The sequence below is a fragment of the Trachurus japonicus genome, chromosome 6, assembly GCF_045865225.1.
Source record: "Trachurus japonicus isolate A0001 chromosome 6, Traja_1.0".
NCBI classification, from domain to species: Eukaryota; Metazoa; Chordata; class Actinopteri; order Carangiformes; family Carangidae; genus Trachurus; species Trachurus japonicus.
The window spans coordinates 26,250,676-26,391,855 of NC_140912.1; the positions used below are offsets into that span (position 1 = coordinate 26,250,676).

General features: G+C 40.3%; 11 protein-coding genes and 5 non-coding genes across 19 annotated transcripts in view; 12 read left to right on the plus strand and 4 right to left on the minus strand.

Moving 5' to 3' along the window:
- Nucleotides 1-1,067: 1,067 nt before the first annotated feature.
- hsf4 (heat shock transcription factor 4) lies at nt 1,068-28,232 on the minus strand. Its single transcript, XM_085780037.1, has 13 exons — nt 27,600-28,232; nt 24,730-24,838; nt 24,497-24,624; nt 23,659-23,783; nt 18,873-18,948; nt 17,617-17,684; nt 15,566-15,665; nt 14,309-14,427; nt 13,280-13,510; nt 11,844-11,961; nt 11,589-11,654; nt 4,178-4,265; nt 1,068-3,071 (listed from the first exon to the last, which is right to left on the minus strand). Exons 1-12 carry the CDS (start codon nt 27,723-27,725, stop codon nt 4,206-4,208), a joined length of 1,326 nt encoding a protein of 441 aa, XP_085636163.1. The 5' UTR covers nt 27,726-28,232; the 3' UTR covers nt 1,068-3,071; nt 4,178-4,205.
- Nucleotides 28,233-37,959: 9,727 nt separating this feature from the next.
- Nucleotides 37,960-45,420, plus strand: tgm2l (transglutaminase 2, like). Its single transcript, XM_085780039.1, has 15 exons — nt 37,960-38,147; nt 38,950-39,120; nt 39,795-40,025; nt 40,425-40,543; nt 40,926-41,054; nt 41,245-41,422; nt 41,537-41,666; nt 41,760-41,863; nt 41,966-42,108; nt 42,293-42,392; nt 42,578-42,744; nt 43,447-43,576; nt 43,683-43,843; nt 44,678-44,814; nt 44,990-45,420. The coding sequence occupies exons 1-15, from the start codon at nt 38,138-38,140 to the stop codon at nt 45,153-45,155; spliced, it is 2,076 nt and encodes a 691-aa protein (XP_085636165.1). The 5' UTR covers nt 37,960-38,137; the 3' UTR covers nt 45,156-45,420.
- Nucleotides 45,421-47,084: 1,664 nt separating this feature from the next.
- trnal-cag (transfer RNA leucine (anticodon CAG)) lies at nt 47,085-47,167 on the plus strand. Its single transcript has one exon. It is a non-coding gene; the product is annotated as a tRNA-Leu (tRNA).
- A 3,847-nt stretch (nt 47,168-51,014) lies between these two features.
- trnal-cag (transfer RNA leucine (anticodon CAG)) lies at nt 51,015-51,097 on the plus strand. The gene has a single exon. It is a non-coding gene; the product is annotated as a tRNA-Leu (tRNA).
- A 1,108-nt stretch (nt 51,098-52,205) lies between these two features.
- On the plus strand, nt 52,206-52,288 carry trnal-cag (transfer RNA leucine (anticodon CAG)). Its single transcript has one exon. It is a non-coding gene; the product is annotated as a tRNA-Leu (tRNA).
- Nucleotides 52,289-53,071: 783 nt separating this feature from the next.
- Nucleotides 53,072-53,154, plus strand: trnal-cag (transfer RNA leucine (anticodon CAG)). The gene has a single exon. It is a non-coding gene; the product is annotated as a tRNA-Leu (tRNA).
- A 742-nt stretch (nt 53,155-53,896) lies between these two features.
- On the plus strand, nt 53,897-53,979 carry trnal-cag (transfer RNA leucine (anticodon CAG)). The gene has a single exon. It is a non-coding gene; the product is annotated as a tRNA-Leu (tRNA).
- An 848-nt stretch (nt 53,980-54,827) lies between these two features.
- On the plus strand, nt 54,828-62,610 carry pllp (plasmolipin). The gene is made up of 5 exons (XM_085780041.1): nt 54,828-55,377; nt 58,799-58,972; nt 59,213-59,329; nt 61,328-61,438; nt 61,494-62,610. Exons 1-4 carry the CDS (start codon nt 55,213-55,215, stop codon nt 61,433-61,435), a joined length of 564 nt encoding a protein of 187 aa, XP_085636167.1. The 5' UTR covers nt 54,828-55,212; the 3' UTR covers nt 61,436-61,438; nt 61,494-62,610.
- A 3-nt stretch (nt 62,611-62,613) lies between these two features.
- On the minus strand, nt 62,614-67,888 carry arl2bp (ADP-ribosylation factor-like 2 binding protein). The gene is made up of 7 exons (XM_085780040.1): nt 67,776-67,888; nt 67,383-67,464; nt 66,369-66,430; nt 66,136-66,242; nt 65,863-65,948; nt 65,513-65,609; nt 62,614-63,476 (listed from the first exon to the last, which is right to left on the minus strand). The coding sequence occupies exons 1-7, from the start codon at nt 67,792-67,794 to the stop codon at nt 63,378-63,380; spliced, it is 552 nt and encodes a 183-aa protein (XP_085636166.1). The 5' UTR covers nt 67,795-67,888; the 3' UTR covers nt 62,614-63,377.
- A 2,756-nt stretch (nt 67,889-70,644) lies between these two features.
- On the minus strand, nt 70,645-83,962 carry rspry1 (ring finger and SPRY domain containing 1). The gene is made up of 15 exons (XM_085780043.1): nt 83,766-83,962; nt 81,968-82,606; nt 80,606-80,658; nt 77,322-77,434; nt 76,945-77,071; nt 76,364-76,422; nt 76,141-76,207; nt 75,084-75,215; nt 74,852-74,967; nt 74,595-74,738; nt 74,383-74,494; nt 73,950-74,052; nt 72,942-73,094; nt 71,287-71,391; nt 70,645-71,161 (listed from the first exon to the last, which is right to left on the minus strand). Exons 2-15 carry the CDS (start codon nt 82,363-82,365, stop codon nt 71,065-71,067), a joined length of 1,779 nt encoding a protein of 592 aa, XP_085636169.1. The 5' UTR covers nt 82,366-82,606; nt 83,766-83,962; the 3' UTR covers nt 70,645-71,064.
- Nucleotides 83,963-86,191: 2,229 nt separating this feature from the next.
- On the plus strand, nt 86,192-88,200 carry anapc13 (anaphase promoting complex subunit 13). Its single transcript, XM_085780046.1, has 3 exons — nt 86,192-86,297; nt 86,439-86,630; nt 87,551-88,200. The coding sequence occupies exons 2-3, from the start codon at nt 86,532-86,534 to the stop codon at nt 87,674-87,676; spliced, it is 225 nt and encodes a 74-aa protein (XP_085636172.1). The 5' UTR covers nt 86,192-86,297; nt 86,439-86,531; the 3' UTR covers nt 87,677-88,200.
- LOC146986286 (lathosterol oxidase-like) lies at nt 87,962-91,276 on the minus strand. Of its 2 annotated transcripts, XM_085780044.1 has the most exons (6): nt 90,985-91,276; nt 89,543-89,761; nt 89,328-89,460; nt 89,120-89,220; nt 88,462-88,590; nt 87,962-88,222 (listed from the first exon to the last, which is right to left on the minus strand). In XM_085780044.1, exons 2-6 carry the CDS (start codon nt 89,750-89,752, stop codon nt 87,962-87,964), a joined length of 834 nt encoding a protein of 277 aa, XP_085636170.1. In that variant the 5' UTR covers nt 89,753-89,761; nt 90,985-91,276. The 2 variants fall into 2 exon arrangements, with proteins under 2 accessions (XP_085636170.1, XP_085636171.1); XM_085780045.1 differs by lacking the exon at nt 90,985-91,276 and having other exon boundaries at nt 89,543-89,767.
- Nucleotides 91,277-95,142: 3,866 nt separating this feature from the next.
- LOC146986287 (metallothionein) lies at nt 95,143-95,987 on the plus strand. Its single transcript, XM_085780047.1, has 3 exons — nt 95,143-95,193; nt 95,308-95,373; nt 95,716-95,987. Exons 1-3 carry the CDS (start codon nt 95,169-95,171, stop codon nt 95,805-95,807), a joined length of 183 nt encoding a protein of 60 aa, XP_085636173.1. The 5' UTR covers nt 95,143-95,168; the 3' UTR covers nt 95,808-95,987.
- A 522-nt stretch (nt 95,988-96,509) lies between these two features.
- Nucleotides 96,510-103,834, plus strand: steep1 (STING1 ER exit protein 1). 2 transcript variants are annotated; one of them, XM_085780049.1, is made up of 3 exons: nt 96,510-96,533; nt 101,546-101,962; nt 102,918-103,834. In XM_085780049.1, exons 1-3 carry the CDS (start codon nt 96,525-96,527, stop codon nt 103,167-103,169), a joined length of 678 nt encoding a protein of 225 aa, XP_085636175.1. In that variant the 5' UTR covers nt 96,510-96,524; the 3' UTR covers nt 103,170-103,834. The 2 variants fall into 2 exon arrangements, with proteins under 2 accessions (XP_085636175.1, XP_085636174.1); XM_085780048.1 differs by lacking the exon at nt 96,510-96,533 and having other exon boundaries at nt 101,501-101,962.
- On the plus strand, nt 97,831-98,513 carry LOC146986289 (metallothionein-like). The gene is made up of 3 exons (XM_085780050.1): nt 97,831-97,885; nt 97,990-98,055; nt 98,401-98,513. Exons 1-3 carry the CDS (start codon nt 97,861-97,863, stop codon nt 98,490-98,492), a joined length of 183 nt encoding a protein of 60 aa, XP_085636176.1. The 5' UTR covers nt 97,831-97,860; the 3' UTR covers nt 98,493-98,513.
- A 3,990-nt stretch (nt 103,835-107,824) lies between the features above and the next one.
- Nucleotides 107,825-141,180, plus strand: part of nup93 (nucleoporin 93) — a 34,789-nt gene continuing 1,433 nt past the window's right edge. The window contains exons 1-20 of one of the 2 annotated variants that reach the window (XM_085780051.1): nt 107,825-107,971; nt 109,712-109,894; nt 110,916-111,033; nt 125,607-125,669; nt 127,195-127,323; nt 127,847-127,921; nt 129,599-129,691; nt 129,806-129,945; nt 130,649-130,781; nt 131,749-131,906; nt 132,452-132,617; nt 133,641-133,734; nt 137,610-137,801; nt 137,904-138,030; nt 139,001-139,073; nt 139,292-139,336; nt 140,065-140,181; nt 140,315-140,433; nt 140,640-140,757; nt 141,066-141,149. In XM_085780051.1, the coding sequence (XP_085636177.1) occupies nt 109,716-109,894; nt 110,916-111,033; nt 125,607-125,669; nt 127,195-127,323; nt 127,847-127,921; nt 129,599-129,691; nt 129,806-129,945; nt 130,649-130,781; nt 131,749-131,906; nt 132,452-132,617; nt 133,641-133,734; nt 137,610-137,801; nt 137,904-138,030; nt 139,001-139,073; nt 139,292-139,336; nt 140,065-140,181; nt 140,315-140,433; nt 140,640-140,757; nt 141,066-141,149 (2,223 nt within the window). In that variant the 5' untranslated portion in view covers nt 107,825-107,971; nt 109,712-109,715. The remainder of the gene's footprint in view (nt 107,972-109,711; nt 109,895-110,915; nt 111,034-125,606; nt 125,670-127,194; nt 127,324-127,846; nt 127,922-129,598; nt 129,692-129,805; nt 129,946-130,648; nt 130,782-131,748; nt 131,907-132,451; nt 132,618-133,640; nt 133,735-137,609; nt 137,802-137,903; nt 138,031-139,000; nt 139,074-139,291; nt 139,337-140,064; nt 140,182-140,314; nt 140,434-140,639; nt 140,758-141,065; nt 141,150-141,180) is intronic. The other variant, XM_085780052.1, reaches the window with a different exon arrangement.

Here is a 141,180-nt window from a genome sequence, read left to right on the forward strand (position 1 = left end):
AAAGAAAAATCATTAACACTCATATTATCATGAGGAACGAGAATAAATGCTATGTCTAAAATGTACTGTATACTCTCAAATATCATACAACTGTCATTTTTAGTGCAATTTCACTTGTTATACACCACAGCTTGCTTTTCCTCCCTTCTCCCCCCGAAGCATGCACACAGAAGGAGAGTCGGCCACGAGAACGTTAAATCTGCAGGGAGCAGTTTGCATTAGCTTTTTCACAAACAAATAAATTCGATGTAATGTTTAATTAAGTCTACAAATTTGTTTTATTTCTTCAAGCTACACTCTCAAAGTTTAATGCAGTGAAACACCAGGGGGTCCTCAGCAAATTGGATGGAAGATGAGGTATAAAAAATAATAATAATTTAAACAAATTAAATAAAGTTTTTTGTATATTATCATAAAATATATTTCATTTCACTTTTAACTCTTTCTATGGCCAGTCAAACATTATTCATTATGCTATGTAGCATTGGCGTCTGCGCCTGCCACCAAGCTGCCTCGCTTGTTAGCATGTAGCTAGACGTGCCACAAAAATGTCATGCTTTTAACAAGGATAACCTCAAATATGTCAAATGTAATATTATTATTATTATACGAACCTGACGACGCTGAAAGCGAAACGCGTTGTTCATAATAAAAGTATATCAGCAGAGTCTTATCAGTGTGCGGTGGTCATCTTTTTCTATTGATTTTACGCACTCCTGCTACCCACCTGCACCTGAGGAACTGTGGCTGTGCAGGAAGATTCGCTTTTCTTCAGTAATATTATTATTGTATAAATAAAATTAAGAAAACATAGCAAAGAGTCGTTTTTGCTCCATTTGCTGTTGTATTGTTGGGGTATTTGCCAGAAGGGCTCCTCAGGCTGAAGCTAAAGGTAATGCTAAAGAAGCTAATTTCAGGATCCCCTGGTTTAATGTATTTTTCCACTTTTAATATATAAAAAAACCAAATTGTTATCACATCTAAGTAACTTTTCCAACTGTTTACATCATTGAGAGCGGTATTAGTTAATAAAGGATTCAACAGTAGCCTACATCTTTCCCAAAAGCTAATGCAAATCGCTACCTGACTGACTTTAGCCCTGCTAGCTGAAGCTGCTCTTCCTTCAGTGTAAAAGGGATAACTGAGCTTTTGGATTCACGCAGGGGACAAAATGTACAGCGATTCAGTGCAACCACTCATTGCTTATAGTTTTGCATTAATAATGGGTGATGGCGCCGTAATATTTAAACTCCAACCCCGCGGGCCACACTGTCGCTGACCTGCACGTGAGGCTTCAGACGAGCTAGCAGGGCTTCAATATTCACAGGGCCGACTCTTCTCCTCCTGCGGTGCATCTTACGTTTTTACACTGTGTTTCAGTCCACCACTCACAGTTGTTGTTTCCTACATTCCTATGGTCATCCATGTATTGCAAATTTTGCGAGTTCTCACAGTTCTGTACAGTATTGCACAATTCAACTCATCTCCGAGGAAGATTTCCCAGAAGTATATTGAGCACTAAGTTCATATCTTAACCGTTGCCTGCAACCAGTGTCGACGACTTAATATTTTACATCGAATGGCATAATCAGTTAGAATTGTTAATGATTTTTTTTAGTAATCAATATGCATTTCGTCAAGCAGGTACTCATGGTTTTTTATAACGGGTTCAATTCTCAAGTAACCACCCCACCATTTACATTAATGACACATAGTCAATCATAATGAAATCTTCATAAAGACCGGCTCCTGGACAATTACATTTGTTTGTTTTTTTGTCTTTTGTTTTTTCTACATAGTATGAAAACCAGCATCCCATTGTCTTGACTGTTTATCAGTTTTTCTATGTGTCTATGCACACTCATGAAAGTCCATATGTCTCGACGACTCAACATGTGGTCTTTGTTTCCAGATGACAACAGCTGTAACATTCAGAAAGCTCATCATGAAAAGACTAAATTTTTGCCTTTCGAGTTTTTTTTTTTTTTTTTGGAAAAATCTTCTGCCGCCCCCCTCCGAGAGCAAAACAGAGCGTTGTTCATCTACATACAGAAAATAATTGACCATTTGTCGTAACCATATGTAACTACTGATACGGATTGTGCAAAAATGCAGTGGTGTTCATGCTTTTTGTCAATGAGAAGTGTTTTTTTTTTGTTAGTTTTTTTGTTTTTTTAAATATGTACTTAAAACCTCACATTTAAATGGACAGAAGAGGAGTAGTCTAAGGCTACATGTCAGGCCTGTGCAAAGATACATTAGATGGGTAAAACCTTCTATCATGATATGCTTCAAAGAAAAGTAAAGAAAAGAAAAGAAAAAGGTTTCTTTCTGTATTTTAGAGTGGCTTGACTCCATATTTCTGCTAGAAGAACCTTTCATATCACGAAGGTTAACGTACCTCTCATCTGTCTCGACACATATATCATGATTTGAAATGCATTCATTATTAAATAAGGAGCCCTTACATTTCCCACACCCTTACACAGACTGAATACAAATACAGTAATTTTTTTTGTAATAAGCATAAAATAATAAAAATATTCATTTGTATACATCCGTAATAGGAAGAAAGAAAAAAAAATCACCTCCACAAGCAGGAACTCCCTCTCACACAAAGACTAAAGTGCTGGAGCCAAGAATGCACCGTCTGCATCCAGCTGGCTGAATATTGGAGTCTATAGATATAGTCATGTCATAACACACTTTTTTTTTTGGTTTTTGTTTTTCATTTTTTGTTTTGTTTGTTCGTTTTTCGGTAACTTAGACCAGCGTCTTTCCAATGCAGGCAGCGGTCACCACGCCCACAGAGCCGATGTAATAGCTGATACAAGCCGATGGCAGTCAGCTAACCAGGAAGTGTGAGCTTTGATCAGTCCATTTAAAAAAAAAAAAAGAAAAGAAATAAAGAAAAAAAAAATCCACATGATCTCCACAGGCTTTTTTCATTCTGTAGAGATGTGGAAGTGTAAAGAATGAGAATAAAGCCAAGTGGAGGAACGAGCCTGGCAGGGCCGTGAGATCAAACTCATGCAGAGTGGAATAATGAGGGAAGCAGCAGCTTCTGAGGCCTGAGGACAGACACAAGGCGACAGAGTCAGGAAACAACAGTTCATTAAATAATCTGTGACTTCAGGTTGAAAATACACGAGGGAGGATGTATCTCCATCAGTGTTCATCTCCCACCGAGGCGGCTCATGTTAAGGTATAACTCCCTTTGTTTAGGTCTAAAATGGTTTTATAATTTGACAACAGATGATGCACACAATAATATCTAAATCATGTGATATTGACATTAAAATAAAGTGCAAATTCCAAATGCAATATTTTCATCTGTATGGCTAATGTTTGTTTAGAAGTTTAGTGCTGCAGATGCAGAAGAAGTATTTAATAAAGTATTTAAGGAGAAACACATTGTGTTTCATGGGATTATCAAGTTTAACATGAAGGTTGAGGTTAGGGGATTAAAACTACACAGAGTGGTGTCTCAGCAAAGGTTGCTATTATATTGTCTTTTCAGATCTTCCCACTGAGATAGACTCATTAATTAATATTAATTCAATTTAAACATTTAAAAGGGTTAAAATGGTTTGGGCAGGAAAGGAGATGCAGTTAAGATTAGAAAGGAAAGGCATTTTAAAGGGACAACGAGGAGTTTCTATTCGGTTATAAAAAAGTCTCACGTTAATGTGGATGAATCTCCGCTACCCACACTTGTTAATGGGCCCATTTTCGATAAATATATCGTTCTGTCTCTATCGTTATTTTGTTATTATTAGTGGTGGTGGAAATGCTGGGCGAGCCGACCAGCGTTTCCTTCGTGGCGAGTCATGAGAATAACGCAGCCAAACCGCCGTTTATGGTCGGAACTACGACGGTATGTGAACCTCTTTGAACCTCTGACTTTGATTATTGATGAATGAAAACATGAGTCTGTCTTGCGCCGATCAAAGAATTTTACGGTGCGCGCGGAGGCTCATAAATGTAGTGTGAAAACGCTTCGCTTTTCCAAAACTCCTCGTTGTCCCTTTAAAGCAAAAGATAAAACAACTGAGAGGTTGGGTTTAGTCACGAGGAAGGAGATGGTTAAGGTCTGGTAAAAATAAATAAATAAAAAATAACTTGAAAGGAATTAATTAAGAATTAATAGTAAACTTTAGGGTAATATTTCAGTTACCTCCAACTCCGTCCACAGCTCGGGTCCGTCACTGTTCCTCACAACCAGCAGCTGGAAAAGCCTCCGCCTCCTGATTCTGGAACATGTACTACGACGGAGGACAAACACACGTTTAGTCTTACAACTCTAATAACACAAATACTTCTGTCTTATGTTTGAACACGACTGATACATGAGCAAAAGTACGGTGGACGTTCATCAGTCAGAAAGAGGAAATGAAGGAGGAGATAAAAGAGAGATACTGTTGAGGCAGCCGGCAGCAGGTCCATTAATGTTTATAACAACACGTTTCAGTGTCAGTGTACGTCTAACTCAGCTCTTTAGTGGTGTTCCCGGTGAAGGTAGGAGATGTAAAATCTATTTTCCGACATGTTCCTTGTGTGTTCACTTCGCACTCATCGCTGCACAGTAATGTTTATTGATCCCAGATAACTCAGCAGTCGACCTGTGAGCTCTCTACATTATATTTGCTTACTATTGACTGGATAGGAGTTTTATTTCTTATCTTTTCCAGCTAGCATCAGCATCTCGGTGATAGCCGACAGCAGCTCCTGTGGTGTGTGAGAGAGTCTGAGATCTCTGTGACTGAATTATGTCTTTGTGCCGTCCGACTGCAGAGAACAGAGCGCGGCTTCAGTGTGAAGACTGTTAGTCTGCAGGGTCACCGGGTGGTCACGCTCTCATCGACTCGGTGTTCCTCTGAAGCAGAAAGAAGCTTCACCTGCAGCCGTAGCTACACTGAGCGCAGCCAGAGATGGACAGAGTACTCGACCCCAGTACTTGAGTAAGAGCACAAATACTACTGGTCAAAATTTACTCCATTACAAGTAAAAGTAGCTCAGTCGACATGTTACTTGAGTAAGAGTAAAAAAGTACTTGCTTTTAAAGGTACTTAAAGCAGAAGTAAGTGAAATGTTTGTGTTAATATAAGTCTTAAATAGTTATATCTTCCGACAGCATCACTTCTATAGAGTGTTTGGTCCGAAACACGGGTCTGTCAGTCACTCTGCTCTGCTGTAAGCCGAGGAGAAAACTTTCCTTGTATCCTACAACCTTTATCCAATGAGGAGAGAGAACGGCATAAAGGGGCGGTCCTCTCTGTGTGTGCAGCCAAGGGATGCGCGTGAATGTGGTGACGTAGGGACGAGGGCGGGGACTGCTAACTCCATCGGCTGACAAGAAGTTAGCCAAAACGACCAGCTTACTTCTGCTTTAAGTATCCAAAAGTACATGCTTTTAAATTTACTTTAAGTAAGAGTAAGAGTAAATTTCTTATTTTTCACATCAATGAATTACTATATTTTTTTCTAAATGAATTTAAGGAGCTTTTAACTCTTGTTTCTGAGAATTAACTCTTTGAAACCACCTGCACTGATGTGCTGCTTTTAGGGGTTAGGGTTTCCTTCTTTGACAAACACAGCTCGTGTCCAATAGGATTTTAGAAAAAAAAAGAGCAGACCTGAAAGTAACGAGTACTTTTCATCCTTCCTAGAAATTAACTCGAGTAAAAGTAAAAATATTTGTCCTGGAAATGCATTCAAGTAAGAGTAATACTGTAAGTACCAAAGAAATCTAATACTCTGTAAAGTACAAATCCTCTGGATATGTACTCAACTGTCCACCTGTTACTGTCCACCACTGAGCACGGCCCACCACCAGAGCCAGAGCCGGCTGATTCACTTCTTCCTAACATCGCTCGCTGTGTTGACTCGATGTCCACTATCACCAGGCTGTGTGTGTTCGACGCCTGCCTGCTCAACGGCTACAGCAGAAGCCGCGATGAGAGGAAGCAGATGAGAACTAAGCAAAGATTGAGATCACATGACGCTGTCAGGCCGATACTTCAGCCTGTTTTAGCTTCAATGCACTGGCTCCCTTTACATTTTAAGAGTCAACTTTAAATTTTTTATGACGTTTTTGAACTGGCTCCAGAATATATAAGTGTCAGTCCTGTCATTGCCTCTAAACTCAGGAGTGTACACGAAATTCTTTCACATGTGAACACACATGCAACGTTGCAACGTATTCACCAAAGTTTCACACTTTTAACTTGTCAATATCTGTGATAACATTAAATAAAAACGTCTCTGCTATATTCTATAGTGTTTTGGTTTAGGGCTGCATGATACAGACACACACACACAAAAGGAAACTGCGGTTGAGTTTCAATCAGGAGTGATCGCTTTTATCTTTTTCATTTTAGGGTAGGCTAAAATAATGATTATGTGATTATTTCTTGGGTTTGCTTTAACCAAAGAAACATGTTTCCTTACAAATGGAGAATATTATATGTAAGCTGAAGCATCTCTGTAGCACCGCAACCCTAATGGAGCAGACAATGTCATATTTTACCTTTAATCGAAAAGATTGCAGCTCCTTTGATTAGGATTTTGTAGTTACATGCATTTTGTATTTTGATTATATTTTTGATTAAATGTGCAGCCATTTTCTTATTATTAATATTGTTGTTGTTTTTCTGCTGTAAAATGCATCCACCTCTTATCTTTCCCTTCTGACACTTTCTCACTGGAATCAAATCAGCACATGCTTTATTCATTATTTTTGCTATTTTGGCTCAACCGTGTGGGTTTTCATACATTTTAACAATGACCTACGCTGAGATAATAGCCAGCTCCTACAATCACTAAGGACACTTCAAATCCAAGTGAGGCAGGAATGAGATGGTGGTGTTTTGTTGGTGTTATTACCAGCACAACCCTCTATATATGCTCTACTATGACTTGAGTGAATTTGACACCCAAAAGTCAAAGTTACCACATCTAAAAAAACTAATTTTAACACAAAACCTTCATATTAACTGTCTAAAACACTATTCGCACAAGACTTTGCTGAAACACATCTAAAAACATGTCTGAAATCCCATTGAATCTTATTGCCACTTCCTTTTATCACCGCCTCATCCCCTCGCATTTAAGTGCCTTCCTGTGAGCTACGTTCACTTGTCAACAGCTCTGTGTATATATCTTCTCTACAGAGGAAAGAGGCGGCTTGTCGGGGAAGCAGAGAGGAGGAAGAAAGGTAGAGAAGCAGTAATGAAGAAGCTGAGGACGGAGAGAGAGAGAGACAGAAGACAGGGGAACTCAAAGAGAGGCGGATGTGAAAGAGGAATATCACAATTTGTCTGCTGGCTCGGGACTGCGGTCAGAGAGAGCAGTGATAAATCAGCTGAGAGTGAAACCACCAGAGTCAGACACATAACCCAGCAAAGCCTTGAGACTGTGGAGGCAAAGCATGACATGAGTGGTATTCAGATTTTCTCCAAAATGAATAAAAAGAGATCTTCAAGTCGGGCTGAAGCGCCTGAAGATGGTTACACAACATCTTTTGGGTAAATGGCAGTGTGAGTGTTTGATATATTATCACCACCAGAATACGAGGGCAAACCAAAAGACGCACGCACACTCAGACTAAGACTGGGGAACTGGAAGTGGAAAAAAGCTGCAGCACTCTCTAATTAGTGGGAGTAGTATTGACTGTCAGCTGCACAAACAAAATCAAACGGGGGGATAGATAGAGGAGAAACAAGCTCCTCCTTTAAACGAGATATTACACCGAGCATCAAGACATCTGCCTTTCAGACGGAGAAGGAGGAGGAGGAGGAGGACCACGGCTCTGGATAATGGATGATAATGACTTTTTCTAGCTACACAAGAGCTGTTGACGCGTTATCATCCACTTCCACTGGAGCACTTGTTACAAAAAAAAGAGACATAAAAAGGACTCTGTTATTTTCTCTCTGGTAGCTGTTAAGATCAAGAAGTGCATGTGACATGATCAGGACAGCTCTGCAGAGGACAAGTTTATGTTATGTTCAACAAGGAGTCCTGCAGCAAGTTTTATAAGTTGTATTAAGAAGTTTTAACTCAGTACTTACTTTTAGTGTCCGTTCTACAATATGAATTGATGCAATTTATCGGGAAGCTGAGGGCTGCAACCTCTAATCAATGGATTTGTTAATGCTTGTGACTGGAAACTGAACTTAGCTTATAAATACAGACTTCATGGTCAGTCAGAGAGAAGGAAACTTGTGTTGATTAATGATTTGACTATTGATGATTCATCATCAGCGTATGTGCTGGCTAATAAGAACCAATGTGAACATCCTCATATGTCCTATTTATTTTGATTCAGTCACGGTGTATGTTTTTTTTGGTGCATAAGATCAGATACGATGTGATAAGATAATATACGATACAATAAGATAATATTTGATTTGATAAGATACGATACGATACAATACGATAATATAATGTACAATACGATACGATAATATAATATACGATACGATACGATACAATACGATACGATACGATACAATAATATAATACACGATACGATACGATAATATAATATACAATGCAATACAATGTGATACGATACGATAATATAATATAATATACAATACAATACGATACGATACGATACGATAATATAATATACAATAAGATAAGATATGATAAGATAAGATAAAGTAGAAAAAGCAGACGTAAAGAATAAATTCATATATATACTGTATAAAATAGACATTCCATAAAGTTTTGTAAGATATATACAGTTTTGAGTTGTACAGACTGTTAAGTATTTGTTATTGCTGTTAATATTTTGGTTTTGGTTGTCATTCTCTTGTTATCTTTTATCTGGATTTTACATTTTACATGTATACTGTATAATTGTATTGTACTTGGGTATATGATGTTTAATATTTTCCTTAATTCAACAGACATGGAAAAAAAACTGGAGTATTTACTGTAAACACTGGATCCTCTGTGAAACTACTCTAGTTATTATGACAGATGTTTCAACAGCACACAACCCAGCACAGGAAAATACAAAACCAAAGGTACTGTAGTTCAAGTGACATCTAACAGATTAGCCAGCGTTTCTCAAATCCAATCAGGCAAACACACTTTCACCGATTTGACACCAGACTTGTATATCAGTTACAGTATCGATTACCAGCGGACCCTCTCTCCACACACACACATCAGCGGTTAAATGCAGTGTAGCAGATTAGTATTTTTTTTAGTATTTCTGTGGAGGTGTGGCTGCACAATTAGTCTGTTTTGTGCATTTCCTGCTGCTGCTGCTGCTGAGGAGGAGAGAGCTTTTCACAATGCACCTGAAAAACTATTTAAGCGCCACAATATGTCAAGACAGACTGAACAGCCTCACTATCGTGTCTATTCAATGCGAGGCGGCCAGAAAATTAGACTTCAGTGACATTATTGATTACTTTGCCCGCATTGAGTTTTAACAGTGGGCTGTCTGACGTTTGAGGTACAGACTGAGCGGACAGTGGTGGTGGTGGTGAGCGGGGAAACGAGGGGGTGGGGCAGACATTTTAACATTATTTCGGTCCGGATGCAAAATCTGTAAGCGACACTAGACAATTTGATTTTCCTCCTCTGCAGCAAAACCGACTCTTTTATGAGCTGAGTGTTGAGTCACTGATCTGTTTCCACCTGCTGGAAGCTCTCCACACTGCACCGATGTGAGTGTTGTTACAGTAACGTGGTTAAATTCAGTGTGTCAATGAAATCAATGGGTCTGATGTGTATCTTTATTGATGGCCTTAAATGAATAGTTCACCAAAAATGAAATTCAGTCATTAGTGACTCACCTTCATGCTGATGAATACTCGATTCATAGTCCAACGAAATCCTTATAGGAGAATCAGTAGCGTCCGACACAAAAAGTCCATAAAACTACACAAAAACCTTGTAATATTCCTCCTTAGTGCTTGTCCTCTGCAATCCAAGTGTCCTGAAGGGATATAGTCCAGAGTTTACTCGAAACAACGTCATCGCGTGAACGTGAGAGCGTGGCCCAGGCAAATTCAATACAGGACTGTTTAGGCTGTAAAAATGTCCTAAATTATGTCGTTTTGAGTAAACTCTGGACTGTATCCCTTCAGGACACTTGGATTGCAGCGGACGAGCAGTGTGGAGGAATATTACAAGGTTTTTGTGTAGTTTTATGGACGTTTTTGCTATTGACTCTCATATATAAAGTTTTTGTTGGACTACGAACACCCCTCCCAGGTCTTTAGATGCACTTTGAGGAATAAAAAACTACTCCAGAGTATTCACCAGCATGAGGGTGAGTCAATAATGACTGAATTTCATTTTTTGGTGAACTATTCATTTAAGACACATGTTCACTTGAGCTCACACCTGATTAACCTGGTCGTTATATGGGGCTAAATACAGTATTATTGCATTTCACAATTATAGTTGAGATTTGTGTATATTTTACACAGATTGGGAGTTAACAGCACCATGCATGTTAAAGCTAAGTGCTATTGAGTCTAAATGAAGGTAAAGATCGACCATCCAAGGTGCAGTGCAGGGAGACGTCCACACTAACTTAGTGGATATGACTCATGAGTGAGTCAATGCTGTGGAAGAGCAGATCGTACTATTCACCCACTACACAAGAACAAAGAGGGGGTTAATAAATCTATTTTAATAGAAGATGAAGTAACTCTGTGTAAAGAGAAAAGCTCGTAGTCTGTGATGATTATGATGAACCGACAAAAGAGCTTCAACCTAATTCTTTTGGTTGTATCCTCTGTGAGGCACTTTGTGTTACATTGTATGAAAAGTGCCATATAAATAAAGTTGATTTGATTTGATTTGTATGGTTGACAACTTTACTGTTCTGGTTCAGTCTCACTCCTCATTTCAATGTCAGCTCAGGTGAAGCCACCTGGTGGAGACAGTGGAGCATTTTGCAGCTACAGAGACACATGTTTTCCTCAAGAGTCGGCGGAGACCAAAAACCAAGCTAAAAGTTAGTGAATGTTGGACTGAAATGCAACCGTAAAAGAAATTTAACACTGTTTTAATAACATATTCACCATATCAAGAGTGTAGGTTTACTTACGGACCATAATTTTGGTGACGATATTAGCCTATTATAGCATCAAGTCCTCCTTGTTTTGGAGCTAGTGTAGTGTCCCTACCAACATTGAGACCAAACCTATGTCCTTAATGTTTTAACTTGAACATGAATCACTAAAATCAAATCAGAAAGATTGTGTCCAGTCATGTAAAAAAAAGTCTGTAAACCTCCACAACACATGAATATTCACTTCCTTCGTCTCTAGAAAACACAGACAATGTTCAAATTGCACCACAAGTGGTCACATATAAGGAAAATGAAAACAAACTTTTTTAAGACGTGAACAGATACCTGTGGCTGTCGTCTTAAAAAGAAGAAGCACTCAGATGTTGTTTCAGACATACAGTATACATTTTGAGTTGCCGTCATGCAGCAGCAGCAGCATCATTAAATGTGCAGGTGGTTCCTCTTTAGTAGGAAACCTTCTCCCTTGAGGCTCTGCTCACTTGTTATCTACAGTATTCGGCTGTCACACTGGATGACTTACTGATTTGAGGTTGGACTCCATCTCTGTGAAGTTCCACTCAGTCAGAGGTAGGCTTAAACTGAAGGGCTGCACACACACACACACACACACACACACAGAGGCAGGAGAGGGAGAAAAAAAAGTTAATTTGCTGCTGTGTATGAAAACGGCAGATACAACTACCAGTTTGAAATTTTTTAAATGTTCAATATCAGACATGTCAGAGTGTATTTGCAGTTGCCTGTCAGCATGTTTCTGTTTGTGTGATCTACTGACATCCATAACAGCGCTGGTCCCGGCCTCCACGGTGCTCTGCTGATGGCTTCTGAGCAGCAGCTGCTGCAGCTCCTCCAGGCTCATGTCCACATTCTCCACTGTATCGGAAACCTCCACCCTGAACACACACACACACACACACACACACATAGACACACACTTAATTCACTGCACAGTTTTCTGCCTCTTTAAACATCAGAATGTACGAGGCATGGCTTATATGGCTGGATTGCACCAACAAGGTTTTCTTTAATCCAAGATCTAGTCAGAGTTTGGTGAAATTAGGTTCAAACTTTAACTATGCAAATTCGGTCACTTTACTGCTGTTTTGCTAACCCTCCTCCCGCCCATGTGCATGTGTTTTTTTAATGAAACTGGTGAGAAAGCAGCGTTATACATCATATATGTGTTACAATGTGTATATTTGTGTAGTCTTATCTGTCATAAACAAGAGATTATGGGTTACGGGTTGGAGGCGCTGATCATGTAAGCTTGGTTTTCAGCCTAGAGACGCTACGTGGAAGGCAGAGAGTCTCCATTCTCCTTCGTAACAAGTTACAAGTCATTTATGTATTCATCACAATTACTCCTGAGCTGTTTACAGTATTTAGGTAAAGGTAAAAATGTAGCATATAAGGTACAAATCCTGCATAGTTCCTCTTTAAAATTAGTTAATCCAGGTTTAAAATTAAGACAAGCTCTGTTGCATCATTTCAAACTAAAATCAACCAGGTTTATTAATTCAAACTGAATTTAAACTGAGTTTAATACATAGGAATACAGTAACTGTGCAAATCCAAATTAAAATTGAATAAATTGGTATGCAAATAAATATATATATATAAATAATTAGCATGTTGCCTTGTGAGTTAAAGCTGCTTTTCCAAAACAAAACATACATTGTTGCTAGCTAGCAAAAAAAAAGAAAAGAGCTGTCTTCATGAGGAACTTGGGTTTCCTTGATCCATCTCAAAAATGCTGCCATTATGAAAGAAAATCCTCCTTGACTGCAAATTTCAAATTAATCCTATAGATCACATTTTAAACTGGTGTTAAAAAGTTTTAAAGTGCAAGTGAAAGGTCTCAGCACACCTGAAGATACAGGTGCGTAGGAGGAGGGCATAACCCAAATTGCAAAATTCAGAAGAAGCCCCCACACGCTGTCTCACTCTCAGTTATTTTATTAAAGCAACGTTTCGGTCAGGAATATGACCTTATATGCCTGATGAAGGTCATATTCCTGACCGAAATGTTGCTTTAATAAAATAACTGAGAGTGACACAGTGTGCGGGAGCTTCTTCTGAAAAAAGTTTTAAAGTAAAAACTAAACTCTGAACTAGTTTGGTGCAACAGAGGTTCGACTTAAGCTGTTAACCCTTGCTGGTGCAATCCGGCCTACATGTATAGTGTACGCGTGTGTTCTTCTGACCACCTACCGATCGAGGGCGGGTCTCTTGGTCCTCCTCTCCACCACGGCGGCCGCAGAGCTCCTCCCCTCCAGGACAGACTGGACCATCGCGACCGGGAGGACAGGAGGTTCTGAGGAGCAGACCTCACAGGAGGAGGTCAACGCCACGGCCTCTCCTCCACCCACGTTGCCTCCTTTCCCTCCTCCTCTCACGCCTGGACTCACGGGCTCTTCTTTGATGAGCATCATGCACTTCTCCCTGCGAGCAAAGTCAAACGCTGTGAGTCAAAAGTGATGGTCGGTCAAGTAAATATTTAAAAAAAGAACAGTCAGTTTGATGCAGCAGTGTCAAGTGCTTGTAGATGCTGAAGTAGATAATCACAAACAATTACATTTACACCGCTTTTCTTCCTTTGCACATTTTTATAGTTTTATACATTATGCATATCTAAAGCAGAAGTAAGCCGAATGTTTGTGTTAATATAAGTCTTAAATAGTTATAACTTCCGACAGCAATCACTTATCTAGAGTGTTTGGTCCGAAACACGGGTCTGTCAGTCACTCTGCTCTGCTGTAAGCCGAGGAGAAAACTTTCCTTGTATCCTACAACCTTTATCCAATGAGGAGAGAGAATGGCATAAAGGGGCGGTCCTCTCTGTGTGTGCAGCCAAGGGATGCGCGTGAATGTGGTGACGTAGGGACGAGGGCGGGGACTGCTAACTCCATCGGCTGACAAGAAGTTAGCCAAAACGACCGGATCGCTTACTTCTGCTTTAATTTGGTACAGTTTTGTCTTTTTTCTCTATAATTTAGTCTATTATAGTATTCAAAACATATGCATACTGTACATAGTTTTATAAAGATATACAGTGTATATTTTTTTCTTACTTTTATGTGTTATGTATATACAGTATATTGCTCTTAGATGCCCTTAGATTATATGCATACTGTCTGCTCTACTGGATACTTGAAATTCCTTAAGGATCGATAAAGCATCTCTAAGTCTGAGTCTGTGGACTTGATGGTGGATGTATGGTTGTGTGTTTGCTTAACTCACCTGGTCTCATCAGGCTGCATCTGGAGAGCCATGCTGGCCTGAGAAATGTCAGTGACGTCGGATATGATTGGTCCTCCTGTCAGCCCACTAGTAGAGCAAGAGGCAGTGTCACTGGATGGCTGAGGATGAAGAGGAGAGGGACTGAGGTAACGTTTCTCATCCTGGTTTGATTTGAAATAAAAAATAAATGGAGCTGTAACATTAGAGAGGTCTAGTATTCTCTACAGACTGTATAAACTGAGTTACTGTAATATCAGAATCAAGTTTTACCGTACAAAATACTACGTAGCAGAAGTTCACCACTTTCCTAAAAAAAGAGCATTTTAAGTATTATGTGCCAAAGGAGCTGAAATTTGTAACCTCTACGGTATGGTTGTACAGCTACCCATTAACTCTCATTTATTAATAACTGGTATTATATAAAACCCACTCTATGATACAGCTGCTAGACATTTCAAGCAGTGGAGCCACCAGTAAGTTACTTGTTCCTTTTCCACAGCTCCCTCCGTCACTGAAACATGTACAGTATTTATGATAAAGCAACATTTTAGTGATTCAACCACTAGTGACATTTTAAGGTAAAATAATCAGCCTTAAAATAAAGATATTACAGCATTTATATCCTTTTTTTCTGTAGTATGAAGTTATGAAACATGTAGTTATCGCTCCTTGCCTCCGTGTTAAAGCCTTTATGTGACATTTCTATGTTACAAAAACAGTTATCTTCCATCCACATTAACATTGGTTTGTACAGTGTGTGTGTGTACAGTCACACATAGCACATGTGTGGCCGTAAATCTGTCTCTACGCACTGCTTCCCTCTAGTGTTGGCAGAACATAACATGAAGCCTGTTGAAGTAAATTTATGTTTAGTATACATATTCAACATATCCAATATTTTTACTATGATATTGTGGATATTATGTTCCAAGTTCACTCTCTTGAGCTGCTGGAGACTGTGATTTACTCCGTATTACGACCGGTGGGTGCTAAATCAAGTGGCTTCGAGAGTAAAATCCCAACATGGCCGTGCACTCAGAAACACCAGGCAGTAACTACAGAGTTGACGTTTACTGGATGTGGCTGCCGGCATCATTTGTGCTCGGTGTTGGAAGGTCAGCAGCGCCCAGTAGTTTACTAAATATAGTTCCCAGCAAAATGTGTCATCGAGAGCTTCAATTACTACTACACATGGGCTTAATGTTTTACTAGATATTATTACTTATTTATTTAATACAAACTGTATAATTTTCTCACCGACTGAATGTAGAAGGGCTCGTGCATGGGCTCCATTGGGTGACTATGGCTGAACTTGGAGGCAGGAGGGCTGGGAGAGCCATCATCCAACATCAGGGGCCTGGAGGGAGATTACATTTTTAATTAATAAACATTCACGCATGTTGAGTCATAACAGTTAGACATGACAGCAGTGAGACACCATCATCACATCATCAGGGTACTGAATAATTAATGAGTAAAAAATTACACATTGAGGATTTGTTGTTAATTTTGGTGGTTTTGAATAATATAAATTCCTATAATTACTCTAAATTGAAAAGATCTCTGCTTTTTACCACTATTAAAACTGCAATGTACACTGCAAAAACTCAAAATCTTACCAAGAATATTTGTCTTATTTCTAGTCAAAATGTCATTTCTAGTCAAAATAAATCTAATTATACTTAAAATAAGACTCATCACATTTTAAAAAGTAGCTTGTTTTTAGACACTTTTTACTTTTTTCAAGCAAATTTTCCAGTTTAAATAAGTAGGAAAATCTGATAGTGGAGTAAGTTTTTCTTTCTTATTACAAGCACAAAAAATTGCGTTCATTGGCAGATTTTTGTACTTATTTCAATTGAAAATTAGTTTGAATGAAAACTGTCTAAAAACAAGTTAATTTTTAGGCAATGAGTCTTATTTTAAGTGGAAAGAGATTAGTTTTGACTAAAATTGAGACATTTTGACAAGAAATAAGACAAATATTCTTGGAAAGATTTTGAGCTTTTGCAGTGTAGGCCTAGCAATGAATGTGTCAAGGATTTAAAATATCAATTCTGCAGTTTGGCCATAGGAATGAATGGGACACTAGTTCACAAGGTCAACCAATCACTAGCTAACACCCTAACTTTTCAGATAACACTCTGGTTTATCGCAGATACAGTTTCTGCTGTTTATGTTAATCTGTAAATCCCCTGCTTTCATCCCTCCCCAATGTTTAACCCAAAGTTACACCCTGGACAACAAAAGGGTTGCTTTTCCCACTTGTTACCAACTGGTATTAGCTGACAATGCTAACAACAACAATAATAGCAAAGCTTTGCTTCTCTGACTTAGGCCTACTATCTTGTCACTGGTATTAATGCTAACAACAACAATGGCTACCAAATGGTAACTTTTCTGACTTGTTACCAACCCGTAGGCCTAATTGGTAAATGGTTAGCTATAGCTACCCCCCTGATTTTAACAGTTTTACCATTCGCTGTTGAACTGAACTTAGCTGAAACATTATACTTTTGCATCTAAAAGTGGCATACTTTCATTACCAAAAAGGAAAAGATGGCTGCATCTGTTAGCCACAATTGATCTTCATATGCAAAATGCCTCCAAAGGTTGTGGCCGATGAATTGGTATGAAGCATATTAGTCTGCTTTTTGTACGATTTTTGACCCTTTTAAAATATTTTTAGCTTTTTTAGTTGGTTAAGACTGAAAATGAAGAGGTAGAGTGAGGGGCTGAGTGCATGCTGAGATCATAGAGATGCTAAACATAGATCTCTTCAGGGAGAATATGAGAACAAGAAGGCCGTGCATAATTATGAGTAAAACACAGGGTGTAAAATGGCTCCTTTCCCAGGTAGCACACTGACCCTGATTTCTTTAGCATTTTTGTGCTCCGGCGTGCCGCTCCTTTCTCATGTCGGCCTTGTTCACACTCGGCAACAGAGCTGAACCAGCATTTTACACACACAGGCTGTAGCAGGGTCACGCACTCTGCTCTGCCTTCACTGTGTGTGTGTGGTGTGTGTATGTGTGTGTGGTGTGTGTGTGTGTGTGTGTGTGTGTGTGTCTGACTGACTGATTCAGCACTTGTCTCCATTCACAGCGCTTGTTGAGTTAGATTGTTCAGTTTGTCAGCTGAGCCAGCCCTTCCCTCTGCCCCTCTGTGGCCCTGTTTGTCTCACTTTTGTTGATTGCTCCACTGTTTGTGTGTATGTGAGTGTGTGTGTGTGTGTGTGCGTGCGTGCGTGTATGTGTGTGTGTGTGTGTGCGTGCGTGCATGAACGTGCGGTGTGTGCGTGCACTCACAGCTTTCTCTTTAGGCCCACAGTGCTGGGTGTGTTGGACTGCATCTGGCTGAACAGAAACTGAATCAGCTGGCGGAGAGAGAAAAAGCACAGCATGAATCAGCATCTTCACTTGGTCTCTCTCTCTCTCTCTCTCTCTCTCTCTCACACACACACACACACACACAAGCACACACAAACATACACACAAATACAAACACAAGTGGGAAAAGGAGGATAAGTTACATGACCTTTCCTTCATCATCTCATCAAAATGTGTTAGATAATCTATGACATGGGACACACATTGGGCCTCTTTGAATTCTACCATTTACTCCAGCTGTAAACCAAAAATAGACCCTGAACAATAAGAAATTAGGTGCGGTTAAGTATTGAATGACTATATAACTATTTTGAATCACATATTTAACAAATCAAATCAGGATGAAATCTCAGGATGAAATAACTTCCTGTTATACACCACTGTAGGTGTGTGCCAGTAGGATCCATTAAAGCTGCATTTGTTGTAGTTGTTGTAATAGAAGCTCAGGGGTAGCAGACTAGACGCAAATGTAATATTTGTATACTGAATTTCTATATGACATAAAAGCAGGTATGTACATATATGTCTAGCCTATATAAATCTGTATCTTTATGTATGTTTATGTTGTATGTCCATCTCAAATTCTGCCAATATTGATATTATAAATAAGTCTAAAAGTCTGAGAACAGTTTTGCAGAATGTGAAGGTAGGCATGTTTAAATCTGTATGTGCATGTGGTTGAATTTGCATAACTATATCATTCATAATTTCTATCTCATAAAAATTCACAATGTAGACTTTGAAATGCATGTTCATACAAAGATTTTAGCGTTGGTTTTTCATGTATATTCATAAATGTTTATCTTTATATATCTGGAGGATGGATGGATTGATGTGACATGGCAACATCACTCTTGATATAGGCCCACATGTGTCATATATTACATTTCTGAATGGGATGATATGTGGTGATGAAGCTGCAGATATGATATTGATTAGATGCAGATACACAGTATATTATGTATATATATATATGCACATATAGAGAATATACTGTACATCCTAGTTTCCAGTCTCTTACTTGTGAAGCTCAAACTGCAGCATAAAAGACTTGAGAACAGAAACATCAGATCAGGATGTAGTTCACTGCCTACAGTTTGACTCAGATGTGACTTCTTGTTCATGTCATTCAAACACACACACACACACACACACACACACACACACACACTGACCTTGTTCATGACTTTCTGTTGCTGTGTGTGGTTCTGCCTCAGTGAGACCACCTCTCTCCACAGCACCTCGTTCTGCCTGCAAACAGGAGGAGGAAGATGAGAGGACAGAGAGCAGCCATGTTTAGTAGGAGTCTGGAGTCGTGCTTTCAGATGTATTCAACATCCTCTGTACCAAAGAATTTCAATTATTTACTGCTCCACTAAAATGAGCAAAACTGTGGGTTTATATACAGTGGAGGGAATTAGAAGAGATTCACTATGGATTATCTATAATCAGCTGATCGGCACTAAAAACAAGAGTCTGGGTGGGTGGGTGGGTGGGTGCATGTTTTCTTTCTATTTCCTCCCTAATAAAGCCTGAAGTTTAATCCCTTCCACACTTCACCCGACTTCCATCTCTAACAGTGTTTCCACATCACTTTTCATCCAGGTGTCACCCACTAACCTGCCACTGCAGATTCTGCCGGCTCAGCACTCTACGTGGCCTTCCCTCCCTCGCCACTGCTCTTTGATATATAAACCTCATTTACTTGTTCTCTGTGACAGATAGGTTCATAACAAGAGAGAGCGTGCAACGTTACTCCTCCTCTGCCCAGAGTTGATGTCACAGTCAGTCTGCACCGGCGGGGCTTTATTTTATCTGTCAGACACAAGCAGTGCACAAGCAGCAGCAGCAGCACAGAGGGAAAGACAGTAGCTGAGGCTGAGGAGGATGTTGTCTAGAAAGGTGTGGCCCCCTCGTCGTAACCGCCATAGACCGCAAGGGCCAAACTAAATGAAACAGTTTGGTCTCCTGTTGGCTCGTAACTTCGACAACAAATAACTTTTTCTACAACACCTAGAGGTTTTAAGGCCCTTGGTTTATACAGCTGTATCATTCGCTGCTGCAATCGGCTTAAACCCAATACTGCAGTACTTATGTAGTCTTAGTAAATGGCTATATTGTTATTGTATATTTAATACAACAAAATTAGTTATGCAGAAAAGAACACAACATAAAGTTGCAGCAATAAAGTACAGTGAAGCATCATCCTCTTTTTATGCACCAATTGCTCGGAGCAAGCTACCTTAATGAATAAGAGACGTTACCTCTTTAGATAATTTTCTACTTTCTTTTAATTTATTCTTCCAATTTATCTATTTATTTTCTTATGTTTATATTTTTACAACTGTATAGTACTGCTTGAGTTGCATTTTATGTATGAAAGTTGTTACACCATTAAATTATTATTATTACTTTCCTGACCAACGGCAAAAAAGATATTCAACAATTCGTCCTTATACATCAAAACACATTCTGCTAATAAATAAAGTATAAAAAGAGAGCTATTTAAAAAAAAAAAAAATCAAATATAAAGCTACTTATGAAAATGTAAACTCAGTGAGTTTTCCCTGTGAGGTAGACTGACTTATTGCACTTGTGGCATAAAGGTGGAGCCTGACAAACTCTCTATGTCCATAGACCCAGGGCTACAATATGTATGTAAATAGCATTTTTGCCATTTAAACTTATGTTAAATGGCAAAACTTATGTATGTATCAGCCATTTCAAGAAGTTTAATGCGATCAGACTCAGACTTTCATTTGTTTTCAGGTACGATGATAAAATGGAAAAGGGTCGAGTCTGTGGTGGAATATTTTTCTGAGAGCTTTGTCCAGGCACATGCATGAACACGTGCACACACACATTTGTTCACATTCGTTTCTAAGAATGTTGTTCATCATTACTGGTGTGTATGAGTGTGTGTGTGTGTGTGTATTAGTGTGTGTGTGTGTGCGTACCGGTAAGTGTGAGTGTGTGTGTGTTAGTCAGGTGAGCAGGTGAACATTCTCTCCTCTCATTAGCAAACAATACTGAGCACAAAGCAGCCACATCACACAATGGACACACAGCAGCTATTTTCAGCAACAATAGCCTCTAGAGAAACAGTCAGTTCATCCACTGGGTAATTTGTTCCAACTTAGCAAGAGGAATAACAGACAGGTCAATCGCTCTTCTGAAATTTTCCCTGTAAAACCTGGCTACAAAAAGGGAACGTGGGTGCATTTAAACTCTGAAAGCAGCCACAGTGGGTTTGTATTTTTCCAAATTTGAAGGCTGCACACAGTTTTAAATGTCTAATGTTTCTTTCTTCTAAAATTAAAGGTACTGAAACACAGGAAAATGTGTTAATATAACAATGAAAAGATGTCTACACTACCGCATAATAAACTTTAAGGAGCCCAAGGAGCCTCCTTCTGACACCCACTCCCCCTCCCAGTGTGTCGCTTCAGGTACCAGTTATTAAATTAAAGATCCAGGAAGGAAGTCTAGTTTGAGCAGCAGGGCTAAGGCAGATTTATAATATTATAAGTCAGTATTTTATAACTCTGGAGGGTTTAACAGCATCGCATTTGCAATCATTTACTGAGACACCCAGCCAGGAGTAGTGAATCCTGGCTGCTGCTGCTGCTTCAGATTCCTATGCATTAATTTAATTCAACACAAGGACACAATTTAAAAGAAATACTGTTAAAACTAGATTTTCAGTCAGACTCAAGAATATGTAAAAGTATCAGACCTGTGTCAGTCAAACGTGTGCACCAAGCTTTGCAAAATTGTCAATAATCAATTGCGACTGACTAACGAGGTCTTTTACAGCCTGAGGATCTGAGGCTCCTGGGTATTTCTCAGTCTTGTCTGATTGGTAATCCAGCCTTCTTAATTACCTTTTTGTCTGTATTTCAATGTTTATTAATCTGCTGTATATACATGTATCTATAGCCTACAATATTTGGAAATAAACAATATATCTACAACACCAGAAAGCAGCCTATAACAGACTCATCTTGAATGATTATTATTAATTTTGTCTGTATTTTCAGATCTGTTAATTTCCTGCTATTTATTAATCAACTACTCATCTGCTGTATATTACAATAATATTTTCTTCATTGTTCACATCCTCTATTTCCTAAAGGATGTGTGTATTGTGTGGATATTACTGTTGTGGTTGCTCTCTGGGGACAAATCAAGTTTCTTTAATTGAATTTATATTGAACTGGACTGTGTATTGGGGGAGGGATAATAGTATTAATTTTTGTAGTTCAGATCCCACAGCTGTTAGGCAGTTGAGGTTTCACTTGAATATCAACATCTCGGCATTTTAACTCCATTTTAACAAGTGTAAAATATTAGAGTTACACCAATTTACATAACTGCTGTCGTGGTAGTGAACACACAGCACTTGTTTAGGAGCTAAATGAGGCCTTGGAGGACCAGGGGCACATATGCGGTCCTATTTTTTTTTTTTTATGGCTGTGCAACAAGCAGTGCAATCAGCGCTCGGACTCGTTTGGTATTTCCCTGACATTAAAAATTTTGCTTTGCCCATCTGTGTGGTATTTCGGTGCCCGGTACGGAGAGCATGGTGCACAGATGGGGAGGAGGGGTGCAAACAGGTGGAAGGGTCATTGAAATGAAATGAAATGAGATGAGATGAGCCAGTGCAAAGCAAGTTAGTGGGGATTTTGGCTGTTTGCTGAGTGTTTTGTTTCCTACCGGGTGCTGACTTGTGAATGTAATATAGCTTTTCTAGCCTTGAGTTTTGTGCACATCTCACCTTTACATCCTGGATATGTAGTCCACTGAGCCTACTGCATCTGGTCTAGTTTAAATACAGTGACACAGGGATAATGTATTTTACAGGCCAAGCTGAAATTTAGCTTCAACCTGACTCTCACAGCAAAAAGCCAGTGGGATTTTTCAGTTGAATTTTGCATTTACTGCAGAAAATAAGCTGTGTATCTAACAAAATAATACTTGAATTATTTGTTCAGCTAGCTACTCTTCACAAATGAAAACCACTTTTATGACTGTTGAAGCCTATATACAGTACAACCCACAAATGTAAACTGTTTCTGAACGACCTGCACCCCAGTCGGCCGACTTCAGTGTCACAGCTGCTAAACTTCACACGTGTCATTTGGTTTAGCTCACCTACCGACGTGGTATAAACACAACAAAAAGTGTGAGTATAACTAAACACTACGTCAAAGCAGACTGGTGGGTGATGACACTTAAAGGGATAGTTCAACATTTTTGGCAAATTACCCCATTGCCATAATCCCTATAGTCATAGCAGTAGGTTCGTTACCTTTAATTGTCGGTGCAAGCTGTTTTTAGAACGGCGGAGCAGAGCCGCGAGCTGCTCAGAGCTACGCTACGGAGGCTCATGGGATTTCTTGGTTTCTCTCATCAAATACACAATCCAAGAACTTCAAAACGCTCTGGTGGACAAGTTGTGACCTGCACATTCACCACGCTATGAGATAATAACAGAACGTTACGAGACGGAGTTGTTTTAGAGGTAAATACAGAGACTGCTTGCTGAAAAACTTGCATCAGCGGTTTTGCATGAATTTACCTCTAAAACGGGTCCATCTCGTAACGTTCTGTTATTATCTCATAGCGTGGTGAATGTGCAGGTCACAACTTGTCCACCAGAGCGTTTTGGAGTTGTTGGATTGTGTATTTGATGAGTTTGATGAGGGAAACCAAGAAATCCCATGAGCCTCCGTAGCGTAGCTCTGAGCAGCTCGCGACTCTGCTCCGCCGTTCTAAAAATAGCTTGCACCGACAATTAAAGGTAACAAACCAACTGCTATGACTATAGGGATTATGGCAATGGGCCAATTTGCCAAAATGTTGAGCTATCCTTTTAACATCCCCGTCAACCTCTGTGGTCCCCCACTTGTAAAAGCTACAGTAGTGTGTGTGTGTGTGTGTTTTAAACTCTCTACTCACTGTTTCATGTCCTGCATCTGACACTCCATGTTGTCCTGTTGTGTCCTGAGGAGCTGAACCTCGTACAGAAGTTTACTGAGGTCCTCCTGGCGAACTTTGGTCTCCTCGCTCTTTACTATAGACACCTGCACACACACACACACACAAAGTACAGCCTCATTCAGTAAATCTGCAATTTACAGACAAAAAGTTTAGACAAACTAACTCTTGTTCAGTTGTTTTTACATTTTACTTTTACTGTTTGGTGTATGGGTCCCTAGAGGATGGATCAAAATGTTTGGTGATTTCCTGACTGATGTAAGAAGAGCTGAATTGATGGTATCGGGACTTGGTTGTAGATCTTGAAGATGTTTTACCAACTCTGAGTCTCTTGGATTAGAGTCCAAAACTAGATGGACAGTCATAAGATTTCATATATTCATCAACATCTTTCTTAATTTGAGGACACAACGCAGATAAACTCTGATAATTCAAGCCATTAATATCTTAGCTTTGTTACACAAAGGGGGTCCCAGGATACATAATGTTACGTGCACTACACATTGTAATGAGTTGTATTTACAAAATGTTGTATCAAAAATAAAATAGACTTAATTCTATGAGACAAACAAATTTGTTGCACATGTTTGTACCATATATATTTATGTCTTAGCACAATATCTTTCATATGAATATCCTTTTTACATCATATTATTGTTAAATTCATCAATTCATATACTGTATATTTAAGATCCCTCCAATACTGTGATATTAAGTCGGCATAAAGTAGATACTGGTTATTTTGTTTGGAGACACTTTGTATTTGTGTGTGTGTGTGTGTGTGTGTCTCTGTCCACACCTTTCTCTTGATGTGCTCCAGCATGTGTTCGTGTCCCTGGAGGAAGTACAGATGTTGGAACTCTGTGTCGTCTCTCTCAGGCTTCACCAGGCCGCTCTGCTCGATGTTCACCACCTTACGGAAACCGTCTAGACAGACACACACATACACACACACACAGAGTAAATACTGTGAGGAGGAGGAGGAATGAAGAGAAAGAAGAAGAAGTAGTAGAGGAAGAAGAAAGTACTCACACATGTTGAGCTGTCGGACGAAGCTCGCCATGTTGTTGTGTTTAAAGTACTTAGGCAGGACTTCCTTAGCGAATCGTCCCTGGTCAAACACATGAAAACTGGTCCCAGTCTGAAACAGGAAACACAGTCAGGATGGTGGTGAGTTAGTTCATACCAGCTCTGATCAGAGTTCACACAAGTGGAGAAAGAAAATCTGATCTGACAGGACAAGATCAAATGATCTCTCTTTTCTCTTCTCGGGAGAGATTTGACATTTACCCGGATATAATATCTTCACTTGTTTGTTTCCTTCTTATTCCAGGGGCTTCATATTTGTTATAAATACTAATACTAATACTAACACTAATCAGTCTGGATATCAACCAAGCATCAGTGGGACCAGTGGCTTTCTTTACCTGTTTAAATCTCAGTAAAATGAAAAACAGTGAAGTTTTATGTTGTTTCAGAGCTGAATCTGAAACTATTAACAACTACTACATGTTGCTATCATGTACTGTAGCATATTTTGTCATGTAGCAGCTTTGTTGAACTTCTTCAAACCAACAGAGTTGAGAGCAAATAGCAAAAGTTCAAAAGGGTCAGGGAACGCTGTGATAACAGATAAGGCTGAATGAAGAAACCTCTGTGACGTCACAGAGCCACACTCAAACATGCTGCACCACTAATTACAACATCAGTGAGCGGAGCATCTGCAGGCTGCTGCTGGGTTACACAGTCTGGAGGAACAGAAGTGAAGAAAGAGACCTGACGTTCATTTCTTATTTTGGCTTTTCACTCTTTGAGCATTGTCAAAGTCAAAGTTCATGTAAATGTCATGAGATCTCAAACACTGAGCTGAACCCTTCGTTTGGTTTTAAAAACCCAAATGTAGGTGAGTTAGACCAAGTTTATAATTACTTTATTTAAAGTCCTGTAAAGAAAATATGAGAGGATAAACATTTTATACTAACAACACACTATTAAGCATTAGTTACATATCTAATTCATTAATTATAAAGCATTATCCCTATATGCACCTACATCTTCAAAGTTTGTTTATTATTTACTTCATCACTGATCTGATGCCACTGGCTTAACTGATATTACACTTAAATCATAAATGCCGGATCCATCATTGATAAAGAATATTACAATATAATCATTAAACACATTATAGATCGGCTTATGATACTTTAAGCTAACGGTTTATAAATTACATAATAGTAATATAATAAGTAATAATTACAAGTGCTCATGTGTTCAGGCATTCATTATGAATTTCAGTATTGACAAGTGTATTAAGTGTTATTATATATATCTTATATAAACACACTCACTAACCATTAGAGCCAAAATGACACATTGGTTAAACATCTATAACTGTGTTAACTAATGCTTAGTAGTGTGTAGATATTATTAAGTAATAATTCAAGTGTATTGAATGATATATATATTATACATTAACATAATATCTCATATGCTTTTGCCTAAGATCATAGGGAACTGTTCTCAGGCAACATCATGTTTGGACATTTTGGAGCCTAAAGCAGAATTGATTTCAAGTGTTTCTGTTTATTTTTGCTCTCTCTGGTTCCTGATGTGACACCAGCATGAGGTCCGAGAAGAAAATAACAACATTTTTTATTTCCTGTCATCATCATCATCATCGTGACCAGACCTCGGAGTTTTCCAGTGATGATGTGAATGTGCTTCATCATCGCCATGGACACGACTCACCGCCTGCTGTGACTGGACACACACAGACTATATATGATGAAATGAGTTTTTGTTAAGAAGGTAATTTCTTTTTTTGTTTTCCCCCGCCACAGGTTGAGATCTATTCATCGGCGGCGGCCATATTGAGCTTAGTCAGCCAATCAAACTCTCTCTTTCTCTCTCTCTCTGTCATGATGAGTCATGCTCTCTCTCCCAGTCTTACTAAGCATTGGCAACTGTAATCTCGCTCTTTTTCATTTCTGTGTATTTAAACACTTTACACTTTATTTAAATCTAAAATGAATGACCGTGTGCCGTCTGCACTGCAGCTGTGAACGGTGTGAAGTTTAGTTTAGACAATTTGTGACAAGATGTTGTTTTTTTTCTGTATTTTTTTTTTTTTTTACCTTGTATGTGGTGACGACGACGCTCACTTGTGTCTACTAATAGTCTGACAATGCAACAGCTGATGCTGCACACTCTAGATGTCATGGGATTGGGACAGCATCTGTTTTGTGTGTGTTTGTCTCCTTTCACAGAAGAACAGAGACGCTGTCCTCTTATACGAACGTTTATCACTGAAGCCTCGTTTTGTGTCACACACGTGTCATCGGCTTTTATCATTTAAAAAAAAAAAACTGGTGCAAATTTCATTATGTAAAGTGAGAACAATCTTCATGTCAGCATTTGTTTTACCAATAAATTGTTTCACAGTTGAACTCCTGTTTGCTTTTTTTTCCACAGTTAGCTTAACAATTAGCCACTTACGCCGGGTCAAAGGTCAAAAAATTAAGCACTAGCAAGTATAGTGCCATTTTTTTCCATTAAATAAAGGCCGACACATATTGGTGGTTAATTATAGACTAACAATATCACCTTTTATGAAATCTATGAAACAGTTTGCTGCGATATAAGAAAAATACAGGTGTTAGGAGAGTTTCCAATTCAAGATTTTGAGGTTACAGTTCTCTATCAAGGCAGCAAGACTTAATTTATTATCAGTTTTTGTGTCTATAATGTTGAATATAGTGGATTTTATAGCATTATAATCTGTTTTCACCTTCATGTAACGTCATGATCTATCAGAGGGCTATCATATTTAGCTTGCAACACAACACAACACAACACAGAGTCATGTTGGGATGTGTAGTAGGGAGCGTGTTTGTTTGACTCACGGCGCTCCAGCAGATGAGGTGGTTGGTGTCTGGATCCTCCACCAGCGTCCACAGCTTGGTGAGGAAGGCGGGAACGTTGCTGGCGTAGCTGCCGTCCACGCCCATGGCACCTGGAGACTCCTGCATGCTGAGACACCTGTCCACTGCCAAGACCGTTCTACAGGGGGAAACCTAAATATGTATGTGTGTATATGAATGTATGTATGTGGGCGTGAGTGTGTGTGTGTGCGTGTATGTGTGTGTGTGTGTGTGTGTGTGTGTGTGTGTGTGTGTGTGTGTGTGAAGACTCTCAGACTAGTCCATGTTTAAGAAACTCCTCTGCTGATGATCTGTTACTGATAATCCCAAGTTTGTCTCAGTCTCTTCGATTCCATCTCAGTCGGTCAAACTGTCTCTGGTGCGTCCTCCTCCTCGACGACACGACAACAACAACAACCTCACCTCGTCTCTGATCTCTGGTTTTTCTTTTTCTTTTTGCTGATCCTCTTCTTTTCTCTTCAATTAATCCTCCTGATTTTTGTTTATTTATTTATTTTTTATCTCTGCAGCTCTTTTGGTTTCTTTTTCTCTTTCACCCTCTCTCCTCTCTCTCTGTGTGTCCTCCCTGCCACACACCAGTCATCCAACTGAATGTCATCACAGAAGGTCCATGTCAGCACACACACACACACACACACACACACACACACACACACACACACACCATTGAAGCCCAACCCTGCCACCCACCCCTCCACCCCCCCCCCCCCCAACACACACACACACCCCTTGCCCCCCGGCCTCCCACTGACAATCAAGAGACAGCCCAGTAAAACAATATAGCATCCACACAAAAGCTTCAATAATACACCACTGTCCCCGCGTCAAAAGGCCGCTGGTTAAAGTGAAACAGTGCAGAGTTCAGAGCTGTGCCCGTAGCTACGCCAGGTACAAACAAAGGACACGGCTCCTCAGAACAAATATATAAATGTCTTCAAGTGGACACGCTGTGATATTTCTATGTTAACAGCAACTATACTTCTATATGAGCTGATCTGCTTTCATGTCGATTTTCTATTTATTTGTCTCTTTTTCATCTTCTATCAATTCTAGTTTTTCCTTTTCTCCTTTGTATTAATTAATGGATTCATGTGATGTTATCTTTGCCCATTCTTTATTCCTCACAGTGCATCTGGAGACCCGGGAGGCCGGTTTGTAGTCCAACGAAATCCTTAAATTAGAGTCAATAGCGCCCGATACAAAAAGTCCATAAAACTACACAAAAACCCTCTAATCTTCCTCCACACTGCTCGTCCGCTGCAATCCAAGTGTCCTGAAGGGATATAGTCCAGAGTTTACTCGAAACAACATAATTTAGGACATTTTTACAGCCTAAACTGTCCTGTATTGAATTTCCCTGTGGGGCGCGCTCTCACAGCTAGGAACTCTACTAGCCTATATCCCTTCAGGACACTTGGATTGCAGCGGACGAGCAGTAAGGGGGAAGATTACAAGGTTTTTGTGTAGTTTTATGGACTTTTTGTGTTGGGTGCTATTGACTCTCATATAAAGTTCTCATTGGACTACGAACCGGCCTCCCGGGTCTCCAGATGCACTATTCATCAGCTTGAGGGTGAGTCAATAATGACTGAATTTCATTTTTTGGTGAACTATTCCTTTAATCTCCTTCTTCTGAGGGTTTTTTTTTAACAACCCTCCAGCACATCTCTTATTGTGTCTAGGGAACATTACAGTGTCTCATTGTGCAGTAGGTTTATGGTATTATAGTGTGTTGTATAGTCTTGGGTTTCTCACAGATTGAATCCTGGTGAATTTGGTGATTTAATGTTGACATTTCCTTTCAAAATGTACATTTGTATACGATCAATACTATATAATAAATCTAAGCAACTGATTCTCAAATAGTTCATGAGGAAACACTCATGCCGTCTCAAATGATGGTTATTCTCCATGTTGGACACTTTTACCCTCAGGTCCAAAAACATCACGTACATTCATACACACAATGAATTTATCAACAATCTAAAATAAAAGTTTAATCAAACTTTCACATGTAAAGTATAAATAAAGTTAGTCGTCATGATGTCATAGGCCTAACTCAACAAAACACCAGTCAGTCACTGACAGGGCGACCACATGGTGGCGCTGTAGAGCTGCCTGCACTTTCACACTCAAACAGAAACTCTGCATCAACCAACACTGACTGACTCACAGCTCATGTCAGCACACTCACCCAACTTTATATTATGCACTCTGTGTATTGCTTAGTTATTAACTACATGAAGTCAGACAGAAGGTACTTTAACTATAGGAAATACAGGCTCACAGATGTGTCCAGATGTGAGAGGGCAGGAGAATGTGAAACATCAAAAACCCCTTTGTTAGAAACCATACAGTCTAATGTAATATTTATTACTTCTGAAATATATTTACCTTCAATTCATGTTAGTTTATAAGATTATGTGGCATGCAAATTTTTTTAGGTCAGAATAAGAAGCACTAAAGTTGTATCTTGTATCCAGTTATGTTCCTTGTCAACAGAATAAGTTGATTCCCTGTGGATGCATTAATAATTTATTTGAAGATATTTTTTTAATTACCTCTTTCTTCTTTATTCCTTATTATTCCTTTGGATGGCATCATTGATAAATACGTCTTGAACCCATCCTGCAAAGCCAGTGGCCTTTTATTACGTGTTGCATTATAAATTACAAATGAAACAATGGATAATGTTTGAGCCAATCTATTAGCAGCATTGATAGCCTATTATGGTCACTGGTGAGGAAACACTGATTACCAATGAAGAGAACACATTCTGTGTTTGTGGATGTGTTTATGCATTCCCATGGTCAAGTGCTCATTCATGTGTGAAATATGACTTGAATAATAAATCGAGTAAACAAACTGTGGGCCCCTTTTGCAAGTGTTATGTAACACTTAAAGCCACAGTGAAGCACATGCATGAAGTTTATCTGCTGCTGTCTGAAGTCTTCCATAAAGCTAACGTAGCTCATGTCACAGCCTGTTAGTGGAGTGACAGACAAATAATAAGTTGTTACAATAATAGGTTAATAATAAAAATAAGAATAAGAATATTTTTGTATGTGCAGCAACAATTTGTGTTGATTTACATGAATAGAAATGTTATCAGATCGAGTCTAACGAGTAAAGACTGAGATTTAATACCCTCTACCTCTCATTAAGTCTGATTCTAGCCTACGTATATTATAACTATAATAAGAATAACAGAAGGTGGAAAAGGGAAGTTTTCCAGTCTGGTAAAGTAGATATTCCTGTGCAAGATAAAGAAATAAATGTATTTTACAAGATGTTTAATGTTTCCTTTTAAAGATAATCTTAAAAACATAAACTTCCTGTTGTGAGGTGACGGTGTTACCCACCACTGTGTCGCCTACTTGAGGAGACAGTAGTGACTGAAATGAAATAAATCTACATGCTTTTAATTCACAATGCATTAGGAAGCGCTTCTTTTTGGCCAGTTTGACCCTTTTTAACGTTTATGTAGGCTTAAAAACAGAATATTTCCTATAAACCATAAACTCTACATAACCAAAGCTCAGTGATATGTGGGCGCCATCTTGTGATTGTTTTTAGTGTTGGGTTTTTTCTTACAGGCTTTTTTAAAAATCTTGTCTGATTTGCATTTTTTGCTCAGTAAAAGGTCTTATGTTCCATTTTTGTTGTACAGTAACGACACTTTGGCCCATAATTTCTGACAATCGTTGATATAGTTGACCTCAGGAAGACCCTGACTACTCACTCACTCACTATCAAGCATTTTTACTGTATCATTTTGGAGAAATTAAACCTCTAAGTTCCCTTTTTTTTTGCACCGAAAAGACAGCATACTCCATTTTTACTGTACTGTAATGACACTTTGGCCCATAATTTCTGACAATTGTTGATATAGTTGACCTCAGGAAGACCCTGACTACTCACTCACTCATTATCAAGCATTTTTACTTTATCATTTTTGAGAAATTAAGCCTTTTAGTTCCCTTTTTTTTTGCACCGAAAAGAACTTGTACTCCATTTTTACTGTACTGTAATGACACTTTGGCCCATAATTTCTGACAATTGTTGATATAGTTGACCTCAGGAAGACCCTGACTACTGCTGAGGTCAATTGCATCAACCATTGTCAGAAATTATGGACCAAAGTGTTGTTACTGTACAGTAAAAATTGAACTTTTCTGAGCAAAAAATGCTACTTAGAGGCTTAATTTCTCAAAAATTCTACAGTAAAAATGCTTGATACTGAGTGAGTGAGTCATCAGGATGGTGCTGAAGTCAGCTGTAGGCCTATCAACCAAATTATGGACCAAAGTGTTGTTACCGTACAGTAAAAAGTTAAATATTATATATATATAGAGATAACAGATGTGGATGTAGCCTACAGCTGCTTCATCCCTCTCAGGTATATGTAGAGAGGAGCATGGCCATCCTTAGCTACTTTAATAAAATGAAATACACAGAATGGTGTTTCTGGAGAGTTAACTGCCCTAGAAAGTCCATGAAGATCCTCCATCAACATAGCCACCATGTTTTGAAAGACTCATTCTTCTTTCGGTTTCAAAGCCTTCAGACAGATAAAATAAATTCATGAAGCGCTGCAACACAGGACCATGAAATAATTTATGAAATAGTGAAATAATTATATATGTTTTTTACATAAAATGAATTGGTATTTTAATTGATTAATGACACATTTAAGTAATTATTTTATGGTGTATTTATTTATTTAATTTTAGCACTTTCATTCCGCGATAGTCTTTAAGACACCTGGGAACTATTTTAATTGTCTCCTTTAACATTTCTTCTACTGAAACAAACAAGTCTTACACTGTATGAACCAACATTAACCTTAATAGTGTTTAAGGTTGTAGCTCTCAGTGACTTTAACACAGCTGTAGATATACTTCCTCATGTTATTTAAACCAAAATAAATACATATATTGTTGTCTAGAACAGAATACAATTATTAATCCAAGGCAATTCAGTTTTGCAGCTACCATTATTATGTTCATTATTCATTTGTTCAACACAATCATTAATTAGTTATAGTCAAGCTACAGAACAGAAACAGCATACATGATCATATTATACAAAAAATTAATTAATAGTTAAATAATTAATTAGTTAATTTAAGGGAGCAGGCCTCAAGAAAAACATGAGCAGCATGCCCATAAATCTGAAACAGACGGTTAAATTAACAAAACAGTGTTTTAGTTCGACTACAGCTGCTGGTGTTGAAGCTAATTTGTAGAGGCTTGAAAACTGTTGTGTGTTTGTGTTTCTTGTATGTGTCATGATGACGCAGGATTTTGAAGCAGTTATTCAGTATTTCATGCAAGATGTGCTACTCACCACTAAGGGAAGGAATAAGGATGAATTACACAAAAGTTTTTTGTTTTCTGTTGTAAAGACGTCATGGGCGTGATGCTCATCTGATTTATGTGAAGTCAAAACCGTTACAGGACATTTGTCATTTCTATTCCCTGTAAAAGAAAGTGAGGATGTTATTGTGTTGACGCAGACACACTCACTCACTCACTCACTCACTCTCTTTTCCATGGTGTTTTATATCCACGTAAAGCACTTCCTCATACACTCTTACACTTCTGCATGTGTTAGTCGGTTTTGAGTTGAGTGTGTGTGCGTTGGGGAACTGAAAGAGAGGTGAGTGAGTGACAAATGGAGTGCATCGCACCGTTCCCGTCCCGTCCCAGCCCATCAGTGTATCACTCCGTCGACACGTTGGTGTGACCAGGAGGCTGAGGTCACTCGGAGACCTCGTTTTCCCGAAACACGGCCTTGCCGGCGTTCCACAGCTCGGCATCACGCTGACACTAATGCTGTCTCTTCCAGTCAGGCAGATGCACTCACATGAAGGCACATATTTACTCTGTGAAATGTTTGCTCTTCTGCTTAAAGTCTGAACAGTCACGGCTGAGCAGCAGGAAGTGCAAACACATAAAGGAGGCAAAGATGGAAAGACACAGCGTACAGACATCGTTGATCTTGCGGTTGAATGTCGATTTGCTAAACATGAGACTGTGAGAACAAAGTGCGCAACATGAACCAAGGCCTGGAAAATCAGAGTGTATGACAGTGAAAATGAGATCTACATGCTTGAAAGACCATTTAACTAGTTTTCACATATATTACTGTCAAGAAAGCAATCCATGGAGCGGAGGGTAACTTTCTGTCAGATGTCATATACAACATATCTGTGTAGTCTTATCCGTCATAAACAAGAGATTACGGGTTAAGGGGTGAGTTTGCGTCATGGTGCCGCAGAGACGAGAGTTGGGGTCGGCAGCACTGATCTTGCAAGGTTGGTTTTGATGTTCAGTGGAAGAGCCTCCATTCTCCTTGTAACAAGTTACAAGTCATTTATTTAAAGTAAAATTACTCTGAAGCTGTTTAATTAAGGTAAAAATCTTGCATAGTTCCTCTTTAACTGAGGCCAATGAGGCCTTCACTTCTCTGGGAGTTGTTCTGGGTCCTTTGTGACCTCCTAGATGAATCATTGCTGCGCTCCTGAGGTTATTTTTGGTTGGGAAGGTTTTCACCTCTTTTCCAAACTTTCTCTATTAGTTCTCCACCAGCGTGGTTGGCTAGAGTCCCAAAGCTTTAGAAATGGCTTTGTAACACTTTCTACACTGATAGATGTCAATGATTTTGTTTTTTCCACCTGTTTTTGAATTTCTTTAGATCGCAGCATTATGTGTTGCTGTTTGAGATCTTTGAAACTACTGTTTGTTACTTTGTCAGTCGGGATGTCTTGATTGAACAGTAAAACTGTATTTTATATTTACTTGAGTTAACTTTTATATAATATATAATTATATAATATTAACATTTGTTTGATGATCATGTTGGTGTGGCAAATATGCAAAGATAAAATAAGAATTGAGGAGGGGGGCAAATATTTTTCACAGCTCTGAATCTTATCTTATCTTACTTGGGTGTTGACTGTTTAGTGGCTGCACTGTGGGCCTAGTTCAGTTTTCTTTGTCATTTTCTTTTAAATGGTGAATTGAACCTGAAACAAAAAGGTAAAAGTCAGCAGCATGACTGTCTTTGCTGCACTACTGGAGTATTCATTAGGAGAAAAAAAAACATCCAATGTGTCCAAATTTCACGTGAAGTTGAGCAACATCAGAGCGTGTCCTGTCCACAGCTGTGACACTGTGACCTTTGTACATCCATTTGTACCAGACCAGTATCCTTTTTTACATCAGATTCATCTGGTCTGTTTTAATTGGGAGTGGGAATGTAGAGCACAGCAGGAACGAAATCCTGTGAACGTGTAGCTTCAGCCCAGTCAGTCAGTCAGTCGCTAACGGGGCCCAGCTCTATGGAGCTACATGGTTGGTGCATCACTCACAATGGGTGAAAATGTGTGTACGTATGTGTGGCCTACAATAAAACATCCAGATGTTTCGGTGTGTGGCACCTGGCACAATCCTCCAGGATATTTAATGTCTCATGATGTGTGAACAAGGTGATTGGGTATTTTATCATATGTGCTCTTTACTGTACTGGATCCAATGTGTATGTGTGTCTTCTCAGTTCTATCGGTCCGACACAGACCTCATTATCTTCCTGCTTTGCGCTCTGAGCCAGACAATACAGCTGCCCTCACACACACACACACACACACACACTGTGGCCACTGAGATATGCAGCACAACGCAGTCAGCTCTCAAGTCGCACAAACAGATTCTGGGTCCCTCAGTTTGCAAACAGTTTATTTTTTTTATACTTCAGACAGAGACTTACAAACCATAGATAATGTAAAATTAAAGGGATGTTTCAGGGTTTTCTTTTTGGACATGAGGATGTGTGTCATGATTAGTCGCTGCAAAACCTGTAAGTAAGATCCTGTTCACTCCCTCTCAAATATAGGCCTACTAATATTTAAAATACTTAATAAAAATATTAATACCAAAAATGTTTTAATTGGATTTCAGACTTTCATGAATTACCCAGGCCTTTTGTTTAAATGATGCCTTAGCTCTTCCAAACGCAATACGTTGCTGACTTCCCGAAGACATAGACATATTTTAAATGTGGCCACAGGCTCCTCTCTCCTGTAGTATAGGTTTTGGGTATTTTGCTCATATCATACATAATGAAACAGCCTGTCAATGTCATATATCAGTTCAGCCTTATTAAAATACCTATCAATGAGTCTGGCTTCAATAATACTGTATACAAATTCAAATATATTCTTCCAAAATTGCAGATGTTTTGGCATGGATGGGGCGTGTTTCAAGTTAATCAGTAGTTAAAGAGTTAATTTGAAGGGTTTTTACCTTCCTGTGACATTTCCAGTACATTTTCTCAATCACTTTCATCGGCAGTGTTCCTACTGACAAACCGACAGAGTGCACTGTGTTGCACCACTTTCTGATTCGCACATCTGAGCATCAGAAATTCTGTGCATTCCAGAGTACAACTCATTCATTGATTGCCTCACACAACCTCCTTTAATGTGTCTATTTTTCTTTCACTTTAAAATGTCTAAAAAACAAAAGAAAAACAAAATCTATGTTCTTTATTTTGTTACATTATCCCAAATGTTCCCTTTAATTTTCAAACTTACTTTTTCATGTGAAACTGCTTTACTCAGTACTGACTTGCAGGTTCAATCACCTGCTGTGTTTATTTTTGGACGTAGACCTTTGTGGATGAGATATTAACTGAGGAAGAAACTCCCTTCTGATAATGACAACATTGCATTATAAACAAGTGGGTGCTGCTGCTTTTTTTTTTTTTTAACGGCCTTGATAAAGGGCCAGACTCAGAGATTAGAAATTTCCCACTGGGAGGTCGAGAAGAGGCCAACCAAGTTCAGAAACAAGTGCACGCACCTGTGTGTGTAGCTGTCTGACTCCAACTGCTGTTGTGTAATCATGGGTGGGGTGGTCGTGGCTGTCGATTTGTGTATTAATATCTGAACTGATAACTGGTAATTTGGTCATCATCTGTATTTTTGCTGTTGCTTGAATTAGCTCGAAATGTGACTCAGTATTTGAGGCAGGGCAACTTCAATCATGCTTCCTCAACAGAGTTTGTAAGAGTTTGAACCAACCACGCACTGGTTACAGGGTCAAGCTGTACAACAAGTTGTCATTTGGAAATATGGGAAGTTGGACTCAATGCTACCCTATAGATTGCCACACAAAATTCACATAGGGTTCCACTGAAGAGATTTCTTAAGAGTTTATTGTGTATGTCACTGTTCTTTAGGAACAAAGGTCACACTTGATTTCATGGTTCACTAAAAACATGTAAGAAGTAGTTTAGATTTAGACCTAGATTAAATTAAATCCATGTATCCATCCATTAATTGGCTATACTGCTTTTCTGTGCAGGACAAACAACCTCACACACTCACATTCATACTGTAAATCTGATTAGAAAATAAATTCAATGTCAAACCACTGACAGAGGTGTCAAACTCATTTTAGTTCAGGGCCACACACAGTGCAATTTTATCTGGGCCGGACCAATAAAATAATAGCATAATAACCTATTAATAACTAGAACTCAAAATGTTGTTTTTAAATAGTGTTTTTACAAAACATTATGAACAACCCTAAATTTCTTGAGAAAAATACTTAAGTTCAACAATATTATGCCTCCTCTGTCTTCTATGTCATTTTCACACTTGGAAAATTCATCCCGCAGGCCGTTTGACACCCCTGTCATACTAGGTCCAATATATGGCTAAACTTAGACAGTATTGTACCAATATGCTGCAACAGAACCCATATTTAATGCTATGAAAAACAGCCTGTACTCAGACAAAATGTCACATCATATACTACTGCCTTCATAATAACACATTGAGAGCTCGGAGGACAAAATGTCCATTTGGCTTCATTTTGACATTATTCGCCGTCTTAAAAAGGTCATTTGCTGCTGCTTATCAGGAAATTGCAACGCAGGGATCACAAACTTTACTTGCACCCACACATGGTCATGTCCTCTTATTCTGAAACTCACTGCTGAGTGATGTTGTGAAATTGACCAAATCAATCTGATGCAACAACTTTCATTTGGTATTTCCTTTTTTACTTCCCTGCCTGATAAGCAAAAAAAAAAAACTTTAACAGACATGAATTGTTACAGAGAGAGACACAAATGAGCACCAGTAATTTCTAACATTAACAAAGACACCAGTGTGACAGAGGGTGAGAAACACACTTTTTTTTAAAAACTCAGCTCAGTCACACATTGCAAACACACACATACTGGGCGTATGGCTTCATGAGGACTGCTGCAGGTTTTTGGTAAGTGACGTCAGAGGTCACAGAGGGGAGGTGTGGTGGAGTGAGTGTGTATTTTGGGGTGAGTGTGTGTGTCATAGAGGAGGGAGGGCCGGTGTTGAACTGTATAAATACAGAACAGTGATGGACACTGAGCACGAAAAAAAAGACGCACAAGCACGAAGGAGCAACTTTTAACTGAGACAAGAAGAATTTTTGAAGAAAGATTTTGCGATGGCCAACCGTAAGTATCTATCTATTTATCTATCTATCTGTCTATCTATCTATTATTCTTTCTTTCTCTAGTCGATGTTAGAAAAACTCTATGGGAGACTATGCTCTGCGTGAAAAATGTGCTGATGTTTTGATGTACTATTTGACGCTCGGTTGTGATATGATCCATCATAACTCCTGCCACTGCAGCAGCGTTGGATCAGGCCAGTCAAACAAGCACATTAGAAATTTATAGTGCTAGAGTTCATTCATCTTCTAATCTAACTTGAATTTTTGACTGTACCAAAAACACATTTTGTCTGATTCTGGATGGAAACGATCTCAAAACGTACGTAGGTATATAATCAAAGAACAACAATTATTTTGTCATTTTCCTATAGACTATTGGGATTTTATTCTGAAAGACAGTCTTTCTACCCACATGTGTCAGTTAATTCACAAAAGCAAATGTGGCTGGTTTGTTAGTTAGCTCGCTCCTCTGGCCTGTTGTTGTTGGTGTATTAAACGTGCAGGTTGTTGGCAGAATCAAGCAAAAGTACATATACAGTACATAACCGTCTAAATAATCATGATTTCAATATTGGCCCAAATCATCGTGATAATGATTTTTGCCATAATTGATAATCATCCAGCCCTATTTTGTGGGTTGTATTGGAAAAACTACTTCAATCATAATGTTTAGCCTGACCTGTGACCAACTACTGTGTAGTCACAACATTAATGAAATTCTTCCAGTGTTTCATTAAACAAACATCCACAGCAGGTGTTTTCTGACAGACTTGACTAACTTTTACTCTGTTTTGTCCCATTAGGTTTGATTGCTAATGTGGATGTGATGAGCCATGAGAACAACTTGGCTCACCGCACCAGGGAGATCGATCAGAAGCGCTTGATTGTGCGCAGGGGTCAGCCCTTCTCCATCACTGTGCAGTGCAATGACTCTCTGCCCTCTGGACACCACCTGGAACTGGTGCTGCACCTTGGTGAGTACAATCCAACCTGGAAGAGGTTAAACAAAATTATGTATTGTTAGTATCCTTTAATACTCTGATGCCACTTTGCAATAGCATGCTCTTGTTTATACTGAACCTGGCAATGTGTTGACACTGTATATCAGTTTATGGAGAGTAAAGTGCTTAAAATGTAATCATGAAAGTCATTTTAAAAACTTTGGACAACAGCTAATCTAATGTTCAATATAACTTTATATGTGATGGGCTTACAGTTTGTTCAGTTTTGTTTTTTGGAGTTATTAAACAAATAAATACTAGGCCTATATGTTTAATTCTAATTTAATGGTTTAAATACGTCCCTGAGTCTGTGTGTTCAGACATTTTTAATAATATGCAACTTAAAACTTGTTCTTGAATTCAATCATTTATCTCTTTACTGGTGGCAAATGAATTTCCCACAATTTAAGACACAGTGTGGTCAATTTTTTGACCACTCTGTGTGATAGTGCGATGCCTATCAACAGCCTATCTGTTGATAGGCATCGCACTGATGGGAACAATTTTCTGGAAGAACCACTGCCTGGTTTAGACCTAGGATTTTCCCAGCATGTTAAGAGGCTGGGAGTCAGAAAAGCAAGATGAAGATCTCATGAACTGATGTCTTAAAAACGATTATGTGATGGGTTATTTGTATGTTTCTTTAGGCAAAAGAGACGAGGTGGTGATCAAAGTTCAGAAGCAGCGTGAGGCTGGAGACAAGTGGTGGTTTGACCAGCAGGTGGCGCAGGATGAGATACTGCTGACTCTGCACAGTCCAGCCGACGCCATCATTGGCCAGTACCGTCTGGCTGTGTTGGTAATGTCACCAGAGGGCCGAATCAGGGAGGAGAATAAAACAACTCAATTCCACCTGCTCTATAACCCTTGGTGCAAAGGTAAAAAAAAAAAAAACACACACACACATTAAAGTTCATCCATTTTGACCCTCACCTGTTTAAATGAACCAATACATATGAAGCCAACTGTGTGTTTATGGGTAAGTTGAGCATCGCCAGTGTGAGACAGCATTTTCCATCAGCGTCATCAAAACACCAAACGATGGAATTTCTCACAGATCAACACAGCCATGTGTTTTTTCTAATCAAGGCCCTTGAACACAAACATAATTCATATTAGCTGATTCAGAATTTATGTTGACGGCTTGTTGGCTGTTTCTGTTTCCTGTAGACGTGACACCACACCTATGTGCATGATGGGGCATTAAAACCTCTGCATTCATTTTGCTGCTTGTGAATGTTTGTATTAATGTCATGTTTTCTGTGTGTGGGTATCAGATGATGAGGTGTACCTCCCTGATGAGACGCTGCTCCAGGAGTATATCATGAATGAAGATGGACTCATTTTCGTGGGGTCTTCAGACAACATTAAAAACATCCCCTGGAATTTTGGACAGGTATCTCTCTCACACACACGTCCATTATGTGAATGGGTTGAGTCGAGTGTGTCCGTGTCCATCAGGGCAGTAGGTGACCTGTGTGAATTGTCACAGCAGTGTGACAGCGCTGCGGCTTTGGCTGCATCAGGAAATCTGTTTGTCGGACGGAGGAACCTTCTGGACAGGAGGTGTCAGAATGTAACCAAACCACACAAACAAGGGCTTGTCCCTTCGCAGCTCGCTGGGAGGACAGAGAGGAAGGCAAACAAGGAGGCAGTGTGTGCCAGACAAGCAAACAGATAGATGGCAGGCAGGGGGTGGTGTAACTGATACAAAGATTGAAAGCAATCAATGGGAAACAAATGTGACTCATGATTTCTCTCAATCTTCTCTCTTCCAGTTTGAGGACGATGTGATGGACATCTGCTTTCAAGTTCTGGACTACTCCAATGATGCCCTGAGGAACTCCAAGATGCACATCGAGAAGAGATCTGACCCCATCTACGTCGGCAGGACGATCACTGCAATGGTGACAATGATCTCTTAGCACTCACTGCTAAAACAATAGCACATGTGGTCCAAGCACAAAAGCTTTTAACAGAAAACTGAAAGCATGTTGTAGGAGATACAAGAAACCTTCTCGTATCTAAACCAGTGCTTCCTGCATTGATTTGCAGCTTTAACAATGTGTCCTCCACATGTTTCCTCACCCTCTCCAGGTGAACGCTAATGATGACAGAGGTGTGTTGGCTGGTCGCTGGTCCGAGCCATACTCCGATGGAGTTGCACCGTACAAATGGAACGGCAGCACGCCGATCCTTCAACAGTGGAGCAAAGCTGGCGCCAGGGCGGTCAAATACGGCCAGTGCTGGGTGTTCGCTGGAGTCGCCTGCACTGGTAAGACAGACCTCACTAGATTTGATTGTTGCCTTATTCAAGTATGCCAAAGTATAATGGCTCTGAAGATAAGGAGAAGGAAAAGTGGTGTCTGAGGTGTTGTTATCTTCACAGTGCTTCGCTGTCTGGGAATCCCAACACGCCTCATCACTAACTTTGAGTCAGCCCATGACGTTGATGGAAACTTATCCATCGAATACCTGATGGATGAAAAACTGGAGAGCCTTCAGGGGGACAGCATCTGGTAGGAGTCAAAGTCGAAAAAATAACTGAATAGTAGATGATATATCATCTAATATGATAAATTATTCATCATCCCCACATCTTGTGTTTGCAGGAACTTCCACTGTTGGGTGGAGTCCTGGATGAGGAGAGACGATCTCCCCAAAGGGAATGACGGCTGGCAGGTTCTGGACCCCACCCCTCAAGAACGGAGTGATGGTAGGCTACATTTATAATTTCTGACTTTCGTTTGTTCTCTGAACTGTTCTCAGGACAAGGTGTTAGCCTGAAAATCAAACTGAATGAATTTTCACTCTTCAGATGAGTTTCGCTGTGGCCCTTGTCCAGTGACCGCCATCAAGGAGGGAAATCTGAAAGTGAAGTACGACGCTCCGTTTGTCTTCGCTGAGGTGAACGCTGACAAAATCTTCTGGATGGTCAGATCAGATGGCACGAGGCAGAAGGTGACCCGGTTTTCTTTTGATTGATTTGAAATGAATTTCAAGGTTTAGAACAGAGTTTCAATGTGTCGTTCAATGTGCTTAACAGAGATATAATACCTGATCAAAGTGTAAGATGAGGGCAGGGGTGAGTCACAGTTACAATTGATAATAATGATAATAACAACAATCGTATTTATTGTTAAAGGTCAAAGTGGACCAGAGCACTGTGGGTCAGAACATCAGCACCAAAAGTGTCTACGGCAACAAAAGAGAAGATGTCACTCTGCACTACAAATATCCTGAAGGTTCGTAGGTGGAGCACAAAGATTGTTCAATGATTGCACAGCCACTATGAATACAAAAAAAAAACCTTGTTGACCATAATCCCATTTCTATAGTTCACTTTCCTCCACTGTAGTTATCTGCTCATAATGATCCACTAAGACTCCTGGTTAGGATCAGTCCTCATGTACCAATGTCTTCTCCACAGGCTCCAAAGAAGAGAGGAAGGCGTACGAGAAAGCAGGAGGCCAAGTCACAGAGCCAGACAGCGCCATTACAGAGCGGGACGGTGGCAACACAGAACCTTCACAGCTGCAGATGTCAATCAAGCATGCCCAGCCTGTGTTTGGGACCGACTTTGATGTGATCGTTGAGGTATGTACCTGCAAGAAGAAGTGAATTCACACACTGGGGTTTCACACTGGCAGGGCTCTGTGCCGGTTCCAGGTCACAAACCCAATTTTGGGCCGGCCGCCGCGTTAAAATAACAGGTTTGAAACCTGAAAAGTTCGTTCTCTAGACCCAAAGAATAGTTGGTTCTTCCCTGCGAACCATGATATCATTAGTGGGCGTGTCGTACTCTAGACTGTGAAGACGAGCAGGAAGGAGGAAGAGAGGGCAGCGACTGAGAACCTGAAGAAAAAAAATTTGTAGTGGTCTGCTAAAGAAACAAAATGTTTGGTGGCGATTTGGGCATCTTTTTTGGGGCTTCATAAAGTAAAATAATTCTTATCTTTGAACTTGGCTGAGTTCACTTGACCGCCAGACCAATTAATTAATAAACTTAAAAAACTGAACAAAGATTAGCGAGACAGCAAAAAAAAGCTAAAGTTTTGCCACTGTTGTGTTTACTTCCGCCTGATTAATGCAGAGTAATGTACGCCTACTTTTGTTACACTTAAACTGGTGTGAACGTGGGTTGGTTCGCCAGAAAGCACCAAGGTTGCTGAGACTCCAGAAAGGCACCAGAACCGTGTCTGTCTGAAAGCACCCACAGTGAATCAGGGGCTGCTGATGCTGCTGGGTGTATAGTTGTGTCGACCTCTTTGATGACGAGTCCCTTCTGTCTGTCCACAGGTGAAGAACGGTGGAGGTAAGGACGCCAATGCTCAGCTGACCATCCTGGCCATGGCTGTGACTTACAACTCTGTCAGTCTGGGGGCGTGCAAGAGGCAGACGACCACTGTGACCGTACCAGCTAACAACAGTCAGTACCTGAAGTAGAAACTCTTTAAAGGCAGACATACTGTAAAACAATAAGAGTCTAAATATTAAATGTGTGTCTATGTGTGTGTGTGTGTGTGTGTGTTCAGCCCACAAGGAAGTGATGCGTCTGCGCTATGAAGACTATGCCAAGTGCGTCTCTGAGCATCATGTGATCAGAGTGAAAGCCCTAATAGAGGCCCCAGGGCTGAACGAACCCATCATGACCATAGTCAACATCCCACTGAGCACACCTTCTCTCCTCGTCCTGGTGGGTACACTTACACTACACTCGGACCATGAAGCCAACAATATGGTTGGGCCGAACTGGTCTTTCTCAACAAAAGGCACAGGCCTAATTCAGTTGCCCGTAGTAGACGGACTTGTTGTGACGACCTCTGCTGAAGCAATTCCCAAACTCAAGCATGCAATATCTGTGGACTTTTGTGCACACCGGCCATAAATGTCTAGCATAAGTGACACAATTGACACGATTCGTGAGCTGATAAAGACTTTTTCCTGATCAAGCAACATGAATATCACTTGAACTTCCCTTTGGCCAAAAGACGATAATCTTAAAGACATTCACAAATGAGAATCAAACAGTAACCCTTTAATTTACAGGCCGCTAATTATAATGTGATGTCAAGAAATAGCCTAGAAATAACGGTCAATTTCATAGTAATGTCATATTTTTCATAAATGCAAATGATTACACATGCTTTTCATGCTTTGAATTTTTTCAGAAAGGCCAGAATTTTTTTCTACCAAGTCCTTGCAATTGACCAATATCTCTGGCCTATTTCTATGCAATCAATTGTTATCTCTTGGCTAGGCCTATATTTTTCGACATTACTATGAAATTGACCGTTATTTCTTGGCTATTTCTTGACATTATCACGTAATTAGCGGCCTGTAAGTTAAAGGGTTACCAAATAAGCTTTAAGATAATAGGGAATGACATGAGATCATACTATCCTGTTCCATCAGTTCTGGGTTCTTTTTCATAGAAATATGTGATGTTGTGACATACATATTTGATATTTGAAATATTTGACATACATATTTCAATATTACACTAAGCTGCCTCCTCTTCTTCCTCCAGGTGTCTGGAAAAGCCGTTGTAGGGGAAAAAATCACAGCCTTCGTCTCCTTCACCAACCCTCTACCCGTCCCACTGAGGGGTGGTGTGTTCACTGTGGAGGGGGCCGGTCTACTTCCTTCCACTGAGATCCCCTTTAGGTAAGTGTGCTGACGAGGCGTTCAAACTGCAGCATGTATTGTACAGGCTAGAATAAACAGTCTGTAATAATGGCAACAGATTGATATTTCCACTTGTCTGTGAAAGTGAAACATTCATCCCCTCATCTTTCTCTTCTCTCTTCTCTCTTCTCTCTTCTCTCTCTCTCTCTCTCAGTCATGACATTTCTCCAAGCCAGAAAGTATCTATGAAGTTGTCCTTCGTGCCCATGAGGGCCGGGGTGAGGAAGCTCATCGTCGACTTTGACTCCGATCGGCTGAAGGACATGAAGGGAGAAGGAACCGTGATTGTCCGCCGGGCCCATATGTTGGCTGGATTTTAATGTTTGAGCTGTCTGAACCTGAGAAAATGTGAGACGAGTAGCTGCCCTGTTTGAATGGAGGTTGTCTTTTTTTTTTTTTACTTCCTCTTTATGTTCCTCCTCAGTGCTATTTCACTCCTGTGTCTTACTTGACTGCATTGCTAAATTTAACATTTTTTCTCCTGTGTTCAATCCCACTCATTGGTCCAAAAGTCAGTCACAGCTAGTTTTAAGTGTCTGACGTTTAAATGTGGTGTAAGTTTAATATATTATTCCATATAGTTTGTTACTGTTGAAAAGCATCTGATCAAAGAAAATCTGTTGTTGTGTTTTGTTCCTGAATGACATTTTTGCACTATTTCAGTATGCAACATATGATTGAGAGAGAAAAAAAACACAATTTTGAATACTTAATCCTAATATTTATTCTTTTTTTATATATATATATATACACAGTATATATAATAGTGTGTTCATGCTGATATTAAACTATGCACAGTCTGCTTTCAATAAAGATTTTTTTTATCACACTTATGCTTTGTTGCTTCACATGTCATTACCGCTGTGGGTGTAATATTCAGAATGTGACAAAGGGAAAAAAGTCATGTTAAATACCAAAACTATTATTATGAAAAGTAGGGAAATGGAAAATCACCGTTTCGTACTTGTGATTAATGAAAGTAGGAGGATTAGCACATCTCAGTCTACAGTCCACAGTGAGGACATGACCTTATGTTACACTGTGTAAGTGTGGTTGTTTCAGTTTTACAGTCAGCACATACCAAAATGTCAAAAAAAAAAAAAACTGTCAATCAATACTTCTGCTTTCAAAATGGTGCTTCAGTAAACGAATTAAAATCAAAGTTTTAAAATAGTGTGTGAGGAAATCACACTAATGTGAAAAACAGAAAACCTATAATGAAGAGATTGTGGTGGTCTAGTGCGACACCTAGTGGCAATGACGGTCACCTATACTGCAAAACCTGATAGAAAAAAGTAAGTTGACCCATAAATGCAGTCATCCCTTTTGTTGTTATATGTTATAACAAGATGATAAAATAAAGAGTATAAAGTCATCATTGTACTTGAGAGAAGTCAGCCTACCTCAAGGGGAAAAACGTTGTATGATGAGAAAGACAAAAAAGGGGGGAAATTACAACTTTATTCCCATAATATTGTGATTTTGTTTTCCTCATATCAACTGACTTGTTTTAAACAATATTATGACTTAATTCCCGTTATATTTTTACTATATCCTCGAAATTAGAGGCTCTTTTTTTCCTGGATAATAGGAAGATAGGGTTAGCGAGCGAGCGAGCGAGCGACAGACCTGACACGTAGTCAGGCTCCGGGTGGGAGTCGAGTAAAAAAAAAAAAAAAAAAGGCTTCGGAGAGGGTGCAAGTGAACATTAAGTGGACATACTTTAATGTAGAACGGGTAGGCTACTTTTACTGTGAGTGTGTTTTTCTTGCACATTTTCGTTGTTTTACGTTTTTATTGCATCTAATTTGGCTGCTGCAGAAGTTGAGCTTTTGTATGAGTCGCTCTGCTCGGTCCACCGTTTATCACCGTTTGGGACTGTTTTCGAAATCTGCTATTTTCTCATCTTTCCCGCGGCTCGTCCAAGGTTGTTTTTTGTTGTTGTTGTTGTTTTGTTTTGTTTTTATCTGTCTGTATTTTACGGGTATTGTGTACAGAAGTTAGGCTACGTTAATGTTGATAGAAACCGACTTCAGATGTAACTTAGGTAGGTGTTTGTACCACCAGAGGGAGGAAGAGAACCACGTTTGAGCCACTGAAGATGTCAATGTTGTCTTCCGGGTTGAACACAAAGACGGTAATTCAACAATAAGAGCACGAATCAAAGCAAAAAAGACCCCCAAGAAAGGGAAGAATTGAAACGGTGGTTAGTCCATTATATACCAATGTTGGTCCCCATTTCTCTACATGTCAGGATGGCCGAGCGGTCTAAGGCGCTGCGTTCAGGTCGCAGTCTCCCCTGGAGGCGTGGGTTCGAATCCCACTTCTGACAATAACCTTTTTGCACCACGATAAACGTTTCTTACACCAACACAGACCTCTTCTTTTTTTTTCTTTTTTTTTTACGTTGCCTAAAACTTTTATTTTGGAGATTTCCGGCCAGCCAGTAGTTGGCTGCACCTCCTATTACTTACCAGGTAAGTCATACATGCTACAATAGCACATGTAGGCTATTACCTCAATGATTACAGGTCATTATTTCCACAATACGAAACTTTGCTCATCGTGGAATATTATTTGAGCACAGTAAAACACAATATTGAGCTCTTAATCAACATTCGCAGTTCAAATTGACTCAAACAGGTAAGCTAACATTTTATAGCCTGCTGTCAGGATGAACAGTGTAGCCTAATTGGTCCCAAATAAATACAATTTAACAAATATGACAACATGATTCAACAGAAAGATTGCTAATATTCTTTATGTTTTTTTGCCCAGATGTAATAAATGTGTAAATCTACTCACCATTTCGATGTAGCTAAGTTATGTTATATTCCCCAACTTTCGAACAACTAGCTAGCTAACGTTTTAACCGCTCTACGCACTTGAGTTTAAGCCCCGCCCCCCGGTCCAACATTTCTGCGACGTGATTGGTCAAATGTTGGAAATGTTGGAGCTCGTGGAAGATCGCGCGGTGCTGATTGGCTACCGAATGTTGGAGCAGCGAATGTGATTGGCTTAATACAGTCAACATTTCTCTGACGTTTCCAACATTTTCCCAAATTATCCTTTGGTAGCTGCCGCGGTAACTTATACAACTTTCCTCTGGATGCGCCGGTTCGAATCTCATATCCAACACAACAACACAAACTTCTCCCTGGATGCAACAACTGTTTTCATTCTGCCAGAAATGTCACGAAGGTGTTTTATACCGGTATATCTAATTAGTTCAGACCCAAACCATGTAATTTGACCCAGAGTGACTCATAGAAAGAGTTACAATAGAGATTGCCAACGTGTCGTCATCATGACGTATTCCCGGCGGGGAACGCAAAGCATTGTGGGAAACTTTGGCACAAACAAACGCGCCAGACTTTGAATTTGTGGAGGCAAGAACGCTAGTTTCAAATATCTACTGCTCTGGTTTGAAGATGCCATCAACCTGCTGTGTTGTGAACTGCAACAGTCGTTCGCACGATAGACAGGGCAAAAAGTTACATTTAGTACCATATAAGTAAGGGATAATGTATAGTTCGGAGGTTGTTATGGAGAAATAAACCCCGACAGGTTGTATGGAACCCGGTTTCATTCAACATGAAGGGGTTTATTTCTCCATAACAACCGACCAACTGTACATTATCCCGCTTATTACACGGTTTAGTTTACGAGTGAAATAATTAATTTGAAACATAATGTTGATCAAAATACGACTTTCATCGATTTAAAATTGCATTTAGCGAATCTGCAAGACCGGTCACTTCCGCTGTTTTGCCGAGCCTCCTCCCGTTCGTGCATTTGAAGCCTTTGATAATCAATCAGTGGATCGATAGATTACCATACACGTGTTAAGATGTGTGTATTGTGTGTAGTCGTATCTGTCATAAACAAGAGATTAACTTTACTGTTTACGGGGTGCGTTTGTGTCGCGGAGCCGCGGTGCCAGCTGCACCGAGACGAGAGGAGAGCTGTGACACCGGGTCAGAGGCTCTGATCAGCAGGTTTGGTTTCCAGCCACGATGTGGAAGGAGCCTCCACTCTCCTTGTAACAAGTTACAAATCATTTATCTCTAACATCACTATTAGTCCGACGCTGTTTAATGACGGTAAAAATGAAACACAAGGTAAATATCCTGCATAGTTTCTCTTTTCTGTGCTGCGCTGATCAGAGCGCTGTCCCTAGCAACTGTCTGTTATACATGACGAAGGTCCGTTATACAGAAATAACAGACCGCAGAACGCAGCACTGGACCAATCAGAGCAGCATTTAATAGAGCCGTGTAATAATTATATATATATGGGTGCTGGAAGTTGGGCAGCAGGTTAATGTCAGCGGACCACACCATGTTCATAGGGATCCAGCCCTTTGATTGTCTTTATTTTGTCCTCGTATCGTTTATTTGCGGCTGGATTTAGTTTTAGGCGGTATGGTTCTTTGTTGTTTTCCTTTGCCCGCTGCATTGTGCCAGTTAATTCTGTTTTTTATTGTACTTTTGTTATTATTTACATTGTCCATGTCTAGCGCGCTATGTAGATCGGGGGAAATTGGCCAAAGATACCCACAATCCTTTGCGTTTCTGATGACGTTGCCGCCCAGTTGGTCACGTGTCTTGGCAATCTCTATACGGTACTCTCTTTCTATGAGTTGTTCAAATTACATGGAATAGATGGTTTAAAGGGTTAAACACGACAACATGAACTGGTGGCATTCCTTTTAATGTTTTAACATGTGCAACTGTGTGTAAATCATTTCACCACTTTTGAATATTGTAAGTGTTTATCATGCTTTTGAATCGCTTCACAAACTCGAGTTTAGCCCCGCCCCCCTCCTATTTGGACCAACGTTTCTGCAACGCGATTGGTCAAATTGGCGCTCGTGGAAGATTGCGCGGCGCTGATTGGTTACCGAATATTGGAGTTGCAAACGTGATTGGCTCTTGCAGCCAATGGCTACCCGACTTAAAAAAAAAAAAAAAAAAGTTTCTCATTTGGCTACCAATGTCTAATGGAGGCGCCAGTTCGAACCCCACTTGGGACAATATTCTGATTCTGATTTATTATTGTTTCAGATGTCAGGATGGCCGAGCGGTCTAAGGCGCTGCGTTCAGGTGGGTTCCCACTTCTGACAGTAATTATTTCCTGCTGTGGCCAACACATCTGTATCAGACACTTCTCAGTTCAAATATACAGCTGTAACAACATGTCTATGAATATTCTCATTCATCCAGGCCATTGTTCTCTCTCTCTCTCAAATTGAATCGTAGGCAACTGGACTTGTATTTGTCTAGGAAGACGTTTCGCCTCTTATCCAAGGGGCTTCATCAGTTCGTACCCATCGGTCTCACTAGTCCACACTAGGCTGACCAAGACAGTGGAGTCCCAGAAAGACCCAGGTATTTAACCTCTGTTGGTGTGTTAAACAAAGTACTGGTTCCACTTGACCATTGTTGTGGTCTCATGTGAAGGCCAGAGTCGTTAGGGTCTTTTGCCCCTGTTGGTATCTCATGTGAACGACAGTCGTTAGGGTCTTGTGACCCCAGGAAAACAACAGTTGTTAGGGTCAGGTTAGGTTTTTGTTTCTCCTGGGTACAGACAGAGAGGGCGACATTGTAAATGGGAGATAGTGGTGTCGCAACCAGCTGTAACAACATGATAAACTATCCCCATACAACTATCACATGTGTATTGCCATAAAGAATGACAGAGTTAGAATGAAAAAGGACAGAATAACATCTTCTAAAAAACTGTACAAGTATAAGCATTTCAAGTCAGTTCCTTCTCGAGGCAAATCCAACCGACAACTTCTATAGTCTGCATTACGTCATAGTGAAAGTGTCACAGACATGGTATCAGATGTCAGGATGGCCGAGCGGTTTTGTTTGCTTGAATGATTAACATGATTGAATGAATCAATCAATAATTTACAGTGATAGAAAAACTATATACATAGGCTACATACATTGTGTTGTACCAAGTACTTTTTTAGTTGTTAATCCCTTTATACTGTCTGATATTTTATGAACTATCTATTTGAGTGTAAAGTAAAAACTGAAAGTACAAGTCTGAGCATTCCAAGACTAGTTTAAGTCAGTTTCCTCTAGAGGCAAATCCAACCAACAACTTTTACCATCTGCATACAACTATTACGTCATATTGAAAGTGTCATCAACACCATAACAGATGTCAGGATGGCCGAGCGGTCTAAGGCGCTGCGTTCAGGTCGCAGTCTCCCCTGGAGGCGTGGGTTCGAATCCCACTTCTGACAGCAATTCTTTGCTACTGTGGCCAACACATCTGTATCAGACAACTCACAGTTCAAATAGACCGTTGTTACAACATAATAACCTATTCCCATACATACAACAATCATATAAGTATCGCCATAAAGAATGACAGAGTTAGAATGAAAAAGCACAGTAGAACATCTTGGGAAATATGAAGCTATCATCTAGTTATTGTACTTTATGATAATATTGTTGTAGTAATATGGTAGTTACAACAATATCTTTTCCTTTTTTTGTTGTTTGTTTGCTTGAATGATTGACATGATTGAATTAATCAATCATTTACAGTGATAGAAAAACAATATACATACCGTACATTGTGTTGTACCAAGTACTTTTTTAGGTGTTAATCCCTTTATACTGTCTGGTATTTTATGAACTATCTTCTATGAGTGTAAAGTAAAAACGGAAAGTACAAGTATAAGCATTTCAAGGCTAGTTTAAAGCAGATATCAGTGGAATGTTTTTGTTAATATAAGTCCTAAATAGTCCTATTTTCCGTCAGCAATCACTTACATGAAGTATTTCAGCCTAAACACGAGTCTCTCCGTCACTCTGCTCTGCTGTAACCCGAGGAGAAAATTTTCCTTGTGGGATACAAGTGTTATCCAATGAGGGGAGAGAACGGCATGAAGGGCTGTGTGTGCAGCCAAGGGATGCGCGTGAATGTGGTGACGTAGCACGAGGACCAATTGATGCCTGACAAGGGCGGGGGCTGCTAACTCATGGTGCGTTCCAGGTAACCCGTAGCTCGTGTTTTTCCTTCCTGTGAAGTCATACCAGTTCGATCTGGTACGAGTTCACGGGTCGGAAGTTACGAGTGGCCGTTATAGGGAACTTTCACAGACAACAGGACGGTAAAAACACGAGCTACGGGTTACCTGGAACGCTACCAAGTCGTAGTTGTGACTTGAAGCTGTAACTTACGGTTTCAAAAGCCTGCCTTGAACACAGCATTAGCCGAAACGGCCGTGCCGATGATATCTGCTTTAAGTCAGTTCCTCCTAGAGGCAAATCCAACCGACAACTTCTACAGTCTGCATACAACTATTACGTCATAATGAAAGTGTCATAAATAGGACAACAGATGTCAGGATGGCCGAGCGGTCTAAGGCGCTGCGTTCAGGTCGCAGTCTCCCCTGGAGGCGTGGGTTCGAATCCCACTTCTGACAGCAATCCTTTGTTGCTGTGGCCAACACATCTGTATCAGACAACTCACAGTTCAAATATGCAGTTGTTACAACATAACAACCTATCCCCATGCATACAACTATCACATATATCGTCATAAAGAATGACAGAGTTAGAATGAAAAAGGCCAGTAGGCTTGAGGAACCGCTTGGGAAATATGAAGCTATCATGTAGTTATTGTATTTGTGATAATATTGTTGTAGTAATATGGTAGTAGTTACAACAACATTTTTTCCTTTTTTTGTTTGTTTGTTTGTTTGCTTGAATGATTAATCATTAAATGAATCAATCATTTACAGTGATAGAAAAACTATATACATAGCCTACATACATTGTGTTGTACCAAGTACTTTTTTAGTTGTTAATTCCTTTGTACTGTCTCTAATTTTATGAACTATCTATTTGAGTGTAAAGTAAAAACTGAAAGTACAAGTATAAGCATTTCAAGACAGTTTCCTCTAGAGGCAAATCCAACCAACAGCTTTTACAGTCTGCATACAACTATTAGATGTGATATAGTGATAGAAAAACTAGGCTACATACATTGTGTTGTACCAAGTACGTTTTTAGTTGTTAATCCCTTTATACTGTCTGGTATATGAACTATCTTCTATAAGTGTAAAGTAAAAACTGAAAGTACAAGTATAAGCGTTTCAAGACTAGTTTAAGTCAGTTCCTCCTAGAGGCAAATCCAACCAACAACTTTTACAGTCTGCATACAACTATTACGTCATACTCAAAGTGTCATAAAAATTGAAATAGATGTCAGGATGGCCGAGCGGTCTAAGGCGCTGCGTTCAGGTCGCAGTCTCCCCTGGAGGCGTGGGTTCGAAACCCACTTCTGACAGCAATTCTTTGCTGCTGTGGCCAACACATCTGTATCAGACAACTCACAGTTCAAATATACAGTTGTTACAACCTATCCCCATACAATAACTAGATGATAGCTATCATATCAGTATTGCCATAAAGAATGACAGAGTGAGAATGAAAAAGGACAGTAGTAGTAGTAAATCTTGGGAAATATGAAGCTATCATCTAGTTATTGTAGGCCGGTGCATATTCTCATTTGCCCAGGTCATAGTATTTCAAAGGAGGTTAAATCGAAAGCAACTGGACTTAGTTATTTGTCTAGGAAAAGTCTAGGAAATGTCTTTCCTAGTTGCTTTCGATTTAACCTCCTTTGAAAAACTAGTTATTGTACTTGTAGTAATATGGTAGTTACAACAACATAGTATTTTCCTTTTTTTTGTTTGTTTGTTTGCTTGAATGATTAACATGATTGAATGAATCAATCATTTACAGTGATATAGAAAAAACTGTATACATAGGCTACATACATTGTGTTGTACCAAGTAGAAAAACTATATACATAGCCTTGTGTTGTACCAAGTACTTTTTCAGTTGTTAATCCCTTTATACTATCTGGTATTTTATGAACTATCTATTTGAGTGTAAAGTAAAAACTGAAAGTACAAGTCTGAGCATTTCAAGACAGTTTTCTCTAGAGGCAAATCCAACCGACAACTTTTACAGTCTGCATACAACTATTACGTCATACTGAAAGTGTCATTCACATAATATCAGATGTCAGGATGGCCGAGCGGTCTAAGGCGCTGCGTTCAGGTCGCAGTCTCCCCTGGAGGCGTGGGTTCGAATCCCACTTCTGACAGCAACTCTTTATTACTGTACATAGTTTACATGGATACTATACACCGGATACTATACACAGAACAATATAACATACGGTCATTTCAGTTCAACAACTATTCCCGATAGAGAAAATTCAACTTCAGCTCATATCAGTACAGAGTCCCCTCTTACATTACAATTACAATAAAATAACCTTAGAATCAAACAGAACATTAACACATGAAAAACATTGAAGTGCTCATCAGTTTATTGTAGTTTATGATAATGTTATAACAGTATTACAATGACCATCTGTTCCTTTCCATGTTTGTTTGTTTGTTTGTGCTAAATGTTTTATGTACCAACTATACTGTGTTGTACTAGTAACCCTGGTTGTATTGGCAATGGTTACCCTCTAATACTATGCCTCGTTTTTAATTTCATTGTTTGAAATAGAAACGTCAATGTTTACGCTCAAAGGTTTGAACGACACAGAGCAGTTACATTTCATCTTGTGTTATTCATTAATATTTAACCATTCAAGTATGACTGTTTGGACCAGTTCCCTGTTTGCTTTTGCCTTTTGAATTAAAAGGCATTTAGCTCATACCTTATGTGTCATTTATTAAACTGACCGCAGTGCAGTGGCAACACATTACCCCTCTGTAAAGGACTGGTGTGCAGGTACACAACAGTAGCCCACAACAAGAGGGCCTCACTGAGCTCTTTATCTTTCCTTCCTCTTCCCTGTTCCCAAACACATTAATTGAGTCACTCGGGTGAAAGGCCTCGGAGCCATATGGGAGGTGCCAGGAGCCGATGGAGGTGGTAAAGAGGGGGAGCGCATAGAGATAGGATGACGAAATATTCAATGTGTGTGTGCGTGTTTGTGTGTGTATGGGAGCGGGAAGTGTAGAGAGACTCACACACCACCACTATTGGACACCTGTTAGCACAGGTGGAGACCAACTATTGGATATCTGGACTTGGATGTTTCACTGGAGGGCTCCTCTTTGACTCTTTGGACTGTTTTTTTGTACCAATATATTTTTGTTTTTTTAAGTATTTGTACTTTTGTTAATTTGAATATTTGCTTTTTGATGTCGTCACCATTTGAAATAGTCAATGGTTACTGAATCTCAACATACAGGCGTTTTTTTTTTTCTGGAGGAAAACTGAAACCTGCTGGTGGAGGAAAAATATTCTTTGAAGACTTCTGTCGGAGCTGTCAGTTTTTTCGGAGATACTCAACTTCAGATAAAGCTGCAGGAACATGGCAGACTTCCCGTCCAAAGTTACCACAGAGACCAGCTCTCCCAACGCCCAGAGCTCTCAGCAGGGGGGCAACAGCCTCCGGGGGCTGGCCTCTAACGTCACCGTCATGATGGACATGTCTTTTATCCGAAGTATCCCAGCCTACCTCATGATTGCTGAAATAGTACGTAACAGTTCAGAGAGTTGCTCTGCTTTTACTCCTGTTTTCAGCTCTGTGGGCTAAACTTTTTCACTGTTTTTTTCTATTCTGTTTTGACTGAAAGCACCTGAGGCTTAATTTACAGGTTCTATATTTTTCTCAGTTTTCAGGTCAATGTGTGGGCAAGTCAAAATAAACAACAGAGCCCATGTTCCTCATAATAGAGGAAGATGTTACCCATTGTTTTCAAAAGGTTCAGTGAAGCTCAATGGCACAGATGAATAAGCTAATTTGGTGGTGTTCATGAAGTTGGCACTTTCTGTATCTCAGTATTCACATGTTTATTGTTGCATTTGTCCTAATTTCATACTAGTTGTAACTCATTGGCTATTTTACTAATGTTAGTGAAAGAACTTGAGAGCAGGTAACTCACAATCAGTCATAAACAGTTAAATGTGCTAAATATACACCCTATTATGTTGATTATCAAGGAAGAGTTAAAGGCTAACCACAGTGTGATAAACTCAGAGCACTGCGACCCACATCATATAACAGCACTGTGTGAAGACATTTGCATTTCCGCACTCTTAATCTAGTGCCATAGGAATTTAAATTCGTGCCAGCAAGCTTCATAAACATCACTGGGTATCGATCAAGTAAAACACGCCTGGCTGTCACTGGTCGGTGCTGCTGCTCTGCTGCTTTTGCTTTGCTGTGTGCAAACAAAGACTCATATCAGGCCAACCCAGGGACAGGTATGGAGCTGAAACTGAAATTTGACTGTGAGTCTTCTGTTTGCTCTGATATTTGGTTGTAGCATTGAATGAAGTAAAGAGGAAATCATGCCAAGGGTGTTGATCTTCGACTCAAACTCATTTCCCCCCCACTCAGTGATGTATTTGTGCAGAGGACATGTGACTGGACCGCAGAAGAAGACCTTTGTCCCCAAGGAGGCCCTGTCCCTTCATAACTATCCCATTATTAAATTGAACCCATGTAGCCTTCAAGGACCTAGAAACCACTGTCAAAAGTCCCTTCTGTATTATGTCAGTTAAACATTTGCTACAGGCCTTCATGCTTTATGAGTTTTTAGCTTTATTGGTGGTGGTGGTGGTGTAGTAATGGGGTCAGTGAGGCAGAAGGGCAGAAGTCAGCAGTAATGTACCAGTGTTGTACTCAAATTGTTTGTTGGGGCTGGTAAAGACTTATAAATGTAAGTCTTTGCCAACGTACATTAATAATCTGCACAGTAGGAACTATTGCTTCATGGCTAGCATGAGCCTTATAGCAATAGCAATAGCTGCAACTAACTAGTCCAGAGGAAATGTTGCTTTTCAGCATCAAACTTTACATCTACAGCTCTGTCCAGAGATGTGAAGCGACGCCAGTAGGGTCTATCATATCTTCTACTGAAGCTAGCGTGCTAACTAGGCATCTCTTCACTTACTGAAGTCTATGTAGCCTGTGGGGTTTTTTCTGGTAGTGTTTCATAGCCTGCAGAGTTCCAGTGTGAATAAATCAGAAATCGCCCAGTAAACCAATTCAATAATTGAGTGGAAACCCCAAATGGTTTCAGAAGTAACAAAAACCTTTGAGTGGCTGTTTGATGCTGGCTCCAAAACCAAGTCAGTCCTCTATAGACATGATTTATTGACCGCACTACTCTTGAGTCAAGGTTCTGAGACTTAAAAGGCAGGTTTGCTGCCAATCTTTGCTTGAATTGTTGGTAAATATTATTATGAGATAAAGGTCTACCTGCTCTTGAGATAACTTATAAAAAATTGACTTGTGTGCTTATACTCTCCTTGCATGATTCATAGCTGTGGTCTTATGACAAGTCCATATGAATTTTCTACATAGAGGATAGACTTAACAGTTTCTTCATCAAATGCTTAAACATAGCATGGTGTAATGAACATCACATTCTCTGGAGACAGCTGCAGGGCTTGAGACTTGAGAGTATTTCTTTTGTATGTGAATGTGTGCTCATTTGTGTCTATGCATGCAGGTGTGCAAATGAAAACATTTCTTCGCTTTTTGCAGTACATGCCAATAGTTTATTTCAACTCCTCAGTCTAACGTGTGAAAACCCTGTGGACAAACTTCTTAGTTTCACGCATGTCTGTTTCATGATTGAGGGTGAAGCAGTGGTGAAGTAGTGATATCAGTCGACTCTTAGCTTCAAAGTCATTCCTTAGAAACCTATATTTGATGTTTGAGGCTACGCCCATCGTTATTTACAGTCTATATGGTCTTCACATGCAAAGTGTAAGGACCCATCCCACTGTTACAGCCTCGTTTAATGTTCAGGGTACCGTGATTGTCGGCTACTGTGAGCTACCTGTGTTGCTGCGGTGACAAATGGTCTGTTCTTGCAGTAGGCTATATATATAGTATATATGGGGTAGAGATATGTCATCCAAAGGTTAATAAGTCAGCAGGAACGCAGTCTCACAGTAGTAAACTAGAGAAAGTTTAGTTTTTATAGAAATGTCATAAACTACGACACATGGCTTGTTGTAAAAAGTGATTTTTAGGACGTGCCACTTTGTTTTATGTTGTAAAACTGTAAACCAGCACCACTATTAAAAAAAAGCAAGTACATTTTATGTAAATCTAAAATCTAATCTTCTTTTAGCTCTGTTTTAGCTCCGTTTTAGTCTCCACCACTTTTGTGGTATAGTAAAACCATTGTAACTAACAGGAAAAGAGTTACATGTAGAGTTACAATGGTTTCTAACTCAGATTCCCCCAAATTACATTATAGTAAGTCAACTAGCCTACTTTATTAACATCTTTCAGGTGTAAGAGTGCAAGTGGCTTTGTGGAACTAGGGAATAAATATTCAAATTCTTTAAATCTGAACACACCATCTCCCACAGTCCCATGCACTTCGTGGTGTGCCCATTGCCTTGCCCTTTTTGTGCTTATCTATAGCTTCGGGCAAGTTTCGGTGAGGCTGGATAAATATTGAAATTACATCACTATTTTCATAATAACAACTCTAAAAGCTAAGTCAATAGAACTAAGTAAGCCGTCTGTTGTAAGTCATCATCAAAAATGAGTAAACAAGGTTTATTTTACCAATGAAAACATCCTGTTTCAGTTTGACTACGTGTTTATATTACAGTAACATTTTACTGTTAATGAGGAAACTGAGGTGGTCTGCTGTTCCTCGGGCTCAGAACGTTTCTCTTTGTTAAGGTGGTGCCCGCTGTGTGTATGTTTGTGTATCAGGTGTGTAAAAAGTGAAACATGAGCTCTGCACACTCAACAGACTGTCCTTTCATGCCCTCTCTGACGGGACAGGCAGCAAGCAGAGAGGCAGCAAAGAAACCAAACCAGGCTTTAATTGATGAATTGTTAAACTCACTGTTTTAAAATATCATTTTTATGTTTCTATCATTTGTAAGTGTTTTCTGTTTGTCTTTCTACACATCTCCAGGTTCTGGGGCTGCTCCACTGGGCCTTGATAGCCAGCGCCCCCTACTGGGGGCTGCCGGCGTACGGCTGGGTGTTGTTTGTGGCCGTCACCCTGTGGTTCCTCACCACCATCCTCTTCTGCATGATCCTGTTTGGTACCCAGAGAAAACTCACCTCCATCCCCTGGCCTCTGACGGTAGGTATTTGTTTATTTTAGCATATACAGATCAAATGTGTTCCAGTTGTTTCTGGCTTTTAGGCCCATGTGAAATTCACTTTAGGGTCTAAGAAGTCAGGCCTATTGGTGGCCCGGGAGTCCCATAAGAAATACAGAAAGACCTGAACCATATGAGCCTTCAAAAAAATTCAGTATTGTGTATATTTTTTTCTTCTTAGGTCTGAAATGTTTATTAATGTTTCTCCTCCTGTCCTACAGGTGATGGCTTATAACGGCATAGCAGCCGTCCTCTATCTGACAGCCTTCCTGGCCAATGCAGCATCTGTCCACCCTTATCGCTTCGGCTACTTCTACGGTCATTTCGCAGCCGCTGCAGTAAGACGCCTGACACCTGTGACACTTACACACACCCAAAGAAGTCTTTTTTTTTCTTTAATTATCACTTATTTCTAGCAATAGATATCTATTAGATTTTCTTACGTCATTAATAAAACAAACATATACCAACAAAGAAATACCAGACTTTGTAGAAATGGTCTACTTTGTCAAAATGTACGTTGCAGTGAGTTCAGGACCAATAGTCGCTGATAAATCTTTCTACCATATGACTTTAATCCCTTGTGTATCGACTTGTGTAAGACAATAAGGGTTGTGCTCTCTGGAAGTGGAACTGGAAGTACTTTATTAATACCTCAGAGGGGAAATTAGATGTCACCTTGACCTTTACACAAAGACAGCAAACATACACCAACGAAACATAGACTCAGGCGGTACGAGATAACTATCATACAAGCAATCCCCAACTCAACAATCAACGACAATGTTCATATAAAAAAAAACAAGGACCTTCTAAAACCTTCTGAAGAGCACCTTGACATCGCTAATGTGGCACTAAAGGAGCTCTTCAGGTCGCTTAAGGAAGTGGTTCTCAAACATTTTTACATCAAGGACCCCTAAATTGACACAAATTAGACCACGGACCCCCATTGGACAAACACCAGAAATACACAAATATTTGTTCTGAGACTGAAGAACATTACTTTTATAGTCAATGTATGTTCAAATTAGGGCCAATGGTGTGATTTTTGGAAATATTGTGTGAGATAATTAATTTCTGGAAGAATTCTAGAAAAAAGTGGTAAAATTTCAAGAAAAAGTTGGGGACCCCTTTAAAGCAGAAGTAAGCGATCCGATCGTTTTGGCTAACTTCTTGTCAGCCGATGGAGTTAGCAGTCCCCGCCCTCGTCATGGATCTATTGGTCCTCGTCCCTACGTCACCACATTCACGTGCATCCCTTGGCTGCACACACAGAGAGGACCGCCCCTTTATGCCGTTCTCTCTCCTCATTGGATAAAGGTTGTAGGATACAAGGAAAGTTTTCTCCTCGGCTTACAGCAGAGCAGAGTGACTGACAGACCCGTGTTTCGGACCAAACACTCTATGTAAGTGATTGCTGTCGGAAGATATAACTATTTAAGACTTATATTAACACAAACATCCCGCTTACTTCTGCTTTAACCCTCTCAAGGACCCCTGGCGGTCCCCAGACCCCACTTTGAGAACCACTGGCTTAAGACATCATTGCAGTGGGTGGTCCTTGGTATTACAATATCTTATTTATATTCTTCAGATCACGCACTGCACAGTCACCTGGTGTTTGAACACCATCACTGTTTGGCTTGGTGTGTTTTCTGGATGTTTACCCATCAGGGTGCGTCACGTACAAACGCCCAGAACGTGTACAGTGTATGTATGTGTGTGCTTGGAAAAGGGAGGAGAAGAAGTGTGTGAGGCAGAGTGAGATGGAGAAGGGTGAGGCTTTTCTTATCATCTCATTTCTCACATGACATTGAAAGTATGTCATGTGCTATTTGCTACCTTTGTACCACAGGTGCGGCTGCTGCTCACTCCTCCTCCCCCTCTGCTGTTTAAGAGCCTCAGTGTTTAGGTAGCAAAAATAGTTCAGGTGTGAAGTGAATACACAACGGGGGTGTGTGTGTGTGTGACCATACATGGTCAGTGTCAAGGAATAAAGGATCAATATGCTGTTTTATAGTTTCTTTCCACAGGCTAAAGTCCACATCAGTTTACAGCTGCAGTAGCATTAAGCACATGAGTTCCCACATACACACAGCCTACCCTGTCTTATCACACACTCATTATCAGGTGCACTTCTCTGACGTTGAGGTTAGGTACGATATGTTAAAATGTATTTATCTTGGCTAATGACCTATTACTGTGTTATCAGAGCTGTTAAAGCACACGGACCTGGAATCTGTAGAGATGTGAAAAGATAAAAATGTAAATGTTTCCGTGATTTATGTCGACTACAGACAGTGTGACTATCTCTCCTCTCCCCTCTTCACCTCCAGTTCTTCGGTGCCGTGGTGACTCTGGCGTACGGAGCCAGTGCGTTCTTCGCCTACATGGACTGGAGGGGAGATGGAGGAAACGCCGCCACCAGCACAGTGCCGACCTAGGACATCGAACATGTGACGCCGGCGCCGGCGCTGCTGCTCCCGGCTGGGAAGAACAACTTGCTTTTTTCTTTCCCTGGAGATACTGTAGTTATATTTGGATAGTCTAGTGTCGACGCACCGGCTCTGGTAACCCAAACCCGGACCTCAGCCTAACCCCAGTATTAACAATACGATGAAATATAACCCACACATCAAACTCAACAGACTTTCATCTTTACATTATGAAAAATAAGTTGAACAGAAACACTGGATTATCATGATAAATGTGGATATAGATAATTGATATCAACAGTATCAACATTATATTTGTCTTTGAAGGGGCTCTGATGGCACTGAGGCTTCACAATCAGGCCGTTGTGAAAATAATATATTTGATAACACTGTTGTAAATAGTATTAACAATTGAAATGAGCATTAATAATTAATTTTAGTCTATAGTATCAGCAGTAGTAAATAAGTGCAATTGTTAATATTCTGAAAACATATCAACACTTTGACATTAGTTTGGCAAAAAAAAAAAACCCTCCTATAAACAGGAAACACCGTGAATGTAAGGTCTAAACACTAACTTTGTGGCAAACCACTGTTTTTGCATCAAAAGAGGGAAGAAAACTCCACGAAATGGAAAATGATTCTGTTCCTTTGTGAATGAGGCGAGAGGACGATCCAACAAAAAATCCTTATTACAAACCCCACAGCCCCGAACTTTGACTCTAAAGACTTCGGATTTCAAACATGTACATGAACTTGTAGGCAGTGAGGTCTGAGGTTGTTTTTTTTTTTATCATGAAGAAATGTGATTATTGGAAGTTTGTTTTGTATTTTTTTTGTTTGTTTGTTTACAGAGTATGGTGTTAACTCTCATAAACTGACACGACAGTGGAGGAAGGACATTTATATTGAAATTTATTTTGATTTCCTCTGACTATAATTATGTGCTGAGACAGAACTAATTTCATTGAGGAAGCCAAAACAATGCTGAAAATAAAAAATATTCAAACATTTCCTGCAGCTGAAGAGTTGCATTGTTTTTCAGGACATGAATAACTCCTGTTGTACTATATGAACCTCTATGTTGTGTTTTTGTACCCAGAGTTTGAATACTAGAGAAATCCTGTGTTTAGTGCTGGGACTCCACCAAGCACTCGGTCTAATAAAGCACTCAGTAATTTGCAGTGTGAGGCTTTTCACTTGTTTATTTGGAAATATCTTTTCACTAAACAAATGTGACATAAACAGTACTTCAGCAATGACATAAATATACTTTTAAAGTTAAAACTGTCATGTTAAGACAAGTAGAAAACACTTTGACATTGTACTGAAAACTATACTGTGGATCTTCAGACGCACGCACACACAAACAATCACTATTTACATTCAAAATCACTTTCACAGGCACAAAACTCAATCCAATGAGCTTTCACGCTAAAAAGATAATTTAAAACTTCACAAAATGTATTCCGCTAAAGTCTTGTCTTATGAAAAAAAAAAAACAATGGACAAGGGAACAGTCAATTATACTAAATGTTTGTCTGACTGTCGGCGGCAATGGCTTTGTACAAGCACCAGAAATTCAGAGTCCTTCTCTCCATCTGAGCAGAACTCAGCAATGTTTCATCGTAATGAGACTTCATGTGAATAAAAGTATGGTTGTAGTCCAGTGCAGTTTGTAGGGCATAGAAAAAAACAACAAAATCTTTACTTTTTAACCACAGAGATGCTCCTAAACACACATGTACAATCCCACCCACCATGAAGAACGCAGGGATGCAGATATGTAGTTGCCATTACAAATTTAGATTTAGATTTAGATCCTCCTGAAGCTCGACATCAGAGTAAAAAAAAAAGTTACAAACACCACTGACAACAAGGTAACGACTTTCTGGAGGCCTGACTGTACACATGAAGGAAGAGGCAAGGTGTGTGTGTGTGTGTGTGTGTGTCACTGTGATTCAATGGAGCTGGTCTGTTTGGAGGCTGCAGGGAGCAGAGATGTGACCACCAGGCCCTGACTCAGGTCCAGACCTCTTCCCTCCTTCTCCTGCAAACATAAACAAAAGTATTATTATTGAGGTTCAAACAACAGTTAATTAATATTTTAACAGTTTACATTACATTTATATGTGCGTACTTTCTTTTGGTGCCGGAATATTTTTTGTCAAGTCAAGTCAAGTCAAGTCACCATTTATTTGTATAGCACGTTTAAAACGACAGCAGTCGACCAAAGTGCTGCACATAGGAGGGTAGACAGTTAGATAAAACAACAATAATAAGTTAGTGCAGCAGCAACAATAATAAGTTAGTAACATCAGTAGCAGCTAATACAATAGATGTAAAACAAAGTACGACAAAGTAAACAGTGCAGGTAATCATGAGGCAGATAAAAAGATAAAAAGGAGAGAAAAACCCACGGGGTAAACATAAAATCAGGCTGAATGATACGCCAGGTGGAAAAGGTGGGTTTTTAAGGACGATTTAAAAGTCTCCAGGGACTGGGAGGACCGGATGTGGAGGGGGAGGCTATTCCAGAGCCTGGGGGCGGCGGCTGCGAAGGCTCTGTCGCCACGAGACTTAAGTCTGGTTTTTGGCACAACCAGAATAGTAAAAGTTGACGACCCTTAGGGTTCTGGTTGGGGTGTGGCGCACAAGGAGCTCGGAGAGGTACAGTGGGGCCAGACTGTTAAGTGCTTTAAAAACAATTAAGAGAAGTTTAAAATCGATACGAAGACGGACCGGGAGCCAGTGGAGGGATGCTAAGACTGGCGTGATGTGGTCTCGTTTTTTCTTGCCAGTGAGGAGGCGGGCGGCGGCGTTCTGGACAAGCTGCAGACGATTGAGGGAGGACTGATCCAGACCAACATACAGTGAATTACAATAATCTAATCTAGTGGTTATGAAGGCGTGGATCACCCTTTCAAAGTCTGCAGCAGAGAAATAAGACTTGGTCTTGGCTAGAAGACGTAGCTGGAAGAAGCTAGCTTTAACGACAGCACTGATCTGATTGGCTAGTTTGAATTGGCTGTCGAAGACTACACCAAGATTCTTAACAGAAGATTTAATTTTAGGGTTCAAGGGACTCAAGAAATCTGCAGAGCTATCAGGGGACATGTTGCCTCCGAACAAAATAACCTCTGTCTTGGACTCATTAAGATTTAAAAAGTTTGAGCTCATCCAAGACTTGACGTCAAGTGTTATCTTATTAAGGCCTCGTCCACAGCGCTGTTATTATGACATGATGCTCATGTGGTGCAAAAAAGTTTATAATATCATCATCCCATCAAATAACATCAATTAATTCAATTCCATTGTTGTCTTTGCCCCCTGGAGTTATTGGATCTAATGAGTCAGTGAACCCTTTCCGCCTATATTTTCCTTATATATAAGATGTTGGTGAAAATAATAAGGTAACACTTTACAATAAGGTTAATTAATGTTTACTACTCAAAGTTAGTTAATAAATTATTAAGTAATAATAAAAGTTGAATAATGTAATTTGTATCATTATGTATGCATTACTCAGCATTAATTAACACATTGGTTTATATATTAATGCTTAATAATGTACTAACTAACGTTAATTAAGGGACCCTTATTGTAAAGTGTTACCAATAATATTTATATTTGATCCTTTTTTTCTCTTCTTTTCTAGATTGCTATACATTTTCTATTGCGGTCCAGAATGTATTGTTATTTAATCGAATGCTTTAAGCCATGAGTTTCTCTCCTTTTTTGTGATGATGTCACTTCCTCTGATAACTACACACACACCAGTAATAAACTAATTGCATACGTGTGCTGATGTGATAAAAGGAAGCCACACAACAAGTGTAAAATGTTGGTCCTGATGAAGGTCAATAGACTGAAACGATGACCCATTAAACAGAGCTTGTGTGAGTGCAGGAGCAAGCTGTGATTTTTATATTAAAACTGTGAACCCACAGAAACTAATTCACATTATCGATTATAGCATCAACTGTCATTCTGCCAATTTGATGAGAGAAAAATTCATATTATTTCATTTCATTAACAATAATAATAATAGGTTGTGTTGGGCCGCTCAGCTTCAAAACAACTCACAGCTTTGTATTCCAGAAACATCTCCTTGAAGGCTATGAAGTCAGTGAACGTCAGCAGCATGTCGAAGATGTCATCTGAGACCTCCTCTTTGTGCTGCCTGCAGATGAACCAGAGACAAACTGAGAATCTCCTCCTGTTTTCAAATGTCCTGCTCTGCCATCTAGTGGCCGCATGCTGAAAGATAATATATGTTAGGAGCAACAGGTGCATCAGACAAACCAGTGTGTGTGTGTGTGTGTGTGTGAGCTGACTGGTTCCTGTCAGAGACACCATCAAGACCACTAAATGAATTAAAATGAATGAGTTGCTATAAGAGGAAACAGACAGAATGAAATAGCTTCACATCTTACATAAGCAGCTCTGTGAAGGTCTTCATGTTGAAGTCAGTGATTCTCTCCATCAGCTGCTGCTCCAGGTGTTTCTCCAGCAGGTCCACCTACACAACATAAAATAACTTATATAAAGGTGATCTTAGTTGATCTATAGTTGAATTACTGTTGTATTGCTGAAGCTAACTGTGTATTAGCATTTAACAGGGGAATATAAATCAGTTATATCATAGTCATTGAAGACAGGTGCGTTACATTAGACAGACACAGACAGTTGCCCCCAAAAAAACGCACATATTCGTTGAAGATGGGTGTGTAGCTGAGTTTGTTTTCTTCTGAGTCATCAAACTCGAGGTAGTATTTCTCCATGAAGCTCTGCTGAAGCTGCTGAAACTCATTTTCTGTAATAAAAGACATGGACAGGAGGACACTGAAAGTTTTCAGGTTTGCTGAAGAATTATTTTTGACGAAAGACATTGAGAAAAGTCAACAGATAATAAATAAATCTCTAGTATCTCTAGTCCTACCCATTATAATGTCCTCTATGCAGCCAATAACAGCATCAAAGGCGACATCTGCAGAAGAGTAACTGGAGGGAGGAATGCAAAAGATAAAGATCATATCATTTCAAGGCAGAATTAATAAGTTTGACTTAAAGCAGTTATTACTAAATTAGCACATAGCCACCTTTCAAATTAAAAGCTTTAAATATCACAAGGAGCCCTGAACCATAGATATAATATAGAAGGGATGAACAAATCTCAAATCTCAGACCTAAATTATGCACAGTTGAAGTAAATAGTAGTAGTAGTAGTAGTAGAATAACTACTGTCCCAAGATTAATAAAGTGGATAGTCGTTGATAAGTCAATCTTAGTAGGTGAGTGTCATGCAAAGGTTTGGGCACCCCTGGTCAAAATTTTTGTTAATGTGAACAATTAATCAAGTGAAAGATAAAGTGATCTCCAAAAAGCATAAAGTTACAGATGAAACACTCTTTTTGCAATATTTGAAGCAATATCAGTGTATTATTTTTGTTTTCTACAATTTTAGAGTGAAGGGAAAAAAGGGAAACAAAGCAGCAGCCTGCACAAGAATGGGAAACCCAGGAGACTTGAGCTCTCAGATAAATTTGACCAAGGTATCAGACAAGATATTTACTATTTACACACTACGATCGTTTCCAAAGGGGGGGCTGCTAGGTACTAACTATGCAGGGTGGCCAAGCCTTTGCTGAGGGACCTGTTTCCTTTTCTGTCATTTTGAAAATGTAAAAGATGAAAATATATATGTTATTAAAAATGTAAAGGGAATGTGTCATCTGTAACTTTATGACTTTTGGAGGTCATTTCATCTTAACTGTTCACACTAAGAAAAAAAGAAAATAAGAAATGCGTAAGTGTAGTGTGTAAACGAGGCCTGTTGCATAAAAGTTTGTATGGAGAAGCTGCAGATATGAGACCTGGACCATGAAAATGAATGTAATAACCAAGTCCCAACCTAATTAAGTCAAAAATGACAGAAATAAAAAGGAAAAGCCACCTGGAGATAGCACGGTCCTCCTCGTCCAAGTCCACTTCTTCTTGTTGTTCTTCCTCAATGTTATCTCCACGGCTCTGGACACCTGGAGAACAACGAGGGAGGAAGGGAACACCTGAACATGCACGTTTTAACAACGTTACCCACCCACAGACTGTATATAAAACAAACGAGCTGAAAATTGACTGGACATCATTAGTTACTTGGTTAGTTAGTTAGTTAGTTAGTTAGTTAGCTAACTGGCTAAGTAAACGTTAGCCTAACATTAGCTGAACACATGTAGCGTTAAACGAGCAGTTATCGCGACATTTCGTTTACATTTCTAATACAAAGTTATTGATTTACATGTTCCCTAAGCTGCACTTAATGTTCGTTTAGTGAATTTAATTTAATTACTTAGTTCCTGGATGTCCATGTTGTTTTTAAATGAAGAGGTGACGCCGGTGGTAAATAGTGGACGTAATGTTGTTACCAAGGAAACGGCGAGTGCGTGCGTGCGTGCGCGCCTCTGTGTTCCATCCGGTGGAACACAACAACCTGCGCTCATTGGTTCCTATTTCTCCTCCTGTTTTATGTGCTGCAGCTGGAGCCTCACATTAGATGGTAGAAAATGGTAAATAAATATTGGTATCTGTATTGGTATTGGTATCAGTTGGTGCACCTATTTTACAATTCTTCATGTTCTCTACTAATACTATAATAATAATTCTACTAATTTGTGCAATAATAGTGCAATAAGGGACCACTTCTCACATTATTCATCATTTTTTTCTCACTAACAGTGCAATAGTATGTCCTGATCATTTATTTATAAGTGCAATGGAGGTGGATGCCTCACCAATTTCACTGTCCAGTTTGTGTGCTATGACAATAAAGACTATTCTATTCTCTGTCGGGTTTTTCATACTGCAACTTATTGTTTCTAAATGCCATGGGTAACAGGATTTTCAAACTTCTTTGGTTTGTTAAAGTTTGTATAGTATAGTGATACTTTGATCTATCCGTTCTACATTACTGTAAATGAAGGCTTCAGCCTACATGATATTCAAGTTTAAACAAAGAAGGTATGTGTAGTAGTCAAATAAAAGTAATAGCACACAGAAGAATGATAATTTATAGATTTATGATAATCTGATGAGAGAAGGATATTTGAGATGCATATAGGCAGACAGTCAGTCATACAAAATATATCACATGACCATACATTTATTACAAATATCACAATCCAGGAAACAACAATTCTTCAATAAATCACATCTTTGGGAACTCTGGGGCAAAATTCCTTTATAGATGTTTTTTTTAAATACACCTCACAACTTATTCTTTACAATCGCAAAGTTCATCTCCAACTGAGGGGACAACCATACAGTTTCTCTCACCTAAATGTATAAGGTGCTCCAAGAAATACAAGGTAACAAATGGGCAACAGACCAGTCATTTGTTGTACTGAGAGATGCATGTTGTCTTTAATAAATTATTCCAGTATAGGCTGAATGATTTTACAGACCTTGTTCATGCATTTTGGTGGAGTAAGAACTATTTCATACTATTTCATAAACTGTTTGACCAAAAGAAAATCATAATTACTCCCTGTTTTCATTTGACGTGTCATTGTTTTGTTTTTCTAAATAGAATTTTTCTTGATTCTCGACCTCCCTCAAGTTCATTTTGTCACCTGTTTCCAAAAAGATAAATATCATTCAGTCAACCCAGAGATACTTCAAGTACAGGATAAAGAGACAGGTGGAAAACACATGGTTGAAGACGTAGGGAGAAAGACAGAGAAATGGCAACATGAGAGCAGAGAGATGTGCTGTTATATAAAGCACAGTGGGAAACCACATTTCCTAGTCAGAACCCGTCATCTGGAAGAAACACCTTCAATCTGACGCCTTCTCCAAACGTGTTTAGACAGGATCAATACTGTAGTCGATCAATCTCACCAAGAATGTCGTTGATTTGTAGCAAATCAAACATTTTTAATCATCTTTTTTTTTTCTCTACGTCACGCCCCGGTGCTGCGGTGGGTAGTTTCTTTCTGTTTATTTGAAATTGAGGATTTTCCCCACAGTTACAACATTTTAAAGAGACAGACTCGGGATATTTCGTAAACTGATAACCGAGTAAAGACGATTCATGTAAACATTTCGCACATGTTTTTAAAGAATTTACTGATTTACCGCTGATAAAACAATTTCAATCAACAAAACCTGTTCCAAGTTTCTACATCAGTGTTCATAATCTGTTAGACTTCATAATTAAGTCACATCTTGCGGATTGAAAATCGGCGTCTTGATACAGACGCACGTGTTTGTAATCACAAACAAAAATTAAGACTTAGTTACACCGCTGCAATCAAGCAACACAGAACAGACTCCAGAGGGTGGTGCTGCCTCTCAAACATGAGCACTCGAATATGAATTTATGTCAATTTGAATCCCTGTGTGTGTTTATTTGCTGTAGTTGTTGTTGTGACCGACGTGACTAAGACTGAGGAAAGATCAACATTGGAGCAAAAGACAATACAGCACAAAAAGCAGCGAGGTCAGCCATGCTGAGAGTCAGTGAAGTCCTTATACAGATTCAAGTATGTCGTTTTCTTACCGGTTGTGAAACAATAATCGTTGTTGACATTCTCTCTTTTGTTTAACTTCTGATTTTATGTTTAGTATCCTTTGTAAAAATTCAAATTCTCTCACGCCGAGAGTAAACTCTGGCGTCTTTTTTTAAATTTTTTTTATTCAGATTGGCAAACCCCAACCAACTGGGCGATCGATCGGTACGGACAAGAGAAGCTGATCAGAAGGACAGGTTTGGGTACGACCTTGAGAAAAGAAAATGAAAATGCTACCTCAAAAAAACAAAACAAAAAAAAAAAACAATTTCGAATATCTATAACCTGAAACATGACAGTGTGATACATACTCAAACTTATCTGTACCTTGAGTTTAATACTGTACGAAAGGCTGTGTTCTTTTTCAGCCACCCAGCCCTTTCAGATCTGCAGACGTGTGTGTGTTTGTTTGTGTGTGTCTGTGTGTCTGTGTGTCTGTGTGTGTGTGTGTGTGTGTGTGTGTGTGTGTGTGTGTGTGTGTGTGTGTGTGTGTGTCGGTGGTGATGTCGTTACATAGTCGAAGCCTCTGGGCTGAAAGCGCAGCGAGAGGACGTCTGATAACTCTACGCATGTGGGCTTGAAGATGAGAAGCTGGTTTTGTCTGGAAACTGGTCACTTCTTTTCTTTTTTTTGTTTCTTTTTTTTTTTTTTGCTCCTCACGTCTGCTCTTTTTTGTCTGAAAAAAAAACAAAACACGCTGTCTGTAGAAAGTTGATGATTCTTGGCCCAGCTCCTGCAGTGAGTTGTCAGAAGGATACAAAAGAGGAGACCTAGGTAAGTAAATGAGGGAATGCTCCTTTAGGGGAAGGAGGGGATTGGGTTGGGGCAGCGGTGGGTGGGGCGGGCGGGGGCAAGCTGTGGTTCGATTCTCCCCTCCTCTCATTTCCTCTCTTTCTTCTCTCCACCCCTCCGTCGTCGCCTCTTCTGACCAGAACTGGCGGTTCTGGCGTCGTCACAGCTTGGTGGCAGCGCCCTCGCAGCCCCGCTGGGTGAGAGGGGATTGGAGGAGGAGGAGGAGGAGGCAGTAGGGCTCGTGTGTCTCTCCTTACTAGAGTTGGGGCAGGGAGTGTGTCAGGAGACATGTGCAATGAGTCTGACTCTGGTCTGGATGTCCTGGCGGCACAGGGGGCACGTCTCTAACTGTAAGGCACACTCCATACACATACCACTGTGAGAAGACGTGGGGGGGGGGGAGACACAACACGGGAAGATTTTATTATGCATTCATAGAAAAAAATGAATTGCCTTGATTGTAAATGGACTTTTAATAAGATTTGTCAGATGCACACGTACCCATGTCCACAGGGCCGCAGCTCCGTGTCAGCCATGACGTCACAACACAGCGTGCAGCAGTTGTCTCGGATGCTAACCTGCTTTAGTAAGGCCAGACGCCGGTGTCTGGGAAACACACAAAACAAGACAACGACAACACAGATCAGCATGATATTCTTCTTCTGTAAAAATGTAGACATGTTGAACCCTTTACAGACATCACACTGGCTTGATTTATTTTAAAGGGATAGTTCAACATTTTGGCAAATTGGCCCATTGCCATAATCCCTATAGTCATAGCAGTAGGTTCGTTACCTTTAATTGTGGGTGCAAGCTATTTTTAGAACGGTGGAGCAGAGCCGCGAGCTGCTCAGAGCTACGCTACGGAGGCTCATGGGATTTCTTGGTTTCCCTCATCAAACACACAATCCAGCAACTCCAAAATGCTCTCGTGGACAAGTTGTGACCTGCACATTCACCACGCTATGAGATAATAACGGAACGTTACCAGACAGAGTTGTTTTAGAGGGAAATTCATGCAAAACCACTGATCCGCGTTCCTGTCGGGGGCAGTTTTTCATCAAGCAGTCTCTGCATTTCCCTCTAAAACAACTCTGTCTGGTAACGTTCTGTTATTATCTCATAGCGTGGTGAATGTGCAGGTCACAACTTGTCCACCAGAGCGTTTTGGAGTTGTTGAATTGTGTATTTGATGAGTTTGATGAGGGAAACCAAGAAATCCCATGAGCCTCCGTAGCGTAGCTCTGAGCAGCTCACGGCTCTGCTCCGCCGTTCTAAAAGCAGCTTGAACCGACAAATAAAGGTAACGGACCTACTGCTACGACTATAGGGATTATGGCAATGGGCCAATTTGCCAAAATGTTGAACTATCCCTTTAATAGTTTTTATGACATATAAATTGACTAAAGCTATGACAAAGCTATGACTGTTTTAAAAAATTCATTGATGCATGAGTAAATTAAAAATTGCACAAAAATCCCAAATTCTTGCACTGCACATCATCATTTTTTGGTCCAGTTACCAATTTTTCACTAAGTGCATAAAGCTCAGTTCGATATCTGCATAAAAATACATTTGATTAAAGTTCAGTAACTTTTCTGTGGACACCTTTTATGCCGTACAAACAACGCCGCCATTTGTTTCTTTGTCAAGGTTATAATATTCAGTTTTTGTTGACGCTGCACCAGAGAGGTGTTGACAATGGCAAATATTTTATCTTATTAAACACGAGTATGATCAGTAACATTAATAGAACTGTTTGATGTCGGTGGAGCTCAATGGATGCTGCAAACCTCAAAGTGAAGAGACATAAACAAGAAAGGTCTGTGGTATCGTAGAGCATTAGACTACAAAGGAGATGCACCTACCCCACTGCATTAGTCTGTTGATTTCAATGCATCTGTTTGTTCTAAATAAAGTCGCTACTTAGTCTTTCTATTTACAAGAAGTCTAAAGAGCTGCTTTAATGTAGCCGAAAACGATGAGTCATGTTTTTATAATGTCAAATGATTCACTGGTCAAAGGACGGCGGAGTGAGACGACGCCATTACCTACGGCCCCTCCCAAACTGTGTTGTCTGCTTTAGACAACACAGTGGCCGTAGACACAAAAAAGTACGAAAAGTATTTCAAGGACCCGTTTGTGTCACTTTGTACCTGGGGAGGATGATCTTCTCACTGGGCAGCAGCGAAGCAAAGTCGTTGAAGGTGCTGAACTTGACAGAAGGTGGGTGACGGAAAGGCTTGGCCCCAAAGTTGAACTCACACTGCTGGTATGACATGAAGCTGGCGGCAGCGAAGAAACCCGACCTGCCAGGGGCGAAGCGGAGGTGAAGGTGGAGCGGGAGAAAAAAAAACAAAAAAGGGACAATTAATTAAAGGAGAATTAAAGGACAATTCCAGTCAAATTCAACCTGGGGCTCTAGCTTCCTAATATTTTCGGTCTAAAAGAATGAATCTGAAGATTTTCTTTTTAATGTCTCCTGTGATGCAGTAGTTCTGTCTGTCACCGCATCGCAGCAGCAGCGTATAATGGGACCGGACGGATCTTAGGCTGTTTACATCCAAGAAAACAGCAATTTTCTTTTCACAGACAACATCGGATAGCTTCAAATATACACAGGGGTTTGTTTACTTCAAGATTTTTACAAAGTCCCGCAAAGTCTCACACCAGAGTCAAGTTGATGCTCTCGGTATGTTACAGGTAAAATAAACAATAGCCAAAGTTAATCTTACTGCTACGAACACATCGTGCCTCAGTTGATATTCTTTTGTTGATAAACAAACGGGGGCTTCAGACTACCTGTAAACCTCTTGTGCGAGACTTTGTATTACAACTCTGTTTACAAACATGTCGGCTTTCTTGTAGTTAACAAACCCCTCGGTGTATGTTTGAAGTCATCTGACGCTGTCTGTGAAAAAAAAATTGTGGTTTCGTGGGATGCAAACAACCTAAGATCCGTCCGTTCCCATTATACGCTGCTGTGGCGATGCGGGGACAGACAGAATTACTTTCATAACAGGAGCAATTAAAAAGAAAATCTTCAGATTCATTCTTTTAGAAGTAAAAAATGTTAGGAAACTAGAGCCCCAGGTTGAATTTGCCTGGAAGTGTCCTTTAAGAGAAGATGGGACAGGAAGGTTGGCGTCACGGTGTGAACTTACGTGGCTGACGAGAAGACCTGTTTCTCTGGAGGCAGCTGATGTCCGTTCAGGTAGAAGATCATTTGCTTCTTGCTGAGATCCAACAGGAAGCCAATGGCATCTCCTAAACCGGGACAAAAAAGAGACGCAGCAGCAGAATAAAGCACCGGCCTGCTATAATTACCATTATCCCTCCCTCCGTCCATGTGGGAGGTAAATCAGAGCGTGAATGCTGGAGCGATGACAGCGGCATGTGGGCACCGATATCACAAAACATGAAAAACAATATCTACTTGGAGACAAATGAATCTGACATTTAAAAGCGTGGTGTCTCTCTCTTTCTCTCTTGTACTGTTCAAAGTGGCAACGATTACAAAACGTCTTTGATTAACACATTGAAAAACAACAGTAGTCCTAGGTAATAACAGTGTGTTTATGTGCGTTTAGTGCGTACCCTCTTTCCAGCAGGGGTGAGAGTGAGGTTTACTGCGAGCGTTGTACCAGATGAGCTGCCTGCAGCCATCATAGGCACATGAGTATTCATCATCTCCTATTCCATAACCCTCCTGCAACACACATAACACAACATATTTAAAGTACATGTTTGCAGAGTAGAGCCACAATGTGCAAAGGTTGAAGAGTAAACACGTCGAGGAGGAGGATTACATGGTTGAGGAACTTGCTGTCCTTGGTGGCCCATCCGATCTGCATCACGCCCGACGTAATGACGGTCACCTCGTAGTACCAGACGCCCGAATCCACACAGAAAGTACAACGCACGCTCTCAAAGGACGAGGCGTCGCACCGAGCCTGAAAAGGAGGGAAACGTTCATCGGACTTTTTATAGATCATTCACATTAGGCTGAAGTAATAAAAACATGAATGTGGCTGGGTTTTTTTATAAACTACACACACAGACTGACCTCTAGTCCAGTGGGAGAGATCTTGAGGTACTCGCTGACATCGTTGCTGTTGAGCATGGCGTTGATATTAGTGAGGTTGACCTTCTCGTAGGTGAACTGGCGACCGTCCTTAAGAACTGAGGGGGCGACAGAGCAAATATCGTATACATTTATTTCTTCTTGGACTCAAACAAATACTTCATGTTTAAAAAAATAAAATAAAAAAGTAAAACACAGGGCTGCTACTACTCACACAGGTTGTCAAGGCTCCACTGTGAACAGAATCCAACCTGCCTCTTCAGGTAGTCGGGATGCTCCGCCCACGACTCCAGGACACCGAGTCGATTGCTGATACAAGACTCGGACACCGTCAGTTTGTTCTCACCTGAGGGCGAGAAGAGGCGAGTGTGAGGAAGAACGATTAAATAAAACACACAAACACAAACAAAACAACTTTAGCGGACAGAAAGTGTTAGAAGGATCAATCACTCATTGTGTTCATTTTGTCTCTTCCTTAAAGGGATACTTCACCCGAAATCGATAGTTCACCAATCATCTACTCACCGTCATGCCAAGGAAGGGTTTGGAGAACTTTCAGAGTCATCAAAACGCTTTAGGAGTTCCAGGGGGGGTCCGGCTGGCAACGGGTTTTCATATAATGGCGGCGGATAGAGTTCACTTTTTAATCGTCCAAAACACACACTATGAAACATCCAGATACTGTACCTCCATACTGCTCGTCCGTACTGACCCAAGTGTCCTGAAGTCGCCACATGAAAAAACTGTTCGTAAAAAATTTATGTGATCTCTGTTTTTAGCCTTGTTGTAGTAGTAGCTCCCAGTGGCTGCGTGAGATTTGCTGCAAACATCCAATGGTTTACAACAACGAACGAACATCTCGCAACAAATCTTGCGGATGCGCACAAACATCAACAGAGCCGCTGGGAGCTACTGCTACAACAAGGCTAAAAACAGAGATCAAATTAATTTTTTCCAAACAACTTTTTCATGTGGCGGCTTCAGGACACTTGGGTCAGTACGGACGAGCAGTATGGAGGTATCTGGATGTTTCATAGTGTGTGTTTTGGACGATTCAAAAGTGAACTCTATCCGCCGCCATTATATGAAGATCCGTTGCCAGCCGGACCCCCCCTGGAACTCCTAAAGTGTTTTGATAACTCTGAAAGTTCTCCAAACCCTTCCTTGGCATGACGGTGAGTAGAAAATTGGTGAATTATTGATTTTGGGTGAAGTATCCCTTTAACCTTTATTTTGAAATGGTTTTAGGTGAAAACTCGGAGTGAACCTACTGGTCTGGGAGAACTTCTCCAGAGCGATGAGAGCAAACAGCATGACAGTGGGATGGGCCTCCGAGCTCTGAGGAGAGAAACAGTCATCAGTGTGTGGCCTTTATTTCCAACTTAATGTGCTAAGGAACGACCACTACAATTGGTTGTGTGTGTGTGCGTGTGTGTGTGTGTGTGTGTGTGTGTGTGTGTGTGTGTGTGTGTCTATGTGTGTGTTTTCACTCACCAGGCTTTCTAGAAGGTACTCGAGGGTTCCTGGGCTCAATAGTCCGATACTGGCTGGTCCTGTCAAGATGATGATAAAGTAAGTAAACCTCAGAGACACGTAAACTTCTTAAAATATACAGCTTTGGGAAAAAATTAAGACACCACTTCAAAATGATCAGTTTCTCTGGTTATTACTGTTAGGTGTAGGTATGTGTGTGTGAGTAAAATGATTTTTTTTTGTTTGATTCTATAAACTACTGATGACATTTCTCCCAAATTTGAAATAAAAATATTGTCATTTAGAGGATTTATTTGAGGAAAATTTAAGAAACTGATCAAAACTGGTGTTTTCAGACCTCAAATAATGCAAAGAAAACAAGTTCAAATTCATTTTTAAACAACACAAGCTAATTTTGTTTTTTACTTTGGAAGAGATCAGAAATAAACATTGTTGGAATCACCCAAATTTTTAATCGCAGCAATGGTTTTTATAATCTGATGCTGATTTATTGAGAACATTTTGAAGTGGTTCCCAGAGCTGTAAATATGTTTGTGATCAGGAATATGTGTGTACAGTATGTAAACAAAGAGCGACCGTACCAGCCAGTTTCTCTGCCAGGCATCCCAGAACGGCCGTGGTGTTTCTGTGTTTCGCAGGGTTCAGAGCGTCCTGCTGCGCTACGGCCGAACTCAGGCTCAACATGTCAGAGAGTTTCTGGAGAGCATCCTGCAGAGAGAGAGAGAGAGAGGACGTTACTCAAACAAAATCTCACAGACACACACAGCTTCTATTAAACAATCCAGAAGTCAGAAACAGGAAAGATGGAGAGTCAAAATATCTCATATATCTCTTATCAATAGATCAGGTCATAATAACCAGGTAATAAAGCCAAGTGCACGGATGCACCCACATACACTCGGAGAAAATGAATCTCACCTAAATGCAACACATTAAACAAATACAAAAAGACACAAACCTTGGTGGGTAAGGGACACTCATCCAACAGAAGGGTGATCACTGCAGGGCCAAGCGGATCGTCCAATGGGATCACTCGAATCAGTGACTGGACGACCTCCAGCCAACCATCATCTAAAGAGAGGAAAAAGGTTTGATATGACTTCCAAATGTCTAAATTCATGTGACCGTTCCTATAAATGCTATGACTCACAACTGTAATAGAAAGACTCTGTCTCGCCACAGAAAACAAGAACATCCGACAACCTACACACTGTAAATAATGGCAAGTTTTGATGGGGTTTGAATCGTGCAATGACGCCTTTTCGAGCTTTTTGGGAGAGTTTTCTTCGCTTGGAATTTGCTACACTCGTCTGAGTGCAAACGTTCATCAAAACAACCATAAAACCATAAAACATCCCGGGCTCGGTGGCATCCAAGATAATTAGGATGGGTGTAAAGAAATGTAAACAGAACGTTTTTTTTTTATTTATTCTACAGCAGAATAATAAAGTGTGAAGCCAGATCATCCTCCAGTGTCGTTTGTTAAAGGCATATTTCAACATTTGGCAAATTCGCCCATTGCCATATTAATCCCTATAGTTTTAGGAGTAGGTTCGTTACCTTTAATTGTCGGTGCAAGCTATTTTTAGAACGGCGGAGCAGAGCCGCGAGCTGCTCAGAGCTACGCTACGGAGGCTAATGGGATTTCTTGGTGAGATCCACGGGGCAGAGACGTGAGCTGCTAAATGAACACAATGGAGGTGAACGGTACAGGTCCCCTGACCCTCATCAAACTCATCAAATACACAATTCAACAACTCCAAAATGCTCTGGTGGACAAGTTGTGACCTGCACATTCACCACGCTATGAGATAATAACAGAACGTTACCAGACAGAGTTGTTTTCGAGGTAAATGCAGAGACAGCTTGCCGAAAAACTGCCCCCGACGGGAATGCACATCAGCGGCTTTGCATGAATATACCTCAAAAATAACTGTCTCGTAACGTTACATACACACAATTCAATGGGCGAATTTGCCAAAATGTTCAAATATCCCTTTAACAGGTGTCTTAAAGCCATTATTATTATTATAAGTGTAGTATGTCATTGCATCTTTATGAACCCAATGTCGGGACTGTGCATTAATACCAGTCTGATGTCTATGTATCATCAACAGAATCTTATTTTCACGCTGGTCTAAAGATGCCTGCGACTTCAGACATGCAAAAAAACATTATAATGAGATTATACAGGCAGATCTTTTTCATTTTCATTAGAGATGGTGATTTTTATTTTCACTTTACTGTGAAGTGAAACAATGGCAGATTTTTGTTGAGTCTTGAATCAATCAAACGTGTCTCTTCTTTATGTCAGACGAGATCGCCTCTGCATCTCCACAACATGTTGTTGTTTTTACAGTGTATTCATCTTCAGACAGATGTTTCTTTTCTCTGTTTTCTTCATGATTTAAAAAAAAAAGGAAAAAGGAACAATTCCCATGGTGGTTAGTCTTAATGAAACCAGGCACCTCAAATATAATTCTGTTGAAATTTGTATCATGAGTGTTGGACGCAGCTCAAATGCAAAAAAAAAAAAAAAAAAGCCCATCAATTTCCTGTCCATTAGATGAGTCAGTAACAAACACTCTGTCTGTGACGCTATCAGTGGAGAACTTGCTGATGAATAATGTAACACGATAGCACATGTCAAACTGAAAGTGACTGGCTTGGCTGACTGACTTGCTGCTTGGCTGCCTTCAGGGTTCAGTATCTGCAAGCTAATACCAGACTTGGCTGTTGTCGAGCCACACAACACCACAACAACCAATGTGAGCATCAAACGCCATATGTGCACGAAAAACAAGCCCCCCCCCCCAAAAAAAAAAAAATACAAAAACACACACAAGCTATCACATAAGCGGACAGAACAACCACTCTCTCGCCCCCGCGCAGCATGGGAGCGTCAGTCACCATATTGCTCAAGCACACACACGCACAGACACACACACACAAACCAAAAACCCAAATAAGGATCAGACTCATCAGTTACTGTCCAACTGCTCAAACCAACAAAGACATAAGAGTGCGTGTCCCAGGTCGTGTCATGTTCCCCTGAGCTCGGCCGGTGGGTGTGTTGGAGAAACGCTGAGGCAGCAGCAGACAGGTGGTGGTGGTGTTACAGTAAGGGAATACAAATTGGTCCAAACCTTTTGTTTTCCTTTTATTTTATTTCCCTCAACCCTGATTAAGGCTCATTTGAGCTGAAACACGTTGGTCTTTGTTTTGTTTTAACCTTTTGACAGGGTTGTTAACGGGGTTAATTTGCAGACTTCTCGGTTTAAAAAATTCAAATAATTTGTGACATTTGAGTAATTAGATGCGTATCGTGTAAGTAAATTATGCAATTAATCATTTTGTTATCATTATTCTGAATTTGTATGCCATTATACCAAATCATTTCCAGGAGATTGTAGCTAATAGCACATGCAAATTAATGAACCCAAATAACTTCACATAAGACCAAACCCAGATAAGTATTAAGATAAATATATTTCCATACAATAGTTTCCATTTTCCGTACTTTTACAGACCTGGAAATGTATAAAATCAAATTCCATACTTTCCATACTTGTGTGTAGGAACCCTGTTTTAAGTTAAGACGTTTAACTCTGGTGCTACCACTTCACCAATAAGGCGCCGCAGATCTCCAGAGAAGCGACCTCTGAATGGAGATTAGGAACTCTGACAATTAATTATTAATATGAATAATACTGACAGTAATTACATCTGTATTACAGTGTATTTGTATAGGATGCTTCTTAGTGAGAAAAATCTAACTTCAAGATCATCAATCACATATTCCTTTCATGGGGGGTGCTTGTCCAAGTGCCCACTAGATAGCAGTGTTAGAGCACAAATGTCATCTTTGGGTTCAGGACGCCACAGACTTCAATGTAAACAGCTAAGAATCATTCCCGATGGCTGGAGAGAGGGCTGCCCTAAATGTTTATAAGACACATGATACTGTAGGTACTTTGCGCAAACGTACCCACTAGCAAGCGCCAATGTGGCCATGAAATAGGCCTCATACGTATATAAAACGTGGCCCCTCAGTCATAAAGGGGGTGGGTATGTAGACGCCAAACAGCGGCATTAAATACTGATGGTCCAAAAGTCCTCTGATGTTCAAACTTAACGTGTTAATACTCCTTTTTCTGTCGTCTTCAGACAAGGAAATTTGATGGTGACATGATAAAATGCTGCTTGGTGTGTGTGTGAATGTGCATTTTATTTTTTTCTTACCTGTCTCTGCCATCTCATGCAAAGTGATCATGGAGTACGGAGGCTCTTGGTCACTGAAATATAAAATAAAACACAGAATAAGATTTTTTTTAATCCTACTGTAGGTTAGGAGGAGTGTTTATCTAAATGGTTAATATCACAAACTCAAAAACTGCATTTAGTGATATGTGCGTTGGTTTATGTGCAAGTGGACGTGGTCCTTCACCTTAAGAGCATTCAACCACAATATACAGATCTCAAGTGGTTGTAGCCCTGAGATCAGTGCATCTGAAAACAAGCGACTCAGCCTTTGGGTTTCCATTATTCCAGTAATGGCTATGGACGGACGGTAATGTCATCCCACAGATAGGAATGCAAGCATATAATTGTGATGGATTTACTTCACTGAGCGGCGTCGTTGCTGCTGCTGCTGCTATTACTGTTGCTTGTCACGGCTGGAAGAGGAGGAGGAGGAGGATCAGCAGCACTGAAGCAAGCAGCACATTTCAACATGCTGCACCCATTGCAGCGAGTCATGGCGAGAAAACTGACTGACACAAAGTTATCTCTGAAGAATTCAGACACAGGAACAAAAACCTGCAGCAGCTGATTGCAGTAATTAGCACCATCCTTATCACGTCCATATTAAATGAGAAAAACGGTTCAGTCTGTTGAATTTGCAAAGGAATTACCCAATTTAATCATAGAAAAGTGCTGTTAAAAGAATGATTTTACTCTAATGTGTCCTTTACTTTCAACAGCCTTTACATTTCTATGTTTTAGGCAAGTGTTTTGTGATGCTATGTAATAATTACTACATGAATAATCTGCAGTTGTGCATCTCAGTATTATCTCTAAAGTTATCTGAGAAATGAGCATGGACACATTTCTTAATGAGACAACCAGACAGATGCCGCCAAGCCAAGAGGAGTTTGAGTTTCATGGGCAGCTAATGTGGAGTGTGTGATTGTGGCATTTGATTCCCCTCTTGCTCTAATTGACGTATAACTCAGTGAATGAAATTGAAAAGGACTCAAGAGTCGAGATTAGACGGCTCAAATATTCCCAGACAACACACCTACTGAATGAACTAGTACACAGGGCACTGCTGCTACAGTACTTACACTTTGAATGTGGAAATATCTACTTGTAAATGACAATATTTTTTAAATGACTGACACTTTTAACAGACAGAAGGTCTTAAGTCACTTTGCAATATGTCCACATAACTCTGGTTCATGAAGTTTTAATTAACTGAGACACTGTCAGGATTCATTTCACAGCAGGCAAAGTTTAGAATATGAATTTCAAAACTGTGCAGACCACTCTGACTCTCCGGTCACTCCTCAGCCCTTAAATTATTAATGACATGACTAGACTTACTTGTCTACAAGTGTCCTGATGACAGCCAGCGTGTCCAGCACCAGGCCGTCCACATTCTGCTTCTTCCGTCTCGGCTCGTGCGGCCCTCGCCCTCGCCGCGGCGGCCTGACCGGGTCCCTGGGCCGGCTGCTGCGAGCCTCTCCGGCGTCGGCGACTACACTTGTACCGTGATCCACCCGCCTCGCTTGCCCCCGGGTCGCCCTCGTCGACCCGTGGTGATGGTCCTCCAAGTCACTGTCCTCCCGGCACACGCAGCTGTTTCCCATTGTTCCAGTGCTGGAGACCACGCTGGCGAGGGTCTCCCAGAATGAAGGGGGGGAGTTTGCGGAGGAAGGGAAGAGCAGAACCCTTGCGAGGCTCCTGCAGGCACAGTAAGTGATCCAGGCGGCTACTATCATATCATTGGGAGAGCTTGGTTTTGGGGGACTCTTGCCCCAGTGGGCCGGGTGGGGTCAGTGTAAACGATCATACTGTGTGGCCAAAGCACAGATGTGGAACCGGTGTGTGTGGGAGCAATAACTTTATATGGCTTCTTCTTCTTTTTTTTTCTTTTTTAAATGAACCAGGAGGGGTCAGGTGATGCAACGAGAAAAGCTCTGAGCATCATAGACAGCACACGATCCGGGTCCAGCTGCACAGCTGTAGAGGCAACACAAGCAAAACAACAACAACAACAATTAAACTTCGCCCCTTGGGTCCAGTATTAAAGCTGATATCAGTAATCAGCTGATAATAATCTGCTCTAGTTGTTGTGCTCAGCAATACATGTGATCAAATACTGAAAACTAGACAAAAAATACAACATTTTAACTGTTCATCTACAACGCCATGCCTTGTTGTTTTACTCTTCAGCTGAGCTCTTTAAATAGAAAATTACCGTGTGGGAAAATTACAGTGTGTTAATATACCAAAACTAAGAGTTATTTTGTATTATTGACAAACAAGACTCTCTCAGTTAGCTGGCTAAAAATCTAGCCTCCAATCAGACAAGACAATGAACATTTAGTACTGCTAAACAAATAAAAAACAAGTCTCATAAACTCGCATGTATCATTTCAGTAATGGCAAGGCAATTTTATGTGTATAGCCCGTTTTTACAAACAGGGGGATTTACACAGCATCATGACAACATCCCCCGCCCTTAGACTCTCACATCGACTGAGGAAAAAACTCCCAGGAAAACCCTTTTAACAGGGAAAACAATGGAAAAACCTCAGGGTGAGCAACAGAGGAGGGATCCCTCACCCAGGACGGGCAATAAATGTTGTTGTAGCTACTTAGTTTATCCCAAACAAAGTAGCTACAACGCGATGCCTTGTTGTTTTACTCTTCAGGTGAGCTCTTTAAATAGAAAATGACACTGTGTGAAATTTACAGTGTTGTTAATATACCAAAACTTGGAGTCATTTTGTATTGTTGACAAACAAGACTCATCACTCGGTTAGCTGGCTAAAAAAAAATCTAGCCACCCACCAGACAAGACATTGAACATTAGTACTTCTAAATGAAAACCAAGTCTCATAAACTCGCATGTATCATTTCAGTAACATATTACAGTGTTTTCATTTTATCAGAAATACATACATACGATACTACAACTTGAAGAAGAAAAAACAACAGCCTACGTTAGCTGATAGCCGGGGTTAGCTCCTCTGATTCAACCACTGTTAAAAACGAAGCCACAAGTTACAAGCTAACATGACTAGCCGTGAACTAAAAACGTGTGACACAAAACACTGGCGAAGTATAAATAAATAAACGTACAGTTATATGAAGCCGCGTATATCCGGAAACACACCTTTGTTTGAAGTCAATAACATCATCACATTCACATGACGTTAGTTAGCTGGGGACCTCGTACACATTTTACCCAAGACGCGACGCGACGCCGCCGTTAGCTGCTGCTGCCTGATGCTAATGCGTGCTAACTTCCGTAGCCGCAGCAACAGCTAACGTTAAAAGGCTCGACGTCATTAACTGGTGTGGATGCGGAGGAGGAGGAGGAGGAGGATGTCTAGTACAGATCACATATTATGAAACAAAAACCTCCCCTCTCTCTCTCAATTCAGTTCATTCAGTTCAATTCAATTCATTTTATGTCACAAAGACTATGTTGCGAAAGCATAAAAATTGTAGAAAACAAAAGTAACAGTCTGATATTGCTGAAAATATTGCAAAAGAGTAGGCTATGTCCAGTTTAATTTTCATGCCTTTTGGAGATCATTTCTTCTTCCACTTATTTAACTGCAGACATTTTGCTGCTTGGTGCCCAAACTTTTGCATGCCACTGTTGTATATGACATAATAAATACCTTTTTTCTCGCAACGCAAACATTTTATGAAACTAAAATGTGGTATAAGGCATAAAGTTTGCCAAATTACACTAGAGGGCAACTAGACCTACCCTGAAGCCAGACTGTCCCAGAGGACTTGAACGCAATCAACAACCACGAGATGTTTTAAAACACGATGTTTTCATCAGGTTTTGACAGCAGAGGAGGAATCATAGTGTGCTGATGTGTTATACCGATGAAATACAGAATAATGTGATGCAGAGATTCAGTTTCTTAGTTTTCTCTGGTGAATCTGCACTGAGCCATTGAGTGACTGACAAAGGCTTTGAGAAACACTTGACTGAATGTCAATGAACATTTATTAACAGTATGAAAGCGTTCTTCTCTGTGAAATAATAACAAATGTGATCAATCTCGATCATCTCTGGGCCACAATATGCAATGTAACAAATGAGACAGACTACAACAAACATGTATTGCATACAGTCAGGGATGAACATGTTTTCCATGAAGTCAAACAACTCTGCATTTAAACAGTGTGCTGCAGGTTGGGACAGTCATACACTCTGCTTCGATCCAGCGCTGTATTAAAGGAGCTGTTACGATACTGCCCAAACTTGGCTTCCTCCTTGGTGAACCTCTGTGATTTAGGGTGGAAAGTACATGGCAAGGTTTCATCGGTTGGAGGGCGACGGCCATATTCGCTGGAAGTGGTCCTGTACAGGGGATGCTGCTTTGTCTTTGCCCACTGCGTCGGCAGTTCACCTTTAAACACCGGAGACAACATGCAGGAGAAAACTGGGTTTCCAGTAGTGGTTGTCCATTGTTTGGTACTTTCCATCTGCTGCTCTTGGGAGGCGGACATCCTTAGATGCAGAACCTATAAAAAAAGAGAGAAACAGAGGGAGAGACAGAAATCAGAAAGAATATAGATTTTAACAGTTCTTTCTTTTTTCTTTTCTTTTTTATTGAGCAATTGAAAAATACATACGTTCAATGGGGATAATAATACAGGTGAAAAATTACATTCAGTATAAAAGTGCAAAAACATTTAGGTTATTCATGAAGGCAAACAAAACAAAACAACACCAAACAGTAACAAATGGGCTCTATGCACAGCTCCACTACTTCCTGAACGTAAGGCTGCTCCCTTATTTCCTGTTTTACATTATTGGACAAACTGATTAATCCAGGTGTGTATGAGTAGTCACAATGGTCAGACACACCTGGATTAATCAGTTTGTCCAATAATGTAAGACAGGAAATAAAAGAGCTGCTTTAAGTTCAGGAAGTAGTGGAGCTGTGCATAGAGCCCATAAGGATACAATAGGCATTTTAATTCAACATAAATCGGAGCAGTGAAATAATACAGAAAATGAATTATAAATTAGACAAACAAAAGATATAAGACGTCCAGGCTACAGATAAAGTTACACATGCTAAAATGTTTAACAAACTTTAAGCTAAGCAACTTATCCACGTGTACGTTACATGGCTCAAGTTAGATCAAAGATAGCTGGCGTTAGCGCTCCTAATTTACTAATTCACTGATAAAAAAAAAAACGAACTGAACGAAGTCCTGTCCTTCTTCCAAATATGTTAGTAATTTCACAAAAAGTTACCTTCAAAGGCGCAATAAACGAAGTGGGGGAAGTCTGCGTTGTGTTGTCTATTTACCAATGTGTTAACCTGGCAACGGTTGCGAGGGGGAAGCATCTGGTCACTATGGAAACCGCGAAACATGAGGTGCGATGGGACGGTTGTAACGGAATTCTCTCTTAACCTTGGAAACAGCAGCTCGACTCTAGTTGTTAAATTTATGTATTTTTGGTTTTTCAATCATTTACCAAACTCTGCTTTGTTTTCTGGCCACATAAAACTCTCAAAACTAGAATCATGTCCATGTGTAATCCAGAATGTTCCTACGGCACTGAACGTATCAAGCTTCTACAACGTCATCATCAAGCGTCATTCAGTTGTTTACGTACAAGTACCGCGTCCACTAGTTTTCATCGGCTGGAAATTTCACAACAAATGTAAACTTTAACTGTGTTAACGAGCAGTTTCGTGATAATGTTAGTTTCTTATTGTTATTTTTCTTTGTTTGGCTGACTGTAAGTAGACATTTTGAAGGCAGTTGTAGACTCTGACTGTTATTTTCCTCTTTATTTTCCCAGTGTTTGTGCTGCTGCAGTTAGCTTGAAGCTAACCCGGTGTAGTCCGAGGAGGAGACGTGAGCAGCAGCTTGGCCCCGGGGACCTGCTCAGAAGATGGACAGTGAAATCCAAAGAGACGGGAGAGTCCTAGACCTGACCGATGATGCCTGGAGGGAGGACAAGCTGCCGTACGAAGATGTCACCATCCCACTGGTACGTGCTGCTACACCGCCACACAGTTTATTGTAAAGCTGCCTTCATGGAGTTTGTTTTCATAGAGCTGCAGGAATTCCTCATTGACATTTTGTATATAAAGGGATAGTTAAACATTCAGTCAAATTCGCCTATTGCCATAATTGCTATAGTCATAGGTTCATTACCTTTAATTACCGGTACATGTTGTTTTGAGATCCACGGGGCAGAGACGTGAGCTGCTGAATAAACACAATGGAGGTGAACGGTACAGGTCCCCTGACCCTCATCAAACTCATCAAATACACAATCCAACAACTCCAAAACGCTCTCATGGACAAGTTGTGACCTGCACATTCACCACACTACGAAATAATCTTGTATAATTATGTAAAATTATGACACATGAAGCAAATACTCGGAACTACTTGCACTATTGAAATCACTCTGTCCAGCAGCCGTGTCTGGAAGGTAATTATGGCTATACATTTGCCTCGAAAACAACTCTGTCTTGTAATGTTACATTATGTTACAAAATGTTGAACTATCCTTTTGATTGTTAATAATTGTTACTTTTCACAAAGACAGAGGCGTTTCTTCAAAAATTCTCTAAGTTTATTGGTCTTATTAATGTTCAATGAGACCACTAGAACATCCTGTAGTCATTTTGAGGCTGAATGCTGTTTTCCAGCTGGCATAATGGCTAAAAGGCTTTGAAAGGGACACAGTACAGAGCATTAAGGGTAAAACCATATCTGATGAAGTGCACAGTGCACACAGAACATCCGTCATTCTTGTGAACCTGGTTTTCCATGCTGTTTTTATGAAGATAACCATCATATTGTTATACCGTGACTCTGATATGAATTGAGATGAATGTAACTTGTGAACCTACTGCTCCTCATTTCCATGGCATTATGTATTCCCCTGGTCTCTGATAGAGTGAACTGCCTGAGGCTGAACAGGACAACGGAGGATCCACAGAGTCCGTAAAAGAACAAGAGATGAAGTGGACAGACCTCGCCCTGCAGAGCCTCCATGAAAACACACCCAGCACCGGAAGCTGAGAGACTTATAACGCAAGTTGCAGCCACCTCCAATCAACTCCACAATTCATCTTGCAACTACTAAGACTGCATTGCTACAGGACAAACAGGCAATTGTGACTCATCTCTACTTCACCTAAACTAAAGGAGGATGTCATTTATATGCACAACTCTGCTTTGAAAAATCAGATGTTGCCTTTTTCGTGTTATGGCTTTCAAATTCCCGCTCAGATGGCTGTAGGTGTAACTGAAGCAACAGTCCACGGACTCTGAGAAATGAATAATGTGACCACGGCTCCCACGTCATCACTCTGTCTTTCCTCCGAGCTTGCGGATGTAGTCACGTGACTCCCCCCCGAGAAGAACTGAGGGGTGTCTGTAGGAGCCTCCCAAGCGATCCCAGAGTGTGAAGTATTGTCCATAGTTGTAGTTGAAGTAGAGGTGATGGTCTACGTGGTGAGCAGCGCCATTGATCAGACATATGAGAGGGCCGGGTATGCGGTAGTCTCCGTCGTGTATGGAAATAGTCCAGATGTTGACAAAGACGAAGAGTGAGAGGTAGACCACCTGTGATGTAAATGTTACAAATGTCATTTATTAAAAAAATTAACAGTTGACAACATTTGTAGTTTTTGTCATCAGAATGTGTTCACATTTGTCCTTAAAGTCGCTCAATTAAAGTTTCAATCAGTGCAGTAAGTTTAGATTGCACACTCATAATTTTCAATATCCTTGCGCCACAAACTCCAGCTGCTGTAACATGACAATATTTAGCATTTAAGAGTGAGTGACCATCAGACTCCCACCTTATGGAGGGGGAAGATGAACGGGTAGACGTGGTAGGGCAAACTCTGCAGGAAGCCGTCGAGTGGGTGGAAGGCGTGGCTGGCAAACGGCGTTGGGATCTTGAATATGTGATGCTGCTTATGTAAGTGCTGAGGAGGAGAAACACAAATCATCTTTAGTGTGGAAAAACAGAATCCAAACTAATGAGAGAATCATAGATGTGTTGTGAATAGAGAAATGTAAGATCTTAAATTATTATTAATAGATGCACAGTTACAGTTCACATACTGAAATGTCGTATTGATACGTCCAAATTTACCCCTGCCGCCAAGAGCCAAGAGCTGATATACAGAATTAAGAACATTACTCTTGTTAATCCTCTTAACTTAATCCTGCATTAAAAGACGTTTTGGTCACTATGCGGCAGCTGTAAACACTCACATACTATCACTATATAGCGAAGTGTCTTATTAACACAATTGTTCTTTTTAGTCTTGTTAATTGTCACCTAATGAATGGAGGACTAAGCTTCACTCTGTCATGGTCTCCACCTACTCCTGGGGAAAATGTCTGGCTCTTTAGCTTCATCTTTGTAGTCCGCCTGCCTGACTACTAATTGGTGCTGAGCAGATAGTGTTTGGTGGGTTCAACTGAGTTTTATTTTCCCCTGAAGCTCACCTTGTAAATGCTCTTATGGTGCATGCACCGGTGTATCCAGTAGATACACATGTCGGTAAAGAACAAAAACCCAGCGATGCTCTGCAGCACTCCAGGCCAGCCTGAAACAGAAACAAATGAAGGACTAGTTAAGTCACTTTTGGATTTAAATCAGTGCTTATATGAGCTCTGAACTGTCTTTTATGGTTTTAAATAATAGCTTTCTCACCAAGTGGAGATTCATGGATGTCGTCATAAAGTTTGCTGTGGCCTTTGACCTCCCAGAAGAAAAGAGCTACTGTGGGGAAGCTCATCCAGAAGATAGCGTTAGTTCCTAGTTGGATTTCTTTTCTTACCTGGTTCTGTTGTTGGATCAAAGACATAATAAGTTCAAGTTAGCATCTGGGAGGAAGGCAGAGGTTTACGTTACGTTAACCAGCTTACCTTAATGAACTGTGGATGTTTCATGAGCTTATGGTCAAACACGTAGTAGAAGTTCAGAGCGCCAAAGGCCAGGTAGATCAGCTCTGCTCCCAGAGTCGTCACCACCCACAGGCTGATAATCTGACGCAGAGCTTCGTCCTCGGGCCACCAGGTCGGGTAAACATACGGAGTGAAGACGTAACGGTCCGCCACGTCCAGCACATCATCCATGGCACAAATCTGTGAGTTCAAGGCAGCTGGAAGATCAGTCTTAAAAAGTCGTCAACACTAATCACAGAAGTTTAGTTGTGGTTAAACTACATAAAACACATAAAGAGTCTTTCCAAATGATTGTGTATCATTGTAAACTAAACTCAAAAGCTCATGATGCTCAATATATTATATATAATAATAGGTTAAAGCGTCATACCTTGCATGAACCTTTTTTAATGTGATATTACATTTCTCTTTTTGTTTTTATTAATACATTTATCGATAAATATTCCCTAAAATTACCTTGTTCCTAACTCTACAGGACAGAGGATCACCCTCAAAGACTTTCTCAGCTGCAAAATTTTAAAAAAGCTAAGAAACATTACCACACCAAATATAAATACATTAGCTGTGGGTAAATCTAGGGTCTAGATTTTAAAAAACTACGTAGTTTAGCACTTTCTTGTCTGTACCTGTTCAAATGTCCACTATCCTGATGCAGTGTCACAACACTGAAGCTGGAAAGACTCCAATTTCACTTCTATTAATATAACTCTTCTTGTTAGACTGAGCACTGTTTTAACCGTGGGCTACCAGGTTGAATGATGATTAGATCAAAGTCCTGACTTTGTTTGACTCAGTTGATTAAAATCTCCTCAATTCCAATCAGACTATATTCAACCATTAGTCTCTCTTCACACCTCTGTCTCAGAATCACCATACAGTTTTAATCAGTGTGAAAGCACAGAGGCCAGACAAGAAGAAAAGTACTTTATTCATCCCCTGGAGGGAAATTCAAATTGTCCAGCAGCTTTACATAACCTAAAATGATATGATATAAATGCCAAGTAAATGGCATTGTGGATTTTGATGGCAGAAGGAATGAAGAGGGCATGTGGCATGAAGAGGGCACGTGAAGTTTGTGCAGAAATCTTCACACTCAGTTGCTTTATACGGATCTTTTAAAGTCTGTTTGACCTAATTCAGTGTTTGTTGTGGAGAATTAAGCATAAATATGTAAGAAATTATATTTGGATTCATTATAATGGACACAAAATGTTGATATCTGTACACATGCTGAGGCAAACCTTCACCATGTGGTCAGATTTATTAATTTAAATAGTTTCAGTATAAATCTGTGTGGTCACCTTTTATCTTTAATTTATCAAACACCTGTTTCATGCTTTAAAATAATGATTTTCCTCAGGATCAGAGAATTTAAAGACAAGACGAGCTGCTGATGAACTGACCTGCTTTAGGACCACGGCCCGACGTCAGAGTTGTGGTGAGCCTTCCTAGAAAGTGGACGTGTCCTCCTCTTCCTCCTCCTTCTTCTTCTCCCACACCACCAGTATATGATTTGTCACAGAGAGCATGTGGCCTTATGTTGCAAATGGTTTAGTAGCAGATAACACACATATACACACTAAAGTGACTTCACCATGCATTCCAGTTCAATAGATGTTCAGATAAATAACTATTTTCGTCCTGGGAGGTGGAAGAGATTCAACCACACGTGCCTGTTTGCTTCATTTTGTTGAGGCAGTGAGTATCTTGACAGGAAGACGCAAGTGAGTCGTGCTGGAACAAGATCCCAGCATGCTCAGCGAATAGCGAGAAGCTCGGTGACATATGATCTTCAAGTCATTTTCTGCTAATTTCAGAGCAGTTTTAGTGGCGTTAACGTTCTTTACTGGTTCGTTCTTTATTTGATTCCAAGTCAGTGAATGTGCTTCGTTATGAAATGAGTAAATCTCAAATCCGATGTCTTTATAAAAGCATAAAGACACACTGATGAGACACGTGAAACAGCATTACAGCCTTTAATCCATGCATTTTGAATTTTGAGCCACCCCATTGATCTGTTTTAGTGTAAAATGAAATCTCCTGCAGGGTGAAGTATGTCATTTTTCTGCAATGCATGTGCAATATCCCATGGTGCGCCGCAGGATCAAATTCCCTGTGAACTGTCTGCCCTTTACACACATACATGCATGCACACATACAGCACGTACACATCCCACACGAACTTGTGAGTGATCAGGAAGAGAAAAAATTAAATAAATACTTATCATCTCATTAGTCCTACTGTGTGTGTGTGTGTGTGTGTGTGTGTGTGTGTGTGTGTGTGTGTGTGTGTGTGTGTGTGTGTGTGTGTTTGTGTCTAAGTTTCAAACCTGACTCACAAACACATATATACAATACAATGTGCATACTGTCACTCAGCAAGAAATGTTCTTTTATTATGTATCTTGTCTGAAGTAATGTTTTCATACAATCATCTGGAACTGATGTTATTTTTCAACCATAATTACTTTCATTTTCACTTCTCAAGAGACCTTAATGTATAATTCAATATCTTATGTGGCCTATTGCATGTCAAAGCTCTGCTCCTTCAAAATGAGGTACAACATGGTTTTCTGATACTCTAGCCTCCACGTTGTTGTGTTTGCTATTATCAACTTCATCCTTTATCAATATCTTTTTACAATAGATTTAATTACTAGGAGAGAGATTACTGCTACCCATAGTGTAGTAGTTTTAGGTGTACAGTGTGAGGAAATGATGAGATACACACACAGTTCAAAGCTCTTGCCCCCTCTCTCTCTCTCTTCAAAGCTACATTTATTTATACGAGATTGTAAATGTCTCCCTCTAGAGTCTCTGGCACAAACAGCAACTCTCTGTTCTGTCCCTTTGAACTTTTTCTATGCATCCTTCTCTGTTTTTCATGTTTGTCATGAGATCACCATGTGATGTGACCCAGAAACAATGGATGAATTAGAAATCTATATCGTTTTGCATCAGTTAAAATTATTCATCATAATCACAAGGCACCTATGGATAATAAATAATAAATAAAATAAACTCTTAAAAGTTCCTTGTGCTAATTTCATCTCATAGCAAACTTGAGAGTAAAAACTGAAGGTACATTTTTATGGTTGAACATTTACATTTTTTCCTCATTTGATGTCCTGTGAACTTTGGGCAGTCAAATTCCCATGTAATATCACAAATAGCCTAAATCTCTAATAGTTTCACAAAAGTTTGTAAAGTAATAAGACAGTGATTTGTCCCTGACCTGACCTCTGACCTGTTCAATATGATACTTATATAAATTGAGAACAGCCTGCAGGCGATTTTAAGTATGTTTCCTCCACATGACCACAATGTGACATCAGATTTGTCAGATTTAGCCTATGTATTGTGGCTCATGTTCTCTTCGTTCGTTTACATTTGAATAGCCTATAGTTTCTAAAATAAAATAAGAAAACTCATCTCCACATCACATATTTCAGTTCACGCTGAGTCATTACGAGACGGTAAACCATGCTGTAAACTTTACAGTTATGACTTCTCGTAATGACTCAGCTCAGTGCAGGATGTCGGTCAGCGTTTATGATTGTGTGGAAAACTTTTCCACCCGACAGCCGAGTGCAAAAAGGGACAAATGTTGCCTTCAGGGTCCCAACACAATCCGAGTGCTATGAATATAAATTTGCCAGTCTCAGTGAAAATATGTGTCAGTTTGGGGCAAAAAACTAAAAAAAAAAAAAAAAATAGTAGCATTAAAACATCCTGGCTTTTCTACTTTAAGGAGTATAATGGTGATCTAGCGTGTGGGCATGCTAATTTTCTCTACAGGATTCAAAACAACAACAACAACAACAACGTTGATTAATTTCGTCGTCACATGAAGCAGATCGATTTCATGGTGAAATTGTGACGTTACGTAGTGAAATGTTGTTGATCGATACCCCGCTAATGTTAATTAAACTATCAGCTTGTGTGTTTTTTTGGCTAGCATACTTTTCACTTTCCTGGTGGTTTTCCATGTGGTGATGAATTTCCCTACTGCACACGGTACTTGAAGGCAACACTACAAAAGCCCATTTTACTCCGGTTTGCTCACCAGCGCCGGGTGCAGAGCTGCAGGAGGAATGACAACAACAAACAGGAGACGCCGTGGACCGTGTGCACAGGGGCCACAACACTGGAGCATCACAACTCACATGGGACGGAGGAATAAAGGAAGAAATGTCCCCGAGCTGAATCTTATTTTTGTCCTCTGGTGGACCTCATTAAGAAATTAATAAACAATTATTTAGACAAAATTTTTAAAAACATAGCTAGATAAATGGGGTGATCTTAAGACGTAGTAGGGCATATCATAATGATTTATTGAATGATTTGATAGATGTGTTTAAACTGTAAAGGCATAAAAGTAGGCATACCACTGTGTATTTTATGTTTTTTTATTGATTAGTTCCAGCCAACAACTGGCCTTCAGAATAAAATATGAGAATTTAAACTCTGTAGAAGAAGCAACAACGTGGAAAAGTTACACTTCAACAGAAAAGGGATGGACATCAATTAGAATAGTCATAGAGAGAAAAAAACAAAAACATTGATAAAGGCTGAATGTATAGCATTTAAGTGACAAACATCTCATTAACTGCTGACATGTCATGGTTTTCTTGTTTGCTGTCAATTCAAGAGACTCAAAGTTACATTCAGTATCAATTAGAAACATTTTAAACGAGGAAATCCTGTGAAAAAAATAAATAAATACGAGAAATGTGATATATTTCTGTATAACTGTCACAGTTAAAGGAAAGCCCACACTAATGAACGCAATGTAAGTTGATAATATCCTTTAATTTGCACTAAAATTCATTTTTACACACACAATAAGGCAAATAGCTATCACACTACAGCCATTGTGTAATGGATTGCTAGGCTATGTATAAGGCATAGTATTAGAAATAACAAACATGACATGACACTCCTCATTAAATTTCAACATAAGGGAAGTTTTTGCTGTTCCCACTAATTTCCCCACAATTTATTGAACCGTGCGCAAAATGATTAGCCAACCATTTTGCACTTTCCCACCCTAGTTTTTTCCTTTTTTCTTTTACAGTGTAGCTATATTGATCCTTATCATCACCATTGACCACACACATTTTATTTTCTATTTTTAAGTGAATTAGCCTATATATCATGTTTATTTGTGTCAGGCATTACAATGAAGCTGATGTGTTCTATATATTCTCCCTTATATAATGATGTTTTTCTCCTATAAACATGTTAATTATTCCAGGGGGTTAAGTGTCACTCGGGGGGAAACAGGGGGGGTCCAGAGGGGGGCTTATGTAATTTTCAGACGACACGCCAACCCTGGGAATCCGTGTGTTTCTCCCGCTGCGGGGCGGTAAATCTGCTCGTGTGCACAAACTCCTTTGTAATCATCTACTCGACGTGCAGGCGTGCAGCGGCAGCATGACTGATTTTTGCACTCGGTGCTGTTGTCGCTGCTATAAAAGGGGCCGCCCATTCACCTCCAGATCACAACACTGACTCAACCGAGACAGACAACACACAGATACTTCTCTCTTCTCTGCTAAAGACGAACCAGACGCCACCTGAAGAAATGGACCCCTGCGAGTGCTCCAAGAGTAAGTAGTCTGTTAGTAGTAGTAGTGTGGCGTTCAATGACTGTGTTTGAGAGCGACATTGAGACACTTTGTCAGTCAAAACTAATTTTTATTTTTTTGTATTTTTGTTTTCAGCTGGAACCTGCAACTGCGGAGGATCCTGCAGCTGCACAAACTGCTCCTGTACCACCTGCAAGAAGAGTAAGTCCTTCATGTAAAGACCATAGACTGTAAAAAGAAGACAAAATGTTGAGTAGTTTACTGGCGTCATCACCTTAACTCTTGACATCCTGGATGCAACGTGTCTCAAATCCACGATTTTTTTTTATTTTTTATTTTGTCTGTAGCAATATGTAGGCTATTTTAAATTATGCACTCTTAAAATGTTTTTTGGTGTCCTAGTTGTTTCACTTCACGTGAAACGCAGTTACCAAGCGCAGCCCAGGTGTCTTCAATTGGCTTAATTAATTAGGGTTCAATGTAAAGGTGTAAATAGCTTCCATCTGCTGTTTGTCACTAAATCACTGTGTCCTCTTCTTCCAGGCTGCTGCTCCTGCTGCCCCTCTGGATGCACCAAGTGCGCCTCTGGCTGCGTGTGCAAGGGGAAGACATGCGACACCAGCTGCTGTCAGTGATGCGCCTGCAGCATCAGCGCCTATACCCGGGCTGAGACGAGCCGCCCGCGGTGTGATGGACCCTTTTTTGTGATCAACTTTTGAATCAATTTCTGTCTTATTATTGTCACGTGTGTCTTAAGAAGTTACTGTTTTGTACCTTACTGTCTTCCAGTGTTGAAATAAATCATGTTTCCGCAACGTGGTGGTTGTCCTGGGTTTGGCTTTCAAAATGTGTTGCTGTCTAAGTGACTGCAGCATCAAACCATAGAATTTTTTTTTTTCTTCCTTGTTCACGATATCTAAATGACATTAACGTGCTGAGATAACATAGTGTGCAAATACACAAGTGGGGAACTACTTTATCAATCCAGTTCAAGTTTGAATCATTTAATATTGGTAAACTATAGTTTTTTTTCTCTCCTTATTTTTACTTAACTTCATTTTCACAGTTTCTTAAATGGCGCTGTATACATTTATCATGTATAATTATAATATTATGATCAAATATCACTTATAAAAACGTTTTAACGAGGCGGAACTGAAGTGACGCTCTTCTCGTTGCTAGTAGCAACCGGAACAGAAACGAGCGACGCACACCGGAAGTAACGCGTTGTTTTGCTTCTGCTGCGTGAACTCCTCAAGTTGTTTTGTATTGTTTTTTGTCGTAATGAAGCCGAAGCAGTCGCGTTAATCGTTTAATTGAACCGGTGGTGTTGTTATTAAAAGCGAGTCAAGATGCCGAAGGTGGAGCCTGGTTTGCTCCGACACCATGGGAGTACGACGACGGAGAGAAGCCGCTCCATGTTTACTAACGTTACTGTCTCTGCGGGCTGGTGGTCCTTTTTTTTATTTTTTTTTCCAAGTATTAACAAATTACAAACATTTAAGGCACATTTGTGATACAAAAATTGAAAATGTTGAATCAGCTAGCAAGCCAATGAAACGAAGAGAATGGAGAATAACAATGTGAGGGTCTTATTCAAGCAGGGTAAATAAATCCAATGAAGAAAAGAGTCTCTGGGCATTTCTGTTTGTCATGTAGCTAGTACAAGGATGTACTTGTATATTTTGAGTTCATTCTTCCATCCATTGATGTGGGGCTTCACCTTGATCTGTGAATGAAATGTTTTCCAAGCGTGATCAAGTTGTTCACTAAGAAGTGTAAGTTTGTTTGTTTTTTCCTTTAGTTGCACTTGTGGTAGCCTATATTGATGTGTTGATGAAAAGAAGGGATCACTTCAAAAAATAAGTTTATTAACAAGAAGAAGAACAGTATACAAAAAATGCGAAATCTTCTCTCGACTAGCCCAGAGCTGACAACCCCATCTCCAAACAGAGAGGGGTCCTAAACTCGATGTTAAATGACCCCTGACCTACCCTCTAACCTTTAGGCAAGAACGAACCCAATGCCCTGTGTCCCAGGGCCCTTAAACCAGACACATTCATTTCGATCAGATTACTTCTGTGCAAAACATGTCCATCAAGCAGAGCATCGATTAACACATTCCTTCAGTTCCAAACAAGACACACATACAAAAAAAGAACATAAAATAATTCAAGGTATTAAAGTAAGAAAGTTAAGGTCTCTAATAGGCTACACTACACGCTCCAACTTGAATCGACATCCAGTTTAACGGGTGCAAAACAATTTGTTTGGTCAACAACCAGCTTTGAAACAATACCCAAAATTGTATAACATGCTCACCTTCATATAGAAAATATGTTCCACAGTTTCAATGTCACTCTCCTAAAATCCACACAAATTATTATTCCAATTAAATCTTAAATGTAATAGAAGTGGTTCGATGAGGCAGATGGTTCTGGCCTGGGAATCCGTGTGCTTCTCCCGCTGCGGTGCGGTAAATCAGATCGTGTGCACAAACTCCTTTGTAATCATATGTGCACGCGTGCAGCAGCAGCAGCAGCCTGACTGATTTTTGCACGCGGTCCTGTTGACTGCCTGCCATAAAAGGGGCCGCCCATTCACCTCCAGATCACAACACTGACTGTGACAGACAACACAGATCTACTTCTCTCTTCTCTGAAGACGAACCAGACGCCACCTGAAGAAATGGACCCCTGCGAGTGCTCCAAGAGTAAGTACTAGCTACTGTGGTGTTCAATGACTGTGTTTGAGAGCGACATTGAGACACTTTGTCAATCAAAACTAATTTTATTTTTTGTATTTTTCTATTTTCAGCTGGAACCTGCAGCTGCGGAGAATCCTGCAGCTGCACAAACTGCTCCTGTACCACCTGCAAGAAGAGTAAGTCCTTCATGTAAAGACAATAGACTGTTAAAAAAAAAAGAAGACAAAATGTTGAGCAGTTTACTGGCGTCATAACCTTAACTCTTGACATCCTGGATGCAACGTGTCTCAAATCCACGATTTATTTTATTTTTTTGTCTCAATCTGTAGGCATATTTTACATTATGCACTAAAATGTTTTTTGGTGTCCTAGTTGTTTCACTTCCACGTGAATCGCATGTAGTTAGCAGCCCAGGTGTCTCCAATTGGCTTAATTAATTAGAGTTCAATGTAAAGGTGTAAATGGCTTCCACCTGCTGCTGTTTGTCACTAAATCACTGTGTCCTCTTCCTCTTCTTCCAGGCTGCTGCTCTTGCTGCCCCTCTGGATGCACCAAGTGCGCCTCTGGCTGCGTGTGCAAGGGGAAGACATGCGACACCAGCTGCTGTCAGTGATGCGCCTGCAGCATCAGCGCCTATACCCGGGCTGAGCCGAGACGAGCCGCCCGCGGTGTGATGGAGCCTTTTTTGTGATCAACTTTTGATTATTGTCACGTGTGTGTCTTAAGAAGTTATTTTGTACCTTACTGTCTTTCAGTGTTGAAATAAATCATGTTTCCTCAATGTTATGGTTGTCCTGGGTTTGGCTTTAAAAAATGTCGGGGCAGAGCAAGGTCAGAGTCGGGGAGCGTTTAATACGTATTAAGTGTTAAAGCTACAGTTTCCTTAGAAGTCCTCTGCTCTTCTGCTCCTCTGGTCAAATGCAGCCATTACATGTTTAAAAATAACCCTGAACTTAAATCTACTAAAAGGCTTAAATGCGACTGTTGTAGCCTATAAATAAAAGTCACGCTGTCTAAAAGTGTCTGCAGCATCAGCCATAGATTTTTTTTTGTTGAGATTAAAGTGTGCAAATACAATAGGCCTACTATCAATTCAAGTTAAAACGTAAATACAATATTTCAAGTTATGAATTTAAATCATTTAAAGGTTGACTATGTAGAATTACAAGAACAACAGAAAAAGAATTCCAGCAGTCGATTGCCAGACCGTTGCTAGGCAAAACGGGCCGTTGCTAGGGACTCCGCTCTGAACAGAGGACAGCAGAGGAGGAGAGCTAAGCAGGATATTTACCTTATGTTTCATTTTTACCGTCATTAACAGCATAATAAATGACTTGTAGCTTGTTACAGGGACAGTGGAGGCTCTCTGCCTTCACACCGCTGCTGCTCAGAGCCTCCGCTGCCTGTCACTGCTCTCCTCAAGTTGGAAAAAAAAAAAAAAAGGAGCTCCGTGGCACCGAAAGTCCGCGACGATAAACGTGTTTATGCAGAGCCGGTTCAGACCTCCATGGGGCCCTAGGCAAAATTCTGCTAAGGGGCCTAACTGAACCCCAAAAACTTTCAACAGTCGCACCTGACACCCAGTGTTTCCACTTATCCCCCTTTAAACATATTGCACTGTTGGTCTAACTAAGAATAAATTCAGAACAAATCAAACTAAATGTGTAAACAAACAATCATACAGTCTTACATGTTGGGCATGCATGTTAATGTTTGAAATAACTCACGATTAAATAAAACTAAAATATAGATAAGGCTACTATTAATTCAGCTCCATCAAATTGGCTGCACTTGTTTTACTTTAATATACTTCAAATGTAGGTAATTATGTATATTATTATTTATTATATATATATATTTTTTAGCACCATTGTCACAATATTTCACAAGTTTTGTTTAATTCACTAAGATATCTGCATCTATATTTGTCTGTATCCAAGCAACAAAATTAAATCTTAGTCAATATTTATCCATTACTTTCCATTTTGTGTAAGTGCAGTTGTAACTACACTACAACTAAAATCATAGAAGCCAGCAAGACGCACACAGAGACCGGGGTTCACCCAGGGCTCAGCGCTCTGTTAATGTAGGTCAAACACGGACTAGTCCTTCCCACTCTCCCACCCGGAGAGGAGAGTTACCTGACTGCTGTTCCCGCAGGTCATTGTCAGCTGTTTCTAACCCCCTTAATTCCCTGAGGGATAACTCTGCTTCATCGTGGCGTGCTAAACGCTGTCTTGCTAGGAATCCGGTAGGCCAACACGTGCGCAACGGACGGTCACGTCGTCAGGTTTTGTTTTGTTTTTTCACGGGGCCTCTATTATTTTGCGGGGCCCTACGCAACGTGCGTAGTGTGCGTATTGGGTGAACCGGTAAGACTACACAAATACACCCATCCTAACAAGTATATGATAATCCATTGATCCACCGATTGATTATTAAAAAGGCTTGGTTGGAAACAAACGCATCCGACCGGGAGGAGGCAGGAAAACAGCGGAGAGTTGAGCCACATGTCAGCTACAGGCAGGTACGAATGTAAACAGAACGTTGTGTAGAAATATGTAGAATATTTATTAAAAGCTATATTTTTTCAAAAATAATACATCCATTGGGCCTTTAGAGGGGTACAGAATGAAAGTATTGCTTTTCCATAAAAAAATTTTTTTTAGTCTGAATTATTATTTTTAATATTTTTGACGGGCTCGACAATGACTTTCTGTCAACGTTCTGTTTACATTCGTACCTGCCTGTAGCCGACATGTGGCTCAATTCTCCGCTGTTTTCCTGCCTCCTCCCGGTCGGATGCGTTTGTTTCCAACCAAGCCTTTTTAATAATCAATCGGTGGATCAATGGATTATCATATACTTGTTAGGATGGGTGTATTTGTGTAGTCTTATCTGTCATAAACACGTTTATCGTCGCGGACTTTCGGTGCCACGGAGCTCCTTTTTTTTTTTTTTCCAACTTGACGAGAGCAGTGACAGCGGAGGCTCTGAGCAGCAGCGGTGTGAAGGCAGAGAGCCTCCACTCTCCCTGTAACACGCTACAAGTCATTTATTATGCTGTTAATGACGGTAAAAATGAAACATAAGGTAAATATCCTGCTTAGTCCTCCTCCTCTGCTGTCCTCTGATCAGAGCGGAGTCCCTAGCAACGGCCCGTTTTACCTAGCAACGGTCTGGCAATCGACTGCTGGAATTCTTTTTCTGTTGTTTTTCTTGTCATTCTACATAGTCAACCTTTAATATGGGTAAACTCCAAATAGTCATTTTGTTCTCCTTATTAATTTATTTTTACTTAACTTTATTTTTCCACTGGGTTTCTTGAATGGCGCGCTATATACATTTAATTTATCCTTTATCATTTTTAACTAGCTATTATGACTTATATCACTTATAAAAACCATAGAGATCAAAACGTAAAGACGGTACGTTTTAACGAGGCGGAACTGAAGTGACGCTCTTCTCGTTGCTAGGAGGAACCGGAACCAACAGCAACGAGCGACGCACCCCGGAAGTAACGCGCTGTTTCTGTTTCTGCTGCGTGACCGCCTCAAGTTAGTGTTTTGTTTTGTCGTTTTTTGTCGTAATGAAGCCGAAGCAGTAGCGTTTAATAGTTTAATTGAACCGTGTTGTTGTTATTAAAAGCGAGTCGAGATGCCGAAGGTCGTGTCGAGGAGCGTGGTTTGCTCCGACACCCGGGACCGGGAGGAGTACGACGACGGGGAGAAGCCGCTCCATGTTTACTACTGCCTCTGCGGGCAGATGGTGCTGGTGCTCGACTGCCAGCTGGAGAAGCTGCCCATGAGGCCCCGGGACCGGGCCAGGGTGATCGACGCCGCCAAACACGCTCACAAGTTCTGCAACGTGGAGGAAGACGAGACCGCGTACGTCAAGAGAGCCGAGGGCATCGAGAGGCAGCGCCGCAAGAAGTGCGGGAAGTGCGGGCTGCTGCTCTTCTACCAGCACCAGGACAAGAACAGCCCGGCCACCTTCATCGTGGACGGAGCCGTGGTCAAGTTCGGCCAGGGCTTCGGCAACACCAGCGTCTACAGCCAGAAGCAGCCGGAGGCCCCCAAGAAGGTGCGTGGAGTAGTAGTAGTAGTAGTAGTAGTAGTAGGGATGTTATTACTATGCTCGAAGCAGACTACGGTGGCCCTGAGGTGCAATTCACAACAGCAAAATCAGAAAACACAACAGCAAAATCAGAAAACACAACACTAAAAGAGAAAACAACGCAAATCAGAAAACACAACAGCAAAAAGAGACACATGACAAACACAACACACACACAAAAAGAGAAAACACAATGACAAAAGAGAAAACAACGACAAATTACTAAACACAACAACAAAACAGAAAACTGTTTTCTGTAATTTGTCGTTGTGTTTTCTCTTTTTGTGTTGTGTTTTCTCTTTTGCTGTTGTAAGCCTGTGCATATTCTCATTTGTCCAGGTCATAGTATCTCAAAGGAATTTTAAATCGAAAGCAACTGGACTTGGTTATTTGTCTAGGAAGACGTTTAACCTCTCATCCAAGAGGCTTCATCAGTTCATGCTCGCATCTGACCAGGCTCAAAATTCCTTTGAGATACTATGACCTGGACAAATGAGAATATGCACAGGCTTATTGCACCAGTCGGACCAGTCCCAGCCTGGTCAGATGCGTACATGAACTGATGAAGCCTCTTGGATGAGAGGTGAAACATCTTCCTAGACAAATAACCAAGTCCAGTTGCTTTCGATTTAAAATTCCTTTGAGATTTTGCTGTTGTGTTTTCTCTTTTTGTGTTGTGTTTTCTCTTTTGCTGTTGTATTTTCTCTTTTGCTGTTGTATTTTCTCTTTTGCTGTTGTATTTTCTCTTTTGCTGTTGTGTTTTCTCTTTTGTCGTTGTGTTTTCTCTTTTGCCGTTGTGTTTTTTCTTTTGCTGTTGTGTTTTCAGCAGATGTCGCCATGTTTAATTGTATCAAATGCTTCAAAACACTGAACCATTTCAACACAATTGATTCATATTGATTGATTGCTTCTCCATCACTAGGTGCGTGTGATGATGACGAAGAGGACCAAGGACATGGGCAAGTTCAGCTCCGTGACCGTGTCCACCATCGACGAGGAGGAGGAGGAGATCGAGGCCCGGGAAGTGGCCGACTCGTACGCCCAGAACGCCAAGGTGATCGAGAAGCAGCTGGAGAGGAAGGGCATGAGCAAGAGGAGGCTGCAGGAGCTGGCCGAGCTGGAGGCCAAGAAGGCCAAGATGAAGGGCACGCTCATCGACAACCAGTTCAAGTAGTGGACCACCGGTCTCACACAGGGACAGGGGGGCTGCTGGACCGGGACTGGGACTGGGACTGGGGAGGTGTTCACCCACAGTGGATCTGTCCAGTACTGACTCCAGTGGACAACAAATATAGTTTTGTACATTTGTACACACAGAAACTGGACTGATAATATGTGTCGTTTCTGGGAACTACCATCTTAATCTAGAACATTTAAGTTTGAATTTGTTTAAAATGTTATTTTGTATGAAAATTAAAAGACCAAATAAACGTGTTTGTTTTTTTTTGTTTTTTTTAATTAAATTCAGTTGTTATTCATGTCATATTTACCATGGTATCTGCAGATCTTGGGGAAAGTGTGTTGTCACTTCAAGATCTTTGACAGTCCACTCATCGGCAACCAGTTCAGTAGACTACTCTCACACAGGGGCCAGTTTACAAACAAAAATACAATTTCAACAAAGACAGATAAATACAAATACATTCACTGACTGTGGCTGTGGCTTTTACCCTATGAAGATGTTCACCTGCACTCACCCACAGTGGATCAACTCCAGTGGACACAATTTATACATTTGTACACACAGAAACTGGACTGATAATATGTGTGGTTCCTGGGAATCTTAATATTGGCGTTTATGTTTAAAATGTTATTTTGTACAAAAATTAAAGGACCAAAATGAACTTGTTTGGTATTTTATGATTCAGGTGTTATCAGTATAATATCTGCAAGTCTGTGGCTTTCAAAACCTTTGATAGTCCAATTCTGTTAAATATGGTCATGGGCAAGGTCTCGTTTATTCATATAGGTGTTTTACATTTAAATAGCAATAAAATAGGATACATTTAACAAGAATACAATTTCATCAAAGACAGAGATAAATACAAACGCATTCACTGACTGTGGCTGTTACCCTGTAGAGATATTCACCTGCACTCACCCACAGTGGACACATTTTATACATTTGTACACACAGAGACAGGACTGATATAATGTGTGGTTCCTGGGAATCATCATCCAAATATAGACCTTTATGTTTAAAAATGTTATTTTGTACAAAATTAAAAGACAAAATAAACTTGTTTGGGTTTTTTTTTTTTTCAGTTGTTATCTGTACTGATCAAAATTGAGTCAATTCAAGACCTTTGATAATCAAGATTTGTCAAATATGGTGACAACGTCTTGAAAATGTGCACTGAAAGAATGCATATTGCATGTTTTTACCATTTTTGGTGTTAAAATGTTAACAAATGTGCCACATGTATCTGTCTAATTGATTTAGACAGATATTTGAAGTATTTGTGTCAGACAGTGATTCATGAGAGGATGGGTAATGTAGGCCAGTGTCGATCTGGCAGGTCAGAGCCGTAATGTGGGTCACAAAAATAGGAGACAGATTAGGAGAACAATGTGTCACGTAGACTGGATCACAATTTGGCCACAGTTGATTAAAGACAATAAAGCGTTTATGTACGGGCCTAAAAGTATCTAGGCCTCCACATGGACGGTTTTCTGTTGCGTGGTGAAGAATTCTACATTTTTTAGAGTTTCATACACATCATACAAAAACATAAAGTTTACACTGGTTGTACTTTACTCTGCAGGTGTATGTATTGTGGTGTATCAATGTGTTGATGACAAAGAAGTGACCAACGCTGACACGTCTTCTTTTGCGAATGAAAACAAGTTTATTACAAAAAGAACAATGTCAAGAAAATGCCGAATTAGAGCCTCTGGAGCCAATATGAGATCTCTCTCGTCTTGTCTTAACCCAAATCCCTTGTTGGCTTTCCCCAACACGCCACCTCCTCCAGACAGAGGTGCCACTGTCCAAATGGTAAAAATGACCTCTGACCTTTAAGCTAAGGAAAAAACAAAGTATCCCCACAGGACAAGGGAGAATAACGAGGAACACATTTCTCAGGGCACAGTCCACAAAAACAAAGGAAACCACAATTTAAACAAGACTGTAAGTCAATTAACACCTTCATCTATTAGACTACTAATCTAACATCTTTATATATGACCGTAAATGTATGCGTGTGCCTTTCTCTCTTTTAACATTTGTATTTAGTCTGTAAAGATATAAACCGTCACTCTTCACAAAGTTCCTAACGTTCTTCAAATTTAGATTGAACTGAACTGAACTGAGTTGAGGATAATATACCAGTATAAATCAGAATCAGCTTTATTGTCATTATACAAGGTACAGTGCAATTGTGTGTGGCTTCTCTCCTAATTATAGATATAGATGCAAATATAGAATATAAAAATATGAAACAGGATAAAGGTTAAAATATTTTTTTATGTAAAAATAGTGGCAAGCTGATTAATAATGTAGGGAAATAATATGTAATATGTCAATGCATACAGAATTAAAGATTAAATGGCTCTGATTATACAAGTTTTTTTAGATTGTACATTTTATATTGTGGAAAGAAGAGTCAATAATCTAATAATTTCAATAATAAATTTGAGATCACAGATGCCGTGGAACCTGGGTTTGGTTAAAAATTGTTATTTTGTGCCATAAAGTCACAAAAGTCCCGTGATGTGCGTCCTGTGTTGTGTAACAGTCATACATATTGTGTTAGATAATGAAGTAGCTCTGGGGCTTTTCTTTTACTCCACATGACTAGATCGGTGTTTTAACGAAGCAGCAGACTGTAGCAGACTGTGGGAGCAGGCGCTCATCAACCATCTGTGCTTTGTGATCCAAGCTGGAGACGGTGGTTTCTCCTCATGAGGAGGAAACAGCAAGAGTTGGAGAGAAACAGTAAAAGATGTCAGTGTTTTCCTGAATCCATGCATGTCCCACATTGGTTTGACTGGGTGTTTATCCAGGTGGGGAGCTCCCAGACAGCACAATAGCAACGACCCTCAGCTATCAATACTATGCACACTAAGATATAAATAGCAAGAATGTGCATATAGAATACAATTATAAACTTTATTCATGCATTTAGCTGTTTTCTACCATGTGTATTTGGCTGTCTTCAAATACCAACACTGGTCTTTTGATAAGACTAGATACATTGTGTTATGTAGGCTATTACATTTTATTTTCCCTTTTGGTTATACTTATTTGTAGTAGTTCTATACTTATTAAATCTGTTGATTTGTGACTATTCTGATACGTATGGTGCCATATTGTATTGAATGTCTGTTTAACTCATTTTATGGATTTCTCTCATGTTTTCATCTTCATCTTATGTGTTACTCATTTGTGTTTTTAAACCGCTCATGGCCTGACCCCCCCTCCCAGAAAATCATTTTGAGAAGCACCTAATTGTTCAAATCATTGAGCCAGTCGTTCGAAACGTTGTTTCTTTAGCCCTTGAATAAATATATTTTCTATTTCAGGTGAAGACAGTGTTGCAAGTTCTCTTTTTTGCCTTATCTTCAAATATTAACATAGATCAAACAGCAGGTTGGAGGTGTGACTTTTCTTACCAGGGATTGTAAACCCTACATTCTCCACATGGAGAGAGGCACAAACATCAAAAGAGGAAAACACACCCACGGCACTGTTTTGCAAGCTTTTAGATAAACTCTGTCTATTCATTCACTGACCTACATTGCAACGAACTCTCTTGACCTGAGTATGTTTGGTGCTTTAACATGCACTATGTAACTTTGTAGATGTTAATACTATACATGTGTTGCCTCACAAGGTCATGGAGGAGGATCAACAGTTGAAAGACTTTGGATAGTTGCAAAGTGATGTATACAGAAATATGTTACATATATAACGTATATTGGATATATAATGTGTATCTCCTTAAATAAAGATTACAGATCAACCCTTTAAGATAAAAGTCTCACAAATGACTACTAAGTTCAACCTCAAGTTTATTTATTTATATAGCACCTTTAAACACAAATAGCCTTTGCACCGAAGTGCTTCACAAACAAAGCCTTAAAGAGGTTTTACACAGAAGTGAAAATAAGCATTCATTGATGGACATACAAGCAACAAGCAAAAAGTTATTTAAAACTCAATTAAGATTATGATTAAACAAAAGAAAAAACAAACAAACAAATAAATACATTTAAGCAGAGGTAGCTACTGCGGGGGTCATGAAACTTTTGGTTGATTAGACATTTTTATTCATTTATTTTTATTTATTTTATATTTCTTAATTTACACATTTAGACTAGCATGTAGCTATACATACACTGACATTTAATTGAAAGACATTGTTGATACTGGCATTGGAATCAGTTGACAAGGTATGTTTATAAATGGCAGTGACACAGCCATGAATAACCTGTGAATTTTTTGAATAGCTCAGCATTAAATGCACAATAACAATGTGCATTTATACATGGTACTAGGTCCAGTTTAATATAATACACAAATGTATATAATATAGGCTATAGTAGAGGGTCCCTGCTCCATCTCACCATCACTTCGGGGTCCTTGGCCTGAAAAACATTGAAGACCCCTGCATTTAAGGTTAATTTTTTGTAGGTTATTAAATGTTTTAAATGACATTACTGCTATGTTGCAGTAGGTTTCCAGTCATCCTGTCCAGGAGGCGAAGCAGCGGGGTTTCTCCACTTCTCGGCAACAAGCGAAGAACAGTCACTTCCGGTTCTGAGCGCGAATCAGCCAATCAGCGTCGACTTTAGAAGTGCCGGACCGCGAATCAGCCAATCAGCGTCGACTTCAGAAGTGCCGGGCCAAATAATATACTCTCTGGGTGCATGTTGTATTTGCTGAACAAAACCGAATAAGAGGTTAAAAAACTGGAAATACAGTGACCTGAAGAAAACAGACGGGACCGTATTTACGTCCGCCCCATACAACGGGTATGAAATGTGTCTCTTTTTAACGCTGTGAAGTTTAATATGAACAATTTAAGTTGACTGACTGAACGGGAGCATGCGTGTGGACGTTAGCGGTGTAGCTCGTTAGCTCAACTCCGGAGCGCCATTCATTTTGACAAGTGAAGTAAACTACACTAACAAAGCTGCAGGGGAAAAGTATTTATAATATCTGTCACGTTGGTGTCCGACTGTAATAACCTCACAGATTGTCTCTTGTTGTCGTCGCAATTAAGTCAGAGTTTCCGAAGTCTCTGAGTTAGCACAGGTGTTAGCATCACTGCGCTAGCGACGCTAACCGTTAAGTCTGTCAACTCTCGTGCTACATGCGCGCGCGCTGCAGAGTTGGCAGCCCATAATATGCCAGCTGTCAAACGGTGTGTGTCCTGGTACTAATAGATCAGTGGTCTTCAGGCCAAAGACGCCCCCAAACTGATGGAGAGATGGAGCAGGAGGGACCCTTCCCCACTGTATAAAATTGTGTTTTGTATTAAACGGGGCCCAGTGTGCCATAAATATACCCTGTTATTGTGCATTTACTAAGCTTTCTAAATAATGCACAGGAGGATCATATATATTAATGTTTTTTATTTTATTTTCATGTGTATTTTTCATGTACAGGTACAGTGAGTAGGGTGGCCTTCGTGCCATTTATAAGAAGACCTGTAAACTGATACCAAGGCCAATATCAACAATGTCTGTCGATTGCATGTTAATCAAGCTATTTAAATTGACGCTTTCATTTCAAACATAAATGTGGAAGCGAAAAAATATTTTAAAAATTGTCTAATCAACCAAACATTTCGCGATCCCCCTGCAGCACTTATGCTGACCCCCTGAAGACCTCTACTATAGATAGATAGATAGATAGATAGATAGATAGATAGATAGATATACATACTTTATTAAAAGCACATCCCGAAGAGAGGTCCATAGCACCATATAGTAAAACAAATACAGGATAGAAACATCAGTAATATAACATAAAAACAAATCAAAAACATGAAAAACATTCAAGGCAGGTGGATAATCAACTGCACACTAATATTACACTATTTTATTGACAACAAAAATGTGCTTCACGACTTGAGATTCTTGTGCTGTTGCTTCAGCTGTAGGACAGTTACAAAGTGGGGTCCTCTCCTGTCATCCACTAAACATAATGTTTTATGCTTTAGGTTGTTTATATTTTCTAATAATTATGTTTTTTCATCTTAACACAAAGTTCTGGTTCAGCTGCTCATAATTATAAAGCCATCTCATGTTGTATTTGGTCATTATATCTCGTTTCAAGGTTGTAGGTGTTAAAATACAGTTGCGTTCATATTTCAGGCGTTCCCTTTAATCTGTAGCCAAAGTGCTCAAAACTGTGGTGACAAATCTGTGTTGTCTCATCATGCCACTTATGATCATTAAATCTTCTGGCTTTGTCAGAGTTATTTATAGGTTCTTTTTTTTATTCTTTTTTTTATCTAAATACAGTGATTAATCCATGTTGAATCAACTCTGAGAGCTTTGGCTGAGTCAATGATTCAATTATTAAAGGCCGATGTCATTTGAAATTAGCTAGAGTACAGAACATGGACATCTTATTGATCTCACCATAGATCAGTCAGTGTATCATCCATCTGTTTTAGATGTACTTCCCAATATATTGTTGTTTTTGTCTTCACTTGGTTAAACTCTCTCCCCTCTCTTTCTCTCTCTCTCTCTCTCTCTGTGTAGAGGTATGGATGCCGAGGGATTCGGGGAGCTGCTCCAGCAGGCGGAGCAGCTGGCTGCAGAGACCGAAGCCGTGTCAGAGCTGCCACATGTTGAGAGGAACCTCCAGGAGATCCAGCAGGCGGGAGAGAGGCTTCGATCCCGCACCTTGACACGCACCTCGCAAGATGCTGCTGACGTAAAAGCGTAAGAACAAAAAAAAAAAAACACCTCACTCATAATGGGACCATCACCACCATCCTGACTCATCACCCTGAGTCACCACTGTCTCCTCAACTGTGAGGGGAACTCACCACAATTTACAAGTCATTGTGATTCAAGGCAGCTTATATTAGTGCATATTATCTATATTATGTTTTAATGTTATATAAGCTTTGCTTCAGCCGCAACCCTTTTCGACCAGCTATATAGTATTTGTTACTACCTTTAATTTGTTTTGTTGAAATTTTGATGCTGTGATTGAAATAAACACTCAAAATATATATTAATTGTGGGAGTTATAATGACTTAATATCCTGATACATTTAGCGCAAATGGGTGTTTACGGGGAAGAAACATAATAATAATAATGGTTTACATTAATATAGTGCTTTTTTAACAATACCCAAAGCGTGTAACCTAAAAACCTAAATGCAAAGATGGGGCTCATCGTAAGAATTGAATTGTTGTTTTTTAATGCCGCCCTATTTATTCTATTCTTAAATAACAGATCGTTGCATATTTGACATCCAAATACATTTGATTTTCCAAGATTATACCCTTTTGATTTATACATTTCTTACCCTCTTAAAGTGGCTGTGAGTAATATAGTATTTAGTACAATTAACTGCCAAATTGTTGATATGAACTAAATAACATGTGAATTAAAGCAGTACTAAGTAGTAATTTTCAGAGGTTCTCTCACATCTACAGTAAATGCAAATATGTGTGTCTTATTTAAAAAAACAAACATATAGAATAGTTAAAATGACTCATTTTCACACATTAAAATAAATACTGCATATTGCATTATGATTAGTTTTCCTCTTAAATGTCTTTGCATAAACCTTAAGTGGTTTTTTTTATGGTGCTTTCATGACATGAGCTTTATGGTGCTGCAATAGTTACAAAGCCCTTGTGCGCCCTCTAGTGGATGTTGAGCACAACTACAGTCCTTCAATCAGTCACATTCATTCGTTCTCTCCGCCTCTCTCCGTCTCGCTCTCAGGTCGATCCTCCTCGGGTCCAGAGGCTTGGACATCTTCCACATTTCTCAGAGGTTGGAGACTCTGAGCGCTGCCACCACCTTCGAGCCCCTGGAGCCGGTGAAAGACACCGACATACAGGTACGAACGACAGAACAGACCACGAGTCCAGATTGCTGTGCAGCCCCTCATAAAGATTGTCTCATGAAAGTAAGACAAACCAGTGAATGGTCTCCTCTCCTGATGGATGCAAAAAGACGTTTTCCATTTTATATCGTCCCAGTTATGAAAGAGATGGTTCATTGTCTGGCTGAACATATGTAATTCACGCTGCGGCCTGCAGAGAGCACATCAACCTCCACAATCAGCACATAAAGCCCAGTGTCTGGTCTGAGAATATAGAAATAATCCCTGACAACTACAGCTTAGTTTAGGTGAGTGGTTTTTCACGGACCCTTCAGTCGGTAAATTATTCCCAGTGAGGAAAATGTCTTGCAGTTTGTCCAGCTTGTTTTTGTTGACGGTAGAAAAGCCATTGCAGTTGAAGATGTATTAGTCACATGTGCTGTATGTGTGTAGAGATTAGAAATCTTAGGCCCTATCCACACGGAAAAAACGTTTTTTTCTTTAGGTTTTTACTGTTAAATATTCCCGTCACATGAGGGTAAAGAAAAGTCTGCAACACCAAAAGAGCTCCAATGCAAACATTTATTAAAGCTGCATGACGTTTCGAGCACCACCGGCTCTTCCTCAGATGGTAGACAAGAGAATGAATGGGTAGAGACGCCATTTTTAAAGACCAGTCCCATGACATACCAGTTGTGCATTTATACCAATCAGTAGTAGAAAAAATAAAAACATCTATTAAACATGATTGTAAACCCGTGTATACACATACATCTAATAAGATCTTATGTTCCCATATAGGGATTCAGGCTATACAGGCCGTCGTGTCACATAGAAAAACCATTAGAGGAGCCTCTCTTTTAAACAAGCATAATACAAAACAGAAGTAGGGTTAGGGTTAAATACTCAGAAGGGATACTAACCCAAACTAGATCTTCAGGCAGAGGAAGACGGTATTGACATATATGACATGACCACTCTCATTGAAAAAAGACACAATGTTGTCATGAAATAAATCTCAATTATAGACACATTTTAATCAAGAGATTAAAATAGAGCACCAACAAAAGCCATTCAGGAAAAGAAACATACGAAGAATAACCTTTAGACGAAAAACAACCCTTGAGTATTAAATATTCCCATCCACACAAGTTCGGGTATTTAAATGTCTATGTCCACACACGAATACGCATATACGCAATTACGCATAGACGTTTTCAGTACGTTTGCGTGTGTACGGACCCCGCGAACCAGATGAATAAAGCTGCATTTATCAAAAAAACCTTTTCGTGTGGATAGGGCCTTATATTGATGATTTAGTTTGGATGCAACAATATTTTAATGAGCACATTAATGCAGGGGTTATGATATGAATGTGTTACGTACTGCAGTTCACATCGAGAGTGTTGAGTGTTCGTAGTAAACGTGGTTCGTCCTCGGTCACGTGTTTGTCGGGTGTGAGGAGGCAGCAGCACTAGAGCTGTGTTGTGAAAACTGTCTTTTGAATTTGAACTATGTTTTTTTGGAGCTGTGATTGTGTAGCAGGGAGAGGAAGAAGTGTTACATTAGTGTTAATAGACACTTAATTGTCATGACTTAATTACAGCAGATGAAAAATAAATACTGTGAGTTTGTTTCCTGTGGAAATGTTATCTGATTATGGACTGAAGTTCATTGGCGCCCGCCCCATGGAGATGTGGTAGAAGAAACCCTGTGGCTGTGTGTGTGTGGCTGTGTGTGTGTGTGTGTGTGGGTTTGCCAGCCTTCAACATGAAGCTACTGAAGCATGTAAAGACTAAAATCAGTCAATCAATAAGAAGATTTTGAAAGATTCCTGATTTAATGAGACTCCAGGAGATCGTAAACCCATGACAACAGAAACGTAGCAGCAGCTTAAAGCAGTTTCCTCTCTATGGGACCAAATCTTTATAATTAACTTTCATATGGTGAAATCTTATAAATATGCTCTATTATCTTATATTCTGGTGTTACTTAGCTTTTATTAATTCAATGATTATTTATATGTCATAATTATGTAGTAAAAAAGTCTTGATTGTAGTGTCAGCTGCAGTAAATAGTGAAGAACCAGCTAGAGCTGCAACAATTAAACGAACAATAATCGATTATTAATTAATCGTCAACTATTTTGATAATCGAATAATCGGTTTGGGTAGATTTTTAAAGAAAATTTCAGCTTCTTCAATGTGAATATTTCTGTTTTCTTTGTTCCTTTATGACAATATGCTGAGTATCTCTTTGGTTTGTGGACAAAACAAGACATTTGACATTTTATTTTGTGGTTTGGGAAACACTGATTGACATTTTTTCAACATTTTTTAACATTTTATTGACCAAACAACTAATCGATTAATCATTTACATAATTGACAGATTAATCAATTAATAATGAAAATAATCGTTAGTTGCAGCACCTAGAACCAGCCAATGTTTATTTATCTTGAACATCTGATCGTATGAATTTACTCATTTGTTTTCACTCGTCTTGGTCAACTGGATGTCTGCTCGCCATAGTGGGTTTGACTGATTGACTGACTGGAAGTGCACTTACACACACACACACACACACACACACACACACACTTACACACACACACTTAGACACACACACATCCTCTCAGCACTTGCTCTATTGGCCTTATTGGTTTATAAGGAGACAGTGCATTACAGTTTCATTTCGGTCGAAATGTACAATATCTTGTTCAGTGTTGCAGACGAAACCACAGCTCCATCCGTCCACCCATCCATCGACCAGATTCCAGGAAGGTGGTCAAAAAGAAAAAAGGGAAAAAAAAGAGATAAGTCAGCAGCAGAGATAGTTGCACTGCCTTGGTATTCATCATGAAGCAAGTGTATTCAGTAATGGGATATACTGTATGCGAGCTTTTATCAAAATAACTAACACAGATACACATTAGGTTTTTTGATAATGCGCCATAAGTACAAGCACAAACTACACTGGAGATTACACACAGTCATAGTTTAAATGCATCATGCGCTTTAGCAGAATCAAAACGTCTGCACCAACTCTGCCTTTCAGTGGTTTAATGACCTAACAGTGTTTTAAACCTTGACTAAATTGGACCACTGTGGTACTGGACTCCATCCATTATACTTTCTAATATTAAATCCACCTCATCTCCATCTACTCTGTTGAGTCTGAAAAACCAAAGACAACGGGGACGACAGCTTCTCTTTTGCGCTGGTTTGTCTGTTTGACCATTTAAAGAAAAATGAAGAACAAAGCATGTGTGTCAAAACCTATTATTGTTATTATTTATCTCTTACAGATAGGCATCTCAGTCACTTTAAATCACTAAGTACATAGAGGATAAAAGTGGCACTGAGATATTACAGTATAGGATTTATATACTGACAAACAGCATCACTCTCAGTAAAAACAAATAGCATTCTCTGCCTCCTTCACTCATTACACAATAAAGGCACTGGTCTTTCAGTTTAACGTTAAAGAGACCCCGAGGAGTTTGCTTTTGGTTATAAAAGAGTCTCATATTAATGTGGATGAATCTACGAATACCAACACTTGTTAATGGATCCATTTTCGATAAATATATCATTTTGTCTTTATAGTTATTTTGTTATTATTCAGTGGTCGGCTCGCCCAGCATTTCCTAGTTTCGGTTTACCGGACGCTGCCCGGCGGGTCATGGGAATAATGCCGCTGGATCCCTAGTTGCCATCGTTTATGGTCGGATCTACGACGGTATCTGATCGGCTTTGAACCTCCAACTTTTGTTCTTGATAATGAAAACATTCTTGGCAAATGCTTTTGCTTTCGTCCGTCTTGCGCCGGTCCAAGAATTTCCCTGTGAGATAATAACGGAACGTTATTATAGACGGAGTTGTTTTCGAGGCAAATTCATGCAAAACCGCTGATGCGCGTTCCTGTCGGAAGCAGTTTTTCATCAAGCAGTCTCTGCATTTCCCTCTAAAACAACTCTGTCTCATAACGTTCTGTTATTATCTCATAGCGTGGTGAATGTGCAGGTCACAACTTGTCCACCAGAGCGTTTTGGAGTTGTTGGATTGTGTATTTGATGAGTTTGATGAGGGAAACCAAGAAATCCCATGAGCCTCCGTAGCGTAGCTCTGAGCAGCTCATGGCTCTGCTCCGCCGTTCTAAAAATAGCTTTCACCGACAATTAAAGGTAACGAACCTACTGCTATGACTATAGGGATTATGGCAATGGGCCAATTTGCCAAAATGTTGAAATATATCAAAGACCCCCTGACCGACAAGTCATCTTCTCTAGATGTAAAGGGACTTGTTTGTCTAATGAATTTCACATGTTTTTTTAAGTGAGAACGACAATTCAACACTTTAAACACATTCCCATTATCTGCCCATATTAATCCTCCTAATACGATGCTTTTTGCACATCATGCAGCCCTTATACCAAAAAACACTGGCTGGAAGGTAACCAGCCAGTGAAGAAAAAGAAGAAAAAACAACAGGTCAAAACCTTCTTGAATTACATTATTACATTTCAACGCTGCAGCAGTACGGATCATGGAGTCGGATATTTGCGACGCTGGGCAGTGAAACCCGTCTGTATTAGAAACAGTATTGGAATCAGTTTGATCAGTCAGTTGATCTTTTATTGGCTTATTGCGTATTTCATGAGCATTTTTTCTTTTTTTTGTTAACCCTCCTGTTGTCCTTCTGGGTCTAATTGACCCAATCTGTTCACTTCCTCCATCCTTCCTTCTTTCCACAATCCTTTTTCCCTTGCTTCTTTCCTTCTTTCCTTCCCTTCGTCCTTACTTCTTCTTCCTTCCTCTTTTGATCCAGTTGACCTGGTCTGTTCCCTCCCTCCATCTTTCTTTCCTTCCCTTTTCCCTTCCTTCTTTCCAATCCTTTTTGCCTCCCTCCCTTCCTTCCTTCATTCCCTTCGTCCATACTTCTTCCCTCTTTTTTGACCCAATCTGTTCCCTCCCTCCATCTATCTTTCCTTCCCTTTTCCCTTCCTTCTTTCCAATCCTTTTTGCCTCCCTCCCTTCCTTCATTCATTCCCTTCGTCCATACTTCTTCCCTCTTTTTTGACCCAATCTGTTCCCTCCCTCCATCTATCTTTCCTTCCTTTTTCCCTTCCTTCTTTCCTCCCATCATTCCCTTTGTCCTTCCTTCCTTCTTTCCCTTCGTCCTTCCTGCCTTCCTTCCTTCTTTCTTTTCCTTTGTCCTTCCTTCCTTCTATCCCTTTATCGTTCCTTCTTTCCCTTTGTCCTTCCTGCCTTCCTTCCTTCCTTCTTTCCCTTCGTCCTTCCTGCCTTCCCTCTATCCCTTTATCCTTCCTTCCTTCTTTCCCTTTGTCCTTCCTGCCTTCCTTCCTTCTTTCTTTCCCTTTGTCCTTCCTTCCTTCCTTCTATCCCTTTATCGTTCCTTTGTTCCTTCTTTCCCTTTGTCCTTCCTTATTACCCTTTGTCCTTCCTGCCTTCCTTCCTTCTTTCTTTCCCTTCATCCTTCCTTCCTTCCTTCTATCCCTTTATCCTTCCTTCCTTTCTTCTTTCCCTTTGTCCTTCCCTCTATCCCTTTATCCTTCCTTCCTTCTTTCCCTTCATCCTTCCTTCCTTCCTTCTATCCCTTTATCCTTCCTTCCTTTCTTCTTTCCCTTTGTCCTTCCCTCTATCCCTTTATCCTTCCTTCCTTCTTTCCCTTTGTCCTTCCTTCCTTCCTTCCTTCATTCCTTCCTTCCTAACTAACTTCATTCCTTCCTTCCTTCCTTCCTTCCTTCCTTCCTTCCTTCCTAACTAACTTCCTTCCTTCCTTGACCAAGGAGGACAGCAGGAGGGTTTAATCCATATATCGATATCAGCATGAGACTCTCCAGTGTTTATATTAAGGTTGAGGAGTTGATGATTGATCAGTCATTCAGGAAATACTAGCGTTTGTTTATATTCTGCTTTTTGTGCCGTGGCTGCAAGGCAAAAATAACACAAGCAGGTGATAACGTCTGATAATGTCCGTCCGTATCGGAGCCAGTGCTGCTGCTGCTGTGTATCAGATTCAGTGCAGCAGCTCTACCATGTGTTGGTGCTGGTGGTGGTGTCTTATTTCTTCCAGGGCTAAAACTTAATTGTGTATCAGGCAGCAGCATCAGTGTCTGGTGAGAAACTGGAGAAGGAGGAAGACACACCAATATGCCGTTTTTGCATCTGTCTGTGTGTGTGTGTGTGTGTGTTTTTGCACATGAGTGAGCTGATAAATGCCTCTGTGGCCCCTGTGTGGCACATACACACACACATATACACACACACACACACACACACACACACACTTATAGGACGAAGGGCAGTGGTGTGTGAATGATGTGTCTGCATATATGGTCAAGTGCAAATTAGTGTGGATCTTCCTATAGGAGCCTGTATGGACACGCAGTCTGAGATTTAGTGCTTCTTTTGGTTTGGTTTTGTTTTTTAAATAGAGCTTTTACTTTCTGATTCTCTGTGGTTACTTTTTATTCCAATCCTGACTCTTTTATTTGATAGTTTTTAGATTATTCTCGTCATGGATGCATCAGAAAATTGAAATCATTTATACAGTATATCACACAACCACTGCTGAAATAAGATTATATTAGATACATGATGTGTCATAAGATGAGAGAATATTGCTTTATCACCATGATTCATCATTTAATCATCATTCATTTGCTGAAATTGACAAATATTTAAAGGTGATAGCTTCTTAAATGTAAAAAAAAATTGATGTTATCATCTGTATTAATATAATTAACTCAGTATTTTAGGGTTTAAGGACCAAACAAAACAAGGCATCGCCTCAGATTATTAATATATTGATTGAAAATGACTTTTTTTCTACATTGTCTGGATTATTATTACTGTATGTTATTATTTATATGCCAGAAATGATTGGGTAGGATATAGATTTTATTGATTTAGAGTCCTTTTATTTGGTTTTCATCCCATCTTCTGGAAAGCCAGTCCTTCACACCTAATCCCACATAACACATCTGTGCACAGATGTGCCACGGGCCACATTGTTAATGATTTTTAGAGTTAATCCTTGTTTTATTGTCCTTTTTTTTCGGTGCTATACGTCCTGTGTGTGTTTTGTCACGGATGAAACGCCGTGTTTGATCCGTGACAGTCGGCGCCGGTGCTTATTATTTGTTCTACTGTCATCATCATCATCCATACGAAAGGTAAACAAAAGGAGGATGACAAACAGAAACAGAGAATGTGAAACAAAGAGATGGAGAGAGAGAGAAAGTGGATCACACTGGAAAAATATGGACAGAAAAATGAAACTGTAGAAGTGTGAGGCGGAGAGAGAGCGATACCGGTGGAAAAATGGCGACTGGCTGCAATTTTTTTTTTTTTCTTCCCTGTCTCTGTGTCCTCATCTCACTTTTCACTCTTCCATCTTTCTCTACCACCTCTCTCTCACTCTCACTCTCTCTTTCAGCTGCTGCCTCTGCTTTCTCTCCCTTTCTTCTCTACTTTACCTTCCTATCTCTTCGATTTTTCCCCTCTCCCTCCCTTTCCCTCTCTCCCATTTACATCCTTTCTCTCTCTCCTCTCTCCTCCTCTCTCCCTCAGCAGTGATGGCATGCGTTCAGCAGCGGATGCAGTTGGCTAAGCCCAGAGCATCTGCTGAGATAGACGAACAGCTCTGACACCGCTTCGCCAGAATATGTGCTGTGTGTGTGTGTATGTGTGTGCACACGCCACATGCCTGTAATCTGTGTCAGCCGCCGCCGATCGATCGATTCGCTGGCACATACCGTACACACACACACACACACTACCACTGCTGCTGCTGCATCTCCATGTGCTTATGAATGAATGAATGAGTGTGTGTAGCGTAGATTCGGTTGCACGTGGTTCATGCATGTTCACATCCTCACATATGAAACGCTCCGTGTGTGTCGCTGCTGCTGCTGCTGCGTGCTCAAGACGACAAGTGTGTATTAACATGCCAGGTTTTTTCATATGCTTTGATAGTCAGCCAGCACATAGGAATGCCCCCCCATCTCCCCCCCTCCACCACTACCACCACCACCACCACCCTGCATGTGCCTCCCCAAACCCTTCATTAACTAAACATGACCCTTAAGAGCATGATTAGCCTCATTTCAAGACAGGATGTCGGAAGCCATCAACCGAGGGGGAAAAAATCCATTACTATAATTGCATTGAGCTTGGGGGGGAGGAGGGAGGGAGCGAGGGGAGGGAAGAAAGGAAGGATGCATAGATGGATAAAAAAGGAAGAAAATGAGTGGGACTGAGGGAGGGAGGGAGGGCGGAGAGAGGATGAGGAGGGGGAGGGGGTGAGGCGATGGTAGGAGCTGATATCCTATATGAATCCATAGCAGCTCCTTAACTCATGAATCCTCCCCCCCCGTGTCTGAGCGCTCAGTTGGTACGGCCCTCTCTCCCCGACAATAAAACCACCTCCAGCGAGCCTCGATGTGGCACTTGCACTCCGCTCCTCCGCACGCACGCAGACGACGACGCTCAGACTCGCCTCCGCCTCCGTCTCCATCACTGCTGCTTCTTCCGTCTTCTCTCGCTCTCTCCTCTTCTTTCCAAAACCGGGGGGTGAAAGGCTGCAACATGCAAGCAACCAACCGCCATGCCGGCTCGACACGACACACCGGGGCTCAGGGAACACGCCCCAGCATGGCGGCCACTTCTCCTACCACCCTCCACTCCCCTCCCTCACCTCCCTCACCGCCTCACCCACCTCACCCACCCACCCGGCGCCAGAGGGATGGCGGACGATGGCGATGGCGAGCGACTGACTGCAGGTGTCAGAGCTCAGATACCTGGGCAGCAGACAAAGAGACAGAGAAAAACTATTTTAAATTTTTCTTTTTTCTTTTTTTTTTTTTAAACTCTTGTCTCGTCCTCTCTTCTGCTCGGCATGAGTGAGTATTGCCCATATACACATGAATACGCACACACACACAGACACACAGTCACTCACAGACAGGCATGTGCTTTGTCTGTCAGACTTTTTATTCTCTGGTTATTATACCATAATGTATGTACCCGTATATGGCTGCGTGGCGACTATGGCGGCGGCGACAATGATGACGATGATGATGACGGTTGTATAAATTGATTGGGAGCGATTAAAGGCAGACATCTTCATCATCATCATGTGAAATATACATATGTACATGTGTGTGCGTGTGTGAAGAAAAATGCCGTAGTCTTTTACATATATATTTTTTGCGACACAGGAAGCGAAGGAGTGAAGGGTGGGGTTTCTCTCTGACACACGCACACACACACACTCTCACACACACACACACACACACACACACTGGGGCAGTGGGCAGCTCATTGTGTCATGGCAAATGAGGACAGAAAGCCTCCCACTCTTAATGTCATGTCATGATGACCGGCACAGGAAGAAAAAAAAACGAGGTTTCCTATGTCCGTTCGTTCATTCATTCGTTCGTTCGTTTCCTCTCTAACCGCTCTTCGTCCGTGTCCTTATGTCGCCTTTAGATTCCTCATGACCCTGCATCGTATCGGTGTAACGCTCTGTATCTCTCAACTGTGTGTGAGAAGCGTAAAGCCACGTCGAATGGCTGAAAAACCGAGACTTTCCCCTGAAGCCACCGGCCTGTGTGTGTCTGTGTGTGCGCCGGCACAGAGGAGGAGGAGGAGGATGAGCACATGTGTGCAAGTTAACATGTGCATTTGGAAACACACACATGCACACAGGAGGAGGAGGAGGGAGGGAGGGAGGGAGGAGGAGGAGGAGGAGGGAGGAGGACCAGTATCGACGTTTTCCTCTGTAAGAAAAATGGTCATATATGTCCTGTGGCCTGTGACGAGGTGTAAATCTAAAGACGCAGTCAAGTCGTCCGCTGTCATTTTGTAATAATTAGAGACAAAGACTTAAACTTCCATCAGATTAATCCTCGTTTTTTTTACCTCCTTGACTCCGACTTCACTGTATTATAGTATTATAGTATGTAGTATTTTGTATCAACCAGTTATCAAATGATTATTTATTTTTCCCCGGTGGCCGCCGTCGTCTTCCTTCCTGTTCCTGCAGAAGCTTCTGGGCTGTCTGGCCAGCAGGCTGTGGGTGTTCACGGTGGGTTGCAGTCAGATCTCTGAGGATGAGGAGGATACATAACACAGGGGTGGGGCAACAGAAAATGTACATCTTTTTAGATACTATTACCCACCACCATTACCCAGAACTGGACTGAATTGAATTGAATTGATCGCTGAGAGTGACAAGCAGCGCATTAGTCTCCAGCTAAAACGTCTTCCCTTTCTATTTGAAAGAAGAAAAGAAAAAAAAAATCTATATATATATTTCTGGTCTGGATGTGTCACCGTGGGTTTTAAATACGACACCTCTGGTCTGTTTCATCTCTATTTTTACAGAGGAGAAGGAGTCGAAGCATCTGCATTGTCTCAGGCCCAGTATAATGCTTATATATGACAGTATTATACCACAGTTGTGAAAATCGTAACAAAGATTTTGTGATAAAGCTTTAAAATCTTGGGGAAATGTTTAGTTTCTCCACTGAAACATGATCCTTAAGGGAAGGACAACTATTAATGATGATAATAGTAACGGCTAGTTCTTTTAGTTTCTATTATAACATCGTTCAGACGCTTTAAAGGCAGAAAGTCGTGGATGACGTGGAAGAGGCCGTGATTTGTATCTCAGACCGAAATGGGAGTTTTGGCCGCCGCCGTTGGCCAAGTTGTCAGTTTACATTTGGCACGAAAAATGTTGTATAGGCAAAGATGATGAAGAAGAAGAAGAAGAAGAAGAAGAAGAACAAGTCACTGGCAGCGCAAAGTGCGAGTGCGCGGCTGGCAACAGGCGCCAGAATGACAGCGATGAAAAATTGTTGCCTCCTGTTGTTGAAACACGCACACAGACACACACACACACAAAAAAAAATGCTGAGCCGACTGCCAAGCAGAGTCATCCACCACTCTGTGTGTGTGTGTGTGTGTGTGTGCGTGTGTGTGTGTGTGTGTGTGTTACCCAATGCGCCGCCATTGCTTCAGCAGAGCCGGTTGGGTAAAGAGCAGCAGCCCCTCCTGTCTGCTTCTGGAAAAGATGTCCGTCTCATTTCCCCTCCTCCTCCTCCTCCTCCTCCTCCTCCTCCAATTTACTGGAATAACAGAGTCATCACCGTGATGACAATAAAGAAAAAAGAAAAGAAAAAAAAAAGGCCGCCCTGTCCTGTATTGTAGTAGATAAATACCATAAGCCCTTGTTACTTCTGCTCTTTTTTTTTTTTTCTTTTTTCCAGTGCAGCTCTCCAGTGAGCAGTGACCTGAGCTTTTTTCTCTGGTTAGAGTGGTTAAATATAAACCCATTGTCGGCCTCTCCTGGGACACAAAAGTGAGAGAGAAAGAGAAAGAAAGAAAGAAAGACGAGGATGGGAGGGAGGGGTCCATGGTGGGTGGTGGGTGGCTGGGATGAGAAATGGACCAAATAGGTAAATGGGCAAATGGGAGGAGGCAGAAATTTATTCTCCTCCTTAATAGGGTTAAATATACTTAATTTAATTTGACTTAATTCTATTTAATGTTAGTTTTTGTGACTGTGAAACCAACGTCTTTTTGTGTGTTTTGCTTTATCAAGATACTGAAATCGTGTAACTGATATCGCGTCTGTCCTTCTGCAGCAGGTCAAACCCTGCTCTGGTTTTCATTAGGAAACTAGGACTAGTCTGATTGAGTGTGTGTGTGTGTGTGTGTGTGACCTGTTTCTGACCTGAACGACTGCAGTTTCTTAACATTTAGATGCACATTACCAACGAATACACATATAATGCAAAAAAAAAGAAAAGAAAACGCACTGCTTTTGCTTCTGGCTCGAAATGCAACGCGAATGCATTCAGTGCGACATGGAAGAGAAAAGGGAAAGGAAGGAAAAAAAGAAAGAGAGCCACCATGTAAATCCACACACCTGCAGTAACCATGCTGCAACAGCACGCATCCGTGTCCTATTTCTACGCAGCAGAATATCAGACTTAGTCGGACTCCTTTTCCTTTTTCTGTTTTCTGTTTTCACGACTGGTACTTTCTCTTTTTTCTAGTCTGGTGATTGCTCCTCTCTCTGTGTTTTAGGTAGATGATAACCTGGTTGGATCTTGACAAGTTCCACCTTTTCTAAAATATGTTATTTGACAAGCCGCTCGCTCGCTGCTTTCGTGAGGAATAAGGTGAAATAATAAAACACACAATAAATAGACTTCACTCCAGATTTACTTTATGAGCTTTACATCATATGATTGACACTCAGTCACTGCGATCGGCCGGTCTTCCTGCTACTGCAGCAGCAGCAGCAGAGAGGTAGGTCGGACTAAACGTGTCACGTCCTGCGAAAAAAAAAAAACAGACTGTGTGTTTCTTTTTGGAGGCACCTGGTTATTTAGAGCAGCTCATTATATAAAAAGCAGATCCAGTTTAAGAGGAAGCTTCTTTTTTTCTTCTTTTTTTTTTTTTAATTGCATATATTCATAGCAGATGAATTGACCCATCCAGGTCAAACGCCGTCCTCAAACGTCTCTCTGGTTCAATTCTCAATGCGGTAACAATCAGTCACCCTCTTTAAATCTTTCTGTATCGGCTTCTCTCTGCTTCCAGTTTGCCCTGATTTGTCAGTATGAAGGGAGGAAAGTGAAGGAGGAGGAGGAGGAGGAGGAGGAGGAGGAGGAGGAGAGCAATGACAGGCAGGTGAAGGTCGAGAGCTTGGACAGAGGTTGGAAATGGGACAGAAGTGGAGCAGAGCAGGTGGGGGAGTAGAGAGAGGTGACAAGAAAGGAGAGAGGAGAAGAGGAAGAAGAAGAAGCAGAAAGCCCTCACCACCACCGCCACTCCTCCTCCTCCTCTTCTTCCTCCTCCTCCGTAGAGCAGCAGAATAATCCCCGCAGCCGCAGCTTTGACAAATGCTACGTCTCTTACCAGGTGCTTATTTTCTACGAGCTAAAACGATCCTCCGTGCTCGAGACGGGAGGAAAAGACACGGTGCCATAAATGTCACCGATGAATTAATGTGCCATTATCTGACGAAGAGGAACAACTTTCCTCCAACTTAAGAGGCTGTTATGTCACATCGTTCACACATAGTGAGGAGTGGCGGCGGCGGCGGTGCTACTTAACTGACGGCTGCTGGTGGTTGTGTGTGTCAAGTCAACGAAATCTGTCAAATATCAAATCTGCGACATCGTTCAGACAGAGAAATCTCAGTCATATTTAATCCATTGTTTGCTCGGATTGAACTAATTAATTTGTTCTCTCCCTTTTGTATCAGTCGCCACAGACAGGACTTCCTGTTCTTTCTTTCTTTCTCTCTGTATCTACGTGTGTAGGCGTGTTAATTGTGCTTTAAAACAATTATTTGATTAATTAATTAGTCAATAGCAGGGAGAAATGACAGCGACATGGTGCAGGATTTGCAGGGTTTCTCCATTTTTATGTTGCAAATTGAATATTTAGACATAGTAAGAGCTCAGGCTGTGGTTTAACACGATTACTCGTCGTTATTAGAGTAATAGACGATTAAAATTATGATTTAGTCAGAGAGCAGCACTTTAAAACATTTTCATTTTCTTCTCATTCTGATTCGAGGAACAATTTTGCAGTTTAAAAAAAAAAATCAATGATATTATAGAATCTGAATCTCACTTATGATGCAGGATAAACAATCACAGTTGTATTGCCACCACCTCTAAGCGTTAAAATATATTTTCTTTGTGTTCTATATGTTTGATGAAACCAGTTCAGGTCGAGGCCGCGATACTCGATGCACTTTTTCTTTCAGTCGGACAAAAAAAATGATTTTTATACATGTGTTTGTTTGAAATACGAACATAAAAGATTTTTTTTTTAAAAAGCACTTTCGCTGCTTCGTGGTTTTATGTCGATATATATATTTCTGAATGTATAAAAGGAGACGGACGGTTGGTTTCTCTCCTGTACGTTCCAGCTGTTACGTAAAGGACCACTTACTCACCCGACAGCTCCGAGCTCATGTATGTAAGAAAGATAAGTAGTTTTATTATCAGCTGCTCAACAAGAAAAGGAATAATTACCGTGTTTTTCATACATCCAGGGCCAGAACAGCGAGGTGTGTGTATGCGAGTGCGTGTGTGTGTGTTTCTATGCAGCGGCAGCCATCTTGAGCTGACATCAAAATGGAGGCTATGGTGACTGCTGCCTCACAGCAGAGAGGTGCATGTGTGTGTGCATATGTGTGTGCGTGTGTGTGTGTATGGAAAAGCAGCGACTGCCTATCCTATACGTCTGGATAAGATGGCGACCATATGTCTGACTAATCCTCACAGTGCGTTAGTCTGTCCGTCTGAGGACGAAGGGAGGAAAAGGGAAAGAGGATGGAAAACTGAGACGCTGCCTCTGTCTGTCTCTCCACATCGAGCAAACGATGGTGCGCCGGTTAAATCTGTCCCTCTAGTCTAGAACTTACTTTGTCCTCACCGGTTGAACTAATATCTTTTCTGTCTTTCTGTCTCTTCTTTCTTTTTGTTTCCCTCTCGTCTCCATCTCCGTCTCCGTCTGCCTCGTCCACAGGGCTTCTTGAAGAACGAGAGGGACAACGCCCTGCTGTCAGCCATCGAGGAGTCTCGCCGCAGGGTCAGTATTTCGTCTCATGACAAAAAAAAAGAAAAAGAAATACAGATGGTTTTTAAACAATCGAGGCCTGCAAGCAAAAAAAAAGAAAGAAAAGCCCCTTTTTAATTCAACATTATTCCCATTTTTCCGTCTTTCCAGGTGATATTACTGTTCAGTTTTCGGAGGACAGGAGGCAGTAATCAGTCTCATTAGTAACACGCAGCGTTATGTCACTCGCAGTCCTAATCTGACTGTCAGTACTATGTTGGCACACCACAACCGCAGTATAGGAAACACTTAAAAACCCAAATTTGTAGTAATTTTTTTGTGCGCTGTGATCTCAAAGTCCTTCTGGTGTGAACCTTCAGGGAATAGTTTTGAAATGGCTTCCCTGATGTGCAGAGCTAATAGGCCCTGTGTTTAATTAGCTGCTGTTCCCATTATCTCTCCCTGCTCCCTGAGAGGAAGGAAAAAAGGGACGCGTACGTGCGTGTGCAGGAGTGGAAAAACCGAAACGCACCGAAGATTTGCAAAGAAAGTGGATGTTAAATGTTTCCTTTGAGAGACGACAAAGGAGGAAACAACAAACTATGATCTCATTTAAGTTTAAAAGCCTTTTGGCTACTGACGATTGTGGAAGTCTAAATCAGATGCCACAATAATATTCAAGTAAAATCAGTTGGAATAAGATTACATAAGAAATGTGCATTAGATCAGAAGAATTTACATGTGAAAAATAAACTTAAACTCACTTACTTTATTATAGCTTTTTTTAAATCTCAGAAATATGTACGTTGCGTTGACATCCAGGCAGCGGTGACCACAGTAACCCAGTAAATGGTGACTTTAGTCTAGATTTGTGTCTCTCCCTGAGCTGAGCTGAGCTGGAGATTCAATTATCTCACGTTCCCATTATCTCACTCCGAGTCTCTGTGGAGGGTTAAAATAGGCTGCGGTGCGTCCTGGTGGAGAAGAGCAATCTGCACTGAGAGACCTGCTGCTAAATCTGCTCCCTGTGTGTCGTAGGTAGTCCCAATTAACAGCAATTGTTATAATCTAACTCTGCTCATCTTTTAGTAGCAGTAGTGTGTATGTGTGTGTGTGTAGGGGGGTAACTTGTTCATAATTATACACTATACATCTTCAGCAAGTTAAAAATCACCAGGGAAAACTTTGGCACATGTGGAAAAACGCTAGAAAATTGCTGCATTAATTCGTTGCGTAACATTTAACACGTGAGTTTAAGTATTATCTTTCCTGCTGCTGACTCAAAGCGGTGACATAGAATAGAAAAGAATAGGAAATACTTTATTAATCCCTACTAGGAGGGAAATTCAGATCATCCAGCAGCTTACATAACAATGATATGATATAAATGCCATAAAATGATATAAAAAGGCATTGTGCATTTTGTGTATTTGTATTCTGCAGGTCAGGGAGAAGAGTTAAGAGTTGTTTTAATCTACAAACACATAAAACGGTGGTAATGGCCTAAAGTTGTGTGCGGGCTGTGTAAATGTAAATTGAGTTTATTTAATGTTTGCAGACGTTCCTGTTGGCGGAGGAGTATCACCGCGAGTCCATGCTGGTCCAGTGGGAGCAGGTGAAGCAGAGAGTCCTGCACACGCTGCTCGGAGCGGGAGAAGATGCACTGGACTTCAGTCAAGATGTGGAGGTGCAAAGAATGATGAAATGAACGAACGATAAAATATGAATAGCGAAATACGATCAGAGAACGAAGAGCTACATCATGGCTCTGAATTTGGAGGGGAAGAACTCCCTGCAGGGGTTTTTGGAGGCTGAACTCGTTGCTCAAGGCGACGAGAAGATGCTTCATCCATATGTCGGCTAAATTTAATATAAGGGTTGTAGGATTTAACACAACCTCCGCCTCTGTTTTACCGAGATCTGCTATAAAAAATGAATACAGAAAATAAAAAAAAGGGAAAACGGAAAGTGGCGAGGTCCAACCATTGTTGCTCTTTAATAATGAAGAGGCCCGAAGAGGAAACGTTCTGCCTGAGTAGAGTAAAAGACTCCCATCCTGTGTAGGAAACACATGGGAAACACAGACAACCAGGAAATATACTATAATATAATAAATATAATAATAACATGCAGGATATTCAGCATGAAAAAATAAAATAATTTGCACCTTTTTATCACATTTAACTCATTATTTGTGTTGTGTGTTGTAGCCGAGCTTCGTGAGCGAGGTGACGGCTCCAGGAAGGAGTGCGTTGGACAGCGTGGAGGTGGCGTACGGACGACAGGTGAGTCGCCTCATCTTGTGGGAAAGTTTCAGCAAAGACGATTATATTTATATTTAAAATGGAAAATATATTTATTTATGACACATAAATTGAGTTTTATGGCTAAGATAAACCTATAAATAATAAGACTTGTCAGTGCGCTCTGGTGGACAGACGACATAATTACGACTGATATATCATGACGGATATACTATATTTGTCTGCAATTCTTTATCACCTCAGCCAGTATATCATAATAATAAATATCAAATAATGAGCTGAAATGATGTGTATCAATAGTTAAAGAGATGATGCATCTGCCCATTTTAATTTTATTTTATTTTAGAGATTTTTGTGAGCCAGAGTTAGCCAGTAAGGCTAGTTTTCATCTGTTGTCCCTGGCCAGATGTTACAGGCGACCTAAGAACCAAAAAAAAACAATAAAGCAATGCATTAAAATACAGCTGAAATTACATATCAATTTACCTAAAAGATCATACTAATGTGGTATATTGATGTGTTGATGAAAAGAAGGGATCACCGCCGACACGTCTTCACTTGTATTCAAAAAAGTAGTTTATTAACAACAAGAAGAAGAACAGTGTACAAAAAAATGCCGAATCCTGGAGCATCTCTGGTGCCAATGTGAGATCCCTCTCTATGGCCTGTATCTGTTTAACATACACAGTTCATCTTTTGTTTTCATGAACACAAGACAGGATCTAGCCTATATATAATTTTACGACCTTGGGTTCATCCTCCGGACGAGGCTAAATATCAGCTTAAGGCTCTGTGAACAACAAAAAACACATTCACCTAGGGTGCATCTCACAAGGGTCACTCATGTCTCATCTATTACTGTTACTAAACACTTTCCTTCAGTTCCAAGAAAGACAGAAGAACATAATGCATGATGTTAAAGCAAAAAGTTAAGGTGGATAGTACACTAACAAATAGGACATGTACATAACAGAAGGCAGGCGACACATAGCAACACTGGCATGCTGACATAACATGCAGACAAAAAAAAAGAAAAGTAGATTACATTTAGCTATGACATAAGCACAAACAGTAACAGACATTAAACACAGATGTTTCTAAACAAACATCCACCTCCTGAATTGTAGCTAAAGTGAATTAAACCCAGATGTGTTCATCGTTATCGCCGTACTGTTGGTGATGCCCTGTTTGATTGTCGAGTTAAAACGGGGTCACAGCGAGCCAGGAAGTGGCGGATCAAACATATTGATTGATTTGGGGGGCGGGGGAGGGGGGCTGGTTCTCTCTCTCTCTCTCTCTCTGTCTCTATGTCTCTCCACCATCGCTCCCTGTCTCATCATCCTGTCTGACCTTCTCTTCTGTTTTCTCACTCACTCTGTGTTTTAGTTTTCTCTGATCTCGCTTTCATGACGCAGTTGCTTTGCTTTTAAATCGCGGCCTCTCTCTCTCTCTCTCTCTCTCTCTTCCTCCGAGTCCGACCATGTGTCGACACATCGCGTGCGGAGTCGTTTGTCTGATTTTCGTCATCCTCTTCGACGACCTGTTAAACGTTTTGATCCTCTTCTTCCTGTTCTTCGTCGTGAACCATTTCACTCGATTGCCGTCGTAGCGTTTTGCTTTTAAACTCTGACCTTCTTTATCTTTATCTTATCTTTTTGTGTCTCTCTCTCCTCTCGTCGCCTCCGATGTCTCCGTCAGATCTACATTTTCAACGAGAAGATCGTGAACGGTCACATTCAGCCCAATCTGGGAGACCTGTGTGCTTCTGTCGCAGAAAGTCTGGATGACAAGGTAAAAAAAACACAGACTGTTATCAACATAAAATTATCTTTTATTCTTTCATGTAGCACTTTTTTATCGTCTGCAGAACATGTAGATCAGTGTTATTGTGTGTGTGTGTTTCAGAACGTATCGGACATGTGGCTGATGGTGAAGCAGATGACGGACGTGTTGCTGGTTCCAGCTAAAGACACGCTCAAGAGCCGCACCTCAGTGGAAATGCAGATGGCCTTCGTGCATCAGGCGCTCGGCTTCCTGGAGAAGAGGTGACTGAGCTTGTTCTTGTCATGCGTGCATTGCAAATATCTTAAAAATGCATCAGAATTTATCATGGCTAGAATATCTTGGCAGAATTTAGAACTTAGAATATCATGGCAGAATTTAGAACTTAGAATGTCATGGCAGAATTTAGAATGTAGAATATCATGGCAGAATGTATCTTCTTTAAGAATTAAGCTTCTAACTTTCATGAAAAATTTGATTAACAATAAAAAAAACCACAATATTTCTCAGATCAGATAGTGTTCACCAGAATATATCAACAAATATGCAACCAGACAATCAAGACACCTAAACCAAGAGCAAACTTTTTAAAACATACTGTAATATACAGAGCCATTATAGGATGGGACACATTATGTAATAATAACATCAAACATGTTAACTCAAAACACATTTTTAAAAAGACTATTTAAATAAATTGTAAATTCAATGAATAATATATACGTATATAACACATAATAATTTACTGTAGGAATTATTTGTGGGTTGAACCGTTGTGGTAATGTAATGTGATGTCTGATGTATTCTTTGTACCTAATAATAATGATCATGATAATCAGCTAATGGGGATCCTATAAATAAACTAATAAACAAATCATAGACAACAACTTAGTGCTGGATATATAACGTTAAACTGAACTTTGTGTGTGTTTGTTTGTGTGTTTGTCTTCTCTCTCTCTCTCACAGTTATAAAAACTACACCATGGTCACAGTGTTTGGAAACCTCCACCAGGCCCAGTTAGGAGGGGTGCCAGGAACGTACCAACTAGTCCGCAGCTTCCTCAACATTAAACTACCAGGACCGCTGGCAGGCATGCAGGTAACACACACACACACGGATACATTTGAATGCTTATGGGTAATCAAAACATCACCTGTAATTGGTTAAACCTGCCATTTGTAAACATATATCTGCCAAACATCAAGATCCTATGATTATAAAACTATTTATCGTTTTCATTGCAATATCTCTCTGTCCCCTTGATCTACCTACACATTATACATATTTATCTGCCGTACTTTACTTATTTCATTTAATTCATCTTATTTATTTATTATTATCTTTCATTTATTCATCATTCATTCTTATTCTATTTTATCCTATTACACCTATCTATTTTACTTCATTTTATCTAGTGTTTTTTCTTCTCATTTTATCTATTCATCATTTGATTGATTGATCCTATTCACAATAACTAACATCAAAGCTCGTTGATATTTATTCATGACCTCGGCTTGATTTAATTGATCAGAAACAAAAAATAACAAAGCATTCATGTACAAAGACAACATAGTGGCCAAAACACATTTAATCTCAACTGATTAAACTATGTCACTTCAACAGACAACATGTTTCTGACCTTGTTTATCACCGTATCTCAGCTCAGTCACGTTTCATACGCTCTTATTGTATGGACACGTCAGAATCAGAGTCACAAATACCAGGTTTTGTCTTGTTGTATTTATTAATAGCCTTTATTTAAACTTGAAAAGCATTGAAGGCTCGCCCTCATTCACAAAGACGTTGAAGAAGGAACTAAAATAGAAACTAAAAATACAAGTCAGTGAAGACAAGACATGAAACGGTCGGATAAAACAACTCGTATGATCCTTCCTCAAGGGTTTGATGATACCAAAGTTTCCATTTTTAAAGTGCTTTGTGAACTGAACTGAACGTTAACTCTCCCAAAGTTCAGTACAAACTCAATGAACTTGTAGCAGAAGACTCATCAAGTCTCTTTGTATGACAACGTGGATGAATTAAACCACGTATGTTTATGTAACAGGACGGGGAGATCGAGGGCCACCCGGTGTGGGCTGTGATCTACTACTGTCTGCGCTGCGGAGACCTGAACGCCGCCATGCAGGTGGTGAACAGAGTGCAACACCAGCTGGGAGACTTCAAGACCTGGTTCCAGGAGTACATGAGCAGCCCGGACCGACGGTGATGAAGCCTCCTTGTTTTTTAAATTATGTCATGATGCACTGCAAAAACTCAAATATCTTACCAAGAATATTTGTGTTATTTCTCGTCAAAATGTCATTTCTAGTCAAAACTAATCTCATTATACTTAAAATAAGACTCATCACATTAAAAGTAGCTTGTTTTTAGACACTTTTTTACTTCTTTCAAGCATATTTTCACTTGAAATAAGTAGAAAAATCTGATAGTGGAGCAAGTTTTTCTTTCTTATTACAAGCTCAAAAAACTTGCTTTCACTGGCAGATTTTTATACTAATTTCAAGTGAAAATTAGTTGGAAACAAGTAAATTTTTAACTGATGAGTCTTATTTTAAGTGGAGAGAGATCAGTTTTGACTAGAAATTAGACATTTTGACAAGAAATAAGACAAATATTCTTGGAAAGATTTTGAGTTTTGCAGTGTGTTTTTTGTCTATAACACTAGTAGACAACAACAGGAAGTTCACATCATAATCACATCTCTTCCTCTTCTCTGTGTTTTTTTTTTTCTTTTTCTTCTTCTTCAGCCTTTCACCGACGTCCGAGAACAAGCTTCGCCTCCACTACCGCAGAGTGCTGAGGAACAGCGCCGACCCCTACAAGAGAGCCGTCTACTGCCTGATCGGAAAGTGCGACATCAGTGACAACCACGGAGAGGTGGCGGACAAGACGGAGGACTACCTCTGGCTGAAGGTGCAGTTATCTTTTTTTTTTTAACGATAACAATACTTTAATAATCCCTGGGGGGGGGGGTTCAGATATTACAATAGTAAGCAGTAAAAGCAGATAATAAAAGTGAGAAGAATGTATAATCAAAAGAATAATTAGCGGTGTAGTGTAGTGGAAGCCAACCGGCCAATCAGTACGTTTACATCACAGTTGAAAAAAACAAATTATTTAGGGCTTCCACCGACCAAAGATTTTCTTGATTGACCAATAGTCGTCGTTTAGGGCGATTAGTCGACTAAAGTAAAATTGGGACGTGTAAAAACTGACAGCAAGTGAGTGTCAAGACTTCCTGTGTCTTGGCCCTTCAAATTAAAAGCCCTATAGCCTTTCATATACAGTTCAGTCATATTGATTTTGACTTAATTTTGACAAGACACGGCTCCAAATGTTTGTTTTTTCCCCTGCGACCAATCGACCAATGACTTTTTAATCGACTAATGCTTGGTTGACTATTTGGGTGCAGCCCTAGAGTTATTGCTTTAATCTGACTATAACTGCACAACTGATAATGCATTTTCTTCTGCATGAATAGCCTACGCCTTAATCGGACTGAAACCGGACAAATCATGTTCACATGCTTCACAGCAACAGTAGAGACGGTGGCACAGAAGAAGCCGGCCCGAACCTGCCTGTACTGATGCGTCAGTGCATTTCACACAGCAAGAAGATGTGTTTAAAAGAAAAAAAATCCATACTGAGCATGGAAAGTGTCTTATAGGACATATTATCCATAAGGCACGACCAAGTCAGATGCAGGAAATTATAAGCAAAGCCCGTAAATCTACTATATATATAAAGCTTTATTGCAGACACAGGTCCATATAATACATCATACAGTATAAATACTTTTAAAAAAAAGAAAAGAAAATGTGCATTTTATAAGATATACATCTCGTTTTTGTGAGATAATCAAGCCTCCTTTGAGCCAAAGTCGTTGTTTCGTTCTGTTGTTTTAACGTCCCGTGCTCCGTGTTTTGTCCTTTGCAGTTGAACCAGGTGTGTTTTGATGACGACGGCAGCAGTTCTCCTCAGGACAGACTGACCCTGCCACAGCTACAGAAGCAGCTGCTGGAGGACTACGGTACGCACTCGTTTCCCCTACTGTAAAGTAATAAAAAAAACACACAGACAGACAGAAGCCCTGCTGGATAATTCAACAGCACTTAAAAGCCAAAACAGTTATGAATATTTCAGCTTTGGAAACGTGTTTCTTCTCCGTCTTCTTCCTCCTCGTCTTGTTTTCCCCCTCCTCCGGTTTGGTTTTTGTGGAGCAGCTCTAAACGCTACAGAGCCTCCCTCAGTCTGCTGCTGCTGCTGCTGCTGCTGTTGCTATGGACAACAAGCCAGACAGCGTGACTCAGAGCTGAAGCGAATTCAGAGCGCTTCGTCACAGCACACGGGGAACAAAAGTTCACAAGTTTGAGCCGGAAATTTGTTTGTGAATTTATTTTTTTTTTTTAAACTCTTGAGATATAGAAATACATCTCAACAGGTTGCTGCTCGTCTTCTATAACTGCTTTATAGTTTTTCTGTCGGTCGACCTCATGAAATCACCCTCAGCGAACAGTAAGTAACAGGAAACAGCTTGTAGGCGAGACTGAAAAAACATAATGTTAATGATAATTATTCACCGTGCTGGAAACAAACAAGGACAACGTGTGTCACCTGGTCTCGTGTCCTCTTGACTCCACCGTCCCCGGTCCCTCCGAGGCTTCAGCGCCCTTGATATTACAACACAGAGGACACAGCTTTTATTCTTTTATTTCTTTATTTTCGTTTGAGTTCAACAATTAATCCTCTACAAAAAGGTCAAATGTTCAGTAACAGCTCAGGGATGTGTCGTGTGTCTCGACTGCACCAACAATATTTAATTCATCCAACATTAACCCTGATCACAGTTTAATAAAACAGAGTTTAAAACAACTAAACCCAGGTTTAAAAGGAAGTCAAGCCAAAAAAAGCCAAGTTTATTGACTTTAAACTCAGTTTAAACTGAGATTATCCAATAGGAGCAGTTCTATTTTCGTATGGCATATGGGATTACAAGACATATTTACTGACAAATACAAAAACTAGACAGTCCTTCCTGTTGGTATTACCCACCACACAAGTGTGAATGAACAATTAAATCAACAATTTTAGATTACTTTCAGTTCTCATCTGTATATCGATCCTCGTCTCATCGCCCCGGCCTTTTCAAGAAATAAAGAAAATGCAAATATATTCAACTGAAAAGGACGTTTTAGCTTCTCAGCGTCGTCCAACCACACAAAATCGTTATTTGGATCTAACCTCACTGAACAGTTTTTGTCTTATAATAAAGTCATAGAAAGGACAGTAGAACACAAAATGTATTATATTTAGTAACGACACATCTTTGAACTGTCGGTCTTTGAAGATGCTGCACACGAGAAGAGGAGCGACGCTTTTACTTTTCAGGAACTTTAAAAAAAAAAAAAAAACCTTTTAAATAATCTGCTTTCACCTGATCTCATGTTCTTGCGTATTCAGATTAACGTGTTGTTTTGTGTCGCGGCGGCTTCTCACTGAGTGACAGGAAGCTCTCTCTCTCTCTCTCTCTCTCTCTCGAGGGCCTGTCGGACTTTGATGACCTTGATTCTTCACCTCCTGTCATTTTCAAAATAAAAGTACCCACTTAAACCCCCCAACCCCTCCCAGCACGTACCGAAAAAATAATAAATAAATAAATAAAAACAGCGAGAGCGAGAGCACGAGGGGCATCGGGCCTCCTCTCCTCCTCTCGTCTCCTGCTGGTTTTGAGAAAGCACAGTTTCCTCCCGTGGGTGCCGTCCTCTCCACAGGCCGATGCTGCTCCCTTCAGATAAGACTGCACTCCTCTTTCTCTCCCTCTTTCTCCCTCTCTTTCTCTCTCTCTCTCTTTCTCTCTTTCTGCAGCCCTCGCCCTCTCTCCTCCTCTCTCCCTCCCTCTCTCTCCCTCCTTCGCTCCCTGTTGCTCAGTGGGAAATGCAGCCTGAAGCCTCATTCTGTTTTCTCCCCCTGCTGTGCTTCTCTCCTTCTCTCTCTCTCTCTTTCTCTCTCTCTCTCTCTCTCTCTCTCTCTCTCTCTCTCTTCGTCTGGCACCGCGTCCCTCCCTCCCTCCCTCCCTCCCTCCCTCGCCGTCCTCCATCTTGCTTCACAGCGGGACGTCGGAGCCCAGAGCCTTTTCCTTTATTTTCTCTCTTAACGCTGCCGCCGCCGCCGCCAACGCTCTTCCCTCGGCCTCGTCTGTTCTCCTACCTCCTCTTCCTCTTCTCCTTCTCTGTTCGCTGCATCTAGGTCTTCTTCCTTTTATTCCTTATCCCCGTTTTTTTTCCTTTCTTTTTTTTTTATCCTCACACCTGCACCGCTGTTTTCCCTCCGTCCTCCCACTGATTTTTGTCCTCTTTCACTTCGCTCCACTCCCCCCTCCCTCCCACATCGCATGCGCATATTTTGTTCTTTCTCAATTCTGGTTTCTGTGCGCTTCGCCGCCGCCTCGACTCCCCCTCACTCCCACGCTCTTATCTCTCCTTCTTTGCTGTTTTTCCCACTCTCTCTTCCTCTCTCCCTCTCTCCTCTCCTCCTCCTTCTTCTCTCACACGCTCTCGTTTTTTTGAACTAAAAGCGCTGTGAGTCTGAGATAAGGCTATAAAATGGCTGACATGGTCCACCCTGTTCTGCTACCCCAAAGTTTCAGCCGGCAAGAGGATTAAGGATTTATAATTAAAAAGTAAACTTGATGACTAAGTACCTGCGCTGGACAAAAAAAAAAAAGTTTTTCCAAATAGTTTGCGCTCGCATCTTAGCTGCCGTACCGTAGTAGAAACTTATCAGAATTCGCCACCGCGGTTCGTCTCGACCGCCAGAGTTAAACTGAGAGAGTCGTCGTCGTTATTAGACATGAAATGAATTCAGTGACATTAGACAGGAGCCGGGGCAAGGTCGCCGTGACATCGCACCGTCTTTTTCCTTCCCGCAGCATATTGATAAAACCTGGTCACATCAGTCAGAAAAGGTTCAAATAGATTCAAGGATGAACTGATGAGGATGTCAAAGGTCAAAGATGAAGGTCACTGTGACTTCACAGAAACTCATTTTAGTCCAATAATAATAATAATAGGATGAAATGGATCTTATCTAACTCCCTCAGGGACGCTAATGTTAGATTCTCACCTTGACACAGTAGATTATATAGAACAATGAGCTTCACAAAGTCAAATCAAATCAATTTTTATTTATATATCCATACCGTATATTACAGATTTAAAAATGCAATTAATACCATTCAAGGTCTTTCTTCATGTAAAAGTCTCTGTCTGAACAGAGATTTTGCTGCCTCAATGAGCTGATCAAACAGGGACCAAAGCAAAACTGTGAACATAAAACTGATCATTTGAACATTTTATTGAGCTGAGATCTGTATTTTATGACTTATATGTTTGAAACTTGACGGTTTGTGCATTAAGAAGAAGAAACGCTGATTTGTCAGATGGCTGATACAGAAAATGAGTTTCATATTGTTTTCTATTTCCATTTTTCATGTGAAATTGCACCGTTTTGTTTAGTTAAACAAAAGCAATGTATTGATTTGTTACATTTGGATGATGCACAAAGATTAAGTTGACTGTTTTGTTTGCATATGAAACATCTGGACTGCAGCTCGTTACCTGGAGGAAAACATGGGAGATGAGAAAACAAGATAAACTATAGATCGCACGTTTCATTTCAAAAATGTTTTCTTTTATTTTCTTCTTGTAAGAATATTGATCAAACATTATTTAGTATCTTAATTCATAGTTTGCATCTGTTAATTTGCTTTGAACAGTTACATTTAAAGTGGTTGATAAAAGACTTCACAATTTTATTATATTTAAAACTACAGCCGTGATCATGTTGAACATGTTGGAAGTAACACATCTGTTGTCTTTCTGTCTCGTCTCTCCCTCCGTCCATCAGGAGAGTCCCACTTCTCGGCGAGCCAGCAGCCCTTCCTCTACTTCCAGGTGTTGTTCCTGACAGCTCAGTTTGAGGCGGCGCTCGCCTTCCTGTTCCGCGTCGAGAGGCTGCGGAGTCACGCCGTGCACATGGCGCTGGTGCTGTACGAGCTGCGGCTGCTGCTCAAGTCGTCCGGTCAGAGCGCTCAGCTGCGTGAGTGTCAATCAACCGCCTTGAAAAAAAAAAATGTCTCGGTTAAAAGATGAGAGAAAAAAACACAGTGCTTACTTGGTGTGTGTGTATGTGTGTGTGCAGTGAGCCAGGAGCCCGGGGACCCTCCCATGGTACGTCGGCTCAACTTTATCCGCCTGCTCATGCTCTACACCCGCAAGTTTGAGTCCACTGATCCACGGGAAGCCCTGCAGTACTTCTACTTCTTACGGTAAATAATCCTACACTCCCTATCTCTCTTCCCCTCCTTCTCTCTCTCACAGGCTTCAGGAGTGCAAATGTTTTATTTTTTGACTAATCTTGTAACTTCTTTGTAACTAATCTTAGAAAATAAATTGTTTTTTAGTTTTTTGTCTATGATTAATGTGTTGAAACTTTATGTGCTGCCATTCTTGGCCAGGTTTCTCTTGCAAGAAGAAATCTTGGATCTCAATGGGACAAACCTGGTTAAATAAAAGGTTATAATAATAATAATAATAAAAAAGAATATCCTGCTTTTTCCTATTTTTCAAATGGAGAGGCAAGCTGGACGCTATCTTATCTATCAGCCGTATTAAATTTGACTTTTGCTTGCATTAAGTGACAGTGTACGGAAGCGTATTGCATTCACGTAATTTATTTTTTGGTTTGTTTTTCAGGGTAATTATTTCTGTTTTTCTTGTCATTTTCTGACTTAACGAGATTTCAAAATCCCGCGAGAAGCTCCCACCTGCAAGTTTAACGTTTATCTGTTGCAGTCGAGCCAAATACATCCACGAGTCAAGCCTCCACTTCATCATGGATCATCTTAGATCCATGAGATAGTACATGCGTGGATATGCTCCACAAAAAATACAGTTGAGCTATCAACGGCATTGTAGATTTTCAAAGGAAAACCCCACTCATTTTACTAATTTTTCACTGTGTTCCCAGTAAATTCAGATTTATATGAGGAAAAGGAAACCTGCTATTACAGAACACCACCATCAGAGCAGTCGGATGTAGCACCTTTATTTTGAAATCAGTCCTTACGTTACTTGCAGGTGGGAACTTCTCACGGGAATTTGAAATCCAAGAAAAACCCCAAAATAAATTACTCAAAAAAACAGGATTTTTTTTTTATTCAAGTGAATGCAATACGCTTCCATAATAATGAGTTAAATTCCTGTTTTGTAATCCGTGCTGCATGTGTCTCTCTGCAGCAACGAGAAGGACAGCCAGGGAGAAAACATGTTCATGCGATGTGTCAGCGAGCTCGTTATTGAGAGTCGAGAGGTGAGTGACCCACGTTTTAACACAGCAAGGACCAAGAATAGAGCCTCATTTCTTTTTCTTTTTTTATAAATGTCAGAGCAGCATCCCTGTGTTATTAGCTTTATTGTAAATTAGTATATTAAACTTGATAAATTGAGGTTTTTATTATTCGCCTACAGTTTTTCTAAGGTGTCACAGTCGTAAATGATGTGGTTGTTTTGACTTTGTCTCGTTTACAGTTCGACATGCTGCTGGGGAGATTAGAGAAGGACGGCAGCAGGAAGGTAGGAAGACGACTCCTCTGGTTTTATTATTTATTTAGCATTTTGCTTCTCACCTGCTTCACATTTTCTCCTCGCGGTCTTTGCTCTATTTGACGATTTCAGTTCGGACGTGGTCAGAAAATCTTCCCGTTGTTCAAGCTGCCTCCTACACGATTCGATAATTCCTCATTTAACAGATTTTCACAAAACTTAAATCGTAGCTTTTAGTTTCTTGACTTTTCTCACTGTTTTTTTTTTAGCTTCACTCAGCAAAATTAGACAATTGAAGGTTTTTATTTTCGCATCACTGCATGTTTTCATCCCACCCATGGAGACTACTCTACATTGCAAAATAACCTCCATAAAGAGCGAGTTAGGGAGCTTGCAAAGGTTTTGATTAGTTAAACTTTAAGTCTCTCTGGTGCATTTACTGTACGTCAGATAAGACTTAGCAGTTTTTCAGTGGATGATACTTTGAATTAAACCTCAAATGTCCGAAATAAAAGCGGTTAAATCGTCGCTAGGTGGCCGCTTAAGTGTTACAGTGCAAAACGCATGCATTACTGCTGCTGCTGCTGCAAAAAAGAAAAAAAGTAAAACGCTTTCTTTAACATGAACCCATTAACACAGGCTTTAGTTTCTATCAGAGCAGTTCTCCTGCTCCGCTGTGCCGCCCGCCGTCAGAAGTGGAGCAGTATCCTCTGTGGTATTCTCAGCCTCACTCTGATCTTCCTCCCTCGTCTCTTTAGCCCGGAGTCATAGATAAGTTTGCCGGGGACACCAGAGCGATCATCAGTAAAGTGGCTCTGGAGGCCGAGAACAAGGGCTTGTTTGAGGAGGCAGTCCGACTCTACGAGTTGGCCAAGGTGAGTGAGCGAGCAGCAGACTGTCCGTGGCGATCGCTGCAAGAAAACGCTGTTAAATCTGCCCAGTTACGTTACGTTTCCACTCATTTCGTCTCAACTTTTTTTATCATTATTTATTTATTTTTGATCACAGAACCCAGATAAAGTGTTGGAGCTGATGAACCGGCTGCTGAGTCCAGTCATCGCCCAGGTCAGCGCTCCTCAGTCCAACAAGGAGAGGCTAAAAAACACCGCAGTGGCCATCGCTGAGAGGTACGAACACACACACGCTGCAGAATAAAATCTAAATTTTATCAACAGCACTGTGTAAATCAGCGAGAAACAACCAGGATTGTGTTTCTGTTTCCCCTCTTTATTTGAGCTAACTGACGGGACATCGACTGGTTGTTGGTTTTATGACCTCTGATGTAAAAATAAATAAATAAATCTAAATTGATTTATCCTCTTTTCTGCTGCAGGAATCGTTCTCAGGGCGTCGCAGGAGAGAAATCGGTCGACAGCACCTTCTACCTGCTCTTGGATCTGATGACGTTCTTCGACGAGTACCACGCCGGTCACGTGGACAGAGCCTACGATGTGAGTACACACCTGTTGTTATTAATGATAATAATAATAATAATAATAAGATAAAATTTTGCAGTGTTTCAGTGGATGATACTTTGAATTAAATCTCAAATGTCCAAAAAAAAGCTGTTAAATCACTTCTGTTTGTCCGCTAGGTGGCCATTGAAGTGTCACAGTGCAAAACGAAGCACATGCATGCATTATTTCTGCTAAAAGAAAAAAGAAAACGCTTTTTTTAACATGGACCAGGTCACACATAATAAGATGTCAGCTCCTCTGTTGATCTTTGTCCGTCTGTGTTTCTCGTTCCTCTGCTGCAGGTGATGGAGCGTTTGAAGCTCCTCCCTCTCAGCCAGGACAGCGTGGAGGAGCGAGTGGCTGCGTTCAGGAACTTCAGTGACGAGGTGAGGAGATCGGTTTGTGAACGTGTGCTCA

What these genes read in the sequence shown, in the direction of transcription:
- arl2bp (XM_085780040.1), bottom strand. An exon ending in ACCTTCACAGAGCTGCTTAT is followed by an intron (nt 65,610 to 65,862) that starts GTAAGATGTGAA and finishes GTTCATCTGCAG; the next exon opens with GCAGCACAAAGAGGAGGTCT. An exon ending in TGTTTCTGGAATACAAAGCT is followed by an intron (nt 63,477 to 65,512) that starts GTGAGTTGTTTT and finishes TTATGTTTGCAG; the next exon opens with GAGAAGGAGGGAAGAGGTCT.
- LOC146986287 (XM_085780047.1), top strand. Translation starts at nt 95,169, where the DNA reads ATGGACCCCTGCGAGTGCTCCAAGA. An exon ending in CCCCTGCGAGTGCTCCAAGA is followed by an intron (nt 95,194 to 95,307) that starts GTAAGTAGTCTG and finishes TTTTGTTTTCAG; the next exon opens with CTGGAACCTGCAACTGCGGA. An exon ending in CTGTACCACCTGCAAGAAGA is followed by an intron (nt 95,374 to 95,715) that starts GTAAGTCCTTCA and finishes CTCTTCTTCCAG; the next exon opens with GCTGCTGCTCCTGCTGCCCC.
- anapc13 (XM_085780046.1), top strand. Translation starts at nt 86,532, where the DNA reads ATGGACAGTGAAATCCAAAGAGACGGGAGAGTCCTAGACCTGACCGAT. An exon ending in AAGATGTCACCATCCCACTG is followed by an intron (nt 86,631 to 87,550) that starts GTACGTGCTGCT and finishes GGTCTCTGATAG; the next exon opens with AGTGAACTGCCTGAGGCTGA.
- rspry1 (XM_085780043.1), bottom strand. Translation starts at nt 82,365, where the DNA reads ATGATAGTAGCCGCCTGGATCACTTACTGTGCCTGCAGGAGCCTCGCA. An exon ending in AGTACCTTCTAGAAAGCCTG is followed by an intron (nt 76,208 to 76,363) that starts GTGAGTGAAAAC and finishes TTCTCTCCTCAG; the next exon opens with AGCTCGGAGGCCCATCCCAC. An exon ending in GAGAAGATCATCCTCCCCAG is followed by an intron (nt 71,392 to 72,941) that starts GTACAAAGTGAC and finishes TGTGTTTCCCAG; the next exon opens with ACACCGGCGTCTGGCCTTAC.
- LOC146986286 (XM_085780044.1), bottom strand. Translation starts at nt 89,752, where the DNA reads ATGGATGATGTGCTGGACGTGGCGGACCGTTACGTCTTCACTCCGTAT. An exon ending in CATCCATGAATCTCCACTTG is followed by an intron (nt 89,221 to 89,327) that starts GTGAGAAAGCTA and finishes TTTCTGTTTCAG; the next exon opens with GCTGGCCTGGAGTGCTGCAG. An exon ending in ACCATAAGAGCATTTACAAG is followed by an intron (nt 88,591 to 89,119) that starts GTGAGCTTCAGG and finishes TCTCCTCCTCAG; the next exon opens with CACTTACATAAGCAGCATCA.
- pllp (XM_085780041.1), top strand. Translation starts at nt 55,213, where the DNA reads ATGGCAGACTTCCCGTCCAAAGTTACCACAGAGACCAGCTCTCCCAAC. An exon ending in CCATCCCCTGGCCTCTGACG is followed by an intron (nt 58,973 to 59,212) that starts GTAGGTATTTGT and finishes CCTGTCCTACAG; the next exon opens with GTGATGGCTTATAACGGCAT. An exon ending in GTCATTTCGCAGCCGCTGCA is followed by an intron (nt 59,330 to 61,327) that starts GTAAGACGCCTG and finishes CTTCACCTCCAG; the next exon opens with TTCTTCGGTGCCGTGGTGAC.
- tgm2l (XM_085780039.1), top strand. An exon ending in CGCTGGAGTCGCCTGCACTG is followed by an intron (nt 41,423 to 41,536) that starts GTAAGACAGACC and finishes TTATCTTCACAG; the next exon opens with TGCTTCGCTGTCTGGGAATC. An exon ending in GCACTACAAATATCCTGAAG is followed by an intron (nt 42,393 to 42,577) that starts GTTCGTAGGTGG and finishes TCTTCTCCACAG; the next exon opens with GCTCCAAAGAAGAGAGGAAG.
- steep1 (XM_085780049.1), top strand. An exon ending in AGCCGGAGGCCCCCAAGAAG is followed by an intron (nt 101,963 to 102,917) that starts GTGCGTGGAGTA and finishes CTCCATCACTAG; the next exon opens with GTGCGTGTGATGATGACGAA.
- hsf4 (XM_085780037.1), bottom strand. Translation starts at nt 27,725, where the DNA reads ATGCAGGAGTCTCCAGGTGCCATGGGCGTGGACGGCAGCTACGCCAGC. An exon ending in CGTCCGACAGCTCAACATGT is followed by an intron (nt 24,625 to 24,729) that starts GTGAGTACTTTC and finishes GTGTCTGTCTAG; the next exon opens with ACGGTTTCCGTAAGGTGGTG. An exon ending in ATGCAGCCTGATGAGACCAG is followed by an intron (nt 13,511 to 14,308) that starts GTGAGTTAAGCA and finishes CTTTGCTCGCAG; the next exon opens with GGAGAAGTGCATGATGCTCA.
- LOC146986289 (XM_085780050.1), top strand. Translation starts at nt 97,861, where the DNA reads ATGGACCCCTGCGAGTGCTCCAAGA. An exon ending in CCCCTGCGAGTGCTCCAAGA is followed by an intron (nt 97,886 to 97,989) that starts GTAAGTACTAGC and finishes TTCTATTTTCAG; the next exon opens with CTGGAACCTGCAGCTGCGGA. An exon ending in CTGTACCACCTGCAAGAAGA is followed by an intron (nt 98,056 to 98,400) that starts GTAAGTCCTTCA and finishes CTCTTCTTCCAG; the next exon opens with GCTGCTGCTCTTGCTGCCCC.